The 144179-nt window shown below is 44.3% G+C and overlaps 1 protein-coding gene across 1 annotated transcript; it reads left to right on the top strand.

The window, feature by feature from the left end:
- The first annotated feature begins 52276 nt into the window (after window positions 1–52276).
- On the top strand, window positions 52277–125950 carry TPRG1 (tumor protein p63 regulated 1). The gene is made up of 6 exons (XM_069974421.1): window positions 52277–52389; window positions 66671–66859; window positions 69637–69728; window positions 82225–82401; window positions 120972–121125; window positions 124991–125950. Exons 2-6 carry the CDS (start codon window positions 66680–66682, stop codon window positions 125183–125185), a joined length of 798 nt encoding a protein of 265 aa, XP_069830522.1. The 5' UTR covers window positions 52277–52389; window positions 66671–66679; the 3' UTR covers window positions 125186–125950.
- The last annotated feature ends 18229 nt before the right edge of the window (window positions 125951–144179 follow it).

Raw genomic sequence — 144179 nt, 5'->3', positions numbered from 1 at the left:
CACAAAGCAAAAAAAAAAGAAAAATATGTTTGACTGGGTAAGGCTATGTTCACATGACGTATATTTTCGTAAAACCACGTCCGTTGTACAACAGCCGTGATTTATAAGAAAATATACATGCCATTGCTGCCTATGGGATCCAGTCCAGAGCGTATACACAAAGTATACACTCTGGCCGGAATCCCTAGCGGCGCTGCAAACAACTGACATGTCAGTTTTCTGCTAGTGCACACTATGAAGTTTTCTGCTAGTGCACAATATGAAGTTTTCTGCTAGTGCACACTATGAAGTTTTGTGCTAGTGCACACTATGAAGTTTTCTGCTAGTGCACACTATGAAGTTTTCTGCTAGTGCACACTATGAAGTTTCCTGCTAGTGCACACTATGAAGTTTTCTGCTAGTGCACAATATGAAGTTTTCTGCTAGTGCACACTATGAAGTTTTGTGCTAGTGCACACTATGAAGTTTTCTGCTAGTGCACACTATGACGTTTTCTGCTAGTGCACACTATGAAGTTTCCTGCTAGTGCACACTATAGTTTTCTGCTAGTGCACACTATGAAGTTTTCTGCTAGTGCACAATATGAAGTTTCCTGCTAGTGCACACTATGAAGTTTCCTGCTAGTGCACACTATAGTTTTCTGCTAGTGCACACTATGAAGTTTTCTGCTAGTGCACAATATGACGTTTTCTGCTAGTGCACAATATGAAGTTTTCTGCTAGTGCACAATATGAAGTTTTCTGCTAGTGCACACTATGAAGTTTTGTGCTAGTGCACACTATGAAGTTTTCTGCTAGTGCACACTATGAAGTTTTGTGCTAGTGCACACTATGAAGTTTTCTGCTAGTGCACACTATGACGTTTTCTGCTAGTGCACACTATGAAGTTTCCTGCTAGTGCACACTATAGTTTTCTGCTAGTGCACACTATGAAGTTTTCTGCTAGTGCACAATATGAAGTTTCCTGCTAGTGCACACTATGAAGTTTCCTGCTAGTGCACACTATAGTTTTCTGCTAGTGCACACTATGAAGTTTTCTGCTAGTGCACAATATGACGTTTTCTACTAGTGCACAATATGAAGTTTTCTGCTAGTGCACAATATGAAGTTTTCTGCTAGTGCACAATATGAAGTTTTCTGCTAGTGCACAATATGAAGTTTTCTGCTAGTGCACACTATGACGTTTTCTGCTAGTGCACACTGTGAAGTTTTCTGCTAGTGCACACTGTGAAGCGAGTGGCTCTGGCCATGCGCTCCATCGAGTGCTGTGGGGAGTTCTGATGCAGTCGCACACGGATGCGACCCTAAAGATCATCCGGCCGGTCTCTTACTAAGTCTCCACACAGCCTAAAGCTATGTTCACACAGTGTATTTTTTAAAGACAAGAAGGGCCGTTGTTGGTGATTGAACTCTATGGGAACAGCGGCCGTTGTTTACACACACTGTATTGAACAAGGGCTGTTGTATGGTACGACCGCAGAAACAATTGATGTATCAATTATTTCCGGCCACTGTAGTGCGAACAACGTCCATAGTTCTGCTCTGTTCACACAATATATGGCTGTTCTGAGTTCTATGGCGATTTGGACTGCAGACTATACCCAAATGCACCCGCAATCCAGATAAAATGATGACCCTGCACCCGATATGGCCTTATAGGCCGCAGGAACATGTGAAAAAACAGCCGTGTCAAACACAGCCACTGTTTTTACTAAATGTGAATATAGCCTAATTCTGTACATGTATAAGATTTTCCACATATAACGCACACATTCATAAATATTGCTACAGTGCCTTCTGTTTCAGTCCACGAGCAGCATCCACGCATTTCATTACTGCAGCTGGATGGGCATGGTTTATGGATTGGATTTATGGGTCATAAGAGTGGCCTCTCCTGGGTCAGCTAACCTTCTGTGAACTGAAGGGTTACATTCTATCTGTATACCTCTTCATTTATAGAATGCTGCAGCTATTTTTATGGGACCAGGATATTTAGCGGTATATAAGCCAATCTATTGACTGAGTTTTACATCACCTGATTACATTGCTGCCTCTGCTGTTAGTAGATCCTGTAGTGTATCCTGTGTGATGCAACCTGACACTGCAGTATGTAGTGTCCCAGAACACGTGTGCCACTACGCTTCTATGTCACCTCTCACACTCTGGGGTGAAAGCTGCTGTTTGCACTTTCACCACTTGGTGTCTCACTCTCCCCTATCCTTTTGCACAGCTGAATTGTATAAAAGGATTAACTGTGTTATATATTCTGTTTACTGACCAATCAGTAGCTTGGGTGTCTCACACTACACTGACACCTATTCCTTCTAGCACTTCCCTCACCAATAGCAGGTTAGTCCCATTCACCCCTATTTAAAGGGGTTGTCCAGCGGAAAAAAAATTCTTTCAAATCAACTGGTGTCAGAAGGTTATATAGATTTGTAATTTACTTCTATTTAAAAATCTTAAGTCTTCCCATACTTATAAACTGTTGTATGTCCTGCAAGAAGTGTTGTTTTATTTACATTCAGAAACAGTGCTCTCTGCTGACATCTCTGGCCGAGTCAGGAACTGTCCAGAGCAGTAGCAAATCCCCATAGAAAACCTCTCCTGCTCAGGACAGTTCCTAACTCGGCCAGAGGTGGCAGCAGAGAGCACTGTGTCAGACTGGAGAGAATACACCACTTCCTGCAGGACATACAGTAGCTGATAAGTATGGGAAGACTTGAGATTTTTAAATAGAAGTAAATTACAAATCTATATAAGTTTCTGACACCAGTTGATTTGAAAGAATTTTTTTCCCCTGGACAACCCCTTTAAGTTTGTTAGTTCCTGCTGGGAGGGTCTTTACTAGTAGGGGGGTAACTGTCACCGGGGATACTTTGCCTACACCTTGGATAACCATTCCTACACCTAGTCAGGACAATCCACCCCAAAAGCATTTGTCTGCAGTGAAGCAAATGCCATGGTCAGTAACAAACATTGCGCTTATAGGGTTGACAAGGGGAGGGGACTCCACCTGTAGCCCACTCGTTACCCTGTCATGTGATCGTGGGGCTGCTGATGGTTGCCATGGCAGCTGGAGGCCACATCACGGCCTTAAGGCCTGTCATCTACGAAAGCCTGTGAGGCCCTGCCATAGACTATAAATGTTAATATAATACAATCATACTACACTATAGTACAGAAATAAAGGGATCAGATGAACATAAAAATAAGTGTTTTTAAATAAAACTGTGAAGATTTTTCAATACTTCCACTTCAGCCGCTTAGGAACACCTCTGTGTCTCTATTCACTGAAGAATAAAAACATTTTCCTACGTTCTGGAAGCACAGACGGATATAAGAAAGGTACCAGGTGTCTCCTTGACCTAACAGTTATCTTACAGCATCAGCAGTGTAAACACTCAATTGCGTCTCACAGATTCCCTTTAAGGCTATGTTCCTACTTCGGGATCATGATTATTATTAGCGGGCGCCTAAGGGGTTAAAGGCTACAATCATAATATCAGACCAAAGGTGACAATGACTACAACAATTTCTGAAGGCCAAGCTTAGTGCAACATAGAGAAGATAATCCTCTATGTATTGTGCCTCCACGACCATGCCAGCCTTTATTACCCCAAAGAAAATGTTCTTGTGTTCTTTATCCCGAGATACAATGAATTTTTGTGTCTACAAATTGTTTGATGAGTTATGTGCCGGCTCCTTTATAAATATTTCAGAACTTTAATCCACTACTTTCATATACCGACGTGCCGACGTTACTTAGAATTTGTTTGGCCAATTATAATTGTCCAGTCTTAGAAATGGATAACCTGCCCCTGCCCTGCTTTTTAAAGGGCAACCATCAGCAGGTTAGACAAATGTAACCTTCTGATTGCCCCCTTATTAGCATGGGGGGGGGGGGTATGTCTGGTATAGTATGTCTCTTATAGAATGTCTGTTACCTCCCTCCTCGGCTTTGCTCCCATGCCGTAAGCAGTTGAATCCACGGCCTGAAGCACCGTTAGGAGCACTGCCCCACTCCCATTACACAGAGCCGCCCCTGCCGGCTCCATTGATTATCTTGGTGTGATGGGGGTGGGCAGTGCTCCTAACGGTGCTCTGTGTAGTTGTGGCATATCCCCTCCCCTCTGTGACGCGGCTACACTGGAATCAATGGAGCTGCATTACAGAAAGGAGGAGATATCGCCATATTGGGGGGGTGGCAGGCCTGCCCCCAGTGCTCCAGGACGGACCAGTGCACAGGAATAGACCATTGCCGAGTGGAGGAACCGGACAGCAGTTCAAAAAAAGGAATCGATTAAGGTAAAAAAAAAAATAACAATGCAGCAATGAACCTGAGGGTCCATTGACTTTAATATTGGCTCCACTAACACAGTTCTATGTATCACATCAGGAAATGCTTTGCCTTTGAACGGCTCCTCAGTACAAGATTTCCTGAACAGCGTGTTCCGCTCCCGGCACACACAACAGCTGCCTGCAGCATGTCACTGTTTATGTTGCTTGGGACAGAAGATGATGACGTTGGCAGCGCGATGATACACGGCCTTGCTCTCAATCTGCAGCTGAGGTGAATGGGAAAAAGGTCTTGGGGTTTTTCTTTACACAAATTAGAACGCAAGTCATCAAGATTTTTCGTTACCTTTACCAATGCAGCTGCTGTATTCTGCTGACTAGAATGACATTGGAACATGCTGTACTGCAATCTACCAGGGGAGGGGAAGGGGGAACTTCTGTAAAAATTCATTTGAGAAGCCGCTTTTGAGGAACAAAAACCTGTGCAATCCAAGTAGGCAATGGTTGTTCACTAAAGGGATGAACACCCATCCCTCTCCATTCCTGATACAAATATATCTGCTGGTCCGCAAGGACAAAGACTGAAGGAAACTGCAGCCAAAACATGTAAGAATCTGAAAACATACATCTGCCCTCCAGATGGTTTATTGTGCTGCGACTTCTCCCCGGCTCGGCCTTTAGTACTTGTAAGTTTATGCTGTGTGGCTTTCTTCTGTACATAAAAAATGTTATTATAATAAAAAGTCCTTTATTCATATATATATGGAAATGAAATCACTGTTCTCAGAATGCTCCCTGTACTGCATCATACAGGTCGAAGTAAGGTCCTAGAAAGCCCTATATCTCAGCATCTTGTAGTCAGTATAGTGGAGGTCACCCAGCTTTCCCAGCATGTTGTAGTCAGTATGATGGAGGTCACCCAGCTTTTCTGGCATCTTGTAGTGTGGTGTCCCACCACGGGTGTTACTAGTATGTTACACCCCTTGCAAAAGTCTGTACTTCAAGTAACTGTGGTAATGAGGTAGTACCTAATTTTTGCTACAAGATGCCGATAGTGTATGTAACTGTGTTTGTATTTTGCACACCTGCAGGTAACTGGAGGCTCTGCCAGGTCCCCACTCCAGAACTAGTCCGTAGTGTAGTCTGGGGTGTGGTAGTGAGCAGACACACATGGGAGACACAGACACCAGTTTCTTGAAAGCAGCACTTCTACACACTAAGCAGTGTTAAGCTACTCACAGGAGAAGACAAGTCAGAGAACACCCCAACCCACGCCAAGAACAAGTCTAAAAGTGCAGGACAGTATCCTGAAACAAGAGGAACTGATCCAGATAGAGCAAAGTTGCTAGGAGCCTATGTACTCTATCTTGTAGCGCAGGTGTAACCAGGTAGTTTGGCCACCTTGCTCCACTCAGGTAAAAAGGTCTGGGGCTTGTGTCACTCTCTTATGACAGCTCACCTGACACTGGTGGGTAACAGGTGGTACACGACAGATAAGGTCGAAACACGGGCACAAGTTACTCCGAACTTGAAGCAAAAACTCCTCTCCACTGTTCTTGAATCTCAATACAAACTCCTCTCTACCCCTCTCAGCTCTTCTACTCTAAAGGTTCTCAGTTCAGCTTCTGTTTCGTCAAGTCTACAGTCTGCTATCAGCTATTGTACTAAGTATTCTCTTAGGGTTGGTTCACACTACGGAATTCTCGCAGATAAACTCCGCGGAATTCCGTCGGCTGTCCGCGCGCCTTTCCGCCGGCTCCATAGACACCATTCTATGGGCCGGCGTATTATGCTATCCACCGTAAGAAGTGACATGTCACTTCTTTCGGCGGATAGCGGAATACGCCGGCACCCCTTTGTGTGGGTGGCGGTACCGATAGTCCGGGTGGGTCAAAACTCCACTCTGGACCACTGTGATAAGTACCCAAGGGACCCACTCGCAGCCCGGCAGGTAAGTGACCACAGGTGAAAGGGTATAGCTCACCACTCTAAAATAAAAGCAGGCGTGCCAGCATACCTGTGTGCCCACCTGGCACTGGCGATTTACCAACTGGCAGAGCTATATCTCGACCAACCACCACAGCAGTAGCGTCACACTGTACCACCTGGCAAATGACCAGTCGGCCGTACTGCACGACAGTAGTCAGTATGATGGAGGTCACCCAGCTTTCCCGGCATCTTGTAGTCAGTATGATGAAGGTCACCCAGTTTTCCCAGCATCTTGTAGTCAGTATGATGGAGGTCACCCAGCTTTTCCAGCATCTTGTAGTCAGTATGATGGAGGTCACCCAGCTTTCCCGGCATCTTGTAGTCAGTATGATGGAGGTCACCCAGTTTTCCCAGCATCTTGTAGTCAGTATGATGGAGGTCACCCAGCTTTTCCAGCATCTTGTAGTCAGTATGATGGAGGTCACCCAGCTTTCCCGGCATCTTGTAGTCAGTATGATGGAGGTCACCCAGCTTTCCCGGCATCTTGTAGTCAGTATGATGGAGGTCACCCAGCTTTTCCAGCATCTTGTACTCAGTATGATGGAGGTCACCCAGCTTTCCCGGCATCTTGTAGTCAGTATGATGGAGGTCACCTAGCTTTTCCAGCATCTTGTAGTCAGTATGATGGAGGTCACCCAGCTTTCCCAGCATCTTGTACTCAGTATGATGGGTTTCACCCACCTTTCCTGGCATCTTGTATTCATTATGATGGTGATCATGCAGCTTTCCCAGGGGGAGTGGAACCTCGGTATAAGCAGAGGTTTATATTATTATTATTATGGTATGTCTCTTATAGTGTGTCTCTTATAGTGTGTTCCCTATAGCGTGTCTCTTATAGTACGTCTCTTATAGTATGTCTCTTATAGTGTGTCTCTTATAGCATGTCTCTTATAGTACGTCTCTTATAGTGTGTCCCCTATAGCGTGTCTCTTATAGTACGTCTCTTATAGTATGTCTCTTATAGTGTGTCTCTTATAGTGTGTCTCTTATAGTGTGTCCCTTATAGTATGTGCCTTATAGTAGGTCTCTTATAGTATGTCTCTTACCTTCCTCCTCGGCCCCGTGAAGTTAGTCACGGGCTCTGGTGAGACCGTTAGGGGCACTGCCCGCCCACATATTGTGGATCCTGGATCGTGGATCCATATGTGGCAGTTTCTTCTAATGGTCTCTCTGGACCCTCTAGCAAACTACTAGCTTCCTCCCCAGAATCTCCTGTCTAACCTGCTGAGAGTTCCCCTTTAAGGGGAACTACATTTGGAGCATTTCCATCACTTGTAGATTTATTAAGCTGTTGCTTTGCTTTTGCATCTCATTAAATATCTGTATAGATGCAGGAAATAACCCTAATGTTGTTGGCTAAGGGCCCTATTACACGGAGCCATAATCAGCAAAATGAGGCCGATTATCACTGCGTGTAATAGAGACAACAATCATCGGCTGATCGTGTCTTTACGTCCTGACCTAAAATCATCGTCCACCGGCCGAGTATCGTTCTGTGTAATAACCCCATGTAATAGTGATGCGCGGCCAATGGCTAACAATTGAATAAACTGTTATACATTACCTCTCCATGCTACTGGTCTTCTGTTCACTTCACAGCACCATGGCTGCAGCTGTAAGCAGACATTTGTGCACTAGTATGTGGCAGTATGACATCTAGGTTGGCAGTGACTACAACTGTACTGGGTCAGCGCAACGTCAACCCACCCTAAGGGTCCCATTACATGGGACAACTTTGGGCTAATCATAGATCATGCTCGTTTACTTGACCTATTAGACGGCCCGATAATCAGGCAGTAAGGGCTGCATGTACATCGTTAGCAATATCCATGCAGTCCTTGCCCAAACACTTGAAACCTTACCTCTCCCTGCCCCTGGTTTTCTCTTCTGTGCTCCGCAGCCTCCCGGTCCCAGCGGCAGCAGCATCTGAGTGGCCTGTCAGCTGACAGGTCACTCAGCCAATCACAGCCTGGACCGCTGTGGCCTTTGATTGGCTGAGCGGCCTGTCAGTTGACAAGACACTCAGACGCTGCAGCCGCTGGAAAGCTGCAGAGCACAGGAAAGAAGACCGGGAGCAGGGAGATGTAAGGTATCAGGTGTTCGGGCAATTGTCAGCCATTGTCCGTGCATCGCTATTACACATCCAAACCTAAACCTACGATCAGCCGATGATCATTTCATCGGCTGATCGTTGCCTCTATTACACGGATCAATATTGGCGGAATCGGGATTATAATGTAATAGGGCCCTAACTGCATAGTTAGTATAAATGAACTTAAAAATGATGTAAATGATTGACCCAATGCTACCAATAATACATTTGTTATCTAAGTAACTTCTGTACACATCTTTGTGCTTCTCTATGGAAACTACTCCTTGGTACAGTGTGATATGTACAGACAAAAACTGAAAAATCTATGTAAAGTGCTGCGGAATCAGTTGTCGCTATATAAATAAAGTTCTGTTTTCTAAGATCCTGCTTATTATATATCCTTGTGTACATGAACTACTGTATATTGGTTGAAAGAGTCTCCAGTACTCCATCTAGTGTTTGTTTAAGGAACTGTAACACACGCAAAAACTGGAACTTTTACTGTCAAATAAATTAACTTTAGGCATGTTGTCCAAGTTAGACCCACTGCGATCAGGAGACATAGCTGGGTGAAGTGCACAGCACGGAGCTTTCCACTCTCCTTATAGTTTATAGAGCGAATCAGTTGGATCTTATGGCTGGCTGGGTATTAAATGTCTTGTGATCGGAGAGTCGCCACTTCCACGTCTCTACACACATAATGAGTGATGTCCCGGCATCTAGCAGAAGATGGCAGTAACTGCAGGGGAGCCAAGAGAAGAAGGTTTGTTTTCTTTCCTAATATTGCCAAAGGGGTCCTACCTACAGAAGGCAAGCTATCAACTGGGAGGCCCTACCTCAGGGCCAAACTACCTTCAGGGGACTCCTACCTATAGGGGAAAAACTGCCTAAAGGGTGGTCTTACCAACAGGTCTCAAGCTATCTGTAGAGGCCAAAACTTCGAGGGGAGAAAACGGCATACTGTAAGAAAATTCCCTACAAGGGCACCAGCTTACTGGGGGATGCTACCTACCTAGCTAATAATGTCCAGCAGCTAGCACTGCAGAAAATGGTGATGATGGGAGGGTGTGGGCTAGGGGTATGTTTACTCTCATACATTGGATGTTTTTCAGTTTCCATCTTTTAAGTGGTCTACAATTTCTGTGATGTCTCTTTATAGGCACAAACCTCTCTCTCTCTTTTACACATCCAAACGCAGGGCACATTTTTCCTCTTCTCTTTTTAACTTTTATGTATTATCACAAATTCAAGGATCTGATTTTATATTCACTCTGAAACCTTTGCCAGAGACTTTTTGCATTGGACCAAGTTAAATGGACTGCCCATACACCATGCCGTCTCTATGGGACTTGACAGAGAAACTATTTTGCAAAAATTGTAGTGTATAGGTGTTCTTATTCTTTGCCTGTACACTTGTTTATGTGTATGGGTATGTTCACACTACGGATCGCGCTGGGAACTCCGCTTGAAATTCCTCACCGATTCTGTAATGTGAACATATCCTTAGGGAAATTCCTGAAAATTCCCTCAGCAGTGCACCATAAAGATTTGTGATTAACTGACCAACCAAGATAGCCCCTCCGAGATCCACCCACACGCATAGAGCCCCATAGTGATGGACGCTCTGGTCTAGGATTTGTCTTTGAAATGTTTTGCATTGCACCGTGAATCGCTCTTCTGTCTATGGCAGGGGTCCCCAAACTTTTTACATGGGGGGCCAGTTCACTATCCCTCAGACCGGTGGAGGGCCGGACTATATATTGCTGTTATATCTGGTACGCGGGACGCTGTTGCAGCTAGAGGATGACACTGTCTCTGTCCATGAGGAGGAGGTGGAGTGGAGGCTCATACTGCTCATCTGTCTCTGGTCCAGGAGAGGAGCATTGGGGGTGGCTTAGGATGGTGGAGTTGTAGTTCTACCACAGCCACACAGAAGCATGATGGGAGCTGTAGTTCTACCACAGACACACAGGATCAAGCTGGGAGTTGAAGTTGTACCACAGCCACACAGGAGCATGCTTGGAGCTGTATTTATACCAAAGCCACACAGGAGCATGCTGGGAGCTGTAGTTCTACCACAGCCACACATGCACAAAAAACACACACACACAGAGATACATACATATACATGTATGTCACCAACACAGCAGTAGCAGTGGAGGATTACACTGTCTCTCAGCGGAGGATCATACTTATCTGTCTCTGTTGGGAGGGGGCGGGGGTTGGGGCATTTGTTGGCTGGGAGATGCTGGGGGGGCGGGGGATGGTGCCACGCTGCAGTGTCCGGGGGAGAGGCGGGGGCCGGATGAATGCATGTGGCTCGAGAGCCGTAGTTTGGGGACCCCTGGTCTATGGGGAGAACAAAGTGGCTGCGGCCAGCTCTAACCACAATCCATCATATTGGAGCGAGGATGTCTTTGTGTGCCCCGTGGATGATAATCTCATAAACTATCGGATGCCGGAGTTGTCATAGTAAATATACAATATACTGCAAATCAAAATGTATTTCCCATAATGCATCAAAACGGCCAATGAGCAACCAGAAAAGTGAATCACTCAGCGCAGACTTAATAATATTACATGGTTATTCTTGATTCACCTTTGGGCAGGAATTCACTTATGAGTTGCTGCTTGCGCATCATGTTCTAGTGCGACAAAGGAGACAATGCTATTATGACCTGTAATAGGTGAGTCACACATGGCTGATGTGCCCAGGTTACCCGCTTAGCGGCATCATGCTGTGCAACTGCCTGTAACACCATTCAGAACATAAATTTGATTTATTTTTCCTTTACGCAAATTAGATTCTTTTCAAATTAAATTTAAAAGCATTAAATAAAAAAAATCTATAATTGGAACATATCTAAGAGTTTCCTTAAAGTGCATCTAACTTATGAAGTTATTAAAAAAAAACTAAACTTTGGAGATTTTTTTTCTCAGGAGATTAGCCCCCCCCCTCTCACTACCCACCCTGCGATAAGGGACACAGAACAATAAACCACACCCGGCCCCTTCAGCCAATTTTCAGATGAAGAGAGAGACAGAAAACTGTACTCGCCGCTCATGGGCTGTCGCGACAGTCCGGCAGATGATGTAGGTGATGTTTAGTATGATGGAAAAACACTGCTGACAGATTTGTTTTCAGAGAGTTAGGGCACTATTGCACAAAGCGATTATCAGCCATACTTGGCCGATTCCCGTCCATTCTTCGCTTTGTGTAATAGCTCATGCTGAAAGGCACAATCAACCGGCATGCACAATGTCATCTGATCATTGCCTTTTTGCATTAACCTATTTGCCGATAACGATAGTCTGCTGGCACAATCTTCTATAGGCTCCCCAGACGATCTAAAGATTATCTGGGTAGCCATTCTCGCAGCTCCCTGAGCCAAACTCACCTCTCTACCTTTCTGCTCACTGTTGGTGGGTGTAGTACCTCAGACAGCGAGCGGGGATCGAGGACCTGACAGGTCGATTTTCAATTGCTCCAAAATATTGAGCCGGCTAATACGACTCTTAAAGTGACTCTGTACCCACAATCTGCCCTCCCCAAACCACTTGTACCTTCGGATAGCTGCTTTTAATCCAAGATCTGTTCTGGGGTCCGTTCGGCAGGTGATCCAGTTATTGTCCTAAAAAACAACTTTTAAACTTGCAGCCCTGTGTCAGATTGGCGTGGCCTAGAGTGTCTGTGCCTTAACATTGCACCACCCCTCTGTTCCTCCTCCCCATTCACCAGTAGGAATGCTCTAGGCAGGATTTGTACTATTCATCACCTGTGTGAGCACGGCACATGGGCTGGATCATTAAGGCACATGTGCAGTGTTCAGACAAGTGAGGAATAGGAGAAATTCTGCCAGGGCCATTCCTAATGGTAAAGAGGGTGGGGAGGAGGGACGGAGAGGTTGTGCCAGCCTAATGCACAGACACTTGAGGCCACACCAATTCGGCACAGGGCTGCAAGTTTAAATGTAGTTTTTTAGGACAATAACTGCATAACCTGCCGAACGGACACCAGGACAGATCTTGGATTAAAAGCAGCTATCCGACGGTACAAGCGGTTTAGGGGGGTCAGTCTGTAGTAGTCTGACACAGTGCTGTATCTGTTTTCTATGGGGATTTGCTGCTGCTCTGGACAGTTCCTGACATGAACAGAGGTGGCAGCAGAGAGCACTGTGTCACACTGGAGAGAACACACCACTTCCTGCAGGACATACAGCAGCTCATATGCATGGGAAGTGTGGAGATTTTTAAATGCAAATTTCAAATCTATATAACTTTCTGAAACCAGATGATTTTAAAGAAAAAGATTTTCGCCAGAGTACCCATGTAACAGGAAGGTCTTAACATACATTACAGTGGCTGAGGACTTTGTGACAAAACTCTTTATGATATAAGAAGAATCCCTAAAGCTTTCCTCCAATGCTGTGCTACTGCACTGAAGGGAAACGGAGCCGGACCACCGGATGTATATGAAGGGGCCTTGGGTTACTATTAAACCAAACGATTATCGTCCGTACTTGGCTGATTACTGGCCAGTCAGAGTAATAAACGTTTGGTGTAATAGGTCATGTTAAAAGGCAATGATCAGCTGACATGCACAATGTGGCCCCTGGTTTAAACACAGCCCCCAATTACAATTTCATGTAAATTACAGTAGAAGAGCCATCTGATGTAGAAGAGATTCTTTGGGATCCCTCAGGTACCAGACACTGAATGTGAATTCAATCACACAGCACATTGCAGTGATCCCATTTAGTTAAACACCTGCTCTGTCTGTGGTTTCCCACCACGGGTGTTGCTTGTTCTTACACCTCTTGCAAAAGCCTGTAATTTAAAGTATTAGTAGTGGTGAGGTATTACCTAAGTTTTGTCACTAGATGTCGCTAGTATATGTACTGTATACCTAAGCATTGCACAGCTGTGGTGTCTAAAGGGTTATTGGTTCTGTGATCTGTGCACCAATGAGAGCTCTTTCTCTTTCTACCTATCTCTATCCTTCTCTTTCCCTTATACTCTATTCTCACCCACTCATAGTACAGGTTACAGATGCTGTAGGAAGTTGTCACATGGGGAGAGGAAGTGTAGCCACATCTTAGTGAGTCCTACTTTGGACAGACGCAAACAAGAACACTACCTACAGTACAATTTAGGCCCTGGCCTATGCCAGGTCCCCTGTTACGGGACTCACACAACTAGTCCAGTGTAGTGTCTTTAAAGCAGCACTTCTACACATTATGCAGTGCTGAACGCACACTTAGAGAGGACAAGTCAGGGTTAATCCCAGCCCACACTGTGAACAAGTCTAAAAGTGCAAGACAGTATCCTGAAGAAATAGGAACTAATCTGGATAGAGCAAAGTTGCTAAAAGGCTATGTACTCTATCTCGCAGCGCGGGTGTCACCAGTACCTTGGCCACTCTGCTCATCCCACGTAACAAGGTCTGGGGCTTGTGTCACCCTCTAGGACGGGTCACCCGAGACTGGTGGACAATAGTTGATGCAAAAACCAAGGAGTCAAAACACTGGCACAAGTATTCTCTCTACTCTCAAGTATTCTACTTATTCTACTCCTCAAGTTCCGGCAGAGCACAGTAGTACTTTGGGCTGGGACTTTCTCGACATACTCCTCTCTACTTCTCTAAACTTTTTCTACCTCTCAGCATGCAACTCAGTCATCACGGCTGTACTCCTTCTCAGCTCTTAGCACAGATTTGTTCACTAAGGTCTAAAGTAACTTATTAAGCTGAAATTTACTGTGTATCACTGTATCAAGTATTCCGGCAGTAAAGAAGAGTTTATTTATTTTAACTGGACTCTGTGATCCTTATCCAAGCGGTGGCTATGGAGAGATGGGTCGTAGGGCTGGTGCGGGCCGGCGCCTGTCCAGGGGTTTGCGTGGGGGGCTAGAGCGCGCTGGAGTCTGTCTAAGGAAGGCGGAGTGATGCGGAAGCTTAGCGCGAACTGGCGTCTGTCCAGTGGGTTCGGCTGGGGGGCAAGAGCAGGCCGGCGTATGTCCAAGGGGGGCAGATAGATGCAGGTGTTTGGTGCTGGCCGTCAGCTGCTGGGGGGGGGGGGGGGGTGATACTGAGACCCGCCGTTGTCCAGGGTGGAGGGATGCTGGTATAAGCCTTACCAAGAAGGCAGATCACGCTTCACCGGTGTTGGCCCCGGGTCCCCCTACAGCTCGGATCCCATAGCAGCTGCGTGGTCTGTCTCCATGGTAGCTAAGCCAGTGCCACCGTTGATGTTAAGAAAACCAGGAAGGAACCAACAAAAGCTGTAGGAAATAAGTGTGTTTGAGCCTGTATTTCTAAGGATAAACTCTGTTTCTCACTATAGATAAATATAGAAGAAGAAAGATTGACACCTTTTGAGGATGACATCAGTACATGCTCCAGGTACTAGAATATAAGTACATTTCAGCTGGTGCTGCCAACCCCGCTATACGTCCTCTATCATTTATAAGACATTGCTGACATTTTCTACTTATTAGTATATTTTTAAAGACCTGCCATCTGAAAAGCTAGGATATCCTGGGGGCATCATCTAATAGTAAAGGGAAACTAATGTAAACTGTAATGCAGTCATTTCTCATTTCATAACTGGCAGCATACGAAATATTATACAGATCTGAAGGAAATATATGTGCTGCATGTTAAAGTATTAGCACAGCTCCCAACCCCTCACACCACTGAGTGCAGTACTGATATACCTTAGCAGTCAGGGTACATTCACACCACTGGGTTCAGTACTGATATACCTTAGCAGTCAGGGTATGTTCACACCACTGGGTTCAGTACTGATATACCGTAGCAGTCAGGGTATGTTCACACCACTGAGTGCAGTACTGATATACCTTAGCAGTCAGGGTACGTTCACACCACTGGGTTCAGTACTGATATACCTTAGCAGTCAGGGTATGTTCACACTGCTGAGTTCAGTACTGATATACCTTAGCAGTCAGGGCATGTTCACACCACTGAGTTGAGTACTGATATACCTTAGCTGTAAGGGTACGTTCACACCGCTAGGTTCAGTACTGATATACCTTAGCAGTCAGGGTCTGTTCACACTGCTGAGTTCAGTACTGATATACCTTAGCAGTCAGGGTATGTTCACACCGCTGGGTTCAGTACTGATATACCGTAGCAGTCAGGGTATGTTCACACCACTGAGTGCAGTACTGATATACCTTAGCAGTCAGGGTATGTTCACACCGCTGGGTTCAGTACTGATATACCGTAGCAGTCAGGGTATGTTCACACCACTGAGTGCAGTACTGATATACCGTAGCAGTCAGGGTATGTTCACACCACTGAGTGCAGTACTGATATACCTTAGCAGGCAGGGTATGTTCACACCACTGAGTGCAGTACTGATATACCTTAGCAGTCAGGGTATGTTCACACCGCTGGGTTCAGTAGTGATATACCTTAGCAGTCAGGGCATGTTCACACCGCTAGGTTCAGTACTGATATGAAAAATTATGGAATCACCCAGTAATGTAAGTTTCTAAAATAAATGTCAGCACATGTCTAAGGCTATGTTCACACACTCTTTTTTTTAGCTGTACACGGACAATGTTCTGTGGACTGGACCTCCCAACATCATTATTAAGTATTAATTATGAAACAGAGCACTGTGTCAGACTGGAGAGAATACACCACTTCCTGCAGGACATACAGCAGCTGATAAGTACTGGAAGACTGGAGATTTTTTTATTAGAAAATAAATTACAAATCTATATAACTTTCTGATACCAGTTGATTTGAAAGTTTTGGGGTTTTTTTCTGAACTACCCCATTAAGTGTTGGTCTGTCATACAAATAAGCCTGTATTACAATAAAATGATGCCATTACTTTGGTTCTTCTCCACTTGTACTATTATATGATATCTCCAGATCATTATGGGTTATCAATATAAAAGCAGACATTTGTAATATTTTAAATGTTTTTCACACAGCACAACTAACACTATTACAAATAATGTCCACTAGGTGGCACTGCAAATCACTCTCCTTACTGTACTACAATCGGCATGACACATTTAGGGCCCTATTCCACCGGACGATTATCGTTAGCATAATCGTTAACGATTAACGATCTCAAACGACCGCTATTGCGAAAGACCTGAAAACGTTCACTCATTTCCATGGAACGATAATCGTTACTTATGATCGTAATTGCCATCGTTTCTTCTTCCGTATTTCTTCGCTATTGCGTTCGTATCTATTGCGAACGACCGAACGATGTCTTATTCAATGCAAACGATTTGCGAACGTTTTGCGAACGAGCAACGATAAAAATAGGTCCAGGTCTTATAAAGCGATCAACGATTTCTCGTTCGGTCGTTAATCGTTACTGCATTTCAACCGAACGATTATCGTTTAGATTCGAACGATTTAACGATAATCTGAACGATAATCGTCCGGTGGAATAGGGCCCTTACACAAAGACTAAAGTGATACAATCCACAGCAGCAGTGACACATCATGGGCATGAAATTAGGGCACCATCTCAGAAAACATTTCACCCTTGGTAGCACATAGGCTAGTTTAAGGCTTTGTTCACACATATTTAGTTTATTTGTAGTCAGTATTTTTTGCAACCAAAACCAGGAGTGGGTTGAAAAAAACACAAATGTTGCATATCTATCCATTATAGTTTTCTTTTGTCAGTTCCATCCTGATTTTGTTAATAAAAATACTGAGCAAAAAACTATTGGAAATACTATGTGTGAACATAGCCCAAAGGGATAACTGCAAAGAAACAGGGTAATTTTCGGAGCATTTGTTATGGGGGGAGGGGCTTATTTGTTATGGGGGGGAGGGGGGGCTCATTTGTTATGGGGGGGGGGGGGGGGCTCATTTGCAATACCAAGTTTGTAACTTACATAGTAACCTGTCCTTGTAGTCTATACTATATAGATCAGACCACCGCTCAGTCTGTTACAAGCCAAGTTGTGTTAGGCTGGGCTCACATTGTGTTTTTGCTAACCATTTTTTCATTCGTTTTATGCAAAAAAAACGAATGAACAAACAGATGTATTTATGTGCATCCATGTTGATATGATTTTATATTAACTTCCATTATTTAAAAAAAAAAACACTCAATTTCAACTGTGTGTGAACATAGCCTAAGGCTCCATGCACACGGAGCAAAAGTGGCGGAATTCCATGGCGGAGAATCCAGCCAGCCTCCCTGTCACAATGCCAGTCTATGGAAGGCTCGGGCTCCTCCACTCTCCATGCTGAAGAATGAAGATGTTTCGCCACTTTTGCTCTGTGTGCACAGAGCCTAAGGGTTATTCCGAGGTCAAGTTGCTGATGAACTCTAACTCCCCCAGCATTACAAAGAAGTTACAATGTTGCAGATAAAGCCAGACAGGGACTTGTTTACATCAGCTGTCTCAGAAGGGAGGGAGGAGGAGGGGAAGACAGAGAGAAAAGCTCACACGCAGATTTTTGTGTCTTTAGCAGAAAGCAGCAGCTGAAAACAGGGGGAAGGAGACTGAATAGATAATAACAAGTATAGAAGGAATTGTTAGTCTCACCATGGGCAGCAACATATCAAAAGTTATGTAAATAGGAGAAATAGTCCAGCACTCACCAGGTAAAGTCTTCCAAAGTTTATTGCATGGGAACCATAGCAGGGAGGGGAAAGTGGATCAGTGGAGGTGCAGGCACATCACCTGGGATAGCTATTACGGGACTCCTCCCTTCGTCTAGCCAGGCCTGTTGGTGCTGGATATATCTGGTTTATGTAGGGTGGGCCCTCAGAATCAATTACCCTGGTGGGCCCAAGGTGCCCCAGTCCGGCACTACATATAGAAAAGTATATAACTTCAATAAATCTGATATATTTGAAACATAGAACATAGAAGATTGTCGGCAGAAAAAGCCCACTTGGTCCATCCAGTCTGCCCTAGATGGACCAAGTGGTCTTTTTCTGCCGACAATCTTCTATGTTTCAAATAAATCAGATTTTGTCCTCACCAACATAACATACCATCCAAAAGTATCTCAAAAAGAGTTAATGTCTGTTGCCATGTGACTACATCAAACTACCATATTGCTGAAGAGATGCTCAATTACACAGCGCCGCTTGCTCTGTGAAATCTAGAGAATTAAAAAGACTTGCGAGCGCTGTCTGCTCTGCACACAAAGCCTCCAGTGTAAAGCCTGAAATTGCTCATCAGCAAAAGAGACCAGACATGATTTGAGATGGTTGTCTTTGAATAAAAGCAATTAGCTCTGAAAGAACATGCAGTTCCCCCGCCTCATGCAGGTAAAACAGATTCAGTATCCTCAGGCACCAGGGGCTGGCTGGCAAATTTTAGCCCGGGGGGCAAGCACACAGCACTGGCCCATAAGTAGCAGGCTGGCGGCCCATCCTTTAAGGACCACTCTGGCCCTTACCTATAACATCTTCGTCATTTGTGACCAAATATCCTACTGTGCCCTGTGAAGGGATCAGAAGTCACTTTCCTGTATAAGTCTATGGGGCGGCTCAGCGATGACACGGAACGTACCCATAGACAGATGATAGGAATGCTGGGTGACCTCTATCGTACTGAGTATATGATGCTGGAAAGCTGGTTGACCTTCATCAAACTGAGTATAAGATGCTGGGAAAGCTGGGTGATCTCCATCATACTGAGTATAAGATGCTGGAAAGCTGGGTGACCTCCATCCTACTGACTATAAGATGCTGGGAAAGCTGGGTGACCTCCATCATACTGAGTATAGGATGGTGAGAAAGCTGGGTGACCTCCATCCTACTGACTATAAGATGCTGGGAAAGCTGGGTGACCTCCATCATACGCAGTATAAGATGGTGGAAAAGCTGGGTGATCTCCATCATACTGAGTATAAGATGGTGAGAAAGCTGGGTGACCTCCATCCTACTGACTATAAGATGCTGGGAAAGCTGGGTGACCTCCATCATACTGAGTATAAGATGGTGGAAAAGCTGGGTGACCTCCATTATACTGACTACAAATACAAGATGCTGGGAAAGCTGGGGTTTCTGTATTTTTTTTTTACAATAGTTTACATCACTGCTGTGGTCCCTATAGGCATTCCTCTTTTTAGAACACCCCCCTCGTGTGTGCACCCCCCATTAGTAAAAATAATAATAAACAAAACAACAAACACACATACTTATATGTATCCTCTATGTACTCCTGTATATATGTATCCTCTATGTACTCCTGCATATGTCTCCTCCTGTATATATGTCCCCTCTATGTACTGCTGTGTATGTCTACTCCTGTATATATGTATCCTCTATGTACTGCTGTGTATGTCTACTCCTGTATATATGTATCCTCTATGTACTGCTGTATATATGTATCCTCTATGTACTGCTGTGTAGGTCTCCTCCTGTGTGTGCGTATATATATATATATATATATATATATATATATATATATATATATTATATATTCACGAGGGAATATGCAATGCAGGAAAATTTGGATCAGTGTAACTATATATATATATACACACACAGGAGGAGACCTACACAGCAGTACATAGAGGATGCATATATACAGGAGTACATAGAGGAGACATATATACAGCAGTACATAGAGGAGACATATATACAGCAGTACAGAGGAGACATATATACAGCAGTACATAGAAGATGCATATATACAGGAGTACATAGAGGATATATGATGTATCCTCTATGTACTCCTGTATATATGTATCATCTATATACTTCTGTATATATGTCTCCTCTATGTACTACTGTATATACTGTATGTATCATCTATATACTTCTGTATATATGTCTTCTCTATGTACTCCTGTATATATGCATACCCCCCAACTTTTGCTGGGGGGAAAGAGGGACATAGCCACGCCCATAACTGCGCTCTATGACCCCATAGCCACATCATCTATTACCATTATATAAGTAACAAATATTATCACCACTCCTTCACCACATAGTTACTTATACCACCATACCACTGGTGCCTCCATCTAGGTAGGGTGTAGTAGTGGAGGTATAGTGAATAAGGGGTGTAGTAGTACAGGTAAAGATGAGGGGTGAGGTAGTACAGGTATAGATATGGGGGGTATTAGTAATACAGATGAGGGGCATTAGTAGTAGTAGTACAGGTAAAGATGAGGGGTATGGTAGTACAGGTATAAATGAGGGGTGTATTAGTAGTACAGATGAGGGGGATTAGTAGTATAGGTACAGATGTGGGCTGTAGTAGTACAGGTAAAGATGAGGGGTGTAGTAGTAATACGGGTATAGCTGAGGGGTCACTGGGGGAAACTGGGGCAGCTGGGGGTGACTGGGAGAGCTGGGGGTGTACGGGGCAAACTGGGGGAGCTGGGGGTGACTGGGGGTGTATGGGGCAAACTGGGGGAGCTGGGGGTGACTGGGAGAGCTGGGGGTGTACGGGGCAAACTGGGGGAGCTGGGGGTGACTGGGAGAGCTGGGGGTGTACGGGGCAAACTGCGGGAGCTGGGGGTGACTGGGAGAGCTGGGGGTGTACGGGGCAAACTGGGGGAGCTGGGGGTGACTGGGAGAGCTGGGGGTGTATGGGGCAAACTGGGGGAGCTGGGGGTGTACGGGGCAAACTGGGGGAGCTGGGGGTGACTGGGAGAGCTGGGGGTGACTGGGAGAGCTGGGGGTGTATGGGGCAAACTGGGGGAGCTGGGGGTGACTGGGAGAGCTGGGGGTGACTGGGAGAGCTGGGGGTGTATGGGGCAAACTGGGGGAGCTGGGGGTGACTGGGAGAGCTGGGGGTGTATGGGGCAAACTGGGGGAGCTGAGGGTGACTGGGAGAGCTGGGGGTGTATGGGGCAAACTGGGGTTGACTGAAGGGGGACTGGGGACAGTTGGAGTTGACTGAAGGGGGACTGGGGCAGACTGGGGATGACGGAGGGGAAATGGGAAAGACTGGGGGTGACTGAGGGGGACTGGGGCAGACTGGGGGTGATTGGGGGGGACTGGGGCAGACTGGGGGTGATTGAGGGGCACTGAGGCAGACTGGGGGTGACTCTAGGGGGACTGGGGCAGCTGGGGGTGATTGGGGCAGGAGTGCACATAGCCCTCCTCCTCTTCCTCTCACCCTGGCACACAAGTTCCCCTCCCCGCCACACATGCAGGTCCCCAGTCTTTGAAGGAGGCCGCAGGGACTGTAGTGGTGATATCACCACTACAGCCCCTGCGGCCTGCTCCAGAGACCGGGGACCTGCATGTGTGGCCGGGAGGGGAGCAGGACGTGATATTTATAGCTCAGGCAGGTCAGTCGCAGCTCTATTAGGCGGACTGCCCGACCGCCCTGCACCTCACCTCCAGCCCAACACTCCACGCACCGCCATAAGCCCGCCATGCACCTCACCTCCGCGCCGCCCGCTTGACCTGCACCTCTTGCCCGGCCGCCATCCAGACAATCCATGCTGCTCCGCCTGCAATGATTTTTTGTGAAAATTTAATTTAAGATTTTTACAAAAATCTAATCGATTCTAACCTTCTGGGCGAATTAATTTGTTTACTCACCCAGCCCTAATTCCTCTGTATGTCTCCTCTTGTATATATGTATCCTCCATGTACCCCTGTATATATGTCTCCTCCTGTATATATGTATCCTCCATGTACCCCTGTATATATGTCTCCTCCTGTATATATGTATCCTCTATGTGCTGCTGTGTATGTATCCTCCTGTATATATGTATCCTCCATGTACCGCTGTATATATGTCTCCTCTTGTATATATGTATCCTCCATGTACCCCTGTATATATGTATCCTCCATGTACCCCTGTATATATGTCTCCTCCTGTATATATGTATCCTCTATATACTCCTCTGTATGTCTCCTCCTGTATATATGTATCCTCTATATACTCCTCTGTATGTCTCCTCCTGTATATATGTATCCTCCTGTGTAGGTCTCCTGTATATATGTATCCTCCTGTGTAGGTCTCCTGTATATATGTATCCTCCTGTGTAGGTCTCCTGTATATATGTATCCTCCTGTGTAGGTCTCCTGTATATATGTATCCTCCTGTGTAGGTCTCCTGTGTATATGTATCCTCTATGTCAGGGATAGGGAACCTTGGCTCTTCAGCTGTTGCAAAACTACAACTCCCATCATGCATGGACAGCCTATGGCTGCCCAGGTATGATGGTAGTAGTAGTTCTGCAACATCTGGAGGGCCTTGGTTCCCTCCCCCTGCCCTATGGCCTGCTGTGTAGGTACCTGGCTTCCTGCAGACACCATCTTCTCGGTCTTCAGGCTCTTCTAGCCCAGACACCGGAGAACCAGCAGGGAGGAGAGAGCGCACTCTGGTGGCCGGAGGAAGATACTGCGTACAGCAGTTTGCTTTTTACCATAAGCCTCATAGGCTTATAGAAAGCATAATGGCCATACAGGGGGCGGGGCTTACCGTCATGGGGGCGGGGCTTCAGCGGCCGCTTCCAGCACAGACCGGATCCACAGCACAGCCACAGGTAAATATGACAGAAGAGGGCCGGGGCTGTAAGCAGGGGAGGCACTGAGGACTCCAGCCAGCTGTCAGCAGCCATGCGGCCCTGACAGCTGGGGGAAGACCGGCCCAGGGGGCATATGCCCCCCTGCCCCCCGGCCCAGCCCGCCCCTGTCAGGCACACACTTAAACTTGCCCCCGGCTATTAGCTATTGTAAGCAGCGACCACGTAGAGCCTCAGCCGTTCAGACAGAATCAGTCCACTCTGCATGCGCTGTGAATGCCAAAAACACTCAATGAGGAATGTGGACGACCAGCTATCACATTAACCCCTTCATTGCCGGCAGCAGGATTTTGACAGGTTATCGGAACTAAAACTTCTCGTGAAAACAACTTTCCTTTGCGGGACGCTAATGGGACGCCCCCCTGTGGCTATTTATTGTAGAGGCCGCTTTTCATTGTTAGAGAGTGACAATGGAGTCTGCAGCCCAAGAGAATATACGGAAAATGTCTGAACCATATAATTAATCATCTAGATCAAGGCTTCTCAAACTGTGGTGTGGTGCCCCCTGCTGTTGGTGAGGAGTCTCTGCGGAGTCAGTGTTCACATAAGTACTTATGTTATTGGTATATTGGGTTTAAAGGGAAGGTGTCACCTAAATTTTTTTTTTACTGATTAAAGTCTGATACAAAATTTTTTCTTTTATTTTAATTTGTTTCTATTTTCTTACTTTAATTCTTATTTATTTCACTCTTTGTACCTTGTTATGGGGGCAGCCATATTGCCTGGGCTGCTGTTCACAACACTTAGTGACATGCTTTACAATAGACGACAATAGACAGACTGTTTAGGCAAGGGCTGCACAGACATCACTAACAATGTCCATACAGCCTTTGCTAAATAATTATCGGCCGTGTAATAGGCCCAGTAAACAAGCATTTGTTTACAATATTGATCGGTCCTTCATCATCTCATAATAGGACCCTAACTATATCTGATTTGTAGCTATTTGCACAATAAGGGACAGTTCACACCGAGTAAACATGGTGCGCTCAGTGTCCTGCTTTGAGTGAATAAGAGGGCGCACGCTTGTCTGCTGCTGCCGCTCTCAGCTCAGAGTGCTAACATGTTAGTTCTTTGAGCGGAGAGGAAGCGGACGAGCGTGCGCTCTCCCATTCGCTCAAAGCAGCACACTGAGAGCGGCGGGATTCCGCGGCGGAGAGCTCCACCATGGAATTACACCGTGTTTACTTAGTGTGAACTGGCCCTAAAACTGTAAGTAGATAAATCTCAACGAAAACAACACCAGTACACTGGTGAAGGTGGTAAATTAGTCTTTCCACCTTTTTCTATATGCCCTCTTGCTTTTAAGCCTTAAAGTGAGCCATGGGGGTTTGCATGTAATATTACATTTCTTTTATTGTGGCCTTTGCAATGGAAATAGGCAGACAATGGCAAGGACTCCACAATGATTAGCAACTAGAGATGAGCGAGTTCAGGGTTCGAGTCCATCCGAACCCGACCTTTCGGCATTTGATTAGCTGGGGCTGCTGAATTTGGATAAAGCTCTAAGGTTGTCTGGAAAACATGGATACAGCCAATGACTATATCCATGATTTCCACATAGCCTTAGGGCTTTATCCAACTTCAGCAGCCACCGCTAATCAAATGCCGAAAGGTCGGGTTCGGATGGACTCCAGCTGCTCCAGGTTCGCTCATCTCTATGAGCAACTATGGCCATGTTAAAGGGGAAGTTTATTAAAAAAAAAAAAAAATCTTCCAAATCAACTGGTGCCAGAAAATGCCAGAGATTTGTAATTTACTTCTATTAATCTCAGGTCTTCCAGTACTTATCAGCTGCTGTATGTCCTGCAGGAAGTGGTGTATTCTCTCCAGTCTGACACAGTGCTCTCTGCTGCCACCTCTGCCCATGTCAGGAACTGTCCAGAGCAGCAGCAAATCCCCATAGAAAACCTCTCCTGCTCTCCAAACTGGAAAGAATACACAACATCCTGCAGGACATACACCAGCTGATAAGTACTGGAAGACTGGAGATTTATAAAAATCTCTGGCAATAGATTTTTTATTTTTATTTTTTTGCTGAACTACCCCTTTAAAGGATTGTCTATGAGATAACCCCTTATAGATTATTACACAGTAAGAGCCCATAGTAACTGATACAAGGGCATGTTAGAATACCATGTCCCAGGAGAATGCAGACATAGGGGGAGATTTATGAAAGGGTGTAAATATACACCTGATGTAAACTGCCCACAGCAACCAATCACTGCTCCTCTTATATTTTACCAGAGCTGAAAGCTGAGCTGTGATTGGTCGCTGTGGGCAGTTTACACCAGGTGTATATTTACACCCTTTCATAAATCTCCCCCATAATGTTATGAGAGAGGATGCACAGGTCCTTACACGTATAAGGCTTCTACAGGTGATAATGATAAAGATTCTGATATGTTGCTGCCCATGGTGAGACTAACAATTCCTTCCATACTTGTTATTATCTATTCAGTCTCCTTCCCCCAGTTCTTAGCTGCTGCTTTCTGCAAAAACCTGTGTGTGAGCCTCTCTCTCTCTGTCTACCCCTCCTTTCTGAGACAGCTGATGTAAATAAATCCCGAATTGGCTGTATCTGCAACATTGTAGCTTCTTTGTAATGCTAGGAGGGTTATTCTGTGGTCAAGTTTTTGTGTCTTCAGCAGAAAGCAGTAGCTGGAAACTGGGGAAAGGAGACTGAATAGACAATAACAAGTATGGAAGGAATTATTAGTCTCACCGTGGGCAGCAACATACCAAAAGTTATGTTTGAGCGGAATACCCTTTTAAGATAATCCTATCAGTATCTGATTCAGATGAAAGTGATTTTCCTAAATGTCACCTATTTGGCATAATAAAATGTGTTATTAAACAAAGCATTTACAATAATTACGGATGAAATCAGCGACTTCTGCCTCAATCACAACCTATTGATTCCCAAATAAGTCAGGATCAAAGCTGACAACACTTCTCAATGATAAATATCAAAATGTCAAACTTTTGATCCTAAAACTTCTGATAACAAATATCAGAGCGGAAAACTAGAGCGGTGAGTGGCAGACATAAAAGTCAATTTATACTCTCAGCATTGGCATCTGAACTGGTAGTAAAGCTTTCCTATCTGTCCATCACCTGGTAATAGTGGGCATTCATCTACAGACCTGAAGGCCCGAAGCAGCATCAGCAATCATAAGCGGGAACATTCACAATTGGAGAAAGTTTGAGTCGTTTCTGGCATCCACGTATAAAGCAGCAAGGTGACAGAATATCATTTGCAGTCACACTAACACATCACTAAGCTGTCTGGCCCCAACAATATGGATCATCATACTGTTTGGCATATGGCAGATAAGTTTGATACTGTTTTTTTTCAGAAGTTCTCCTCATTGCCACCCTGTCAGTGTTCGCAGAACATAGTCTTTATTTGGAAATGTATATTTCTTAATATTTTCAATTTCTTTTTGACAGCCGAATTAACCCAGTGATTACCACAGTGTATTGTCATTAATGTGTCTAGGAAAAAGATTTAATAGCAAAACGGTCCCAATCTACCTTTTTTCGGGGCAGAATGTACATTTACTGCATGTTGAAAGTCAAGAAAAAAAAATGAATTTATTATTTTCTTTTTTGGGGGGGGGCTACAATTGAATAGAATTTTTTTCGGTCCATTACTTTCTCCACTGCAGTGACATCACAGTAAAGGTTGCCATGCATCTTAGTGTACGATTACACCGGACGATTATCACTTGGACGATTACCTGCTGTTATAACCAATAATAGTTTAGTGTAATAGTTCAAGTTTAAAGGCGACGATCAGCCCACATACACAATTTCGGTTTATCGTGTCTTAAAGCATGTTTAAAAAAGAACTATACTTATAGCAACGATCTGCTGGCAGTTGTTCTGTGTAAGGGCCACCCAGACATCCCTGTAACTCCCCACTAGCTGTCTGCACGTGCAATAGTGGCGGCAGCAAGTAGGGAACGAGAAGCAAGCGAGCGCTGACCTGACAAGTATCGGGCCATGTAACAGTCACCCCCCCTTTGCAGGTCTTTGTTAAGAATGAAATAAGCTACAGCAAGAGTGCCATGGCTGCAGCTTACCCCTCCCTATAGAGAACACAGGAACGCTTGGCTTTGCCGAATGTCCATGTGTATGGGGGTCAGTGGGCAGAAGACATAACAAGTGTTCTGCCGTCAGTTATTGAAGGCATATGTCAATCTTAAAGACTAGTCCCACATATTATAAATGCAGCCAGAGCATACATCCCTAATCTCCAGGGTTTTCTAAAAATAAGTGATCTCATGCAAAGTGAGGATCTTACATTGAGCCTATGACAGGCCACTGAGGTGCAGAGCAAAGTCTGGCACTACTGGGGAGCATTTCAGAACACCACAGAGACCTAATCTCTTTTGGTGGCTTCATCCAACTTCCCATTGCTTCTCCTTTCTGGTCTCTCTTAGCCCTTCTCTCTCTCCCTATGGAAATCATTCAGATGACTCTCAACTCTCCTCATCAGATAAATAATAAAGTTCATTCTAGAAAAAGTCATTGCTTTTGTATCCTGAGTTGTAGCTCTGTGCGGCAATTTCTAAATGAATTACTGTATACACAGACGCACCCAAGTACCCAAATGCAAGTACAGTGGTAGCTCGGTTTAAGAGTAACTTGGATTGAGAGCGTTTTGCAAAAAGAGCTCAGTTTTTAAAAATTGTAACTTGGTGTAAGAGCATTGCTTTGGTGTAAGAGCTCCCTGTACTGGGTGGGAGGGGGAGTGGGGGAGGGGCATGGTCTGCATAGGGGGGTCTACAGCCCTGTACTCTGACCCAGGAAGTCTCCCTCACCTTCCAAATGATAGCAGACCCACCTCAGGCTGGGGCTTGCGTCAGGGGACAGGACTGTGGAGGTAATGTTTTAATACCTTAACCCCTCTCTCCCCGGACGGACAGTGCTGCTATACTGTGCTCACCCTAAACCCTGCTCATTCCTTCATGCTCCCTGCAGTCTCTGTCAGCCCTTGTGTTTCCCATTCTCTCTATTCCTGCTATAATGTGCCTGCACTTACACTCAGCTATAGACACTGCTGCTATAATGTGACTGCACTCACACTCAGCTATACACGTTGCTGTTATAATGTGCTTGCACTTACACTCAGCCATTGACATTGCTGTATAGAGAAGTTTCTGTCTCTGTCCTCCTGCACAGCTGTTATTCTTACTTCCTGATTGGTCCATGCTAAACACACCCCTTTCCCATTGCTGTCATGTGACCACACAGCCCTTTGACAGCAGCCCTGCTTCTCTATTCTAGCCTGTTGTACTACGCTACTGCATTATGGGGGTCTGCAGTTTCATCCTGTATCTACAAGCTGCTGTTGTGTTATCAGGGTTATACAGTTACTATAAATTATACACCACATGCTGATTGCTATACTGTACAGTAACATATATATCCAGCTGCTACTGTGTTATCAGGGTTATACAGTTACTATACATTATACACCACATGCTGCTATACTGTACAGTAACTTATATATCACATATCCAGCTGCTGTGTTATCAGGGTTATACAGTTACTATACATTATACACCACATGCTGCTATACTGTACAGTAACTTATATATCACATATCCAGCTGCTGTGTTATCAGGGTTATACAGTTACTATACATTATATACCGCATGCTGATTGCTATACTGTACAGTAACTTATATCACATATTCTGCTGCTGTGTTATCAGGGTTATACAGTTACTATACATTATATACCACATGCTGATTGCTATACTGTACCGTAACTTATAATATCACAGACTCAGCTGTTTCTAAATGTTTGTTTCATTTGTTTTATATGTTATTCAGAATAAAAAAATAAATTTTGGGGGTGTGTGGAACCAATTGTCTGCATATCAGTGATTTCCTATAGGAAAATTTGCTTTGGTGCAAGAGTGGATTTGGATTACAAGCGCTGTCCCGGAACGGATTATGCTCCTAATCCAAGGCACCACTGTGTATATTTACTATGGTGCTTGCTCAATATACATAGATTCCAGGATGACTTTTTTTCAGGCGGTGGCTTATCCCTAAATCATTATTAAAGTTACTAAAATATATATTATTTTTTCTTTGTATATTTTCCACTACATGTAAATGTGATACTGAGGATTGCAGATGAACTATTAGGAATAATAGTATGGTGTCCTTCCTTCTTGTGCACCATGTTTGCGAACAGCAGAGTGAATGTGGTTTTTTATACATTATTCTGCTAATACCATATGCATACAATACAAACTACACAAAGCCATCTGCCCAGCAAAATCTAATGTTATGCAAGTTATTGTTTCATCTCTATTGAGCTGACTGCATTGTAATCTGTCTATAAAAAGAAATATAAATCCAATAAATTAATCTATTAACTAATACAATGACTTAATAATAGCTAGAGCTTACCTCTTACCCCTACCACTTACTCTATAGTTCCCATTTATTTAATCATTTATTGATTTATATTATGGGTGAGATTTATTACGCTGTCTTATAGTAAGATTCTTTTTCTTGCTCACAGCTTATCCCTATGTCTGCACTAAGTTTGGATCCTGTTCTAGGATGTTCCATAAACATTTGTAACAGAGACATTCTCTGCTTAGATCCATGCGCCACCTTGTGGAAGATTATAGCTATGTCAGGTCAAAGCAAAGTTTCACAGATAGGGTGGGTTCATACTGAGTAATTCTCGCGGATATCAGCGGAATTCCGCAGTATGTCCGCGCGCCTTTCCGCTGGCTCCATAGACACCATTCTATGGGCCGGCGTATTTCGCTATCCGCCGAAAGAAGTGACATGTGGGAAAAGGGTACAGCCGACCGGATAAAATAAAAGCAGGCATCCCACCAGGCACTGGCATCATGTGACAACATCTCAAGGTCCAGCTGTATCTTGGCCATCCACCATAGAAATGGTGTCACACTACAACACCTAGTAGGTGAACGGCCGCTCCTCCGATATAACAACACACCGGGGGTACACCACAATATGACTCACTGCAAAACATGGTGAAAGAAAAGCCTCTCTCTCTCTTTTCTTTTCCCACCTCCTGGCCTGTAGCAATTATAGATCTATTTCCCTTGTACGGGTGCCTTCACACCTACCGGATCCGCAGCAGATCTCACTTCTGCGGATTCGCAGCGAGATCAGCTGCGGATCCAGTATCAATTCACCCCTATGATAGCACATACTCGCAGCGGGATTGACATCCCGCTGTGAATATGTGCTTTAACCCCCCGCTGTCCGCAGCCCCCATCCTTGGCCGCATCAGCCCATCCCGGCCGCATCCAGCAGCCCGCATCCACCATCCCCATCCCCCCATCCCTGGCCACATCCTGCAGCTCGCCGCCGAGAGCATACAGTACCTGCTCGGCGGCGCGGCTGCAGTGAGGCTGCCGGCTCCGGTCCCGCTCAGATCAGCTGAGTGGGACCAGAGCCGGGAGCCTCACTGCAGCCGCGCCGCCGAGCAGGTACTGTATGCTCTCGGCGGCGGGCTGCAGGATGCGGCCGGGGATGGGGGGGATGCGGGGATGTGGGATGCGGAATGCGGCGGCGGGGCTGCGGACAGCGGGGGGCTTAAGCACATATTCACAGCGGGATGTCATAGGGGTGAATGGTACCGGATCCGCATCGGTTCTCGCTACGAATCCGCAGAAGTGAGACCCGCTGCGGATCCGGTAAGTGTGAAGGCACCCTTAATATCAATTGTTAAATAGCACAGTGCCAACATAATTAGGGCCAATTAGCATTGAGCAAAAGAGGCGGAAATTTGAAGCCGATTTTATGCTGCGGACTTCACTTGAAATTCGTCCTGTCCCATCGATTCAACGGGATTTCTCGTGCGCCTCTGCTGAAAGAATTGACATCATTAGCGATGTCCATGCAGCCATTGTCTTAACCCTTTCCCGCACGAGGACGTAACTGTACGTCCTCGCGCGGGTGCGGGCGTTCAGAGCGGGGCCGCGCGGCGACCCCGCTCTGAACCGCGGGGGTCCTGGGTGCCGCTTGTAGCCTGGGACCGCCGGTATTAGCGAGCACGGTCCGATCGCCGTGCCCGCTAATACAGTAATCAGATGCAGCTGTCAAACATGACAGCTGCATCCGATTACCGGATTCAGCTTATCCCTGGTGTCTAGTGGCGCAGATCGCTCCTCCGGGACGTTGTCCCGTAGGAGCGATCTCCGTTTCTGAAGCCGGCCGGGGACCGCTCCAAAATGGCGCCGTCCCTGGCTCGGCACTCGTTTACTTCCGGCTGCAGCAGCCTATCTCATGGATCTCTGCAGCATATCTATGCTGCAGAGATCTCTATGAGAGATCAAAGCACTTATACTAGAAGTCCCCTAGGGGGGCTTCTAGTATAAGTGTTAAAGTAAAAAAACCAGAATTACTTACGGTAATGATGTTTTCATAAGCCCATGACAGCACCCCTGGAGAGGACCTCCCACCGCAGGACAGGAAACCTGAGAAGATAAAAGTCTGACACTCCTCTCCACACCTCAGTTCTACCAGAGTATTCCAGCGGAACAAAACAACTCTCACTCTGTGAGTAATTTACATAAATAATGAAATAATAAATAACCATAGGTATAATAATAATAATAATACGTGATAACCACATTAAGGGGGGGTATACCAGAGGGGTGCTGTCATGGGCTTATGAAAACATCATTACCGTAAGTAATTCTGGTTTTACCCAGACGCCCTATGACAGCACCCCTGGAGGAAAAACTAGAAATTTTAATTAGGGTGGGACCACTGCTGAAAGAACTTTCCTACCAAAGGACAGATCAGACATAGGATTTAGTTGAAGCCTGTAATGGCGTAGGAAGGTATGTGGTGAAGACCAAGTAGCTGCCCTGCAAATCTGGTCTAAGGAGGCATCAGCCTTTTCTGCCCAAGAAGTTGCCATAGCCCTAGTGGAATGGGCTGAGAAGTAAGAAGGCGGTTCCTTACCCTGAGAAGTGTATGCTAGAGTAATCGCTTGTTTTATCCAGCGGCTAATTGTAGGCTTGGAGGCTGTCTTACCCTTGTTAACCCCTGAAATCTGTACTAACAGGTTTTCTGATTTCCTAAGACTTTCTGTAATCTGCAGGTATTTTGTGAGGCATCTCTTAACATCTAGATTGTGAAAGATCTTTTCCCTATCATTGGATGGGTTGTCACAAAAGGTAGGCAGGACAATTGACTGGTTCTTGTGGAACTCCGACACTACCTTAGGAAGGAAAGAGGGGAGCGTTCTCATAATCACTCTATCGACTAGGACCTGAGTGTGAGGAGGAAAGGCTGAGAGGGCCTGGATTTCACTAACCCTTCTAGCTGTGGTGATGGCGAGAAGAAAGGAGAGCTTGAGAGATAGAATACTTAGAGGCAGAGAGTCTAAAGGCTCAAAAGGAGGTTTCGTGAGGGCTTCCAGGACTAGATTTAAGTCCCATGGTGGGACTGTTAATCTGGACGGAGGGTTTAACCTTACAGCCCCTGTGATGAATCTCTTTATCAACAAGTTGTCAGCTAATTTTGTATTTAAAAAGGTACTAAGAGCGGAGATCTGTACTCTGAGGGTGCTAGGCTTTAGGTTTTTTTCCAGACCTGCCTGAAGGAACCCCAGGATAAGAGGGATATTTGGTTCCCCCAAAGGATCTTGTCTACCTTGTGTAAACTTTAAAAATGCTCTCCATGTTCTTAGGTATATTGAGGAGGTTACTTCCTTCCGGGAGGCCAGCATGGTGTTGATTACTGAATCTGACAGACCCCTACCTTTCAGTATTAGCCTCTCAGCATCCATGCAGTCAAGTGCAAGTGTGGTGATATCGGATGAACTACTGGCCCCTGCGTCAACAGGTCTTGGATTTCTGGTAGAATCCACGGCTGGTGTATTGACAGAGTTCTCAGGAGCGTGAACCAGGGGCGTTTTGGCCAGAAGGGGGCTATCAATATCATTCTGGCTTTGTCCTGAACGATTTTCTTCAGCACCCTGGGAATAAGGCTGATTGGGGGAAAGGCGTACCCCATCTCCCTGCTCCAATCTTGAGCAAATGCATCTATTGCTGTTGGATTTTCTGTTGGGTCCAGAGAACAGAACCTGTTCAGTTTCTTGTTCTTCCTCGAGGCGAACCAATCTATCGTTGGAGAACCGAACCTTTCTACTATTTTGTAGAATATTTCCGGGTTTAGGGACCATTCTGTCTGGCTGATTTTGGTCCTGCTGAGGAAGTCTGCCTGCTGGTTTAGATCTCCCCTTAGGTGGATTGCCGATAATGATAGCAGGTTGTTCTCCGCGAAATGAAAGATCTGCTGAGAGAGAAGGAGGAGGGATTTGTTGCGAGTACCCCCCTGTTTGTTGATGTAGGCCACTGCTGTGGTGTTGTCTGAGTAAATCTGTACATCCTTGAATGATAATAGATGAGAGAGATCCTGTAAGGCCTGGAACACTGCGTATAGTTCTTTGTAGTTTGAGGTCTGATGCCTGAGATGTTGAGGCCACCTGCCTTGGACAAAAGCCTGATTTGTGTGAGCCCCCCACCCCCAGGGGCTGGCGTCTGTTGTGATTCTTATCATCCGTGAGGGGTTCCAACGTACTCCCTCCTTTAGGTTCTTGGGAACTAACCACCACTGCAGACTTACCCTTGCTGTGGAACTGACCAGAAACTTCTTGTTGAGTGACTGCTGACACCCGTCCCAGTTGTCTAGAATGTCCATTTGCAGCAGTCTTGTCCTGTATTGAGCCCACCTCACCGATTGTATGCAGGACGTGAGGAGACCCAGCACCGACATTGCCTCCCGTAGCGTTGGTGTGTGAGAGAGGAATAAGTCCATGACTCTCTTCCTGACCAGCTCCTGCTTTGTGAGGGGAAGAAGAGACATTTGCTGAGAAGAGTCTAACAGAGTTCCAAGAAAAACACATTGCCTTGAGGGCACCAAATTTGACTTCTTTAAATTTATGTTCCAACCTAACCGTTGGATTATATCGGAAACTATTGTGATGTTGCGATATAGTTGTGCTTCCGAGTTTGCCACTAGGAGAAAGTCGTCCAGATACGGTACAAATATTATGTCTTGCTTCCTGATGAAGGAAGCCATATCCGCTATTATTTTTGTAAATGCCCTCGGGGCTTGAGAGACCCCAAAGGGAAGGGCTCTGTACTGTAAGTGAATCCATTTGTCTATTATCCAGACGGCTACTCTCAGAAATTTTTGATGAGACGCGTGAATAGGTACGTGGTAGTAGGCGTCTTCCAGATCTATGGAAGCCATCACACAGTCCTGGGACAGAAGGTTTATTGTAGATCCTAAGGTTTCCATCCGAAACCTCTTGTATTGGAGAAACTTGTTCAGACCCTTGAGATTTATGATCACTCTGAATGAACCGTTTGGTTTCTTGATCAGGAATAGGGGTGAGTAGAATCCTTTCTTCTGCTGATCTAAGGGGACTGGGACTAATACCTGTTTTTGTATTAAAGATAGAATTTCTGTTTCTATTATTGTCTGTTTTATTGCGTCGGTTAGTCTCCTGGTGGGGAGAAATCTGTCTCTGGGAAGACTCCTGAATTCCAGGAGAAGTCCCTCTGAAATAGAACTTTGTACCCAAGGACTGGGGGAAATATTCTCCCAAGCTCGAGTGAACTGAGACAGACGGCCACCCACCGGGAGAACGTCATTGCTGGGACGATTTTGGTTTGTCATCTTTTGGGTTAAAGATGTATCCCTTCCCCTTAGCTGGCACTCTAAATTTCTTATTATCCTGGGTACTACGAAAGGGCTTCTTATATTGTCTTTTTTGTCTAAACGTCTCCTGTGCTCTAGGCTGTGTAGGGAACCCTTTTTTCCTATCAGAGGCTTTTTCTAATAGTGAATCCAATACGGGACCAAATAGGAGGTTGCCGTCACAAGGGATACCGCATAGTTTTCCTCTTGCCGTGATATCGCCCTTCCAGGTCTTGAGCCATAATGCTCTTCTGGCGGAGTTGGAAAGTGCGGCCGCTTTTGCTGCCAACTTAATACTATCCGCAGAGGCATCTGAAAGAAAATCAGCGGCTTTGGCTAAAACAGGAATGTCCGCTAGGACCTTTTCACATGCAGGCTCTTCAGCTATTTGAGATTTTAATTTAGCAAGCCATACCCTTAGAGATCTTGCCACACACGTGGAAGCTATGCTAGTTCTTAGGATCCCCGTAGCTGCTTCCCATGTTCTCTTATTGTAATATTCAGATTTTCTATCCATAGGATCTGATAGAGTACCGATATCCTCAAAGGGTAGGCTATTTTTCTTTGCTAATTTCGCCACAGGTGCGTCAATGGCTGGAGGTTTGTCCCAGGTGTTGGAATCACCTTCTTCAAAGGGATATTTCCTTTTGAAGTATCTGGGAATAAAAAACTTCCTGTCAGGATTTTGCCATTCCTTATCAATTAGCCCTTTAATACTCTTATGGAGTGAGAAGGTACGAGACTTTCTGGGAGTTAACCCTTCATACATTGCATCCTCTGCTGATAAAGGGGCCTTTTTCTCTTCAATATTCATAGAAGCTTTTATAGCTTTTATTAGTTGATCAATATCTTCAGTGGGAAAAAGGACTCTAGAAGATGGACCCCCTTCCTCATTGTCTGACGGGATATATTCTATCTCCCCTTCTTCTACCACATTCTCAGATATAGGCGCTTCTGATGGACAATCCTCTTCAACGTTAATAGAGGGAATAGACATCACAGGGGTTGAGGTAGTAGGCCCCACCACTCCAAACCCTCTAAGGGATGCTTGGACTTCATCTTGGACTTCGTCTGACGTCACGGGCTCCGTCACTTCCGGCGTAGCCCGCGTCATGACGTAGTGCTGACGCGGCCGCGCGCGCGCACTCCCAGGCTGGAGCGCAAGATGGAGCGCACGCCGCGGCCCACGTGACCAGACCGGGGAGACAAGCACGGCCCGCTCTGCCCCAGCCCCCGGCAACCCCCGCTCACCGGGACCGAGGACTGGAGGGGAGGCATCCCGCCCCGACCCGGGGTATCTCAGACCAGACTTAGGGCTGCTGTCCTAAGACAGACTTCTGCCCTCAGGGAAACCCCCAGCGGATTAGGCTAAAGGGGGAGCCTGCAGCCGGCGTGGAGAAGGTAGCTTCATCCCATATGGGACTCTTCAGAGGCCTCCCATCCGCCGGACAGGAAACCTGAACTGAGGTGTGGAGAGGAGTGTCAGACTTTTATCTTCTCAGGTTTCCTGTCCTGCGGTGGGAGGTCCTCTCCAGGGGTGCTGTCATAGGGCGTCTGGGTAAAAAAAGTATTGTTATAAGTAAAAAGCCCCCTCCCCTAATAAAAGTCAGAATCACCCCCCTTTTCCCAGGTTATAAATAAAAGTAAATAAATAAACAAATAAATAAATAAACATGTTTGCTATCGCCACGTGCGTAATTGCCCCAACTATTAATTAATCACATTCCTGATCTCGCACGGTAAACTGCGTCAGCGCAAAAAAATCCCAAAGTGCAAAATTGTGCATTTTTGGTCGCATCAAATCCAGAAAAAATGTAGTAAAAAGCGATCAAAAAGTCGTATATGCGCAATCTAGGTATCAATAGAAAGTAAACATCATGGTGCAAAAAATGACACCTGACACAGCCCCATAGACCAAAGGATAAAAGCGTTATAAGCCGGGGAATGGAGCGATTTTAAGGGACGTATATTTGTAAACAATGGTTTGAATTTTTTACAGGCCATCAGATACAATATAAGTTATACATGTTATATATCGTTTTAATCGTAACTACTTGAGGAACATGCATAACAAGTCAGTTTTACCCCAGGGGGAATGGCGTAAAAACACAGTCCCCCAAAATAAAAGAAATGCGTTTTTTTTTCTGGTTTCGCAGTGTACTTTATGCAAAAATTCAGCCTGTCATTGCAAAGTACAATTAGTGACGCAAAAAATAAGGGCTCATGTGGGTCTCTAGGTGAAAAAATGCAAGTGCTATGGCCTTTTAAACACAAGGAGGAAAAAATGAAAATGCAAAAACGAAAATTAGCCTGGTCCCGAAGGGGTTAAAGTGTCACTGTCATTATAACTTTTAAAATCTAAATCAACAGTAGATGTGAAATAAAGCAAGTTTGCAATATACATTTTTTTGTTATCATGCTGAAAAACAAAGCTATATAACAGCTATATTTACTGTATCCAGGTCCAGTCTCATGAAGGCAGCTATATAACAGCTATACTTACTGTATCCAGGTCCAGTCTCCTGAAGGCTACTATATAACAGCTATACTTACTGTATCCAGGTCCAGTCTCCTAAAGGCAGCTATATAACAGCTATACTTACTGTATCCAGGTCCAGTCTCCTGAAGGCAGCTATACTTACTGTATTCAGGTCCATTCTCCTGAAGGCAGCTATATAACAACTATACTTACTGTATCCAGGTCCAGTCTCCTGAAGGCTGCTATATAACAGCTATACTTACTGTATCCAGGTCCAGTCTCCTGAAGGCAGCTATATAACAGCTATACTTACTGTATCCAGGTCCATTCTCCTGAAGGCAGCTATAAAACAGCTATATTTACTGTATCCAGGTCCAGTCTCCTGAAGGCTGCTAAATAACAGCTATACTTACTGTATCCAGGTCCAGTCTCCTGAAGGCAGCTATATAACAACTATACTTACTGTATCCAGGTCCAGTCTCCTGAAGGCAGCTATATAACAGCTATACTTACTGTATCCAGGTCCAGTCTCCTGAAGGCAGCTATATAACAGCTATACTTACTGTATCCAGGTCCAGTCTCCTGAAGGCAGCTATATAACAGCTATAATTACGTGGCTGCACAGGTGGGATACATGTACTGTATGTGGCTGCACAGGTGGGCTACATGTACTGTATGTGGCTGCACAGGTTGAATACATGAACTGTATATGGCTGCTTAGGGGGGAGATAAAAGAGGAAAACAACCATGCTACGGGGGGGGGGGGGGGGGGGGGGGGGGGGCAGTTATTGGCAAATAAAGGCGTAAACTTACAATCAAACATCAACATGGGGGGGGCTCTGTGCTTTCTCTTACATGGTCCATTCTCTATCTTACAACTTCCAGCAGCCTGTCAGACACACTGACAATAATTTCTCCCTGTCACAGCTGCTGCTCCTTTTCACAGTTCCATCCCTGGCAGCCATAACCCTGCAGGATGCCTCCAGCCCCTGTCATCACATCCCGCCCCTGGCAGCCATAACCCTGCAGGATCCCTCAATCCCCTGTCACCACATCCTGTACCTGGCAGCCATAACCCTGCAGGATCCCTCCAGCCCTGTCACCACATCCCGTCCCTGGCAGCCATAACCCTGCAGGATCCCTCCAGCCCTGTCACCACATCCCGTCCCTGGCAGCCATAACCCTGCAGGATCCCTCCAGTCCTGTCATCACATCCCGTCCCTGGCAGCCATAACCCTGCAGGATCCCTCCAGCCTGTCACCACAGGCTCTCTCCTCTCCTCCTCACATAGGGTATGCCGGACAGTGGAGTAAAGGAGGAGGAGGGGCTCCTGCACCATGCAGGAGAAGAGAGGACAACCAGCCCTGGCACGGCACATCATCCAGTCACTACAGACATGTGCTATGTTGAGCTGATATGTTGAGTCTGAGCCTGGTGGGCCCATCTATTGGCCTGGGCCCCTGTGCAGCTAACCAGGCTTTACAATTGATATGTCCGCCTATGATACTTCCTGTCTCCAGGTCCAGTCTCCTGAAGGAAGCTATATAACAGCTATACTTACTGTATCCAGGTCCAGTCTCCTGAAAGCAGCTAAATAACAGCTATACTTACTGTATCCAGGTCCAGTCTCCTGAAGGCAGCTATACTTACTGTATCCAGGTCCAGTCTCCTGAAGGAAGCTATATACCAGCTATACTTACTGTATCCAGGTCCAGTCTCCTGAAGGCAGCTATATAACAGCTATACTTACTGTATCCAGGTCCAGTCTCCTGAAGGCAGCTATATAACAGCTATACTTACTGTATCCAGGTCCAGTCTCCTGAAGGCAGCTATATAACAGGTATACTTACTGTATCCAGGTCCAGTCTCCTGAAGGCTACTATATAACAGCTATACTTACTGTATCCAGGTCCAGTCTCCTAAAGGCAGCTATATAACAGCTATACTTACTGTATCCAGGTCCAGTCTCCTGAAGGCAGCTATATAACAGCTATACTTACTGTATTCAGGTCCATTCTCCTGAAGGCAGCTATATAACAGCTATACTTACTGTATCCAGGTCCAGTCTCCTGAAGGCTGCTATATAACAGCTATATTTACTGTATCCAGGTCCAGTCTCCTGAAGGCTGCTATATAACAGCTATATTTACTGTATCCAGGTCCAGTCTCCTGAAGGCTGCTATATAACAGCTATACTTACTGTATCCAGGTCCAGTCTCCTGAAGGCAGCTATATAACAACTATACTTACTGTATCCAGGTCCAGTCTCCTGAAGGCTGCTATATAACAGCTATACTTACTGTACCCAGGTCCAGTCTCCTGAAGGCAGCTATATAACAGCTATACTTACTGTATCCAGGTCCAGTCTCCTGAAGGCAGCTATAAAACAGCTATATTTACTGTATCCAGGTCCAGTCTCCTGAAGGCAGCTATATAACAGCTATATTTACTGTATCCAGGTCCAGTCTCCTGAAGGCAGCTATATAATAGCTATACTTACTGTATCCAGGTCCAGTCTCCTGAAGGCAGCTATATAACAACTATACTTACTGTATCCAGGTCCAGTCTCCTGAAGGCAGCTATATAACAGCTATACTTACTGTATCCAGGTCCAGTCTCCTGAAGGCAGCTATATAACAGCTATACTTACTGTATCCAGGTCCAGTCTCCTGAAGGCAGCTATATAACAACTATACTTACTGTATCCAGGTCCAGTCTCCTGAAGGCAGCTATATAACAACTATACTTACTGTATCCAGGTCCAGTCTCCTGAAGGCAGCTATATAACAGCTATAATTACGTGGCTGCACAGGTGGGATACATGTACTGTACATGGCTGCACAGGTGGGATACATGTACTATACATAGCTGCACAGGTTTTATACATGTACTGTATGTGGCTGCACAGGTGGGCTACATGTACTGTATGTGGCTGCACAGGTGGAATACATGAACTGTATATGGCTGCTTAGGGGGGAGATAAAAGAGAAAAACAACCATGCTACGGGGGGGGGGGGGGGGCAGTTATTGGCAAATAAAGGCGTAAACTTACAATCAAACATCAACATGGGGGGGGGGGGGGCTCTGTGCTTTCTCTTACATGGTCCATTCTCTATCTTACAACTTCCAGCAGCCTGTCAGACACACTGACAATAATTTCTCCCTGTCACAGCTGCTGCTCCTTTTCACAGTTCCATCCCTGGCAGCCATAACCCTGCAGGATGCCTCCAGCCCCTGTCATCACATCCCGCCCCTGGCAGCCATAACCCTGCAGGATCCCTCAATCCCCTGTCACCACATCCTGTACCTGGCAGCCATAACCCTGCAGGATCCCTCCAGCCCTGTCACCACATCCCGTCCCTGGCAGCCATAACCCTGCAGGATCCCTCCAGCCCTGTCACCACATCCCGTCCCTGGCAGCCATAACCCTGCAGGATCCCTCCAGCCCTGTCACCACATCCCGTCCCTGGCAGCCATAACCCTGCAGGATCCCTCCAGCCTGTCACCACATGCTCTCTCCTCTCCTCCTCACATAGGGTATGCCGGACAGTGGAGTAAAGGAGGAGGAGGGGCTCCTGCACCATGCAGGAGAAGAGAGGACAACCAGCCCTGGCACGGCACAGCATCCAGTCACTACAGACATGTGCTATGTTGAGCTGATATGTTGAGTCTGAGCCTGGTGGGCCCATCTATTGGCCTGGGCCCCTGTGCAGCTAACCAGGCTTTACAATTGATATGTCCGCCTATGATACTTCCTGTCTCCAGGTCCAGTCTCCTGAAGGAAGCTATATAACAGCTATACTTACTGTATCCAGGTCCAGTCTCCTGAAAGCAGCTAAATAACAGCTATACTTACTGTATCCAGGTCCAGTCTCCTGAAGGCAGCTATACTTACTGTATCCAGGTCCAGTCTCCTGAAGGAAGCTATATACCAGCTATACTTACTGTATCCAGGTCCAGTCTCCTGAAGGCAGCTATATAACAGCTATACTTACTGTATCCAGGTCCAGTCTCCTGAAGGCAGCTATATAACAGGTATACTTACTGTATCCAGGTCCTAACTCCTGAAGGCAGCTATATAACAGCTATACTTACTGTATCCAGCTCCAGTATCCTGAAACCAGACTTTCTGACTTGTGCTGGTTGAAAAAAAAAACAGACTAAACACAGGAATTCTGGCCAGTACAGAAAGTCACACCTCAATGTGTCCGACAATCCCATGACTGCCTTCTCCCTGTGAGCGCTTAGATGGCCTGGGAAACACAGGACTTCCTATTTTCTGACTGTTTCCTGTTTTCCATGAGAACTAAAAAAAATAAAAATATAATGAATGTACAGTATATTGCATGCTTGCTTTATGTCTCATCTACTGATGTTTAAATTTTGTAAGTTATAAGGACAGGGACACTTTAGGCCTAATATAATAAACTTTATACATACCTGTCCGCGATCCTGGATGTTCTTTTAGCAGCGGCAGTGGGCATAGGGCAGAAGCTAGAAAACCACTGTGTAGCCTGGACAGGTACGTATAAAGTTTATCAATTTTTTTTTTACAAATTCTTAGGGCCCTATTCCACCGGACGATTATAGTTTGCATAATCGTTAACAATTAACGATCTCAAACGACCGCTATTGCTAAAGACCTGAAAACGTTCACTCATTTTCATGGAACGATAATCGTTACTTATAATCGTAATTGCGATCGTTTTTTCTTCGCTATTTATTCGCTATTGCGTTTGTTTCTATTGCGAATGACCGAACAATGTCTTATTCAATGCGAACGATTTGCGAACTTTTTGCGAACGAGCAATGATAAAAATAGGTCCAGGTCTTATAAAGCGATCAACGATTTCTCATTCGATCGTTAATCGTTAACTGCATTTCAACCGAACGATTATCGTTTAGATTCGAACGATTTAACGATAATCTGAACGATAATCGTCCGATGGAATAGGGCCCTTAGCCGTCATGTTGATTTTTCATGGAGCATTAATTAAGCGATAATCTGCCGAATTAGCCTGACTCTATGTAATAGGGCCTTTCAGACTGGTGCAAAGGAAACAAACAATTGAGGCACTGAATCATTGCAAAAAGCGCCGCCCCGGCCGTATTTTACAGAGAAAGGACGGCAATGAGGTCTGAACAGGCACGGGAATGACGCATCCATAGTTTATTTTTCAACTACAAGGTCAATTTACAAAGGCCTGCAGTTTTGAACATATCATTTAGTAAGGGGGAGGTAGAACTTGATTTTTTCCATTCGACCATCCATAAAAGTTCATTTTCGTATAGATTAACTTGGATAACCTTCTCTTTAACCTTTATCTAGAGCTCTTTAAGTGGCAGATACTCCCACTCTCTTGGGATGGCAGGATATATATATATTATATATAAATGTCCTTACACAGATCTTTTTCTCTGTTTCCATGTATACTCCCAACCAATTTTAAAAACATCTGAAATTCCTTTGAGCGGGAAGGACACTTTGCTTGGGATACTCAGGTATCCTTCATGGTTCTCATCAATATACTTAAAGGCAGTGGCTATAATTTAAAACAGGCTTCCTGGGTCCCCTTCAGTATTGCTTGTTTGGTTGCCTTATTGCCACACAACAAAATCATTGTCTACTCTTTTTATCACCTACCAGAATTTTACAATCTAGGTCAGACAGGGTGGTAAACGTGGTCTTTTTAGATACACTTCCTATTTAAAGGGGAACAATCAGTAGGTGAGATGAATCTAACCTGCTGATATGTCCCTATTGCACAGGAGACGCTGAGAAGGAAGGTATGTCTCTTATAGTGTGTCTCTTATAGTAATGTCTCTTATAGTAATGTCTCTTATAGTAATGTCTCTTACCTTCCTCCTCGGTGCTGTTCTGGTGCACTTAGTAGTTTGCTCCATGGTCCGGTAAGACTGTTAGGAGCACTTCCCACCCCTATAGCGCCGATCCACCCACAGCAGTCCCATCCCTTTCTAGTGTGCTGACCGGGTAGTGTCGGATCAGCGCTATGGGGGCAGGCAACAGTCTCACCGGACCATGGAGCACACTACTAACTGCACGGGAATGGCACCGAGGAAGGTAAGAGACATACTATAAGAGACAAACCATCCTCCACAGTGTCTCCTGTGCAATAGGGATTTGTCAAACCTGCTGATATTTTCCCTTTAACCTTTTCGGTCTGGTAACCTGCCCATACCCAATGGGTCTTACAGCTTCAAATTTTTTCTAAGTATACCATTATCCCTAGATATTTGGCGTTCCCTGGTGTCACTTTCAAAGGTGGCTTGAATACAACATGTTAAACTGTCCAATTTTCTGTTACTTTTTAGTTCAGTTTCTGCCTCCTAGAGGAATCAATCCAATCCTTATTTTTACATGGTGTTGCACGCCCTATTACTCGTCGAAGTTGAGCCAACTTTCACTGTGGAATTTGTTATGATATGGGAATTGGAATTAAAACTAAGAGCTGCCTGAAAATTATTAACTAAATTCTAAATTACTATTCTAGTGGCACAAAGTATCATACATTAATTCAAAATTTATCTCCAGAGTGTATGGATCTGCTGGGGTATAGTGGGTACTTGCTTACATGTATGGTACAGACTACAGGTCAACAAATTACAGCATGGCTGTCCTCTTCATGTTACCAGTGGTGTAGCTACCATAAAGGCAGACCATGCCACTCCTACAGGGCCCGTGCACCAAGGGGGCCCGCAGGCCCCGTCCCTTTGACTGTGAGCATTCGTGATAACAGTTAAATGCCATTGGCTTCCTGCCCAGTCAGTCTTGCACCTCCAGTAACAAGAGCCCCAACCCCCCATACACATACTCACTTGTTGCACGGTTTTCGTTCTCCCAGCTGCCATGCACACAAGTGATGTCACTCATGCTGCCTGAGAGGCGACTCTATGCACAGATACAGGACAGAGTTAAGTGGCTTACCCCCGCCTGTTGGTACAATTGATCGCACCATGGCTGCGGGGGTCCCTTTCAGTCACTGACAGGTGCTTGTCCTGTCACTGGCTACCTTAAACGCTTCTATTCCAGTGCATCACAGTGTTTAATGGGGTTAATGACAATCAGCTGCGGTACCACTGCTGCCTGTCATTATGCTTGGTCTGGGGACTGTAATGTGTGCAGGGTATTTCGCATTTTTGCAACATTGGCCACTAGATGTCACTGTCACTGCTCTTCGGCCTGTTGTCAATACATATTTGTGTATGATAACTGCAGGACAAAATACAGGAAGGGCAGGCAGGACATTCTGAGCTCTGTGCTCTCCTGTGCTGTCAATCACAGTGCAGTCAGCTCAGCAGCAGACCTCATATAGATTTGTGAGCTTGAATGTGCATTTATTTTTCCATAGAACACTGTAAATGTAATTTTCTTCTGTATTTTAAGTCATGTCTATACTGATGCGCAATTTAACCACAATTGCAAAATGTTATGTAAAAAAAAATTCTATTTTTGCTGCGATCAATAACCTTTGATATGTCTGATGACATGTCACAAGTTATTTTAAATGACAGTAACTTAAAATTTTTCTTCTTCTTAAAGATAAAAGTTCACAAGCAAAAGAGAAAAGCTAAACCTTACCATTTCCCTTCACGGTTTTATAGTCTTACAACTCTTTTTGTATCTGTTATCATCAGCTGGCAGACTCAAGGAGGCATGATACAACCGGAAACTCTTTATTATGGCATTATGTACCATCACTACAAGAAGGAATGAATAGATAAATCAGCATACCTAATAAACAGTAACAATTGTTTAATCACTATACATTATCACTTTTTGTTACTATATTAACCCCCTCATGACCCCTTAGCCCACAATGACCGCGCCAATTTTCAATTTAGCATTTTTGTTTTTTCCTCCTCCCCTTCTAAGAGCTCTAACACTTTCAGTTTTCTATCTACAGGGCCATGTAGGGGCTTGATTTTTTCAGGAATAGGTGTACTTTGTAATCGCACCTTTTAATCTACTATAACATGTATGACAAAACCCCAAAAATATTATTTATGAAAATATAAATTGGTGAAAGTAGAAAAAAATGCAATAATGTAACCTTTGGGGGTTCCCATGTCTATGTAATGCTCTTTATGGTAAAAGTGATATGATACCATTATTCTATAGATCAGTTCCGATATCACACAGTGATATGCATGTTTAGGCTATGTTCACACAACGCATGTTTTGCATAAATCACAGCCTTTGTTGCAATTTGCAGCAACGGCCGTGATTTATACAAAAGATACGTTGTATGTGAATGAATGGAATCCCGTCAAGACTGTGTACACATAGGAGGAGATTTATCAAACATGGTGTAAAGTGAAACTGGCTCAGTCGCCCCTAGCAACCAATCAGATTCCACCTTTCATTCCTCACAGACTCTTTGGAAAATGAAAGGTGGAATCTGATTGGTTGCTAGGGGCAACTGATAAATCTCCCCCATAGTATAGTATACACATAGTATACGCTCCGGCTGGGATTTCATCAGGACGCACAAGAAACTGACAAGTCAGTTTTCTGCAACCAGGAAAAGATCATCCTGCAGTACTGGCCAGATGATCTTTACCGCCGCTGAATTCGGATGCAGGTGCATACATGCGCACCCGCATCAGAATTCCCCACTGCACACAATGGAGTGTGCGGCCAGAGCCGCACGCTCCATTGCGCAAACTGACAGCATTTTCTGCGGCCGCTATTCATTCATAACATGTCAGTTTCTTGCGGCGCCGCTACAGATCCCAGCCGGAGTGTATACTATGTGTATACACTGCAGCCAGGATTCCTTAGAAAGTACCACTACGTAAGGTCCATAAGTTCCATGCGCTCACAAAGCTTGGCCTGAAAGGATTTGGCGGGGGGCTGGCCGGGAATTAGGTATGTTTATTTTTAACAAAGGGGGGATGCCTACAGGGATGGGGTAGGCTATCAGTGTTCTTTTAAAGGGGAACTTCACATAAGAAAAACAAATTCTATTAAAAGTACATTAAAAGTTATATAGATGTGTATATATAATGTATTACCGTATCTGTACGGTTCTGCCACACTGGTAGCTGATTGACATTCAGGAAGTGAAGAAAAATGGCCTCTGTGCTAATTCACATTGTCTCCTGCTCCTTCTGCTCTCCCACCTTAGGAGACAAATGTTCCATGCCTCTGTCTCACATTGTGTGTGTTTGCTGAGCACAGGCTGATGATGCAGACAGGGTGTGATGTCATAGGGGGAGGGGCTGGATCCCTCAATCCCCTGAGTGATTCACCATTTCTGACCGGCCAGAAGCAGCTGCTGCAACTTCTCTGTGACCGTGATGAACAGCTGAGGGAAAGCATTGCATTCTGGAACCAGTACTGCATTCTGGGAACTGCTCAACCAGGAAGGACAGAAACACAATACAGAACAAAACCCCCCAAAACAAAACTGAGATAGATACTGTAGGTAAGTAAAATTGTTCATTGTGATCTTCCTATATGTTCTCAAATCATCGTTAGTCGTTTGCTACAAATTCGCAGATCGCTTAGTGTAAACAGTCTTTCAAAGATTCACCCTGTGTGTGTGATGGGCTTTAGCATTCTTAAAGACGATCGCATTAACGATTTTTCTAACAATTTATTCGTCTAAACGCTGATCGTTATAAAAACCAAATCGTTGCTTTAAAATCGTTAAACGATTGATTTGGCGAATTATTGCTTTGTGTAAACGGCCCATAATTCCAGATCGTTAAGTCATTTGCTGGGATCAGATGGAGTAAACGATCGTAGTAACGACTATCGTTCTGTGGAATATGGGGAACGATTTCAGGTTAATGATAAACGATCTTGTTTGCAATCGTTTATTTTTAACCACTTATGGTGCGTTTACAGAGAGATTTATTTTACAGATTTCGGAAGCCGGGAATGGATTTGAAAACAGAAGAAATCTGTCTTTCCTTCATGACTTGATCCCTCTTTATAGTTTGTTCCTGACTTTGGCTTCAACAATCTGTCAGATAAATCTCTCTGTGTAAACGCACCATAAAGGGACGCAATCAGCATGATGGAGCTGATATAGTTTCCTGCAGCAGAGTATAGAGCTCCTGTGCAGTTTGCGGCACGTACCAGCTGTGGCTGCAGCTTTAGTAAAGCCCCTATTCCACAGGGCGACTATGAGGAGCAAAGGAGCGCTATTAGCGCTCGTTTGATCCTCATTCCCCGCTCGCTGCCACTGCTATTCCACAGGGGCCACGGGGAGCTGCCCGGGTGATCGCTAGATTGTCCGAGCAGCCCATAGAGGATAGTGACGGTCTGCTGCCGCAGCTCCTATACCATGGAGCGGCGGCAGCAGATCGCTGCTATAACAGTCGTTTATTTTTCAACATGCTTAAAAGACAAACGAAGAAACGATCAGCCGACATAAACAATGTTAGGCCCCGTTCCCACTGAGCAAAGCTAGCGGAATTCCGCGACGGAATTGTCCGCCGCGGAATGCCGTTAGCCTCCCGCTCATAATGGGACTCTATGGGAGGCGCGCGCTCCTGCCCTGTCCGCGCTGAAGAATGAACATGTTCATTCTTCAGCGCGTATAGAGCAGCAGCGCGCGCCTCCCATAGAGTCCCATTATGAGCGGGAGGCTAACGGCATTCCGCGGCGGACAATTCCGTCGCGGAATTCCGCTAGCTTTGCTCAGTGGGAACGGGGCCTTAGTATCAAAAGGGTAACAGCATCTCACAAGGCGGAGGTAGATAAAAGGTAAGTTATTTATTCCAGCATGGCACAGATACAACGTTTCAACCGCAATGGTCTTTTTCAAGTATACAAGGACATGAACACGTCACAGTATATAAAGCAGTTCCAGCCAATAGACAGAGTAGTATCTTCACTCTAGTTAAAACTATTAACCCTTAACACCCATCGTGATATATATTACAAATACTTGCTTTATTAGAACGTACAAAAAGAAGTGTTTCACAGGTTAAAAGCACATAGTAAAAGACCCACCTCCCTACAGCTGCGATTACCAAAAGGAGCGAGGAAGGAGCGCGTCACGTGTGGATGCCGCCGTCCCGCTGCATCCACTGCTTGGACTGTTTTTGACCCTGCCTGGACACCGGGGTTGGTAACTGTTGCATCTTTAATTTACAAAGTTTTTTCATTATTTTTAGACTGGATAGTCTTTAAGGAGGAGTGCTATAGTACTTTTTGCTTTTTGGATGACATAAACAATGTTGGCTGATCGTTGCCTTCTATTCCACGGGACACTTATCGGCCGATAATTGTTCCGTGGAATAGGGCCTTAAAGGACAACTCCAGCGGGACGGGGAAAAAAAAAAAAAAAACACAGACACACGCACAGATCATACTCACCATCCCTCCGGTGACGATCGGCACTTGAATCCCCCGCCACCCGCGACTCCGGTCTTCAGAACTCCCTCACTTCCGGGTCTGTGAATGGGAGAGAAAAGGCTGCCGATGCACATGTGCACCGGCAGCCTTTTCATTGGCTGGAGCACATCACATGGCTTGCAGCAAGTTCAGCCAATCAGGGCTGAGCAAGCTGGAAGCCATGTGATGCGGTCCAGCCAATGAAAAGGCTGCTGGTGCGCAAGTGTACCAGCAGCCTTTTCTCTCCCATTCACTTCAGCAGAAGACGCCAAAGAGGATGAAGACCTGGCCCGCCCCCTGCTGTGACGACATACTGATGCCGGCCGGGGACGCGTCCAAGATGGCGCCGTCTTCGGCTCGGCACTCGTTCGTTTTCGGCTGCAGCAGCCGAAAGCAAACGAGTGCCGATCTCATGGATCTCTGCAGCATATATATGCTGCAGAGATCTCAATGAGAGATCCAAGTGTATATACTAGAAGTCCCCCAGGGGGGCTTCTAGTATATGTGTAAAAAAAAAAAAAAAAAAAAAAAAAGTGTTGTTAATAGTAAAAAGCCCCCTCCCCTAATAAAAGTCTGAATCACCCCCCTTTTCCCAGGTTTTAAATAAAAGTAAACAAATAAATAAATAAATAAACATGTTTGCTATTGCCGCGTGTGTAATCGCCCGAACTACTAATTAATCACATTCCTGATCTCGCTCGGTAAACGGCGTCAGCGCAAAAAAATCTCAAAGTGCAAAATTGCGCATTTTTGGTCGCATCAAATCCAGAAAAAATGTAATATAAAGCGATCAAAAAGTCGTATATGCGCAATCAAGGTACCGATAGAAAGAACACATCATGGCGCAAAAAATGACACCTCGCACAGCCCCATAGACCAAAGGATAAAAGTGCTATAACCCTGGGAATGGAGCGATTTTAAGGAACGTATATTGGTTAACAACGGTTTGAATTTTTTACAGGCCATCAGATACAATATAAGTTATACATGTTATATATCGTTTTAATCGTAACGACTTGAGGAACATGCATAACAAGTCAGTTTTACCCCAGGGCGAATGGCGTAAAAACACATTTCCCCCAAATAAAAGAAATGCGTTTTTTTTTCAATTTCACCACACTTTGAATTTTTTTCTGGTTTCGCAGTGTACTTTATGCAAAAATTCAGCCTGTAATTGCAAAGTACAATTAGTGACGCAAAAAATAAGGGGTCATGTGGGTTTCTAGGTGGAAAAATGCAAGTGCTATGAACTTTTAAACACAAGGAGGAAAAACCAAAAACGTAAAAACGAAAATGGGCCATGTCCTTAAAGGGTTAAGGAGAATTACTACTTTTATTCCCCCACGCGAGGCCAGGAGAGGGTCAGCCACTAGTCATCTGGGCGGGGAGCTGTCTGTGACTAGTCACAGCTATCTGCCTGTCAGGGTGAGGATGATTGAGAGGCAGAGACCTGTTAGTGGAATCATCCACACACTGCACACCGAGAGTGGTGACTAGTCACAGATGGCTCCCCGCCCAGATGACCAGTTGCCGCCCCTCGCCCAGCCTTGCGCAGCAAAATAAAAGTACTTTTTCTCCTTACTAAAAAGCTACTGCTGCAGCCACAGCGGGTACGTGTCACGAACGGCACAGGATTTCTATACTATGATTCTGGGAACCATATCCGCACCGTCGTGCTGACTGGTTCCCTTTAAGCAAATGGACCATCAGGTACATTGCTTTGTTTTTTTTACATTAACTAATTGGTGCGGAGATGCCGGTGGTGTGGTCCTTTTTTTGAACCGCCATCCATTTCCCACCTGTCTATTTCCGTACACCGGCCCGGTATGAAGCAGTGTGCGCAGGCCCCCCGGCCCCCAGTGTGGTGATCTCCCCACTGTGACGCAGCTCTATTGATTCTAATGGAGCCCGTGTCACAGAGAGAAGGGGGTTTCGTCATACTGGGGGGTATCGGGCCTGCGCCAAGTGCTTCATACCGGGCCGGTGACCGGGAAAAGACTAACACCAGGTGTGGGAAAAAGGATCAAACCACCCGATGGTCCATTCACTTTAAAAATCCTTCGTCTATTAGGCCCCTGGGTGTCCTGAGGCTCCGGGACAGGGAGGACAGGCTCTATAGACTGTTATAATAACCACTAGTTTCGTTTTTCCAGTCAGCAATGGTCGCTGTGTGCTGAGGGGGCTCCCTGCTTCCTACTGTCCCTCTAATATCGCAGTGATAACGCTGGGTGTGCACACTCTCAAGTACCGCAGTGATAACGCTGGGTGTGCACACTCTCAGGTACCGCAGTGATAACGCTGGGTGTGCACACTCTCAGGTACCGCAGTGATAACGCTGGGTGTGCACACTCTCAGGTACCGCAGTGATAACGCTGGGTGTGCACACTCTCGTACCGCAGTGATAACGCTGGGTGTGCACACTCTCGTACCGCAGTGATAACGCTGGGTGTGCACACTCTCAGGTACCGCAGTGATAACGCTGGGTGTGCACACTCTCAGGTACCGCAGTGATAACGCTGGGTGTGCACACTCTCAGGTACCGCAGTGATAACGCTGGGTGTGCACACTCTCAGGTACCACAGTGATAACGCTGGGTGTGCACACTCTCAAGTACCGCAGTGATAACGCTGGGTGTGCACACTCTCAGGTACCGCAGTGATAACGCTGGGTGTGCACACTCTCAGGTACCGCAGTGATAACGCTGGGTGTGCACACTCTCGTACCGCAGTGATAACGCTGGGTGTGCACACTCTCAGGTACCGCAGTGATAACGCTGGGTGTGCACACTCTCAGGTACCGCAGTGATAACGCTGGGTGTGCACACTCTCAGGTACCGCAGTGATAACGCTGGGTGTGCACACTCTCAAGTACCGCAGTGATAACGCTGGGTGTGCACACTCTCAGGTACCGCAGTGATAACGCTGGGTGTGCACACTCTCAGGTACCGCAGTGATAACGCTGGGTGTGCACACTCTCAGGTACCGCAGTGATAACGCTGGGTGTGCACACTCTCGTACCGCAGTGATAACGCTGGGTGTGCACACTCTCAGGTACCGCAGTGATAACGCTGGGTGTGCACACTCTCAGGTACCGCAGTGATAACGCTGGGTGTGCACACTCTCAGGTACCGCAGTGATAACGCTGGGTGTGCACACTCTCAAGTACCGCAGTGATAACGCTGGGTGTGCACACTCTCAGGTACCGCAGTGATAACGCTGGGTGTGCACACTCTCAGGTACCGCAGTGATAACGCTGGGTGTGCACACTCTCGTACCGCAGTGATAACGCTGGGTGTGCACACTCTCGTACCGCAGTGATAACGCTGGGTGTGCACACTCTCGTACCGCAGTGATAACGCTGGGTGTGCACACTCTCGTACCGCAGTGATAACGCTGGGTGTGCACACTCTCAGGTACCACAGTGATAACGCTGGGTGTGCACACTCTCAAGTACCGCAGTGATAACGCTGGGTGTGCACACTCTCAAGTACCGCAGTGATAACGCTGGGTGTGCACACTCTCAAGTACCGCAGTGATAACGCTGGGTGTGCACACTCTCAGGTACCGCAGTGATAACGCTGGGTGTGCACACTCTCAGGTACCGCAGTGATAACGCTGGGTGTGCACACTCTCAGGTACCGCAGTGATAACGCTGGGTGTGCACACTCTTAGGTACCGCAGTGATAACGCTGGGTGTGCACACTCTCCGCAGGTACCGCAGGGCAGCGCTCCGTGTGCACAGCTCCCGCCAGTCACCACACGAGCTGCGCTTCCACTTTAACGGCAGCAGAGCCGCCACTTCCTATTAGAGATCACAAGGGCCGAGCGGGCGGGCGGTGCAGGCGGCTCAGCCTCTGCCAGCAGTCACTACAGCCACGGACGGCGACCGGGGGACTCGTGCAGCGTGTACGGTAAGACGGTGTCCTCCTGAGGCGGCCCGGTACTCGGACACGGGCGGGGAATGGCTGCGGGAGCGCATAATCCGAATCATGAGGGGAAGTTACAAAACTTACTAAATAACTTCAGGCTGCCCCGCCCTGCTGCCATGTTACTACAGCGATACCCGGTGCCAGGAGCCGCCGCCATCCAGCCCCGTGTACCGGCGGCAGCTCTACCCGTCCTGTGTGCCGGGCGCCGGGGTCACGGAATACTCTTAAAGGGGCGGCCTACATTTATGTGAGGAGCCATAGAGCCCAGGTCCGGGGAGACTTATAGGAGCTGGTTTACGAGATCAGTGCAGTTTCCATGGTAACCAACTGTTGCTATTGGCTTTCCGTCCACGGACGGGATAGGTACATGGACAGACTGGCACTGCGGTCAGGAGTTGCCAATAGCAACCAATCTGATTGTAGTTCCCTGAATTTTTTAATGATAAACAATCTTCAATTGTTCACCCTATTATGCAGGACAATGATCGTTACTTACACTAGTGTGAACAACAGCTTATTACTATGAACGATTTGTGAACGACCAATGATGAAAATAGGCCCTGACCCTGATATTACATGAAATGATTATCATTTAAAGCCGAACGATCTTACGCTTTTTCGAACAATAATCATCCTGTGTAATACGGTCCAAGGTTCACGTCTGTATGTTGGGAAATTCTGAGGTGTAAGCCAGAAACCCAGGAGATAGTATGTATACCGCAGCACACACCAGTATGTATACCGCAGCACACACCAGTATGTATACCGCAGCACACACCAGTATGTATACCGCAGCACACACCAGTATGTATACCGCAGCACACACCAGTATGTATACTGCAGCACACACCAGTATCTATATACCGCAGCACGCACCAGTATCTATATACCGCAGCACGCACCAGTATCTATATACCGCAGCACGCACCAGTATGTATACCACAGCACACACTAGTATCTATATACCACAGCACACACCAGTATCTATATACCGCAGCACGCACCAGTATCTATATACCGCAGCACGCACCAGTATCTATATACCGCAGCACGCACCAGTATCTATATACCGCAGCACGCACCAGTATCTATATACCGCAGCACGCACCAGTATGTATACCACAGCACACACTAGTATCTATATACCACAGCACACACCAGTATCTATATACCACAGCACTCACCAGTATCTATATACCACAGCACGCACCAGTATCTATACCACAGCACGCACCAGTATCTATATACCGCAGCACGCACCAGTATCTATATACCGCAGCACGCACCAGTATCTATATACCGCAGCACGCACCAGTATCTATATACCGCATTTTTATTTTAGAATGGAAGTCAATGGAAAAATAAATGCACTCAAATGCATCAGTTTTTTTTGCAAAAAACGGATGAAAAAAACGTAGTGTGAACCCAGCCTTAAGTATAGTGTCATTAAGGATTCTTAAAACGTTCACATGTAAGGGGCGTTAGCCTGGAATCACGTGAAAGAGCGGAAATGCAGAGAATGTTTCCTTTATTTGTTTTTATGCATTATTCCAATCTAAGGGCCGGTTCACACTGAGTAAAATTGGTGGAATTCCACAGATACGCTCAAAGAATTGACATGTCAATTCTTTGAGCTGAAAGGGGGGAGGAAGCGACACTAATCCCACGGCTGAGAGCTCCACCGCAGAATCTCGACGATTTTACTCTGTGTGAACTGGCTCTAAATGATACCAATAGAGATGAGCGAACCGGGTTTGGGTTCAAGTCGATCCGAACCTGAGCGTTCGGCATTTGATTAGCTGGGGCTGCTGAACTTGGATAAAGCTCTAAGGTTGTCTGGAGAACATGGATACAGCCAATGACTATATCCATGTTTTCCACATAGCCTTAGGGCTTTATCCAACTTCAGCAGCCACTGCTAATCACATGCCGAAAGTTCGGGTTCGGATGGACTCGAGCTGCTCCAGGTTCACTCATCTCTAGTTACCAACCTTGTACTTAGGGACTTTGTGGTGCGTGCAGATTGACACCTCTGAATCAGTGACATGGCACCTGGCCTCTTACATATTCATTAGGGGGGCGGGAATAGTTGTACAGGAATAGTTGTACTTTGTAATGGCGTCTTTCATTTTACCATAACATGTATGATGGAATCCCAAAATTATTATTTATGAAGATATAAATTGGTGTAATTGTAAAAAAGAATGCAATATGGTAACGTTTGGGGGGTTCCTGTGTCTACGTAATGCACTATATGGTAACAGCGACATGATATTATTATTCTATCTATATATCTATCTATACAAATATCCAGAAACAAGATTGTAAAGGAGGACAGCACAAAACAAACAATACAGCATAAGAAGAGGGAGACTACACGGATCCTGCATGTATCAAGTGTAGAGATTAACCCGCAGATGACCCTGGACGTACCGGTACGTCCTGAGCTATGAAGCGTGCTTCGGAGCGGAGCGCGCTTCATTGCAGGTGGGGGCCGGCTGCAATCAGCAGCCAGCACCTCACCGTTAATGACACGCTGCAGCGACCGCGGCGTTTAAGTGTAAGTGACAGGGGGAGTCCCTTGTCACTTACCGATCGGGACCCCTGCAGTGTGACTGCGGGGGTCCTGATCGTTAAAACGGACCGCCGGAGGTCTCTCACCTGCCTCCGTGCGGTCCGATCGGCGTTCTGGTCACTGAGCCTGTACAGGCAGGCTCAATGAGCAGAGCGCCGATAACACTGATCAATGCTATGCCTATGGCATAGCAATGATCAGTGTATAAAATTAAACTAACGAATGTACAAATCCCCCAAAGGGACTTAAAATGTATAAAAAAAAAGTTAAAATCACTAACACACTACCCCAAACCCCTCCCCCAATAAAAGTCTAAATCCCCCCCATTTTCCATTATATAAATAAAACATATGAAAATAAATAAACATATAATATACCGTAGCGTGCGTAACTGTCCGATCTATTAAAGTATAACAAGCGTCATTGCGAACTGTGAACGGCGTACACGAAAAGAGGGAAAAAAGTGTGCGGATTACCGATTTAATGTTACATTATATATATATATATATATAAAAAAAAAATTAATAAAAAGTGATCAAAACGTCCAATCTTCACAAATATGGTATTAATAAAAACTAGAGATCATGGCAGAAAAAATTACACCCCATACAGCCCCGTAGGTGAAAAAATAAAACCGTTATAAGTGTCACAATAGGCCCATTTTATTAATATTTAATTGCCAAATAAAGGATTTCATAAAAAAAAAATATATAACATTAGGCCCCCTTCACACGTCCGGAAAATCTGTCCGGATTTCCTATCAGGAAATCTGGACGGATTTCCGGACTCATAGACTAACATTAAACACGGACACCCTTCCGGATTTTTCCGGAAGGGTGTCCGTTCCGGAAAATAGGACCGGATTTTTTAGATCCTGTCCTATTTTCGTCCGGAAATCCGGCACGGACGCCCCCATAGAAGTCTATGGGAGCGCCGGAATCACGGGCATTTTCCTGATGTATATCAGGAAAGTGTCCGCGATTCCGGACTGGTAGAGAGCCAGCCCCGGCCGCCGTCCGATCACCCGCACACCCCCATCCCCCCCGCACCGCACCGCACACTCTGCCCGGCACTACAGATCCCCCCCCCCGCCGCCGCCGCCGCCTAACCCCCAGTACCTCCGTCCCCCCGCCCCCGCTGCCGCATCTGACCCTCTCCCCCCCCCCGCCCCCCCCCCCCCCCCCCCCGGGAACTCACCACCGGGCCGCCGCCGGATGCTCCGCACCTCCGACCGCCGCCGCTGCCCGGACCTCAGCACTGCACTCTGACCCGGCCCCCAACCTCACGGCCCCGACAGAGCAGGATCCGGGACAGGTGAGATTACCCCTTAGGACTACTACTCCCACCATGCTCTGCTGGCAGGCCATGATGGGAGTTGTAGTTCTGCAGCCTGTGGCCATCCAGGTTGCAGAAGTACAACTCCCATCATGGCTCTGCTGGCAGGCCATGATGGGAGTTGTAGTTCTGCAGCCTGTGGCCATCCAGGTTGCAGAAGTACAACTCCCATCATGGCTCTGCTGGCAGGCCATGAGGGGAGTTGTAGTTCTGCAACCTGGATGGCCACAGGCTGCAGAAGTACAACTCCCATCATGGCTCTGCTGGCAGGCCATGATGGGAGTTGTAGTTCTGCAGCCTGTGGCCATCCAGGTTGCAGAAGTACAACTCCCATCATGGCTCTGCTGGCAGGCCATGATGGGAGTTGTAGTTCTGCAGCCTGTGGCCATCCAGGTTGCAGAAGTACAACTCCCATCATGGCTCTGCTGGCAGGCCATGATGGGAGTTGTAGTTCTGCAGCCTGTGGCCATCCAGGTTGCAGAAGTACAACTCCCATCATGGCTCTGCTGGCAGGCCATGATGGGAGTTGTAGTTCTGCAACCTGTGGCCATCCAGGTACACGGGTACCTGTGATTTATGTTGGCATACTAGACAATATTATCTCATCAGGAAATCCTGAAGGTTTTTCCTGATGGTTTCCTGATGGTAAAAACGGATTACTGTCAGGAAATCCTGATACTATCCTGATGACATTTAAGGTCTCCTGATCAGGATTTCCTGACAGTAAAAACTGACACGGACGTGTGAAGGGGGCCTAAGAGAATCTGTGCAACCTGCATATGGTTGTGTTCGGGCCTATAGAATAATTTTATCATGTCGCTGTTACCATATAGTGCATTACGTAGACACAGGAACCCCCCAAACGTTACCATATTGCATTCTTTTTTACAATTTCACCTATTTATATCTTCATAAATAATATATTTGGGGTTCCATCATACAAGTTATGGTAAAATGAAAGACGCCATTACACAGTACAACTATTCCTGTAACAAATAAGCCATTACATGGCTCGTAGATAGAAAACTGAAAATGCTAGAGCTCTTAGAAGGGAAAAACGAAAGCGCAAAGATCAAAATTTGCGCGGTCCACTGGGTCATTTTGGGCCTGGTCCTCGAAGGGTTAAATAAAGTACATGCTTTGACCAGTGAATTTCATATATTGCAAAGTGCCATGTGCATCATGCTATACTAAAAAATAACGGAGGCAAGGCGTGCCTAAAATGCTACTGTTCAAACATAGGGAAAAAAGATGCAAAGTGCAACTAATGTGCAGTAAATTAAATCTTCAAAGTAATATGAAGTATCACTGAAAATGCAGATCACATGCCATAGAGCTGTGCAGCTCCCTTACCCACAAAGACACCCCAACGCACGTTTCGGTACGCCCTTCGTCAGAGTATTGGTGTGCGGCTTAGGCAGTTAGCAGGTCATAGGCCACTTAAAGGGTTATAAGGGTAATCATTGATTAATTTAATAATTTTAAACACATTACATTTTTAGTTTTTTTTAAAGCAGTAAAATAAAATTAGTTATATAAATTGCCGATCATTGTCAACATGTCAGTTTTATCACAGGGTGCAAATTTCACTGCACAACGAATTTTTTTGAGGTTTTGCAGCATATTTTATGGACAAATAAAGAATGTAATTAAAAAATTACAATTGGTGTCCCTGCGCAAGGATGACACGCAAATTCGTGTTTCATATTTTTTTAAAAAGTTACAATTAGTGTTGCAAAAAATAAAACCCCATATTAGTAGGTGAAAACATGGAAATGCTAAGGCCTTTTAAACATGAGTAGGATAAAACAAAAGTGCAAAAACAAACAGTGGCTGTGGAGGGAAGGGGTTAAAAAGTATGATTGATCGTGCCTAAAACACTACTTTAAAAATCGTTTAATCACTAGGTTGAAGGGGTATAGCCATTTATCTGCTGCTGGGCCTGTCCACTGTGTAGTGCTGTGCCGAGCGGCTGATCTGCGGGGGTTGCCAGGTGTCAGCACCCCGATGATCAGTGACTGATGAGATTACCCCATGGATAGTTTATCAGTGTAGTTTGTAGGTTTTCAGTGCATCTTTCTTCAAGGTTCCTTGTTCCTGTGACTTGTTTTCCCCACAGGAACTGTCCCACCTTAGAAGGTAACTGGCTAAGTGGGGCATTTCATGCGGGGACAGGAACGAGCAATAATGCCTTTTAATCTCCAAATAGATCCACAAAAAAGGAAACAAACCGAAAGATCGGATTCTATGGATCTATGGTTCCTAAACGATATTCTGTAAAACAAAAAAAAAACGTTTGGGTTAGTTCAACAGGATGCAAAAAAGCTAGCCATAAGGTTATGGGAAAACATCAGGAATCTACTCGATAAATCTCATAAGAAAAGGAAATGTAATGTTTATAAACCCAATCACATGGCATACAGAGGCGTTACCTAAGCAGATAAGGTCATGCTGTCACGGGCGGTCAGACTGGTTTTTGCACTTTGGTGTAGAAGTCTGCAGCGCTTTGTTTGAAGGTTTAATGAGTCACTGGTCTCCAAGGCTCCATCCATGTTAATTCTGTAATGTTCCCATAGGTTTCTATAGGACCAGTGTATGACAAGAGCGTGACCATTGAGCGTCCATTTGAAACGGTCACATTTAGTGAATGAATACTGTAGTCCGCTATTGCTATTGTTTATAACCAACAGTCACTGATTCCCATTGTGCAGGTGATACTAAAGCAGTGCTCTACATTTAGCCGTCCTTGGCTTCTAGCAGCCATCACTCTTTTATTATTTTCACCTATGGGACTGGACGGGGGAAATTTTCTATGGCCGTTTTCTATAGTTTTTATTGGTACCATATTGGTGATTGCGTTTTATAAAAAAATTTTTTTATATATAATGTGAAAAAAAAATGCAATCTTGGAGGAGGAACTTTTATACGCAGTCATTAGATTGGTTATATTGGTCAATGCTATGTTATTGCATAGCACCGATCATTGAGATCAGCGCTCTGCTAGTAGAGTGTGCCTAATGCAGACTCCAAGAGCATATTGTGACTATACAGCAAAGGATAGGTAAGGGAGCTTTATCTGTTAGGGGAACCAATCGGAACTGGGGTGTTCTGATTAGTCAGTGACAAGTACTACCGGGTTTCCCCAAAAATAAGACACCAAACCTACTCTACCCTCTAACCTAAAGTAAGGCAACCCCTACACTACACTAGGGCACACCCCTGTTTTTTGTAATGACAGTGACACTTAAAAGTCCCCTCCATGCCAGCAATGTATATATACATTCCAAGTGCTCGGGGCATCAGCAGTTGGAACATATTTAAAGCGAATGTGCACAACAGAACGCATGTATGCATGCAACATGTGCATGAGACCTTACGCTCCTTTTTTTCTGAATCACTTAGCTTATATTGCTTTGATGAACTTTATTACTTGTGTAATTGTAAAAATGAGTTAGTTTGTTTTTGGGGTGTAACAAGTCAGACCTGAAAGAGTTCCAAACGGGAATAATTGTTTTTGGGGTGTGCCTATTGGGACGTCTGTGACCTGAGCTGCTGATTTGATGGGTGTGTTGAGCTCTACTGTTTTCTTCACATCTTAGGCTGCATTCACACGTTCAGCGTTTTTCCCGGTCCGTGATTGTGGTCCGGCAGCTACCTCCGTGATCCGTGCAAAACAGTCCGTTTTTCATCCGTTTTGCATCCGTTTTGTATCAGTGTTCATTTTTTTCATGGATCTGTGTTAAAGCATTTTAAATTACATTGATTACATCGCATCCGTGTTTTTCACGGATGAACACGGATGTCACATCCGTGTCCATCTGTGAAAAACACGGATCTCATTGATTTCTATGGGGAATCCTTTCTGTGCATCCGTTCCGAGTAATGACATGTCCTATTTTTTAACGGAACGGATCATGGATCCGTGAAATCACGGAACATCTGAATAGCCCAATAGAAAGCAATGGGCTGTAAAATTGTCTGTGAGCACGGACAACTTCCCGCAACGTGTGAATGCAGCCTTAGTGTATAAAGAGCAACAAAACATCAGCAGACAGAAGTAGATGTGGTCGTGAGTCGAAGAGCACTCAGTCAAATTGGCACCAGCACCAGTGAAAACCATCAGTCCTGCAATGTCAAACAGCTTGTTTAGTGTTGGAAAGACCACAAAACAGTCAGTGGAGTCATGGAAACATGTAATATTGTCTCATGATATACAATGCATGTTTGCAATTTACATTTGTTATTTTTTTTTCCGTTATCATGGAAAATACGGCACTTCCTGTGTTTAGTCTTTTTTTTTTTTTTAACCAGCAGTAGTTTAAAAAGCTGCTTTCAGGAGACTGAATCTGGATAAAGTAAGTATAGCTGTTATATGGCTGCCTTTAGGAGACTGTACCTGGATACAGTAAGTATAGCTGTTATATAGCTGCCTTTAGGAGACTGGGCCTGGATACAGTAAGTATAGCTGTTATATAGCAGCCTTCAGGAGACTGGACCTGGATACAGTAAGTATAGCTGTTATATAGCAGCCTTCAGGAGACTGGACCTGGATACAGTAAGTATAGCTGTTATATAGCTGCCTTTAGGAGACTGTACCTGGATACAGTAAGTATAGCTGTTATATAGCTGCCTTCAGGAGACTGGACCTGGATACAGTAAGTATAGCTGTTATATAGCAGCCTTCAGGAGACTGGACCTGGATACAGTAAGTATAGCTGTTATATAGCTGCCTTCAGGAGACTGGACCTATATACAGTAAGTGTAGCTGTTATATAGCTGCCTTCAGGAGACCGTACCTGGATACAGTAAGTATAGCTATTATATAGCAGCCTTCAGGAGACTGGACCTGGATACAGTAAGTATAGCTATTATATAGCTGCCTTCAGGAGACTGAATCTGGATAAAGTAAGTATAGCTGTTATATGGCTGCCTTTAGGAGACTGTACCTGGATACAGTAAGTATAGCTGTTATATAGCTGCCTTTAGGAGACTGTACCTGGATACAGTAAGTATAGCTGTTATATAGCTGCCTTCAGGAGACTGGACCTGGATACAGTAAGTATAGCTGTTATATAGCAGCCTTCAGGAGACTGGACCTGGATACAGTAAGTATAGCTGTTATATAGCTGCCTTTAGGAGACTGTACCTGGATACAGTAAGTATAGCTGTTATATAGCTGCCTTCAGGAGACTGGACCTGGATACAGTAAGTATAGCTGTTATATAGCAGCCTTCAGGAGACTGGACCTGGATACAGTAAGTATAGCTGTTATATAGCTGCCTTCAGGAGACTGGACCTATATACAGTAAGTGTAGCTGTTATATAGCTGCCTTCAGGAGACCGAACCTGGATACAGTAAGTATAGCTATTATATAGCAGCCTTCAGGAGACTGGACCTGGATACAGTAAGTATAGCTATTATATAGCTGCCTTCAGGAGACTGAATCTGGATAAAGTAAGTATAGCTGTTATATGGCTGCCTTTAGGAGACTGTACCTGGATACAGTAAGTATAGCTGTTATATAGCTGCCTTTAGGAGACTGTACCTGGATACAGTAAGTATAGCTGTTATATAGCTGCCTTCAGGAGACTGGACCTGGATACAGTAAGTATAGCTGTTATATAGCAGCCTTCAGGAGACTGGACCTGGATACAGTAAGTATAGCTGTTATATAGCTGCCTTTAGGAGACTGTACCTGGATACAGTAAGTATAGCTGTTATATAGCTGCCTTCAGGAGACTGGACCTGGATACAGTAAGTATAGCTGTTATATAGCAGCCTTCAGGAGACTGGACCTGGATACAGTAAGTATAGCTGTTATATAGCTGCCTTCAGGAGACTGGACCTATATACAGTAAGTGTAGCTGTTATATAGCTGCCTTCAGGAGACCGAACCTGGATACAGTAAGTATAGCTATTATATAGCAGCCTTCAGGAGACTGGACCTGGATACAGTAAGTATAGCTATTATATAGCTGCCTTCAGGAGACTGGACCTGGATACAGTAAGTATAGCTGTTATATAGCAGCCTTCAGGAGACTGGACCTGGATACAGTGAGTATAGCTGTTATATAGCAGCCTTTAGGAGACTGGACCTGGATACAGTAAGTATAGCTGTTATATAGCAGCCTTTAGGAGACTGGACCTGGATACAGTAAGTATAGCTGTTATATAGCTGCCTTCAGGAGACTGGACCTGGATACAGTAAGCATAGCTGTTATATAGCAGCCTTTAGGAGACTGGACCTGGATACAGTAAGTATAGCTGTTATATAGCTGCCTTCAGGAGACTGGACCTGGATACAGTAAGCATAGCTGTTATATAGCAGCGTTTAGGAGACTGGACCTGGATACAGTAAGTATAGCTGTTATATAGCAGCCTTCAGAAGACTGGCCCTGGATACAGTAAGTATAGCTGTTATATAGCTGCCTTCAGGAGACTGGACCTGGATACAGTAAGTATAGCTGTTATATAGCTGCCTTCAGGAGACTGGACCTGGATACAGTAAGTATAGCTGTTATATAGCAGCCTTCAGGAGACTGGACCTGGATACAGTAAGTATAGCTGTTATATAGCTGCCTTCAGGAGACTGGACCTGGATACAGTAAGTATAGCTGTTATATAGCAGCCTTCAGGAGACTGGACCTGGATACAGTAAGTATAGCTGTTATATAGCTTCCTTCAGGAGACTGGTCTTGGATACAGTAAGTATAGCTGTTATATAGCTGCCTTCAGGAGACTGGACCTGGATACAGTAAGTATAGCTGTTATATAGCTGCCTCCAGGAGACTGGACCTGGATACAGTAAGTATAGCTGTTATATAGCTGCCTTCAGGAGACTGGACCTGGATACAGTAAGTATAGCTGTTATATAGCAGCCTTCAGGAGACTGGACCTGGATACAGTAAGTATAGCTGTTATATAGCTGCCCTCAGGAGACTGGACCTGGATACAGTAAGTATAACTTTGTTATAAAGCATGATAACTAAAATAATGAATGTAACTTGCAAACTTGCTTTGTATCATGTCTACTATTGATTTAGATTTTAAAAGTTATAAAGACAGGTAAACTTTAAACTTGCTGTCAAGCTTAGTGTGGGTTCCTGTATGGTTTGGGGTGCAATATCATATCATCTTTGGGTCCATTGATTGTCCTTGAACTTATAGGAACAGCCTAGAAGTATCTGGATATTGTGATACAAAGAAACTACAGTGTTGCAGATACAGCCAGTCAGGGACTCAAAAGGGAGGGGGGAGGAGGGGGAGACAGAGAGAAAGGCTCACACACAGATATGTGTCTTTAGCGGGAAGCAGCAGCTGAGAACTGGGGGAAGGAGACTGAATAGATAAGAGTATTTCATTATATATCATTATTATCACTGTTTGAGATGGGGCAGGAAGTCTGAGTAAAGACATTTGTTCCACAAGTCTGTTTCACACAATTCTTAATAACCATAGATAATTATGGCTGAGGCTCCGCAGCAAGGATGAAGTCTCTACAGCATAATTAAATTATCAGTATCTGAAGCCAGACATGGACCCTTGAGTGCCCCCGTCTCACTCGGCTTAAGCTTTTAGCTTCAGTAATTTAAGCCCAAAGATAAGTTATATCCCCAGATATCCATAACCAGGCATGTAATGGCCGCTGATTTACTTTATTTACAGCAGTAATTCAATACCGCTTCCCTGTGTTAGAGCTTATACTACAGGATATCTATACATATATATATATATATATATATATATATATAGACACGGGCCCCAAAGATAAAAAATCTGCCCTGTTGCTGGGTTAGGGTGACATTGCAAAGAGAGGTCGCAGCTTTGAGCCTTTTTAGGAGAGTTGAGAATTCATATGCTCAGACCGATTTAACCGATTATCGCTCCGTGTAATAGAGACAACGATCAGCCGATGGCAACGAGCTGATTTAGGTTTGGACCTAAAATCGTCAGCCTGCAGGCCTGTGATTGGCTGAGTAGCCTTAGCGGCCCATCTAATAAATAAGCCAGTTAATAGGACCCTAACACTCAATAGTAAGTCCTTCTCATTGTGTTTTCACAATGCTGTATGCTGTAGTCCTACATTGCACCCTACACCACAGCATAAAGTATAGGCACCAATTACACGGGTCGACTATGGGCAGCAAAGTCTGCACGGACATCATTAGCAATGTCCGTGCAGCCCTTGCCTTTAGTGTAAAATAATAAAGAATTAACTTATCTTACCATGTTCTCTGGTCTCCTCGGAGGCCTTCCCCGTTGTCTGCAGCTCTGCCTTCTGTTCTGCTCTACACAAACAGGCCGCCGGCCACTCAGCCATTCATGCCACGGCCTGTCTCGGTCAGTGATTGGCTTGGCAGCAGGCAGCCTGTCAGTGTAGAGAGGGGAACAGAAGGTGCAGCCACTGGGAAGGCCTCCGAGGACACTGGAGAACATGGTAAGATGAGTTAATACTTAGTTACTTTATGCTCCAGTCATCAGTCTTCGACCTTACAGTGGTATTACACATAGCTATTACACATAGCGATGCATGCTCTTTATTACATGGAGTGGTAATTGGCTGAATCGGCCTGATTCGGCTGATTATCACTCTGTGTAATAGGACCCTAACACAGCATATACCTGGAGCGTGCGGCCCCTTTAGTGTAGAGTACACCCCTTTGTCACCCACTATTCACACTGTTACTTAGCTGCACCATATCTCTGTGGTTGTTTTTTCTTTCTTTCTTTTTTTTTTTTTTTTGAAATGAATGACTTCTTCAGGCCCATCCATTTGGTGTGGAAAATGGACAAGTACTAAGGGTTTGCCTTGGAATTGGCCTCAGTGTATGTGACCCCCAGATTCCTGGACTATTGTAACACATAAGAGAAATGCCAACAGCTGAAGGGGCAATGGCTTTTTCCGCTGCATATAGCTATGCTGGTAATTCCCATACTGGAGGCTTTCTTTCCAGTGTATGATCCCGATCTGGTCTTGCTTTGACACTGATGTTTGAATTTAAAGCCACTTTCTGTATATATCTCAGAGGCTTGATGTCCGTCTCCTTGAGAAAGTGACTTCTAGTCCACACAACAGACATTGTTGACATACAGTTGTATATATCAGGGTATAACTCCATTGTCTATACCAAAAGGATTTCTTGGTGTGTAATGTGGATATACAACACAACTGGAGCATAAACCAAGCTTTACCATTATGAGGGGAGTATTTCTTCATTCTACATGGGATAGTTCAGTGAAAAAAAAATCTTTCAAATCAGCTGGTATCATCAAGTGCCAGAGATTTAAAATTTACCTCTATTGAAAAATCTCAAGTCTTCCAGTACTTATCACCTGCTGTACGTCCTACAAGAAGTGGTGTATTCTCTCCAGTCTGACACAGTGCTCTCTGCTGCCACCTCTGTCTATGTCAGGATATGTCCAGAGCAGCAGCAAATCCATATAGAAAACCTCTCCTGCTTTTCAGACTGGAAACAATCCACCACTTCCTACATGACATTCAGCAGCTGATAAGTACTGGAAGACTTAAGATTTTTTCAAAGAAGTAAATTACAAATGTCTTACCCTTTATGGCACCAGTTGATTTGAAATATTTTTTTTTTTTGCTGAACTACCCCTTTCAGGGTCCCATGGTACGCTTGTAATAGGGACATAAACTTGCATTGATGAGGTCTCTAATAAAAAACATGGAACATCCTCTGTAATGACTGTACAATAGATACTGTGTTTAACAGCTGCAGGCATGTGTCATGTTTTATTGATATTGTGTTTGCTAAAAATGAATTATTTAGTATATGGGAACTAAACAATCTGACCCTGCAACAAAGCCATGAAGGGAGCTGCGACACCGCAGTCGCTTAAGCCTGAAACAAACCTTTTTGCTGGGGTGACGCCTTCAGCACACAGATCTACATGGAAACCTGGGTGTGACAGCTGCACAGTGCTGCATTGTTCTCTACAGTTCTAGTCTCTATTATTAGGGGGGAGTATAAAATAATTAAAGATGTCAGCCTTTTTGTTCAAAACAGCTGAGAAGGAGGTGACCGAACATAACAATATGTCCTCCGATCCATGCTTCTTGGTCTAAGCGAGGAGCCAGGTCGTGACCCAGCTGCGGCAGCTGACTGGCTGAACAGGGCTGACAGGTCAAGACCTGGGTACTCGCTCAGACCAGGACGCGGCCGGGGAACCGAAATGGAGCACAGAGGACCCTAGCGCTGGAGCCAGGGAGGTAGGTGCATGTTGCTGTGTCCAGCCACCTCCTCCTCGACCCCGGACTTCTCCTTTAAATGCACCTCAGGTCATGACTGCATGTGTTCCTCATATATGACCAACTGTTTCCCCTTACTCAGTTTTCAGAAATGGCCCAGCCCGAGCAAGGGGGAGAATTCCGACCAGTGGTCCTTGGAGGACAAGATCTTCCTTCATCCGGAGTCAATCCCGACACCCGGAGCAAACAGACTCAAGAGGAGAACAAGCCACATGATTCAGACCCTCGTTCCAGCCGACAGTATATCATGAGAAAGTTCTTTGTTGCCAGGGTAAAGTAACCATGTTGTTTATGTAGCGTGCATACACTGTGCTTTATCTGCTGCCAACATTGTCAATTGTAAGGGACATTTATGTGGCCAGTGATCCACTCAATGTTCTTATGAATGTTCATTCCAGATCATTGCCCAGTGTAACCATACCAGCGATCAGCTGACAAGTGCTTGTGCGCTGGCTGATCGCCGTTAAAGTAATCAATTGTAGACAGCTCTTCGCTCTGGGAAATATGCTGCTGACAACAATTTGTGTCTGTAGAAGGGTTTAAAGGGGTACTCCGGCAGAAATCTTTTTTTTCTTATTTATTTCTATTTAACAATCTCAAGACTTACAGTTCTTATCAGCTGCTGTATGTCCTACAGGAAGTGGCATTGTTTTTAGTCTGGAGTGCAGGAGAGGTCCTCTATGGGAAAGTGTCAGACTGAAAAGAAAACACCATTTCCAGCAGGACATACTTCAGCTCCCGGTCTTCTCTCCTATGCTCTGCAGCTTCCCGGTCCCAGCAGCTGCAGTGCCAGAGCGGCCTGTCAGGACCAGGACAGGACCGCCCCAGCCTGTGATTGGCTGAGCGGCCTGTCAGCTGACAGGACGCTTAGATGTTGCAGCCGCTGGAACCGGGAAGCTGCGGAGCACAGGAGAGAAGACCTGGAGCGTGGAGAGGTAAGGTGTCAGGTGTTTGGGTAATTTGGGTCAGCCGTTGGCCACACATCGCTATTACACATAGGTCCAAACCTGAACCAACGAACAACCGATGATTGTTTCATCGGTTGACCGTTGTTTCTATCACACTAAGCGATAATAGGCCGAATCGGCCTGATTTGGCCGACTATCACTACATATAATAGGGCCCTTACACCGACGGCCGAACAAACCGCACATGGCAGGTATGGCTGACGAAAGTATAAGATGTATGGGGACCTATATGTATAAAGTCTACAGAGATCTTAATCCACTCAGAAAACAGCAATAAATCTTTAAATCTATGATGGTGTCTCATGTTAATAATGTATATATTGAAGCAATAGCTAAGTGTAGGATACTCCTAGTGATCTGTGGATATAGTGCAAATGCATGAGGTTACCTAACAGGCGCTTTACTTGCATTTACCCATTAGATGTATAATCCTAAAGAAACTTGCCAATCAATATAGCACATTAAATGCACCATTTTGAAATATATATATTTTTTACAATTATCCTATACCTTGTCACCCTATTATATCCAGGGAGATGTGACAATCAGCAGCATTTCTTTTCCATTAATCCGCATTGATGCTGTTTTCTTGTCCCAACCGAGCCCCCTGTCTCTGTTCTTCTGCTCGTCCGGACACTGATCATTATGTGATAGTCTGATCAGCAGGGAACCCTGTGCACCTCCCAGAATGTGAATACACAGCACTATTTAATTGCAAGGAAGGAGAACAAGGGGAACGCTACCAGAGGTTAGAGGAGTTGCTAGAGGCTTTGAGTACAGAAATCGTCCATTGACTTTTTATTAATTTCCCAACTCCATGTCAAAATCCACAAAGACGCAACAAATCCGCAGCTCCGTGTGCATGGTTTATTGGGAATTTGTGTATTGCATGTTGCGCTGTGTGCACCCCCATATGATGTAGTGAATACTCTTTGTTCTTTTAGCTTCTGGACACTCGCACCACATTCCCTGCACAGCTACCATGGCAGATGAAGAACATACTTATTCTTCGTACTATCCCCACAGAGCACAGTGTATCTCAGTGTTAGTGATAAACCATGACTGAAAGTCACAAGATATTCCTCTAAACCAACAGCATTCCACATATAGTCCTGGCTTCTTCTAACAGAGGGATACTGACGGCATTATAAAATAATTGTGGGAACAACATCATCTCTCAAAAAAAAATTCTGTGCGTCATGTTTACTCATCTGTTAGCTGGTATCTGAATAGCTACTGTGTGTGTATATATATATATATATATAGTCAGATTCTATGAAGATAGTGCCAACATACACAATGTCGGCTGATCGTTGCCTTTCTACATTAATCAAAATCCCAGTAACGATAGTGACGGTCTGCTGGCCGTCACTCCATGTAATAGGTAGCGGACTGCTGCTATCTCCTCTGGGCCACCCAAACGATTTAAGGATCATCTGGGCAGCCCCTCCTTCAACTTTTTGTGCTCCCACCACCCCTGCACTCCTCCCCACTTACTGACAGTGCATGTAATAGCACAGACAGAGAGTGGGGAATGAGGCACAAGGAAGTGCTCCTAAATATCCAGCTGTCTAATATGGCCCTATGCCAGAATTGTTTCTGATTGAGAGCCATGGGGCCTGCATTTAGAACACAGCTGGAAGTAGGCAGATCCCTACATTGTGTAGTGGTCAAGCTGGATTACTGCAGATCAACTCCCATTGTAATGAGTGAAGGTTGAGCTGCAGTTACCCAGTACAGCCACTACACAAGGTATGGCACTGTCTGCTTATGGCTGTGTTCTCTGTGTACGTCCAGGTGCAGAAGCTTTTGATAATGATCAGATCAGTTATTGGTGGCGTATTCTGAGGATAGGCCTGCTGTAAAACCATTTTCCATCATCTTTTATTCGTTGTATGGTGAATATGTAGCATGATCACCTGCCTCTAGGAATTCATTCACATTGTTGGCAACTATGGAAAAGTGAACTGAAATATTTTAAGGGGCGTCTGAAGAATCAGCTCTAATGTGATCCTTGATATAACTGGGGCAAGCCTAGCTGACTGCTCACTTTATAAATGTTCTTGTCTGTCTTTCTTAGCCGGGAGCCTTTGATCAAGCTGTTGAAGATCTGACAAACCAGTTGTTATCAAAGGAGAAGGAGGTTGTTAATAGTGCCTGGCTGCTGGCAGAGTGAGTATCACATTTTGGCAGTTTTTGCACATATTATCATATTGTGGCTTTGTGCTAAAATAAAACAAGAAAAAAAACTGTGTATTTCTCATCAGCCCCCGTAATGACAAAGTGATTGCAAATTTATTAAAAAGGAAAAGCTATAATATTACAGACCCTTTAGTTAGTACTCAATGGAAGCACCTTTGGCAGTGATTACAGACTCTAGTCTTCTTGGATATGATAACGAATAAAGAGCAGTCTTCGGGGGCACTCACCATAAACTTCTCCTTTATTTGCCAAAATCAACGTATAGCAGGACAATAGAGAACGCTCTTTCACTGGCCTACATCCGATGCCTTGACAAAGTGCTGGAGGGCACAAAACGGACGTAGGCCGGTGAAGGAGCGTTCTCTGTTGTTCCGCTATGCGTTGATTTTGGCAAATAAAGGTGAAGTTTATGGTGAGTGTCGCTGAAGACTTCTCTTAATTCATTATTCCTATGTGCACTAGCAGAGCACAACCGCTAGCACCTGGAGATTTGGATGTGGGTTAAAGGAGAAGTCCGGCAAAAGTTTTTACTAAAGTATTGTATTGTCCCCCAAAAGTTATACAAATCACCAATATACACTTATTACGGGAAATGCACATAAAGTGCTTATTTTACTACTGCATCAAGGCTTCACTTCCTGAATAACATGGTGTTGTCACTTCCTGGATAACATGGTGTTGTCACTTCCTGGATAACATGGTGATGTCACTTCCTGGATAACATGGTGATGTCACTTCCTGGATAACATGGTGATGTCACTTTCTGGATAACATGGTGTTGTCACTTCCTGGATAACATGGTGTTGTCACTTCCTGGATAACATGGTGTTGTCACTTTCTGGATAACATGGTGTTGTCACTTTCTGGATAACATGGTGATGTCACTTCCTGGATAACATGGTGTTGTCACTTCCTGGATAACATGGTGATGTCACTTCCTGGATAACATGGTGATGTCACGACCCGACTCCCAGAGCTGTGTGGGCTGTGGCTGCTGGAGAGGATGATGGCAGAGGGATGCTCAGTGTCCCTCCAGTGCCCTGTGTCCTCTCCAGCAGCCACAGCCCGCACAGCTCTGAGAGTCGGGGCATAACATCACCATTTTATTCGGGAAGTGACATCCCCATGTTATCCAGGAAGTGACATCCCCATGTTATCCAGGAAGTGACATCACCAAGTTATCCAGGAAGTGACATCACCATGTTATCCAGGAAGTGACATCACCATGTTATCCAGGAAGTGACATCACCATGTTATCCAGGAAGTGACATCACCCTGTTATCCAGGAAGTGACATCACCCTGTTATCCAGGAAGTGACATCACCCTGTTACCCAGGAAGTGACATCACCCTGTTACCCAGGAAGTGACATCACCCTGTTACCCAGGAAGTGACATCACCCTGTTACCCAGGAAGTGACATCACCCTGTTACCCAGGAAGTGACATCACCCTGTTACCCAGGAAGTGACATCACCCTGTTATCCAGGAAGTGACATTGCCAGGTTATCCAGGAAGTGACAGCTCCATGTTTATCCAGGAAGTGACATCACCATGTTATCCAGGAAGTGACATCACCATGTTATCCAGGAAGTGACCTCACCATGTTATCCAGGAAGTGAAGCCTTGATACAGTAGTAAGTGCAGGGAAAAAAGCCCTTTGTAAGCATTTCCCGTAATATAACTTTTGAGGGGCAATACAATACTTCAATAAAAATTTTTGCCAGACTTCTCCTTTGTTGCCTTCAGCTCGATCAGTAGTGCTGGTGTTAGATCCTCTGTTAGATCCATTTCTTGGATATGATGCCACAAGGCTTGTATACTGAATTTGAGGTTTTTCTACCATTCTTTTCTGCAGATCCTGACAAGCTGTCAGGTTTGATGGGGATCATCAGTGGGCAGCCATTTTTTTTTTAGAGATGCTTGATTGGGTTTAAGTCAGGGCTCTGGCCGGGCCACTCAAGGATCTTCACAGACTTGTCACTAAGCCTCTCCTGTGTTGTACTTCAGACATTTAGATTTGAGGCCAAAAACGTCAATCTTGTATTTTTTTTTAATTTTAATCAGTCTTTATTAAGTTTTTCCAATAAGAAAAAAGAAAACAGATTTTACATACAAAGCAGGGACCGGCACAACCCGAATCCCTGCCAATATATATATAAATACATTTCGCACAAGGGTAGATCCTAACCCGTTTAACGGTTTCACCATACACATATACAAAATAAAGCATCCTTATCAAGCCTTAATATTTATACACATTATCGTTTACCATAAAATCCATACCCCAGTGCCAAGTCACTTTCCACAAAAACAAACAAACACCCTTTTCTGTGTAAGTGTTAGGAATCAACTTATATAGATTCCCCAATTCCCCTCTTCTATTCCCCCTAGGTCGGGATAAATTTGTGATAATTTCATGTGAATATACAATAAATACTTCCTTTTCTTTCGTGCATCTCACCGCGTGACGAAGCTGCAAATAATAAAACAAGTGCTGTGTTTCTAGTGAAAATTTTCCCTGCAAATATTCAAAACCCAGCAAGGATCCATCTTCAAATAACTGTGCTACTTCCATAATACCCTTCTTAATCCAAAATTCTTTTGTATCCATCTTTGCTAATTCGGCTAAGTGCGGATTATCCCATAGTGGAGTGAATATAGTGCTCCCCTTAATTAAACATATCTTCTTGACATTATTCCATGTTTTATTCCATAGTCTCCTATATGTCATCTCTATTTCTTCATTTTTACATGTATCTAATGCGCTCATGGGATTTCTATAAGCAATTTTTTCGGGCCCAAAACACAAGACCCTATTACTGAGAAACTGTTTCTTAAAATATTCTGCAGTTGAATTGCCAGAAAATAAATTTTAAAATCTGGCAGAGATAGCCCCCCCATCCTCTCTGGGACTATGAGGTGGCTATAACGTATCCTAACTCGCTTTCGTCCCCATATTAACCGGTTCAACAATACTTCTATTAGCTTAAACCACTTATCTGGGATCCATATAGGAGTAGAGCGGAGTACATAGAGTATCTGAGGCTGTAAAACCATCTTAACTAAAGACATACGATCGGCCTGAGATAGTGGCAGTCTCAGCCAAATTTCTACTTTTTTTTTCCATCTTGGACAACAACGGTTTTAAATTATATTCAACAAATCTTTTGCGATCTGATGTCAAATTAATCCCTAGGTATTTAAGACATGGACCTTCCCCTACTCTCTTGAGCACATAGTCAGGCATATGGTCATCCTGTCCGACCATCAGGAGGGAGGACTTAGTCCAATTGATCTGCAGAACAGAAATTATCCCAAACTGGGCAATACATTCCATCACTTTAGGAATGACCCTCCGCGGATCCCGGATTAGTATCAGCATATCATCCGCATATAGTATTATTTTCCCCTGAGGCCCTCTAAGACCAAATCCCTCAATACTGGGATTCTGTCGCAGCGATTGCCAAAGGTTCAATGTATAATGCATAGAGAAAGGGGGACATGGGGCATCCCTGCCTGGTCCCACGGGACAGTGTGAACCAGACAGAGAGGTCCCCATTGACCAGCAGTCTCGCCCTGGGAGAATCGTACATCATCCTAATCCATTGAATCATGGTTGACCCAACCCCAAAGGCCTCAAGGGTTCTCCAGAGGTAGCCCCACCCCACCCTGTCAAAGGCCTTGACAGCGTCCAACGACAGGATGGAGCGGGGCCCTGTTCCTCCAGATTGCACATCAGAAAATACCCTTTCGATATTAATAAAAGCCGATCTTTCTGGCATAAAGCCATTTTGATCTTCATGGATTAGGGAACTAATAACACTTCTAAATCTTAAAGCAATAATTTTAGCAAACCATTTTATATCAGAATTTAACAAAGAGATTGGCCGATAAGAGTCAATCTCTTTACTATCCTTGTCCTTTTTGGGGAACACAACTATTGTAGCGTCGAGCATGGAAACTGGCAATTTTCCTGTATCACAAGCATCGGTAAGTACTTCATGGAATATTGGCAAAATATATTCGGAGCATTTTTTATAAAACTCGGACGGAAGTCCATCTGGACCAGAGGCCGAGCCATTAGGAAGTCCCCTCAGTGTATTTTGTAGTTCAGATATAGTGATCGTCTTCTCCAAGCCCAATCTCTGTTCCTGAGAGAGGCCAGGGAGATCTAGCCCAGAAAAGAAATCTCTGAGCTGATCCTCTGTGGCCTCTATTTCAGAGGTGTATAGCCTATTATAGAAATCCGTAAACTCATCTCTGATCTCAGATTGCTCTCTAGTCAAACTACCTAACTTATCCAGAATCTCCTCTATGGCTCCCCTCAATCTTGTATTTTTCATACTAGATAATCCTGTTTCTCAAAGTCTTAGTGCCCTATTACACGGCCCGATGACTTTCTGTAAGCGAGCACTGATCTCCTAGATCAGCACTCACTTACTGAGCCTATACACTGCCCGATAATCTGGCTGCAAGGACTGCAGGGACATCATTAGCGATGTCTGTGCAGCCCTTGTAAAAAAAAATAAACTCCTACATACCTCTCCATGCTCCCTGACATCCTGCTAGCTTCGGCCGCTCCTGGTACTGTGTGAAGTCACAGGCCTCTCGGCTAATCACTGGAATATTGATGTGGGACTGTCCTGGTGATTGGTTGAACAGCTTCTGTCACTACGGTGCCAGAAGCAGGCTGAAGCTAGCAGGATGTCAGGGAGCATGGAGAGGTATGTAGGAGTTGTTTTTCTTTTTTTTTACACAGTCACCAGCCATCATTATTACATGCCCAATGACTTTAGGTCTGGGCCTAAAGAAACGATTAGCTGATGATCGTTGTCTCTATTACATGGAGCGATCAGAGGCCGAAATGGCCTGATTTGGCTCATTATCGCTCCATGTAACAGCACCTTAGAGCCCTTTAGATGCATTTTCTAGGCTCCAGGCAGTGTGGAAAGGTTCTGAAGACCTTCCCAATGTAATGTAAGTGCATACTCAGCATCCAAGCGCCGCACTAGCCGTCTATAAGGCTATTCCACTGTGGTACAATAAGCGCTCATTTCCATTTGTTACTGAGCATTTATTTGCTGTAAATGGTCTGGCACAATGAGTTCTGTGTGCCAGCTCCGCACTGGCACCGGAATCATGTTTTCTATTTGTTTCTAGTTAAACATATCCCCAGTAGGTTGCTGTTGAAGAAACAGAATGACAAAAACATTGAACCACCATAGCTGACACTGTAGTCTAGAATGGAGATTCGACTTGTAATTAAAGCATTGAGCAGGTGGCAGGGAACAGCTTGATGAAGGATACACTGTACACAATATATCCAGGGAAGTGCTTTATTTTTCTTAAAGGAACAGTCTATGGCAATGTTAGCTTGGCTGCAATATCTATGTGTTATATAGCAATTACCTAGAAATATCATTGCATCTAACACGGCCCTGTATTCCTTATTTCCACTGAGCAGGTAGGCGGGGCCTGTGTGATTGTGCGTTTTCAGGATCGGAGGCGTACAACGTGCACTGAACTTTACACACAAACACAAGATGTTTTATTATTGACCCCATAATAACCCGACCCAAATAGCCTAAATCACCCAGCGCTAATTTTCATAGCATTTTACTTTTTTCCTTCATGACTTTGTTTCTCCATCTACAGGGTGATGTAAGTTTTTTTTTTTTTTTTTTTAAGAAACAAGTGTATTTTGTAATGGCGCCAATATAACATAAAACATATCAGTATAATATATATAATTTATGGGCTGAAATGCTATTTTGTAATTTTTGGGGGGTTCCCGTGTCTACGCGATGCACTTTATGGTAAAGCTGACAGGATATCTTTATTGTATACATCAGTCCTAATACAACGATACCCATGTTATATATTTTTTTTTAAATCTCTCTATGTAAAGGCACCCTAACTTTTTTTTTTCACCTACGGGACTGTTTGGGATGTCATTATTAGCACCATGATCTCTATTTTTTTAGTGCCAAACAACACCCGTTGTTCGTACCTTGTGTGAACATACCCAAAATGTTTATTTATTTATTGGGGGGGCAGCAGCAGCAAATCCCCCTAGAACACCTTCTCCTGCTCTGAACAGTTCCTGACATGGACAGAGGTGGCAGCAGAGAGCACTGTGTCAGACTGGAAAGAATACACCACTTCCTGCAGGACATACAGCAGCTGATGAGTACTGGAAGGCTGGAGATTTTTAAATTGAAATAAATAAGAAATCTATATAACTTTCTGACACCGGTTGATTTGAAAGATAAAGATCTTCGCTGGATCACCCTTTTAAAACGATGGTAGGCATTGTTTTTTGACAATTGTGACCACCTACCTACACTTTTTTTCATTTATAAAACCATAAAACAAATGATACAAGTGAACATACCCTTAGTCCTATGAGTTAAAAAGAACAAGCTGCATGTTTCTGCTCACTATCCTACTGTAAAGTTTTGCCAAGTAATCTCTATGGGGCACATTGGGCATTGTGTAATATCTGTGGCGGAGACCTATTCCCCAGAATCCTTCAGTATTATGGCCTATAAACATGGTGTCATTGAATTGCTCTACCCCACCCCTATGTGTAAAGAGAACACTGCTGGGCATATGTCATATGTGATGATAGAGCGGTCTGGGTGAATTATTAAGGAGCTGGATGCCCAGGCTGCCAACTCTTTATAGACAAACTTCAGTGAAACAAAAAAATTCAAGATAAAATGAGCAAAGGACGTAGGAGCCTATCCTTGTGCTGCCTTCTGTCTCTCTCCTTGTACCAGCGCCAAGACACAAGCAACATGTTCCACTGGAGCTGATGTGTCAGTACACGAGCGCCAACTTCAAAACAGTTTAGGAGCTCCCGACACCATAAATAATCATGCTGGAAACTCCTAGGTCCAGTCCGCAGAACACCACCCGTGTACCCACAATCTCCCCCCCCCCAAACCACTTGTACCTTCAGATAGCTGCTTTTAATCTAAGATCTGTCCTGGGGTCCGTTCGGCAGGTGATGCAGTTATTGTCCTAAAAAACAACTTTTAAACTTGCAGCCTCGTGCCCTACGGGCGTGGCTTAAAATATCTGTGCCTTAAATTTGCACCACCCCACTGTGCCTCCTCCCCACCCTCTTCATCATTAGGAATGCCACTGGAACATTTTCTCCATGCTGAAAACTGCACAGGTGCCTTAACGATTCAGCCCATGTGCCGTGCTAAACAGGTGGGAAATAGGAGACAATCTATCTGGAGCATTCCTAATGCTGAGTTGTTGGGGAGGAGGGACAAAGGGGTGGTGCAAAGTTAGGGCACAGATACTCCCGTTTGGCACGGGGCTGCAAGCTTAAAAGTTGTTTTTAAGGACAATAACTGCATCACCTGCCGAACTGACCACAGGACAGATCTTGGATTAAAAGCAGCTATCCAAAGGTACAAGTGGTTTGGGGGGGGGGGGGGGAGATTGTAGGTACAGAGTCCCTTTAAGGAAGAAGTTCGGCAATTTAAAAAACAGTGGAGAGGCAAGTAATAATTGTTTATTAGGTTTCTCCCGGCTGCCGATTTTTTTTTTTTTTATTTAAATTTTTAAATCGCCCAACTTCTCCTTTAAAGGGAACCATTCACCCCGTGGCCCCCGGCAGAAACTGACATACAGTGACATAAAGGTGAATATACTTACCACATCGCTCCCGGTCCCATCCCGGATCCCGTTGTTGACACAGAGAAATCGCTGATTCTTCTTCTCCCGCCCATTATGGTAATGAGCTGAGATGAGTCCAACGTCCATAGGAAACGACGGACGAGTCCAACTTATTCATGAGGTCCTCTTCTCGTCGCCGCCCATCCACGCCTCCTGGAACTTAATTGACGTCTTCAGTCTTCTGACGAATTCCCGCGCAGGCGCCGCTGCGATGATCTCATCACCTCTTCTGCACCTGCGCGGTAAACAGGATACGTGCTCGAGACAATTGCCGCACGCGCAGTAAACAGTGAAGCTGCGGAGCGGCTTCAATTGTGAACTGCGCATGCACCGAAAACGACTGTCACGGCGCCTGTGCGGGATCCGGCGAGAAGAAAGAAGACGAGGAGGAAGAAGACCCGACGTCAATCAAGTGTCGGAGGCGGGGAGAAGGCTGGACTTCGGGCCTGGCGGCGCTCATTACCATAATGGGCGCGAGAAGAAGAATCGGCGATTTCTCCGTGTCAACAAGAGGGATTCGGGACAGGACCGGGAGCGATGTGGTAAGTATATTGACCTTTATGTCACTGTATGTCAGTTTCTGCCGGGGCCACGGGGTGAATGGTTCCCTTTAAAGGGGTTATCCAGCGCTACAAAAACATGGCCACTTTTCCCCCTACTGTTGTCTCCAGTTCAGGTGCAGTTTGCAATTAAGCTCCATTTACTTCAATGGAACTGAGTTTCAAAACCCCACCCAATCTGGAGACAGGGGAGGGGGAAAGTGGCCATGTTTTTGTAGCGCTGGATAACCCCTTTAACCTCTTCCCTCCCGGGCCCCTTTTAGTTTTTACACTTTTGCTTTTTCTACCTCATGTTTTAAAGGCTTGCATTTTTTCACCTACAGACCCTAATGAGCCCTTATTTTTTGCGATACCAATTGTACTTTGCAGTGGCAGACTTAAATTTCTATGAAACATGCTGCAAAACAGGAAAACACCTACTCCAACGTCATTTCCTCCCGAGCAGTGATTGGTTGAGCAGGCATTTCTTGCTCAGTGTCAAAAATGAAAGCAGGAAGCTGTACTTAAAGGGGTACTCCAGAAAAAAAAAATTCTTTCATATCAACTGGTTTCAGAAGGTTATATAGATTTGTAATTTACTTCTATTTAAAAATCTCCAGTTTTCCAGTACTTATCAGCTGCTGTATGTCCTGCAGGAAGGGGTGTATTCCTTCCAGTCTGACACAGTGCTCTCTGCTGCCACCTCTGTCCATGTCAGGAAATGTCCAGAGCAGCAGCAAATGACAGTTCCTGACATGGACAGAGGTGGCAGCAGAGAGCACTGTGTCAGACTGGAGAGAATACACCACTTCCTGCAGGACATACAGCAGCAGATAAGTAGTATTAGAAGTATAAGTAGAGATAATTTACAAATCTATAAACCTTTCTGAAACCAGTTGATTTGAAAGAAAAAGACTGTCAGGGATTGTTGTGATGGATGCGGCAGGGGATCAGGACAGATGAGTATAACAGATCCTGCTGACTGGGTACATCCCCCCCTAAGCATATTAGGTCATGTTTACTGTAGGACCAACTGTAATTAGTAACAACACGGCTCAATTTACTAATAAAAAATATCTGACAATGGATATTTATTTTTTGTTTGTCATTTATTGTATTAGATAATATTATATTTTATTAGCACACAAAAACAGATGCTGATGTATGCTGACTACAGGAAATTATACTTTACAATCCAGCTGTACATGGGGCAAAAAGTAACTTGGGCAGTAGTCGCACACAGAATCTTCCCGCCCCACTGAGCTTGATTGATAGATCTCTCTATGTACAAAGATTGGGAAAAAACTATCAATTTAGCCAGACAAGGCGGAAGGAGCTGGGGACCGCTCCATTGGCTTTTCTCCCTAACCTTGCAGTTTTATAGTAAATTTGAATTCATTTGTAATATGCCTGTCCCTGTTTCTTGCTGTTATGGTTTCGACAGCATGACTCTCATTACAGGGGAACTATCTGCAGGTGATGAATCTAACCTACTAATGGTGCGTTTGCACAGACAGATTTATCTGACAGATCTTTGAAGCCAAAACCAGGAACAGACTATAAACAGAGATCATGTCATAAAGGAAAGACTGGGATCTATCCTCTTTTCAAATCCATTCCTGGCTTTGGCTTCCAAAATCTGTCAGATAAATCTTTCTGTGTAAACGCACCCTAATATGTCCCTATTGCACAGGAGACGCAGAGGAGGAAGCTATGTCTCTTATGGTGTGTCTCTTATGGTGTGTCTCTTATAGTGTATCTCTTATAGTGTGTCTCTTATAGTGTGTCTCTTATAGTGTGTCTCTTATAGTGTGTCTCTTATAGCATGTCTCTTATAGCGTGTCTCTTATAGAGTGTCTCTTATAGCGTGTCTCTTATAGTGTGTCTCTTATAGTGTGTCTCTTATAGTGTGTCTCTTATAGTGTCTCTTATAGTGTGTCTCTTATAGTGTGTCTCTTATAGTGTGTCTCTTATAGTGTGTCTCTTATAGTATGTCTCTTATAGCGTGTCTCTTATACTATGTCTTATAGTGTGTCTCTTATAGTGTGTCTCTTATAGTGTGTCTCGTATAGTGTGTCTCTTATAGTGTGTCCCTTATAGTGTGTCTCTTATAGTGTGTCTCTTATAGTGTGTCTCTTATAGTGTGTCTCTTATAGTGTGTCCCTTATAGTGTGTCTCTTATAGTGTGTCCCTTATAGTGTGACTCCTATAGCGTGTCTCTTATAGCGTGTCTCTTATAGTATGTCTCTTATAGTGTGTCTCTTATAGTGTCTCTTATAGTGTGTCTCTTATGGTGTGTCTCTTATACTATGTCTCTTATAGTGTGACTCCTATAGCGTGTCTCTTATAGTGTGTCTCTTATAGCGTGTCCCTTATAGCGTGTCTCTTATAAAATGTCTCTTATATTATGTCTCTTATAGGATGTCTCTTACCTTCCTCCTCGGCACCGTTTCGTGCATTTAGTAGTTTGCCCCACGGTCCGGTAAGACTGTTAGAGGGACTACTCGCCCCCATAGTGCTGATCTGTCCCCTGGCGGCCCGCTCCATTATAACTAGAAAGGGACAGGCAGTGCTCCTAGCTGTCTCACCAGACAGCGGAGGAATCTAATAACTGCACGGGAACAGCGCAGAGGAGGAAGGTAAGAGACCTAATATAAGAGACCTAATATAAGAGACATGCTATAAGAGACATGGTATAAGAGACATGGTATAAGAGACATGCTATAAGAGACATGCTATAAGAGACATGCTATAAGAGACACGCTATAAGAGACACGCTATAAGAGACACGCTATAAGAGACACGCTATAAGAGACACGCTATAAGAGACACGCTATAAGAGACATGCTATAAGAGACATGCTATAAGAGACATGCTATAAGAGACACGCTATAAGAGACATGCTATAAGAGACACGCTATAAGAGACCTAGTATAAGAGATATGCTATAAGAGACCTAGCTTCCTCCTCAGTGTCTCCTGTGCAATATGGACTGATCAGCAGGTTAGATTCATCCCTCCCCTTTAATGTACTATGTACAGTGTTCCTCACGTTAGCTGTGCACAATACACACTATCTTTTTCTTTTTATTATCCACAGTCATCTCATTTGTTGCACTTAGGGCTAAATATTATGTGTTCTTTTCCCCGCTCCATACCTCCAGTATTCCCCGCCTGAGAACCAAATTATTGTTTTCTTTTTATGTTCTCTCTGCTGCATTTGCATCTACTCGCTTATTGTACTATAAACAGATCTGAAACTACATCCACAGAGCGTTCTGGTTCCCGAGCATCTTAACATATTGAAACTCATTTTACGTATACTTTGTTATATCAGCGGGGACAGCAGGCAGGGACAAGTAGCACATAGATAATAAAAGAGGTTGTTCACTACTAGTTTTTTTCTTTCAAATCAACTGGTGCTAGAGATTTGTAATTTACTTCTATTACAAAATGTCCAGTACTTATCATCTGCTGTATTTCCTGCAGGAAGTGGTGTATTCTCTGTAGTGTGACAAAGTGCTCTCTGCTGCCACCTCTGTTGATGTCAGGAACTGTCCAGAGCAGCAGAATCCCCATAGAAAACCTCTTCTGCTCTGGACAGTTCCTGACATGGACAGAGGTGGCAGCAGAGAGCACTGGGTCAGACTATTTGGGTCATGTAGTGGTGACATGCTATGATACGACATGGCTCACTCAACAAACTGGGGCTTTTGGTTTGGAAATAAAAGCACGAGGTGAAGTGATCCAAGTTAAAGTTTTGTTTCTTATCTGCCTTTTTTTTCTTAGCATCAATGTTCTTTGGTTCTCTGCGCAGCTTTATGTACGGGAATAGTCTGTAATAGTCTGTTATGTGTGGGATTCTCACCATTTTCTTCCTAGTTAGAAAGCTGCTTGCATGATATTTTTTTCTCTTATTTTCACGTTCTCCGGGGCTGTCAGAATCTTTCTAAATGAAGACAGCCACTCGCAGAAACTTGTGAGGTTTTACAGTTTTGTTCATAATCCAGATGGGAGATATTTTTTAACAAGATTTCAGAATGAATAATCACCATAATGTCAAATTAAAAAGCTGGCGTACAGTTTCCTTCCCGCTTTTTATCCAGATTGGGAAAATGCTGCCACCTTGAGGTCAAACTCCAAAATGCATAAACAGGATTCCTTTATTGCCGCCTTTAATATGTTCTCGTAAACCGCTACCTGTGATGTTTTTATTGCTTTTATTCCTTGCAGAATTGATCACTGGAACAATGAAAAGGAACGCGTTGTTCTCATAACAGACAATAACCTTTTCATCTGCAAGTATGACTTCATCATGCTGTGCTGCCAACAGATCCAGAAGGTTCCTTTAAACTTCATAGACCGGATATGTCGGGGTCCGTTCATATTTCCAGAGAAGTCCTTAGACAAGTAAGTGTAAGAGTACTATTACATGGCCCGATAATAACTGTAGCAGATCGGCGCTCGTTTACTGGGCCTTTTACACAGCCCGATGATCGTTTAACAAGGGCTGCATGGACACCGTTACCGATGCCCTTGCAGCCCTTGCTTTAACTCTATACATTACCCTATCCATGGTCCAGGGCTCCTCTTGCGGTCCGCTTCTCCCTGCATACCGTGCGCTGCAGCTGCATAGCGGCCTGTCAGAAAGGCCGCTCTGAAGCTGCAGCTCGCGGGACCCAGGGAGAAGCGGAGCACAGGAGGAGCCCTGGACCATGGATAGGTAATGTATGCACTCTGCAAATTGCCAGCCGGGCACTGCTATTACACGTAGCGATGCATGGTCGGTGCCCAACAATTATAGGTCCAAACCTATATAAACAATCAGCCGATGATCGTTGTCATCAGCTGATCGTTGTGTTTGTCGCACGGAGCGATAATCGGCCGGATAGGGCCAATTCGGCCGATTATCGTTCCGTGTGCCAAGCACAGGTAAAACATACATGGTGGGAAGCCTAATGTTATGTGGCCCTTCCATATATTGTACAATTGATGTGAGTTCTTATTGTGTCTAGCTGGGACCTGCCATTTTTCCACTGGGAGGGTCTGTGCTCAGTTGGAAATTTTCTTAACAGGTTTTTATAGAAATGTGGAGCGTGTGCATCAGCCACCGAGCCATCATACCTAGTTGCATTGTTGCATTGTCACAACAGACCTCTTATTCTGGCTGCATGCTGTGTAATTGTAGACCCGGGTAACACTGATCAAAGCAGCCGTGTCTGTTTACTGGGGACAAACAGCAATCTGGACCCTTACTAAGCTATCTGTTCTGAATCTGAAAGGGTAATCCTCAATATGTTACATATGGCTACAGTGGTTAACACTTAAAGGAAAGTCTCATCAGAAAATGACTTATTGTATAAATAATGTTTTATGATAAACATACTTTTTTTTTTTATTTTTGGTAACTTTTTTTTTCAAATTTTACATTTTCCTATATTGTAAAATAATCATGAGATCTTTCAGTTTTCATTCCCACCACTGGGGCTAAAACTTGTTGTGTCTGTGGTGATAAGAGGAGGCTGCTGTAAAGTGATCTGTACAGCATTGCTGCGTCATGTGACACCAGTATATAGAGGAGACAATAGCAGCTCCCTGTGGAATGACCTCTTCACAGGTCACAGAGTGCGCTCAGTAATGTCTCACATTCATCTCAAGGGGACAGAGTCTGTCTATTGTCATCTATGGCCATGAGTCTTGCTGTAAAACATGTCACTGAAAGGAGAAGTCTGGGGAAAATTTTTATTAAAGTATTGTATTACCCCCCCCCCCCCCCCAAACGTTATACAAATCTCCAATGTACACTTATTACAGGAAATGTTTACAAAGTGCTTTTTTCCCTGCACTTACTACTGCATCAAGGCTTCACTTCCTGGATAACATGGTGATGTCACTTCCTGGATAACATGGTGATGTCACTTCCTGGATAACATGGTGATGTCACTTCCTGGATAACATGGTGATGTCACTTCCTGGGTAACATGATGATGTCACAACCCGACCCCCAGAGCTGTGCGGGCTGTGGCTGCTGGAGAGGATGATGGCAGAGGGATGTTCAGTGTACCTCCAGGCCCTGGCGCTTTTATCCTTTGGTCTTTGGGGCTGTGGCAGGTGTCATCTTTTGCGCAATGATGTTTACTTTCTATCGGTACCTTGATTGCGCATATACGACTTTTTGATCGCTTTTTATTAACATTTTTCTGGATTTGATGCGACCAAAAATGCGCAATTTTGCACTTTGGGATTTTTTTTCGCTTATGCCGTTTACCGTGCAAGATCAGGAATGTGATTAATAGTTCGGGCGATTACGGACGTGGCGATACTAAATATGTTTATTTATTTGTTTACTTTTATTTAAAACATGGGAAAAGGGGGGGGGGTGATTCAGACTTTTATTAGGGGAGGGGATTTTTACTAATAACACTTTTTTTTTTTTTTTTTTACACATATACTAGAAGCCCCCCTGGGGTTAGGGTTATTCCCCCTGGGGTGAGGGTTATTCCCCCTGGGGTAAGGGTTATTCCCCCCTGGGGTAAGGGTTATTCCCCCTGGGGTTAGGGTTATTCTCCCCCTGGGGTTAGGGTTATTCTCCCCCTGGGGTTAGGGTTATTCTCCCCCTGGGGTTAGGGTTATTCCCCCCTGGGGTTAGGGTTATTCCCCCTGGGGTTAGGGTTATTCTAGTATATACACTTTGATCGCTCATTGAGATCTTTGCTGTATACATATACAGCAAAGATCAATGAGATCGGCACTCGTTTGCTTTCGGCTGCTGCAGCCGAAAAAAAAACAAACGAGTGCCGAGCCGGGGATGGCGCCATCTTGGAGCAGAGCCCGGCCGGCACCACACACGGAGATCGCTCCTCAGCGATCTCCCCCACTAGACACCAGGGAACGGCTGCATCCGGTAATCGGAGGCAGCTGTCAACTTTGACAGCTGCCTCCGATTACCTGATTAGCGGGCACGGCAATCAGACCGTGCCCGCTAATAGCCGTGGTCCCGGGCTACACACGCCACCCAGGATCGCGGCGGTTCAGAGTGCTCTGAACACCTACTGGGGACATATGACGTACGGGTACGTCATATGTCCCTAAGAGGTTAATGGGGTTGTTCACCAAACAAAAAATATTTCAAATCAGCTGGTCCTAGAAAATGCCAGAGATTTTAATTTACTTATATTAAAAAATCTCCAGTCTTCCACTACTTATCAGCTGCTGTATGTTCCGCAGGAAGTGGTGCATTCTTTCCAGTCTGGAGAGCAGGATAGGTTTTCTATGGAGATTTTCTGTTCCTCTGGACAGTTCCTGACATGGACAGAGTTTTTATCATATTTTCCCGTCGCCGTTTTAAGATGTACCTTAAATGAATTATCTAGCACTACAAAAACATGGCCACTTTTCCCCCTCTCTTGTCTCCAGATTGGGTGGGGTTTTAAACTCAGTTCCATTGAAGTAAATGAAGCTTAAATGCAAACCACACCTGACCTGGAGTCAAGAGAGGGGGAAAAGTGGCCATGTTTTTGTAGCGCCGGATAACTCCTTTAGCACCTTCATGACCGATGTCATTGATGCCGGGGTCAAATTAAAGCAATGTATCCTCCTCGCCATCTGAGAGCCATAGCGCTTTTATTTTTCCACCTACAGGGCTGGTTGGGATGTAATTTTTTGCATCATGATCTTAAGTTTTTATTGGTATCATATTGGTGTAAGAGAAAAATTTTGAGTCCTCTTATAGGGGGTGACATTGTCACTTTAAGTTATTCTCCATTGTATAGGCAGTTGGGGTCAGAAGACAGCCCAGAAGTTATATTCCCTCCCCCACTCTCCTCCCTAATTAGAGTTAGCCACAGCATAAGTATCCAACAACATCAATCCCAGATGTGTAACGAATAGACAAAAACTGATCCAAAGTAAGGACCCGCCACCAATTTTTGTTTTTGCATTTTTCTTTTTTCCTCCTTCCCTTCTAAGAGCTATAACTTTTTTATTTTTCCATCTGTTTTTCCATCCTTCATGTACTTGGCACATTCAATCTACCATAAAATGAATGACAAAACCAACCCCCAAAATATCATTTATGGGGGGAAATTGGGATAGAAAATGCAGTTCTGCAAATTTTGGAGGGTTTCCGTGTTCATGTATTGCACTTTATGGTAAAAATGACATGATATCATGTTACAGATTTTCTAATGTTTTACATGAATATTATATAATACGTTAATTCAGTTTATTATTTTTATATGTTTTATTTAAAATATTGGAAGGGGGGATTTTGACTTATTAGGGGAGGGGCTTTGGCACATTTCTAAAACACATATGCACTGAGGGGACACAGGGCACTGGAGGGACACTGAGCATCCCTCTGCCGTCATCCTCTCCAGCAGCCACAGCCCACACAGCTCTGGGAGTTGGGTCGTGACATCACCATGTTATCCAGGAAGTGACATCACCATGTTATCCAGGAAGTGACATCACTATGTTATCCAGGAAGTGACATCACTATGTTATCCAGGAAGTGACAACACCATGTTATCCAGGAAGTGACACCACCATGTTATCCAGGATGTGACATCACCATGTTATCCAGGAAGTGACATCACCATGTTATCCAGGATGTGACATCACCATGTTATATAGGAAGTGACATCACCATGTTATCCAGCGTATCCTTAGAAGCCTATTTCCCTTTACTCGGAGAGACTTGCACAAAGAAACTTGCTTCCAATAATCCCAAATCAAAACCTGCAACAAACCGCTGCTGTCTCTATCAGATGTCTATCAGATGAATACATGGGGGGATTCCCTGACACATATTTCTGATGGATACTCTTAACACATGTTGCTTGGGTGGCTGGATCCTCTATACATTGCTTCCCATCTTACAGCCCCCCCCCCTCCCCCAACATTACACACAGCATACAGCATACACACAAGATACTTTGTTATCAGTATCTTTCTGTAGGTGAGGTCTCCAGAACTGGACACAGTATTCCAGATGTGATGTCACTAGAGCTCTATACAGCGATCCTGGTTTATACTGCAAATCTACAGGGCAAATTGTGTGAAGTACCATAAAGGGGTTCTCCAGCTAAGCAAAAACACGGCCACTTTTTTCCCAGAGACAGCGCTGCTCTTGTCTCCTGGTTGGGTGCAGGTTTTGTAACTTGTTTCCATTGAAGTGAATGGAGCTTTCTTGCAAACCACACCTGACCTGGAGACAAGAGCAGTGCTGTCTCTGGAAGAAATGCTGGATAACTTCTTTAAAGAAGTGTTATATAATGTGTTTTACTTCTTGTCCCCAGCAGAGGTCACTGTAACTCCAGCTTTATGTTGCGTGCACACAATTCATTGCATTGCGATTGTTATGCTGCTTTCTCACCAATTTATAAGTGTGACTACAACATACCAGACAGCTAACTGAAAAGTCTGGCAATGTAAATGTATACTGTACACTAGCTGTAATAATCCAGCACACACAAGGAATAAAACTACTAGCAAGCCTTCTCCTATACTGCCTATGCCTGCCCATGAGTATATGGATTAAACATAAAAATATTTTTGCTATCTAGTTATAGAACATTTATACCAGTTGTATGCAGCACATCTTTGCGATTAACCCTTAGAGGACCCGGCCAATTTAAATTTTTGCGTTTTCGTTTTTCCCTCCTTGTGCTTAAAAGGCCATAGCACTTGCATTTTTTCACCTAGAAACGCACATGAGCCCTTAGTTTTTGCGCCACTAATTGTACTTTGTAATGACAGGCAGAATTTTTTCATAACGGACACTGCAAAAGCAGAAAAAAAATTCAATGTATGGTGAAATTGAAAAAAACAAAACGCATTTCTTTTATTTGTTTTTTTTTTTTCGTTTTTACACCGTTCGCCTTGGGGTAAAACTGAATTGTTATATATGTTCCTCAAGTTGTTACGATTACAACGATATATAACATGTATAACTTTTATTGTATCTGATGGCCGGTAATAAATTTAAACCATTGTTAAGAAATATAAATTCCTTAAAATCGCCCCATTCCCAGGCTTATAGCGCTTTTATCCTTTGGTCTATGGGGCTGTGTCAGGTGTCATTTTATTACCTTGATTGCGCATATACGACTTTTTGATGGCTTTTTATTACAATTTTTCTGGATTTGATGCAACAAAAAATGTGCAATTTTGCGCCATTTACCATGCGAGATCAGGAATGGGATTAATAGTTTGAGCGATTACGCACGCGGCAAACATTTTTATTTATAACATGGGAAAAGGGGGGTGAATCTGACTTTTATTAGGGGAGGGGATTTTTATTGATAATAACACTTTTTTTTTTTTTACACTTATACTAGAAGCCCCCTGGGGTTAGGTTTATTCCCCCCTGGGGTTAGGGTTATTACCCCCTGGGGTTAGGGTTATTCCCCCCTGCGGTTAGGGTGATTTCCCCTGGGGTTAGGGTTATTCCCCCCTCGGGTTAAGGTTTTTTCCCCCTGGGGTTAAGGTTATTCCCCCCTGGGGTTAGGGTTATTCCCCCTGGGGTTAGGGTTATTCCCCCCTGGGATTAGGGTTATTCTTCCCTGAGGTTAGGGTTATTCCCTCTGGTGTTAGGGTTATTCCCCCTGGGGGACTTCTAGTATAAGTACACTGATCTCTCATTGAGATCAATGCTGAACACATGGAGGTGGCCCTGTACGTACGGGTATGTCCAGGGTCGCCTAAGGGTTAAAGGGGTATTCCACTCAAACATATTTTTTGATATGTTGCTGCCCATGGTGAGACTAACAATTTCTTCCATACTTGTTATTATCTATTCAGTCTCCTTCCCCTAGTTCTCAGCTGCTGCTTTCTGCTGAAGACTCAAAAATATGTGTGTGAGCTTTTCTCTCTGTCTCCCTCTCCTCGCCCCTCCCTTCTGAGGCAGATGATGTAAACAAGTCCCTGGCTGGCTGTATCTGCAACATTGTAGCTTCTTTGTAATGTTGGGAGGGTTATTCTTAGGTCAAGTTGCTGATGACCTATGATTATCTCTGCCAGCATTACAAAGAAGCTACAAAGTTGCAGATACAGTCAGCCAGGGACTTGTTTACATCAGCTGTCTCAGAAGGGAGGGGGGAGGAGGGGGGAGACAGAGAGAAAGGCTCACACACAGATGTTTGTGTCTCTAGCAGAAAGCAGCAGCTGATAATGGGGGTAAGGAGACTGAATAGATAGAAACAAGTATGGAAGAAATTGTTAGTCTCACCATGGGCAGCAACATATCAAAAGTTATGTGTGAGTGGAATACCCCTTTAAACTAGTGCACAGATTTTCATTCTGATTTCTCTTTTTATATTACAAAGTTGCTCTCTTGTAGCCTTTCTAATTCCCCTCGGTATACCTGGCAGGTATATGCTGCCAGGCCTTGGATTATATGCCTAGACAACCATTGTGCAGGTAATTTAACCCTTTATTACCTCCATGGAGATAAAGGTATTTGTTTGCTGGAGGACGGGGTTGACAAGTGGACCGGGCAGGTTCATCCTGTGAGCGTCTGTGCAGCAGGGCAGAAGTGGCTCAGCCGTTACGGTGGTCTGGAAGCTGCTAACTTTGAAGTCAGAGGATCAGATTTTCCCAAACATTTCCCCCTGACCTGAGGTGGGGGAGGCGGAATGCTCTGCAGGCCAGAGGTGAGCTCACACTAAATGCTTGTGTAATTGTGCAGTCAGGACGGGGATAACTGCAGGCTCCCTGTTGTTAGGGCTGTGTTTTTTTTTATGGGGCGTGGGGTCTGAGGGATGTGCTTTTATCGTGTAATTATATCTTGTTATTATACTGTGCCACTGGCTCAGCGCAGCCTCCCCAGAGGAGGATAATTACGATGAAGCTTGTGAATGAATGCATGCGTATGTATGTCAGGGAAAGGGGACCGGCATGTCTCTGCCTGTCCTACATTCCTGACACTAAAGCAAGGCAATGGCAGATAGGAAACCTGGCTATGGCAGATAGGAGACCTGGCTATGGCAGATAGGAGTCCTGGCTATGGCAGATAGGAGTCCTGGCAATGGCAGATAGGAGTCCTGGCTATGTCATATAGGAGTCCTGGCAATGGCAGATAGGAGTCCTGGCAATGGCAGATAGGAGACCTGGCAATGGCAGATAGGAGACCTGGCTATGGCAGATAGGAGTCCTGGCTATGTCATATAGGAGACCTGGCTATGGCAGATAGGAGTCCTGGCTATGTCATATAGGAGTCCTGGCTATGGCATATAGGAGTCCTGGCTATGTCAGATAGGAGACCTGGCTATGGGAGATAGGAGACCTGGCTATGGCATATAGGAGTCCTGGCTATGTCAGATAGGAGACCTGGCTATGGGAGATAGGAGACCTGGCTATGGGAGATAGGAGACCTGGCAATGGCAGATAGGAGTCCTGGCTATGGCATATAGGAGTCCTGGCTATGGCATATAGGAGACCTGGCAATGGCAGATAGGAGACCTGGCTATGGCATATAGGAGTCCTGGCTATGTCAGATAGGAGACCTGGCTATGGGAGATAGGAGACCTGGCTATGGGAGATAGGAGACCTGGCTATGGGAGATAGGAGACCTGGCTATGGGAGATAGGAGACCTGGCTATGTCAGAAAGGAGACCTGGCTATGTCAGATAGGAGACCTGGCAATGGCAGATAGGAGACCTGGCAATGGCAGATAGGAGACCTGGCAATGGCAGATAGGAGTCCTGGCAATGGCAGATAGGAGACCTGGCAATGGCAGATAGGAGACCTGGCTATGGACAATGTGTATGCTGGGTTATATGGTGAAGCTACAATTCTCACCTGCCTCATCTCATATGCCACAGCTTCTGGTTAATAGACTGAGTGTTGGGACTAGAGACCACTTCCTGTATATTTCCAGAACAGATATGTGTGGGACCCAAAAGTGTGATCACTGGTAGACTACACTTAATCCTTTAAACTCATTGGGCCCACTGGAAGTACAGTCCATAGCGAGCACTGCTATCCCCCATTAAAGGGGTTGTTCACCAAAATATTTAACTTCTTTAAAAAAAATTATCTTCCAGTACTGCTGTATGTCCTGCAGGAAAAGGTGTATTATTTCCAGTCTGGAGAGCAGGTAAGGTTTTCTATGGGGATTTGCTGCTGCTCTGGACAGTTCCTGACACGGACGGAGGTGGCAGCAGAGAGCACTGTGTCAGACTGGAGAGAATACACCACTTCCTGCGGGACAAACAGCAACTGATATGTACTGGAAGACTGCAGATTTTTAAATAGAAGTAAATTACAAATCTCTGGCACTTTCTAGCACCACTTGATTTGAAAGATAAAAAAAATTGGTGAACAACCCCTTTAATGGATAACTGTCACAGCAAAGCATTACATAATAATATTAATAATAATAATAATAATAATAATAATAATGTTTTTATTTGTATAGCGGACACAGATTCCACAGCGCTTCACCTATCTGTAGTTTTTTTTTTTGGGTGTGGGAGGAAACCAGAGTACCCGGAGGAAACTCACACAAACACAGAGAGCATTCAAACTCTTTGCAGATGTTGCCCTTGGTGGGATTTGAACCCAGGACCCCAACGCTGCAAGGCTACAGTGCTAACCACTGAGCTGCCCCATAAAGCGGAGGCTATCAGTGTTAAAACGCCTCACCTGCTATGTCCTGGAGCCAATGTGTGAGACCCTAGGGACCTGAAAGGTTCTCTTTAAAGTTGCCCTGTCATTTAGAAAAACTTTTGACATGTCAACAAGTAGATAGAGGAGACAATAGCAGCTCCATGTGGTGTTAAGAGGAGGCTGCAGTAAAGTGATCAGTACAGCATTGCAGCGTCATGTGACAACAGTAGATAGAGGAGACAATTGCAGCTCCCTGTGGTGATAAGAGGAGGCTGCAGTAAAGTGATCAGTACAGCATTGCAGCGTCATGTGACAACAGTAGATAGAGGAGACAATTGCAGCTCCCTGTGGTGATAAGTGGAGGCTGCAGTAAAGTGATCTGCACAGCATTGCAGCATCATGTGACACCAGTAGATAGAGGAGACAATAGCAGCTCCCTATGGAATGACCTCTTCACAGGTCACAGAGCGTGCTCAGTAATGTCTCACAATCATCTCTAGGGGACAGTCTGTCTATTGTCATCTATGTCCATGAGTCTTCCTGTAAAGGATATCACTAAATATGGCCGCTCCATAACAATGTACAACAAGTAAAATAAGTGCCTTCTCAGAAGTATATGTGAGATGCACGCCAACGGGTCTCAAATTCAGATTTGAAGTGATCCGACAGCATCCAGCAGCATAAAGCTCAGTGAATTTTATTCAAGCAACATACATGGGATCAACATGTTGACCCAGCAGGATCTTTGACAAGCCCGACAGAGGGTTAAAACGTTGAAGACAGGGGTCCCCATTCTTGAGATTGCAGGGGGCCCCTGCGGTCAGACACTGTGTCATCAGATCAGATAATTTTGCAAGAAACTAAACACAAGAATAAAGGGACACAATCTGAGGTTAGTCGGAGTCAAGATCAGGAATCATATAATAGATAAATACTGAAAGAGTAGTAGATGGTTAGCTCCGACTTCCTGCAGATGTGGCTGTAATTCCTCAGTAAGTGAATGTAGACTTGCCTGGGTTAAACATATGACTATACTAAGATAAGAGGAAGAATAAAATAATAGAAGGACTGGTGGCTATCAGCCTGCTATGTGTCTGTGCTCTATCTGCTGTATAGAGGAAGGCCCTAGTGCTTCTGTCACTTGGAAGAGTGGTCTGGTTTGGACAATAATTTAACTCACCTCCTTCTGGAGATCCATGTGTTCCCCTGGTATGGCCATTGTAAGCAGTCAGCAAACCCAAATTATATTGTAGGGGGAATCTATTAATGCATGGATATTCTCCGCTCCAAGTATACCAAAAATCTATTGAGACTATTAAAAGCTGACAAGAATCCACAGCAGTGTGGCTCGTTTTTTTGTTTTTTTTACATAAATCAACAGTCCAGGCGATTTTAAGAAACTTTGTAATTGGGTTTATTAGGCAAATATGCCATTATCTGCATTCAAAAAGACTTTCCCCAGGTCCCCCCCCCCCTTTCTCTCATTCACTGTTCATTATCAGGAAATCTCAAATCTTTTACACAGTATGGAGGGGGGAGGAGGGAGATTAGTCGGCAGCAGAGAACAAAGGATTACACAGCAGGAACTGTGTGAAAGCCAGTATTCAGAGGTCAGAGAGGTCAGTGCTGACTGTCAGAGGAGATAGCCGTTGATGTAGTCGTAAATTAACTCTTTGTTGTCCTGTTTTGGTGCCTCCTCTCCCTCCACCCCTCCATAAGAGAACCATAAAGACAGGGGGGGGGGCTCCAAACTGCTTTTTCATGATAAAAATGCATTTTTCGGCTACTAAACCCAATTACAAAGTTTCTTAAAATCTCCTGTACAATTGATTTCTGCAAAAAAAATGTAAATGGCAGTGACACTTTAATGTAGATTATAAACTTCTTATTAAAATTATCACTAACCGTCTCAACAGAGTCATTGTCACCCAGACCCTCATCCACCCTGTCAGTCAGGATTTGTCCCTGGTTGTAGCACATCAGACAACCCTAGAGGGGTGCAGGTCACCCTTCAGAGAGGTGTTTCCCAGAAGAAGGACTGGGTTCTGGAGGCGCTGGTTGCTAGAGAGGCCCTTGATTCTTTTGAGTGGGCTTTCCTGTTGGCAGTACTTTGCAAATTTAAATTTGTCCCTAACTTTATAACCTGATAAGTTTTCTGTACCACTGCCCCAAAGCTGCGATCTCCCTTAAAGGAAAAGTCCGGTGAATTTTTTATTAAAGTATTGTATTGCCCCCCAAAAGTTATACAAATCCCCAATATACACTTATTACGGGAAATGCACATAAAGTGTTTTTTCCCCCTGCGCTTACTACTGCATCAAGGCTTCACTTCCTGGATAACATGGTGATGTCACTTCCTGGGTAACACGGTGATGTCACTTCCTGGATAACATGGTGATGTCACTTCCTGGGTAACACGGTGATGTCACTTCCTGGATAACACAATGATGTCACTTCCTGGATAACACCGTGATGTCACAACCCGACTCCCAGAGCTGTGCGGACCGTGGCTGCTGGAGAGGATGATGGCAGGGGGACACTGAGGGACACAGGGCACTGGAGGGACACTGAGCACCCCCCTGCCACCATCCTCTCCAGCAGCCACAGCCCGCACAGCTCTGGGAGTTGGGTCGTGACATCACCATGTTATCCAGGAAGTGACATTACGATGTTATTCAGGAAGTGACATCACCATGTTATCCAGGGAGTGACATCACCACATTATCCAGGAAGTGACATCACCATGTTATCCAGGAAGTGACATCACCATGTTATCCAGGAAGTGACATCACCATGTTATCCAGGGAGTGACATCACCATGTTATCCAGGAAGTGACGTCACCATGTTATCCAGGAAGTGACGTCACCATGTTATCCAGGAAGTGACGTCACCATGTTATCCAGGAAGTGACGTCTCCATGTTATCCAGGAAGTGACGTCACCATGTTATCCAGGAAGTGACATCACCATGTTATCCAGGAAATGACATCACCATGTTATCCAGGAAGTGAAGTCTTGATGCAGTAGTAAGTGCAAGAAAAAAAAGCACTTTTTAAGCATTTCCGGTAATGAGTGTATATTGCTGATTTGTATAAATTTAGGGGGCAATACAATACTTTAATAAAAATTTTCTCCAGACTTCTCCTTTAATGGTCTGGTGTCTCCTTCCTGCATCTTGGAGCGGATCACTAGACAGGGCTGTCCCCTTTCTCCACTCCTCTCTATCTTAGCTATGAAATTTCTGGCAGTGTTACTACGTACTGACCCATCTACAAAGATAAAGCTAATACTGGAGGAGCGGACCACAATGGTTTATACGCCAACCACCTTCTTCTCTTTCTATCGGACGTTGATACCTCACTCCCCGGAGCTATAGAGATTATAGATATGTTTGGAACCAATAACGGATTATGTATGAATTGGACTAAACCCTTTTTGTTTTATACTTATGTAGACAGAATTCCATTGATAGGTACTAATGTAGAAGACCTCCTAGTGGTGAATAGATTTCGATATCCAGGTGTCTAGCTTAGTGCAAGCTCTGCGGCTTTGCTGTTACTTAATGTAGACCCTTTGCTAGGCTTGTTTAGAGACAAATATAGGCTATGTTCACACTGCGTATGTTTCCGGCCGTAGTGCAAACCGCGAATATATGCACGTAGTTTTGAGGTTGATGCGTTCGCTTGAAAGTATACGATATACGCCCGCACAATGCACACTACGTATGAGCTTACGGCCGGATCGTATGCGGCGCCGTGAAAAATGAACAAGACCATTGTTTGAGGACGGAAATGTTCCAACTCACGGCCGTGGATTTCCATGCGGTCCCGTACGGAGTACTTATTTCAGCCAAATTGAACTTGATTTTTCGATCCAAAAGGTTCTCTGTGGTTTACGGGGCTGGGCGAAGATTTCCAAGTAAATGACCTGCCTCAGATCGCTTCGAAACAAGCTAGGGAAGCATAACTGTACTGCGGGCGTATGTTCACGGTGCGTACGCATCCGGCGCCATGTCTATTTTTCCCACGCCCGTAGTTTCAGCCGCACATGTATGGCGGCGTATGAAATACGCAGTGTGAACATAGCCTTAAGGTGTGTGGGTCCCTACTTTTGTCCATTGCAGGTCGTATTAACCTTGTAAAATGGTGGTACTCCCTAAATGTCTGTATATTCTCCAGCATGTATTTGTGCCTTTAACCAAGTCATTTTTTCAGGCCCTAGATTCAGCTATTATTTCCTTTATATGGGGGTCCTCTCGCTCCAAGTTACACTTAGCGAAACTACAAAGGCCCAAAGATAGGGCTGGGTCCTCCCTCCCTGACTTTTATTTAAATCATCTGAACAACATATCCTTGATACTATCCCTCTTCCCGCCCTATGGTCAGTGCTGACTGCACGCTCCCTCCTCCCCATACATAAAGTGTTCGTATGGAGAGGATTCCCACCCCTGCCTGTCCTAAATGTCTGATGGAGCCAGATGATTTTTGGCACTTGATCTGGACATGTCCCCGTATTGTACAGTTCTGGGATGACGTGGTTCGTGTCCCATCTACGGTGTGTGGCCTTCATGTCCCTTTTGATCCTACTGTCTGCCTTTTTGGGGTATTAGACGGGTGGAATCACCACCTACGTATCTTCCTTAGAGAGACTCCATTTTTGGCTAGAACAGCCATAGCTTTACGATGGATTAATAGACGCCCCCCTGATAAACAACTGTGGATTTCTCTGGTAAACACTGCTGTGTCCTATACATGTATTGTTTATATATGGGAAATACCCTTCCAAATTTCACAATGTGTGGAACCTATGGTGTAGTTCTCCATTGACATTGGTTTCCCCAGATTTACCGCCTTCTTAAGCTACTCTATATTGTTGGTGACTTTACGCCTCCTTAAATTTATTTTATGCGCCGCTTCCGAAACTGTTATGTGGTTGTAGCAGCGACAGTTATGCTGCTTCTTGTTGTATTGTTTGTATTGTTTATTACTTGCTAGAATAATCCGTGTAAGACAATCTGCATGAACAAATGTGTATGACATATTACTGTTATTGATTGTGTTACACTTAATAAAACTGTAAAAAAAACCAAAAATAATGGATGGATATACTGGGTCGTCCAGAAGGGGACCACTTCAAGGGAGTAGCTCACAGATGGAGGTCCTGATTGGAAACATGATAAGAGGTTGTCAGTAGCAGAAAACCCTTAAAGGGGTAGTGCAGCGTTATACAACTTTGTAATGTATGTTATGTCTGTGAATGCCCTTCCCTGTGTCCCACCACCCCCACCCGTGTACCCGGAAGTGTGGTGCGCTATACTTAACTGTCACGTGCCGACACCCGTCTCCGATCTTCAGCGAGTGACGTCTTCTTCAGGCGGACGGCGAATTGCTCCGACTGTCCCGAATACCGGCCGCCCTCTGCAGCGTCATCCGATGCTCAGCCGCGATTGGCTGAGCATAACTGTGCTCAGCCAATCGCGGCTGAGCACAGTTGTGACGCGGCAGAGGGGGGACGGGCGGCAGCGACTCGTCCGTCCGTCCGAAGATAACGTTTGGCACAAGATGGCGGACGGCCCTCGACACGGATCAGGTAATGTATAATGCACCATACTTCTGGGTACACGGGTGGGGGTTGTATTACTTTGTAATGTGTGTTATTCTGTGAATAATTTCTGAGCGCCGCACTACCCCTTTAAAGTGTAACTGTCATGTAGATGTCATTTTTCAGAAATCAATAAGTATCAACAGTACAAGAGATTTTAAGAAACTCTGTAATAGGTTTTATTAAGCACAAGAGTTTCCTTCTCTACTCAAAAAGCTGTTTACCTCTCCCCCCCCCCCCCCCCCCCCCACACACACACACTGCAGAAGAAGCAGGATTTCTGTGTCCATTATGCTCTTTGGAGAGGTGAAGGGTTGAGGGGGATGAGTGAGCACAGAGAGGAGAAAAGGCAGCCATGCACAGCACAGCATCCTGCAGTCTATTCTCACCAAGCTCCAAGACCTCCGGTCCCTCCATAGGATGTAATGGACACAGCAAAACCGTCTTCACTTTGCTCCTGTGTAATGAAAACGGACGGCTTTGCCTGATAATGAACAGAAAATAAGTGAGGGGAGGAGGGCATGGAAACAGCTTTTTGAGTGTTACTTAAAATCGCTTGTACTATTGATTTCTGCCAAAACAAATGTAAATGACAGCTACACTTTTAGTCATGTTTTGTGCAATAGAACATAATGGTATACTGTATATCTGCATGTTTACTTTTCCATTGCTGATTTAACTACTTTCAAGACCTAGTAGGTGTATTAATACCACAAAGGTGAAATATAATAATATTAAAATAATGGGTCTGTTATCATGAGCTGAAGATCTAGTCATAAATAAATGACCTACTACTTCTGCCGTCAGAGTGGAAGTACAGGACTTGCCATAGGGAAATAGGAGGAGAACTGGGAACTTCCAACGTGATGACATGTGAAGAAGGACATGAAGGCAGCCTTTGTGCTGGAAATCTATATGAATTTAGCTTTAATAATAAAAAGACAACAAACAAATGTGTATAAACATAAACAAAGCTAAATCTAAAATGATTGTTATTGTGATGCTAGACTTGTCTTCACATGTATTTTACCTATGACGATATCCATTCTGTTAGTGATACCAGAATATGGCTTTCAGTGGGGTTAGTAAAACCATATCCCGGGACAGACGGAGAGCCGGAGCTATAGCGCTTCAGGACACCCTCACACACACTTTTCGTCCGGGCCCCCAAAAAACCACCAATGCAGCACATGGCTTTTATTTCATTCATTTGTGTTTTTTTTCTGGCATTGTTTCTTGCGTTTTTGACTTTATGTGTGAATGATCATTTCCTCTGTCATCACCTGACCTAGCTGGACTACAAAAGGTCACAAAAAAAAATGGCAGGGGAAAAAAAACAGCAATAAGACAACCAGAACAATCCCATTGAAGTCTATGGAAGAAAAAAAGAGATGCATTGCCTCTACATAAATCCCGATCGCACAGAGCCAGTCCGTGCGAAAATTTTGAAACCTACGCCAGCTCTGAGCTGGAGTAGGTTTCAGTATAATTTTTCCACAAGAAAAATGATAAATGCAGCGCCCCCTCTGTGTGCAGCCGCACCCCCCGTCACGCCCCCTATTCACCCCACTGGTGAAGGCGGCGCAGATGGGGCAGATGCGAAAAAAATATTCGCAAAAATACCATTTGCAAATATTTTTCCGCCAATCTGCCCCTTCTGCGCCTAAAAAAGGCATTTACGCCTATCCATACATGTCCCCCCATGTGTGTGAGGACGGTCATAAACTTCCAGTGACCTCCAGCTAACATCTGGTGGCTGGCGTTTTATTTGGTGTTTTTCCGAGGCAGTGTGACGCCAGACTCAAGCACCCATTCCACAAATCTAGATACAAAAGTGAGGGGAGCACCATAGCAGTACCAAGATATTGGTAATTTTTTGGGGGGCAAAAAGTAGCTCCCCAGTACTTTCCAGTACAATTTAGAAGATACATAAAGAAATCTAATCAGATATTAAAATAGCAAACTACCTATTCTGCTCACAAGGACAGGAGGAATAAAGTCAGTCCGGCGAGTGCTCTGTGCTATAGATAGGCTATCTTTGGTGCAAAACCCACTCTGCAATCTACATGGAATGGCCGAGGTGTAACGCTGGAGCCCCCCCGGCAGCATGACTTTCCCTTCGTCTGGTCTCTGACTGAAGGTAGAAAAGCCAGGACCTGCAGTGATCGGCTGACTTGTTAGGTTCAGGTTACCCTCATAAGAAAAAATACCCAAAATCACACTGGCGGGACAGCGGGTCTGCCCCCAGGGTTCTGTGCTCGGCCGGTGCTCAGGAAAAGACCAGCTCTGAGCGGGGGAACCGTGTGGCAGTTCAAAAAAAGGAGCGCGTCACCGGCATCCCCGCTTCGGCACCAATTGAGTAGGGTAAAAATAAGTGATGTGCGTGATGGTCCATTCACTTTAACCCTTTGAGGACCAGGCCCAAAATGACCCAGTGGACCGCGCTAATTTTGATCTTTGCGCTTTCGTTTTTCCCTCCTCCCCTTCTAAGAGCTCCAGCACTTTCAGTTTTCTATCTACAAGCCATGTAAGTGCTTGTTTGTTACAGGAATAGTTGTACTGTGTAATGGCGTCTTTCATTTTACCATAACATGTATGATGGAATCCCAAATATATTATTTATGAAGATATAAATAGGTGAAATCGTAAAAAAGAATGCAATATGGTAACGTTTGGGGGGTTCCTGTGTCTACGTAATGTACTATATGGTAAAAGCGACATTATACTATTACTATTACTATATTATTACTCTATAGGTCAGCCCGAACACAACCATATGCAGGTTACACAGATTCTCTAATGTTATATATATATTTTTTTATGAAATCCTTTTTTTTTTGGCAATTAATTATAAATAATATGGGCCTATTGTGACTATTGTAACAGTTTTATTTTTTCACCTATGAGGCTGTATGGGGGGGGGGGGGGTCATTTTTTCCGCCATGATCTCTAGTTTTTATTAATACCATATTTGTGAAGATCGGACGTTTTGATCACTTTTTATGAAATTTTTTACATATATAATGTAACATAAAATCAGTAATCTGTGCACTTTTTTCCCCTATTTTCGTGTACGTCGTTCACCGATCACAATGACGCTTGTTATATTTTAATAGATCGGACAATTACGCACGCTACGGTATATTATATGTTTATTTGTTTATTTATTTTTATATGTTTTATTTATATAATGGGAAAGGGGGGTGATTTCAACTTTTATTGGGGGAGGGGCTTTGGGGTTGTGTGTTTAGTGTTTTTAACAAAACACTAAACACACAAAATAAACTAAAGTCCCTTTGGGGGACTTTTACATACACTACTTTGATTTTTACACTGATCATTGCTATGCCATAGGCATAGCATTGATCAGTGTTATCGGCGATCTGCTTATTGAGCCTGCCTGTGCAGGCTTAGTGCAGCAGATTGTCGATCGGACCGCACGGAGGCAGGTGTGAGACCTCCGGCGGTCCATTTTAACGATCGGGACCCCCACAGTCACACTGTGGGGGTCCCGATCGGTAAGTGACAGGGGACTCCCCCTGTCACTTACACTTAAACGCCGCGGTCGCGATCGCTGCAGCGTGTCATTACCGGTGAGGTCCCGGCTGCTGATTGCAGCCGGCCCCCACCTGCTATGAAGCGCGCTCCGCTCCAGAGCGCGCTTCATAGCTGGAGAAACACCCAGGACGTACAGTTACGCCCTAGGTCGTCTGGGGACAGACTTCCATGGCGTAACTATACTCCCTTGGTCGTCTAAGGGTTAAAGTGTCACTGTCATTTGTTTTTTTTGTTTTTTGTTGCAGAAATCAATATTACAGGCAATTTTAAGAAACTTTGTGATTGGGTTTATTAGGCAAATATGGCATTATCTGCATTCAAAAGCCTTTCCCCAGGTCCCCCCCCCCCCCCTCTCTCATTCACTGCTCATTATCAGGAAATCTCGACTCGACTTTTATATCTGTTGAGCCCTGTGTAACCTATGGAGAGGGGAGGGGGAGGAGGGAGATTAGTCGCCAGCAGAGAGCAAAGGATTACACAGCAGGACCTGTGTGTGAGACAGTATTCAGAGGTCAGTGAGGTCAGTGCTGACTTCAGAGGAGATAGCCCGGTAATGTACCTGTAAATTAACTCATTTTTGTCCTGTTTTGGTGCCTCATTTCCCTCAACCCATCCCCTCTCCATAAGAGAACCATGAAGACAGGGGGGAGAGCCTCAAACTGCTTTCTCATGATAAAAATGCATTCTTTGGCTAATAAACCCAATTACAAAGTTTCTTAAAATTGCCTGTACTATTGATTTCTGCAAAAAAAAAAAATAATAATAATTAAACGACAGTGACACTTTAAGTGACTGATCTCAGACTGTACTAAGAAACATTGAGCATATTAGTCACCAATTGTTCCATAAGCTATGACTATACGGTGTGATGGCTGACTACCAGGAGCAGCACAGTGTATTTTGGGGGATTAAGGATTCTTTCTTTCTCGTATAGTGAATATTTGGAGTAAAGTTCACGGTCCATGTAGTGCGGTCTGGTGACTCACTGCGCCCATTGTCTTCTCCCATCATTGTGTGACAGAACACGTTAAGCTTCTGTTTTGTGGCTTTTCATAGTGACTGTGCCACTTGTGGTTAGCCACACACATGATTGGGACAAGGCTGGTGACAAGTACGGCACACTTGTGGTGTAAGACGCTCTGACCAGACACACAGTGAGCGGAGTGCTGCCTTAGCTCCTGATGGAAGTCTCTTCTTGCTGTGGGTGTAAACTGTTTTCTTTCCTTTTCATCTTCTTTTGCAATATGCTTCTATACTCCTTTTCCATTGTGCGTTGTGATGAGATTACGTCCCAGAGAGTATTTGTTTTTGTAATTTGCACTTTAATAGTCTTCCAATAACACCGCTCTCAATGACAATGACTGTTTTGTAAGTAAACTATACAGCCTATATTATGCTTTCTAACAAAAATATTATCTTGTGGTCTGACGCTTGGGATCAAATGTTCTTTGCCTCCGGGACGTTTCGTGTCATCAGAGGCAGTTTTGCAATCTTGGTAGAATGTTACATGGGACAACACTCAGATAATGGGACATACCTGTAGAAATGCATATTGTGTGTAGTATCTGTGTTATTTATACACATGTATTAAAGGGGATGTTCACAAAAAAGCTATCAACTGGTGCCAGAAAGTTATATAGATTTGTAATTTACTACTATTAAAAAATCTCAAGTCTTCCAGTACTTATCAGCTGCTTTATGTCCTGTGTTTGGCATCAGGCAAGGGGGGATACAAGTGGTGTACACCTTGGGAAAGGGGCTAATCTGACCCTTCTCTGCAACGTACGCCAGGGGTGCGTTTTGATGTCCTCCGTAGACTTTTTGCCCAGGGGACAGGCTTTGAGAAAGGCCGTATCATTGGACTAAGAGAAGCAGGATATTTGTTTCAGTGAATTTCCGGCCATCTAGACTGTTCTGACCAGGCTGTTCGGATGTGTTGGGAGCAGTGGTTACACACATGGTGAATCGGCTTCGGGCAGCCCAGACAGAACACCAGCAGGGAGGATCGATTGATGTTTCTGACCATCTCCAGGTGCTTATCAAAAGAAATTTGGTCTTATGGCAGCCATTTTAACTCCTGCTGTTCACAGCTATTCACAGCCGACCCCGTCACCTTAATTTGCTAATCTAATGGAAACTAAACAAATACACACTAAAATATCACCATCAAGATAGAATATATATGCAAAAGTATATCAAATATAAGGACCACATACATATACTAAAGGTCTTGACTAAGGTGAAGGAACAGAAAGTGGTGACAAATCCCTTCCCCATGCTGTCAGGACAGGCAGATCCCTGCCCCATGCTGTCAGGACAGGCAGATCCCTGCTCCACGCTGTCAGGACAGGCAGATCCCTGCCCCATGCTGTCAGGACAGGCAGATCCCTGCCCCATGCTGTCAGGACAGGCGAATCCCTGCCCCATGCTGTCAGGACAGGCAGATCCCTGCCCCACGCTGTCAGGGCAGGCAGATCCCTGCCCCATGCTGTCAGGACAGGCAGATCCCTGCCCCATGCTGTCAGGACAGGCAGATCCCTGCCCCATGCTGTCAGGACAGGCAGATCCCTGCCCCATGCTGTCAGGACAGGCAGATCCCTGCCCCATGCTGTCAGGACAGGCGAATCCCTGCCCCATGCTGTCAGGACAGGCGAATCCCTGCCCCATGCTGTCAGGACAGGCAGATCCCTGCCCCATGCTGTCAGGACAGGCGAATCCCTGCCCCATGCTGTCAGGACAGGCGAATCCCTGCCCCATGCTGTCAGGACAGGCAGATCCCTGCCCCATGCTGTCAGGACAGGCGAATCCCTGCCCCATGCTGTCAGGACAAGTCAGAGTACAATGACGCAGCCCTGACTCTGTCCCGCGCCCGCTGTTCCTGCCTACTTGCCCCAACGTATTCTAAGCGACAAAGGACAATTCGACGTCTGGAACCGGAAACAAGGCAAAGACAAAAGTGCACAATGGCGGGTGGTTAGCAAACTTGGGTCAAACCGGGAGAATCAGAAACTAGTACAAAGCCACTGGGCAATAACAGAGTCAATGAGGCAAATCAGAATGGAAAAACCTGAGAACTAAAATACAGACCTCGACAGGAGGCAAACACGTGGTCAGGGACACGAGCCAAGGTCAGGAAACCAAAAAGTCAGGAAAGCTTGCAGAGAATAAGAAGTGACTAAAGGTACACAATGCTGCGTTTACATGGAACGATTATCGTTCAAATTTTCACAATACCGATCGCATTTGAGCGATAATCGTTTAGCAAAAGCACAGCAAATGATCAAGCGACAAGCAAGAAATCGTTCTGCTGTCCTCCCAAAGAATTGACTTGTCAGTTCTTTAAGTGGATGGTGGAATCTGCCTGAACTTGGAATGCTCAGGCAAACGGGGGTGGGTGTCAAGCGGCAGAATCCGGTGGAAGTCATCCACGTGGGTTCTGTAGTGTGCACATACCCTAAGACAGGAGGATATTGCTGTCAATCACTGACAAGAAGTTAACTGCTAAGCTCCTGGTACAAATCACTTAAGAAAATGCAGGGTGTTACCTAGAATGTGTTTAATTTGGCCGAGACAGAATCGACCCACGTTAGATTTGTCTCACCTGCTGATAGTTTCCCTTTAAGGATGGATAAGCCAGATCCATATACTTGCTGGTGGCTGTTCCATAACCAACATTCAGTATGCTGTTTGTGTTGCATGGTCGCTAAGAGGGAAGTGAGTTGGAGCCTTCCACATGGGATCAGGTTCCAGATGTCTCTTTCGGGATTTCAAGCAACAAATTCCTCGCAGTCCCTGATGACCGGGCCTTGCTGGCCGCGCTCCAGGAATGCCCCATGTTTCTGCAGGGTGTGGTATGAGCAGTAAAGCTCGGTGTAGTCGCTGACAAGGCTGATCAGCTACAGGATTGTTGGCCATTTCAGTACATTCCTTCTGGAGCATAACAGATACCAACAACTCCCCCCTCCTATTTTATTTTGGCCAATGCTTGATGCTTAGTAATATTAAGCAGTTCTAATCTCCCTGAGTTTGGGTTACAATGGAATCCTATTTGTAGGACGTGTAATATAACAATAGAAATCACTTACTTTTATAGTTTTCTAAAACTCAGAATGACTGAAGCCTATAAGCTCAGTCAGTATATAGTACTTACATATCTTACATATAGTACTCACATATAGTACTCACATATAATACTCATGTCAGTAGTGAAACTAGTGGGGTAATTGCCGTGTCAGTCTGTCCTACGCTGTCAGGGAGGGTTTCGCGCGGCTGTAGTGGTTTGGCAGACGATTAGATGAAATAGTAGAGGCCGGGAAATGTGTTTGGTGTGACCCGAGGTTCTATCACCCTATGTGCCTGCTTAGTAAGGCTCGGCTGCTATGCTGAGCATGCATATACCTGAACAAGAGCGTGGCTAATATGCTGAATCATCGCTGTGTCAGGAGGGCCAGTTACTCTGCCAAAGACATACTGGGGAGAGTTCTCAGAATGTAGGCGGAGGAAATATCAAGATGCCCATAGCTACTATGTATATTGTTGTCTTATTTATCCTCTTTGGGTCATTTTGTTACCATGGGCACTTGATTTGATTAAAGGGGTAGTCCAGCAAAAAAATTATTTCAAATTAACTGGTGCCAGAGATTTGTAATTTAAAAAATCTCAGTTCTTCCAGTACTTATTAGCTGCTGTATGTCCTACAGGAAGGTGTGTATTCGCTCCAGTCTGACACAGTGCTCTCTGCTGCCACCTCTGTCCATGTCAGGAACTGTCCAGAGCAGCAGCAAATCCCCATAGAAAACCTCTCCTGCTCTGGACAGTTCCTGACATGGACAGAGGTGGCAGCATAGAGCACTACACTATCAGCATACAGCAGCTGGAAGACTGGAGATTTTTTAATAGAAGTAAATTACAGATTTCTGGCACCAGTTGATTTAAAAGATTTTTTTATTTTTTCTGCTGAACTACCCCTTTAAATCTGACTTGCTCTATTCATAAGTTACCTGTGCCCTTTCTTTATGTTTACTTACAGAACTAACCTAGGAACACATTAAAGGCTGCCGCACATAGTGGAGATAGGGGTATGGAGGCTGTATGGTTTCCTAGTGTGGACCTGCACAGTCTTTGTGGTGTTGCTGTATAGCCCCTGTGCTGCTGTATAGCCTCTGTGCTGCTGTATAGCCCCTGTGCTGCTGTATAGCCTCTGTGCTGCTGTATAGCCTCTGTGCTGCTGTATAGCCCCTGTGCTGCTGTATAGCCTCTGTGCTGCTATATAGCCCCTGTGCTGCTGTATAGCCCCTGTGCTGCTGTATAGCCTCTGTGCTGCTGTATAGCCCCTGTGCTGCTGTATAGCCCCTGTGCTGCTGTATAGCCCCTGTGCTGCTGTATAGCCCCTGTGCTGCTGTATAGCCTCTTTGCTGCTGTATAGCCTCTGTGCTGCTGTATAGCCCCTGTGCTGCTGTATAGCCTCTGTGCTGCTGTATAGCCCCTGTGCTGCTGTATAGCCTCTGTGCTGCTGTATAGCCTCTGTGCTGCTGTATAGCCTCCATCAGGTGACATACAGTATAGGATAAGGTATTCCCACACATGTACATACAGCATACTGCAGAACAGGCCATAATGTTGTTGATTTTGTATGGAATCCAATAGAAGAAAATGTAAATAGGAAACGTATATATGAAGTAGAAAACGTCCCCACACTACTGTGTGCATTATATGGCAGGCTTGAAAAACTTTGCTGCACTAAGGCTATGTTCACACGTCGTGAGAGATCGGCCATTCCGTGTCTTGGCCGGGTCACGGAACGGCCGGTCCCTGCCCGGATCATCCCAGCTTGTACTTAAGTACCGGACAGATTATCTTTCCGGCCACAGGGTTCTGATGCAGGGGCATCAGCGCGCGCCCGCATCAGAACCTCCCACAGCACACAATGAAGCAAGCAGCCGATGGCAACAACGGCCGTACTTTTACGTAGTATGAACATAGCCTTAAAGTGTAACTATCATTTATCATAGCAACATGTCAGAAGTGCGTATCAGTGGGGGTCCGGGTGCTGAGACCCCTGCCAATTGCTAGAATGAAGGAACAGCTCTGTCCCATCAACTCCGCTATTACGAGCAGTCAATGGAATTATAAGAGAGCCAATGGAAGTTCTGGCCGGAACAACCAGGAACAGACTATAAACAAGGAACAGGTCTTAAAAGAAAGACTAAGATTTCTCCACTTTTCAAATCCATTCCTGGCTTTGGCTTCAATAATCTGTCAGATAAATCTGTCTGTGTAAACTCACCATTAGATTGCTGAGAGTTCTTGAAGTTCTACAAGTGTAGTTTCCTTTATTATATGTAAGAAATTTTGTAAGTTGTCACCATTTGATCTAAAAAGCAATTTTATTTTTTTTTCTTTACAATTTTGTATAAATATAGAATATAATGCTGGAGCCATCAGTGAAAGTGAGTGCTGAGGTGACATGGTGACACATAGAAGGCTATAGGGCACTTTAAATCCATCCGCTTTCAATGCCTATGGCAACCAAAAAAACAGCCCTGAGATTGTGGCCCTTAATGTGGCTCTATGGACAAGCCCCAACAATGTTTTATGTGAAAATGCGCAATAATTAATGTTCATGTAAAATCAAAGACTTTTAGTGAGAATGTAATTATGTGCATTTACTGTAATTGTATGTTCTCTCCTGTTAATATTCAAGGACTAAAACAATTAAATGCAGGCAAAGATATAATAAATGGATGTTGCAATAATACATACAACTTATACAGTGCATAGACTTATAGCAGTAACATAAGCAAAAGAAATACTGAAATAAAAAGCTCACTCCAATTAAAGGGGTAGTTCACAAAAATGTTTTTCTTTCAAATCAACTGGTGCCAGAGATTTGTAATTTACTTTTATTAAAAAAAAAATCTCCAGCCTTCCAGTACTTATCAGCTGCTGTGTGTCCTGCAGGAAGTGGTGTATTCTCTTTAGTCTGACACAGCGCTCTCTGCTGCCACCTCTGTCCAGAGCCGGAGAGGTTTTCTATGGGGATTTGCTGCTGCTCTGGACAGTTCCTGACATGGACAGAGGTGGCAGCAGAGAGCACTGTGTCAGACTGGAAATAATACACCACTTCCTGCAGGACATACAGCAGCTGATAAGTACTGGGAGACTGGAGATTTTGTAAATAAAAGTAAACTACAAATTTCTGGCACTAGTTTATTTTAAATAAAATTGTTTTTGGTGACGATCCCTTTAAATTGTGTTATAGATACAAATTCTGCTTATACACTGTCTCTGATCAGTAGAGCGAAAGGTTTCGGTCTTTTTACCGAGGAGTTCATGTGAAAGGTAAATATACAGAACCTATTCAGCTATAACCTACTGTATTGGCCTCTATTGGTTTCCACTTGCTGACAAGTAAAGGAAATCGTGTCATCTTAGCTAATGACCATTTTCCAAAGAAGAAAAGAGGTTGATGGTGAAGAAAGGCCGAGTGATGTGAGTGCGGCGTGTCAGGACTGGTCCCACTATGACACCTTTTCAGTGGAATTTTGTGGGTTTTTATTATAATGCTTAACTAAACTGAAAAAAAATCCTAATAATGGGAGCTACAGTATTTACACACCCAAGTTAAACCCAAAAGTTTGCTATTCTGCTGCACATCTGTCATTATCCCAGCAATACCGCTTTAACCCACTAATAGCATTGATTATATGTTACAAGGTAAAGCAGCCATTCCTATAGCCAGGCAATGGTAACATCCCCAGGTTGTGTGATATGGAATATATAGGTAGGGTCTCTTGGGAATTATTATATGGATGTATTAAAAAAAAAAAAGTTTGTAGTAAGGATGTCCTCACTTGCAAATGTGGAGCATGGTGTTTTTTTTCATGCATTTATTTTTTTTGCATTTTTCACGTTATGTGTAAATAATCTTTTTTGTGGTTTAGGCGTTTTTTTTGTGTACTGAACTTTTTTTCCCCTCTGCCATCACATGACCTAGCTGCCAGACCACAAAAGGGGACAAAAACGCCAGGACAAAGATCCCATACATATAGCAATGAGACAACCAGAACAATCCCACTGAAGAACAATGGTACCTTGGCTTAAGAGTAACTTGGATTGAGAGCGTTTTTAAGAAGAGCTCACAGTTTTTCAAAATTGTAAATTGGTGTAAGAGCATTGCTTTGGTGTAAGAGCTCCCTGTACTGGGTGGGAGGGGGAGTGGGGGAGGGTCATGGCCTGCATAGCGGGGTCTACAGCCCTGTACTCTGACCCAGGAAGTCTCCCTTACCTTCCAAATCATAGCAGATCCACTTCAGGCTGGGGCTTACATCAGGGGACTGGACTGTGGAGGTAATCTCTTTATAGCTGTAATCTCTCCTCAGACAGAGTGTTGCTATGCTGTGCTCACATCTGCCCTGCTCATTCCTCCCTGCAGTCTCTGTCAGTCTTTTTGTTTCCCATTATCTCCATTCCTGCTATAATGTGCCTGCACTTACACTCAGCTATACACACTGCTTCTATAATGTGCCTGCACTCACACGCAGCCATTCACACTGCAGCTATAATGTGCCTGCACTTACACTCCGCCACTGACACTGCTGTATAGAAAAGTTTCTGTCACTGTCCTCCTGCACATCTCTGTTTTAGGAGTGGATTTGGATTACAATCATGGTCCTGGATAGAATTATGCTCTTAGTCACCGCTGTATATGGGAGAAAAAAACGCCACCCCCTCAGCATACTGCGTTTCGCAAAAACTGCCTCAGAGCCTCAAAAACAGCATAAAGGAGAGAAAAACACCACCCCAAACATACACCATGTGTGTAAGACCGATCATAAACTTCCATTGACCTCCAGCTAACATCTGGCTCCTGGCGTTTTTTGTTTCCGTTTTTTTCACAATTTTTAAGGCAGTGTGAAGCCGACCTAACGAGCAGCTTTGTTTTCAGACTTTGCAATGTAACCAATGAGTTTTCTCCTGCAGACAGCAAAGCAGTGGCCTTTATATTAAAATAACAGCAATTATTTTTAATGGCCGCCATTCACTCCATTTCAACAGTGTGTGAACATGGCCTTTCTGTGTTTTCAATGGCTGTTATTACACAAATAAGGTCCAGTTTTATAAAATAGTGGCCGTGATTAGCTGTCTTATAAAAACTGGCGTCATTTCCACGGTGTGTGTACATAGCCTTACAATGCTTAAATAATTAGCATCATTGCACCCACTGCCCTCAAAGTTCGGTGTAAGCGTGTCTGTTCAGTGCAGTCGCGTTCCCATGACCTGCTCGTGTCCTGCAGGAAGTGGTGTACTCTCTCCAGTCTTCCAGTACTTATCAGCTGTTGTATGTCCTGCAGGAAGTGGTGGCACTCTCTCCAGTCTGGCACAGTGCTCTCTGCTGCCACCTGAGTCCATGTCAGGGACTATCCAGAGCAGGAGAGATTTTCTATGGAGATTTGCTGCTGCTCTGGACAGTTCCTGACATGGACAGAGGTGGCAGCAGAGAGCACTGTGTCAGACTGGAGAGAATACACCACTTTCTGCAGGACATACAACAGCTGATAAGTACTGGAAGACTGGAGCTTTTTTTTTTTTTTTTTAATAGAAGTAAATTACAAATTTCTGGCACCAGTTGATTTAAAAATGATATTATTATTTCTCTGGAGTACCTCTTTAACTATGCCCCAGTCTACACAGCAAGGCTGTCAAGTGCAGAAATCATGAAGTGCCAGTTTATTGCTCTAGCGGGAAATCCTTAGTGTTTTAAAGTTCTCATGAATAATTTACTTTGTTGCATCATATGATACTTATCTTTTTATGAAATAAGCATAAGATTGCCGCCATCATCATACACAGTCAGTAGATGTACAAACCACAAATCATTGTACAATCCCATAGTGTAATCTGAGTGACCTTCCTGTAGGTATTTATCCCTCTCCTGCACCTTACAGGCCGTATAATGGAAATACTGATCCCTGATTTATGGGATGCCGTGTGTTACAAGCTCCTGGTATGTCCTGAAGAGAATTCTTCTTCCTGACACTGATAGCTTATCTGCAGGATTAACACATAGGAAACGCTGGGGGTGGGGGGGCAGCACTCTTCTTGCCATCAAAAACAGTAAAAATCTACAGGGAATAAAATCACATTTATTTTTATTGAATACAAAGCAAAAGAAGAAAAAAAAAAACAGCAAAACAATACAAAATTGAAAGAAAAATAGGTATAAGGTAAGTATACTCCACAAGTCAGTACACACACAGGCAGAGGCAGATATAGCGATAAGAGGGTGAACCCCAGCCAACCCGACATACATTTCACATACGGCTTCATCAGGGTGATTGTGGCAGTTATACTTACCTTATACCTATTTTTCTTTTCATTTTGGTTTGTTTTGCTGTTTTTTTACCCCTTTATATTTTTGTTGTTTTCGGTTGCTCGTAATTGTTGAAACGTGGGACAATGTTTCTTAGGTTTAATACGTGTTAGCGCTCTTCTTGCGCACAACGCAGGAAAAGTCTCACATTTTAACACAGATAATATACATGGACATATCATTTGCTAACAGTGTTACGGTTGGGCTTTAACAACAGGTTCTAGTGTTATGACCACATTGGTGCCGATAGTGTCATAGCTGCCAATAGCCGGAGGGCCACATTGGACTATCTGGACCCTTTTTGGAGCATTATATAGATACTATTGTTTTGTACAATTATTTTGTTACTTTTTAGGTTCTTGTTAAAGATGCCAGTGTGCCAGTATGTGTGACCGTCGGGAAGGCATCTCTTTTATTCCAGACAGTGTTGATATGCCCAAAGTGTGCTGTCTAGTTCACTAATTCACAGTTATAAAAAAAAGTGTCTAGAAAAATGGGTGTGGATTCGAGCAGTCCTAACATGCGCCACATTTATTATCAGGGTGGGACATTGTTAAGCTTAAAATATTGGTGTAAAAGATGCCAAACAAGAGGTGGTGTATAGAAAAGGAAATGAACACATTGAGGGACATTTACTATGGAGTCTAAAACATGCAATTTTTCTACACATGTTTTTTACCCAGCCGAATAGGACTAATTTAACAAACTTTTCATAAATTTAGTAAGTAAAATATTTGCAAAAAAATTGTGCAAACCCTGTACTGACCTGCACCACTTTTATGTGCAAATGATAAATTGAGCGCAAATCCTGTATTTTTAGGGAGATACTCAAAAGAGGCAGATTAAAAAAAGGGGCATCTAAAAAAAATTCACCCGTCAAATACTGGCTCATAAATTGGGGAAAATCCAATTATTCACCTAAAAAGACGTGCAAAGCCTTTGATACATGTCCCCTGTTGTGCAACAGTATGTGGGAAAATTTAAGGTGGAGAGTAGATGGCATAGAGTTGGACTTTCATAGCTATTACTGCAAAATCCAATTGTTTGCCTTAAAAGACGTGCAAAGCCCTTGATAAATGTTCCCCATTGTGCAACTTATGCTGAACTAATTTTTCTGCGTACACCATTTTAATAGAATTTAGTGCAACTAGCAACATTTCCTCAGCCTCATAAATTGGTGCATATTATAACAATATTGAAAACTCTCTATTACTATGGTATTACTACAGTGTTGTCACAAACATGTGCTATGTACTGTATATGGGGGCTAATTTCTGTGGGCTAACCATCCAAGGTCCCTGTTACATTGCCCGTTACTTGCTCAAAAAGAGAACCAGTCCTGTGGATCGACGCTTGTTTAAAAAGCTTATCAGAAGACTCAAGCAAAGAGCGGGGAGGGATGCACGAGCGGTTGCTGGATCGTTCATGGGGCTCTCTGCTTCCATCATTTGTCAGCTGCACATATATTACACAGGGAGATGTGTGGCTGAGAGATAATGGTCAAAACATTGTGGTCGGCTAAGGAAAGAGCCTGTTTGTTGGCTGATCGGTTTCCCTATTACACAGGGCAATGTCAGCCTGCTGATAATCACTCTGTATAATAGGACCCTCAGTTATATTTCAAGTGGCTAGAGTAGTACAGTATATGCGAATATGTATGGTGGTGAGTAGATGGCATAGAGTTGGACTCTCGTAGCTATTACTGCGTATCAGAAGTGTTCCTATACTGGATTAAACTAAAGATAAGCCTTTTGCTCCAGGTTAGTGTTTTTGGCACTATGGCTTTATATTTGAGCCAAATCCTAGGGCCTAAGGCTACTCACTCCACTTAATAAGTCACTTCCTTGCCGGCCAAAGCTAACAAACAGTTAATGGAGAAGAGGTGAGGTCTTAGAGCATGCTGGTTAACAGCCAGGTGAGCAAAGAGCAGATAAAGGAGCACCTGCCTTAAAGGTTTGTAAGAGCCTGAGGGCATGGATAGACTCGAGACACTGTGCAATCTTAGTGTCTGACACCGTGCCAGCGTCTTTTATTCTCGTCATGGAAAATATTTCATTTTGAGGTCATTCAGTCAGCAAAACAGCTTTTAATACCCTCGGAGATGCCAGCTCTGTTCCTTCCTTTGTCTTCTTAATGTACACAAGGAGTCACATTTCTGTAGGTGGAGGTGGAAGAGCTGACGTTTTATGGCTGGGCAGGGTTACAGATGCTGGTCATCCCCGCACAGCACTCCAGCGTCTGTCTATCTACCTGCATACCTTCCTGTACACACCCAGCAGCAGCTTTGTCATAAATCTCCCTCTTTCTTTACCTTTTGGCTATGATTTCATTTTATTGCTTCTGGTAGATTCTTTAGAAAGTAAAATCAGCTGTACATTTTTGTTATTTTTTTGCTAGATAATGCATTTCTTTCCTTGAGCGAGATTACAGTGCAAACAACGACAAACAAGAGACACCTCATTATAAATGGAGGCTGTCACTTTAAAAAAAATTTTAACATGTCGTAGACACATGTTCACACTGAGCTCTGTCCACAGACCGGCTTCTATAAAAAATATACGGTATATCTCCTGTCATACGTACAGTGCGGGGTGAAGCAGTACTTTTTAAAGAGACCCATCAAAGGTTGTGAAGTGACAGGTATGCTTTAAAGCGACTCCGTACCCACAATCTGACCCCCCCCCCCCCAAACCACTTGTACCTTCGGATAGCTGCTTTTAATCCAAGATTTGTCCTGGGGTCCGTTCGGCAGGTGATGCACTTATTGTCCTAAAAAACTACTTTTAAGCTTGCAGTCCTGTTCCCAAAGGGAGTATCTGTGCCCTAACTTTGCACCACCCCTCTGTCCCTCCTCCCCACCCTCTTCTTTATTAAGAATGCCACTGAAACATTTACTCCATGCTGAACATTGCTCAGGTGATTAACGTCCAGCCCATATTCAGTATTCACACAGCTGACGAATAGGAGACAATCTCCCTGGAGCATTCCTAATGATGAGGAGGGACAGAGAGGTTGTGCCAGCCTAATGCATACACAATCTAGACCACGCCTGTTGGGTACGGGGCTGCCAGTTTAAAAGTTGTTTTTCAGGACAATAACTGCATCACCTGACGAACAGACCTTGGATTAAAAGCAGCTATCCGAAGGTACAAGTGGTTTGGGGGGGGTCAGATTGTGGGTACAGAGTTGCTTTAAAGGGATTGTCTAGGGAGTAGCTAAAGTCTTCTACCCCCGGCACTGAAAGTTCTTCAATCCTGCACATTGTTGCTGCAACATCGGAGACTCCATGAAACCATTCGACATTGTGTGCGGGTGGGGTTGTGCCCCCATACGATGATCAGGACTTGGGGTACTATAACACAAAGCGGTTATCAGCCATACTTGGCCGATTACCGGACGTTCTGGACTATAATCACTTTGTGTAATAGCTCATGCAGAAACGCAACGGTCAGCTGACATGCTGGCTGATTGTTGTGGTCCTCCATGAACCAAAATGCAGGTAACAATAGTGACTTCCACTATCTCCTATGGGCCACCTGGACGATCTAAAGTTCATCTGCCAGCACCTTCTGCAGCTCCCTGCACTGGAGCCGGGGAGGTAGATGCATGGTGTTATGTTCAGCCGCCTCCTCCTCGGCTCTTTTGAAAAAAAAAATGTCCAACCCTCGGACTTCCCCTTAAAGGATATCATAAAGGGACATCACTTTGCATTTGTAATGTGAATCATTTTTTACTAACACAAAACTAGAAAACTCCCTATAAGAGATTGCAGTGTATTAGTGGCAGGTTACTGTAGTCTACCATTCATCGAACCATTTCCTCTGATAGTTAAAGCTTCTGGAAGCTGCAGAGAGTTTGACTTTACCCTGCAAATCTGTCTGCGGCATACAGGCCTGTCATCTGTCAGCGGCATACAGGCCTGTCATCTGTCAGCGGCATACAGGCCTGTCACCTGTCAGCGGCATACAGGCCTGTCATCTGTCAGCGGCATACAGGCCTGTCATCTGTCAGCGGCATACAGGCCTGTCATCTGTCAGCGGCATACAGGCCTGTCATCTGTCAGCGGCATACAGGCTTGTCATCTGTCAGCGGCATACAGGCCTGTCATCTGTCAGCAGCATACAGGCCTGTCATCTGTCAGCGGCATACAGGCCTGTCATCTGTCAGCAGTATACAGGCTTGTCATCTGTCAGCGGCATACAGGCCTGTCATCTGTCAGCGGCATACAGGCCTGTCATCTGTCAGCGGCATACAGGCCTGTCATCTGTCAGCGGCATACAGGCCTGTCATCTGTCAGTGGCATACAGGCCTGTCATCTGTCAGTGGCATACAGGCCTGTCATCTGTCAATGGGTTTCAGAGAAGAGGATGCTGAAAACCAGTATCTGCTAATGACATTGCTGGGCTGAGGTGTGGGACGTGAACCTGCCCGCATCCATCTGTATTGTGGAAACAGTCCTGTTTCTATTGGACGGATTCTAGTAACAACTTCTATTCCCTAATGCATTCTGCTAAATTTACTAAAGGTGAGACTGGACTTTAAATCTCTTTGTACAATTGAGTTTGTACAATTCATCGTAATATCTCAATGTATTATCTATGGTGCCCTCCCCCAAATGGCAAGTTAGGCTAGGTTCACATCACAATTGTGCAATCTTTCTCACTGTATCCGTTTTGGATAATATACAGAAAAACATGGCCAACAATGCTTTTGTGTACGTTACAAAATGTAAAAAAAAGGATGTGTTTGGATCCTTTTTTTTTTATAATGTAAGTCAATGGAAAACGGGTCAAAACAGATGGCATACAATAGCATACGTTTTCACCATCAGTTTTTTCCCCATAGAACGGATACTTTAAACCGATAGCAAAATCGTGATGTGAACCTATTTAATCATCTGAGGAGTTCTTATGGGTCAATGATATCTCCTCTCAGCTTTTTTTCCATTCTGTGGGCTATGTTCAAAAAAGGGAAAAGACGTCCGCCTTTTGTATTTTAAAAGACGTCTGTTTTTGCTTCAGTTTAATCGGCTTCAATGCAATGTGTTGAAACCAATGGAATGACGGATGTCCAATGCGCACAGTGTTTAAAATAACGGACTTTGTCTGCACAGGCACCAAAATAACGATTATGACAACAACTTGCTGACGTTTTTTGCTAACAGCGGACGTTATTTTTCAGTTGAAAAATCAAACTGGGACAGCACTGGAAAAAATGGAAAAAAATAAGAATATTTAGATGGAGTGCACGTCTCACCGCACAGGACCCTTCCGTTCGGCTTCAATCCAATAGTAAACGTAGGAGACAGCACTTCTTGTGAAAAAAACGTGATTTTTTATTCACATCAGACACAACGTTTCGGCTGGTACTTCAGCCTTTCTCACGCTTGATGTGAATAAAAAATCAAGTTTTTTCACAAGAAGTGCTGTCTCCTACGTTGAGGCTGCATTCCCACGTTCCGTGATCCTGATGGATCACGGACGTGGAATGCATGTACAGGATCTGTAATTAGATGCTGGGAGCGTGGAGACTGTATTCATAAGCGCCGCGCTGTAATGAATCAGCCGCGTGGTGCTGTTACTACAGCGCGCCGCTTATGAATACAGTCTCCCCCGCTCCCAGCATCTAATTACAGATGCTGCCTGGGTGCGGGGGGACTCCGGTACATGCATTCCACGTCCGTGATCCGTCAGGATCACAGAACGTGTGAATGCAGCCTTACTATTGTTATTTTTCAGTTGGTCACACACAGTTTTTCTTTTTTCACCATACTTTCTCCATTTTTACTATTAAATTCAATGGACTTTTTAATTAAAGACAAAGGGCGATCAGTCACCTGACCTAGAATAATGGACTGACAGACGTCACTGCACTGACCGGCGGCCAAACAGCCAAATGATGGACGTAACTTAGTGGGAACATGGCCTATTAGTTAGAAATGCAGTAGAGCTGAGTTTTTATGTGCAGTAATATCCTGTTTGACACCTGGGATCTGTAGCAGTAGTCGTTCTCTTTCTATATGGAACCATAGTACCTGATAATGTAACTTACTCACCTGCTCTATTATTAGAGATGATTTTCCCAGTAACTTTGCATTTCATCACATTAATGTCAGGGTTACAGCCAGTCGTGTTGCAGGATATTAAAGTTTTAACTTTGCAAAGATGAAATCTTTCTGCAGCAGAAATGGAGACAATCCCCGTAATATTCCAAGACGGAGAATTTCCACTTGTCAAGTGTTTTATAATGAAGCTTGATGATATGGTCCTGGCCAGAAACATTTCTTTAACATTTCTGGTAATGGAAAGCTTTGTAACCTAACACATGCCTGTACTTCAGGACAGATGGGCCGAATGCTGAAGAGTGTGGCGCTAAGTAAATTTGTACAATAGCGTACTCGCACACAAAGCTGCTGACTCCCCATTGTGTGTATTGTTATACTGGAGAGCTGCCAGGAGTTTCCATTAACCGCACATACCGCCATTCCACTAAGCTGGGGTTTTGTTACCAGATGCAAAGAAAACAGCGATGTCGAAATAAAACTGTTGTGTTATGGAGAGGGAATGGCATGCATCGCAATTCATCATATATTTTTTTCAGCCAGATATCTAATCTTTTAAAGAGGATTACACACAGAAATGATTAGGTTTCACATCTCCATACAATATATATTTTATTAGGGCTAATGTAGTCCAAATATCCTCATAGGATAGTATATTGTGTCTGACGGAAGGGAAGAATCTGGCACTCAAAAAGCTGGATTTTCTAAGGCAGCACGTTGGGTGGTTGTGACCGCAGCAGCAGCATCATGTTTGGTAGCAGACCGCCGCTCTCTGACTGGGTATTAGTTACAGAACATAATATGTATGCGCCGGGGTAATCTATGGAGGGCAACCAATAAATTATACTCAATGTAAGTTATTGATCTAATTAACATTAATTGGAGCCATTCAGACTATATGGGTGTCGGACTCATCTCTGGAGCGCACGCACGGTTTCCGACGGGGATATCTCCGTCCCGGGATCGGCTCCAGGCGTAGGACTTGGAGAGAAGGGGTAAGTATAAGGGTCTCTAGTGGGGGGTCGGGCAGCCTTCACCCCGGCACGATTACAGGTTCCCTATAGTCTGGAGGGAAGAAGAGAAAGGAGGACATGACCTTTATATATGTTACAGGAAGAAGAAGGGAAAGGAGGGGACATGATGGAAACCTTTATATGTGTTACATGAGGAAGAAGGGAAAGGAGGACATGATGGAAGCCTTTATATATGTTACATGGGGAAGAAGGGAAAGGGTGACATGATGGAAACCTTTATATATGTTACATAAGGAGGAAGGGAAAGGGAGGACATGATGGAAACCTTTATATATGTTACATAAGGAAGAAGGGAAAGGAAGGACGTGATGGAAACCTTTATATATGTTACATAAGGAAGAAGGGAAAGGGAGGACATGATGGAAACCTTTCTATATGTTACAGGAGGGAAGAAGGGAAAGGAGGACATGATGGAAGCCTTTATATATGTTACAGGAGGAAGAAGGGAAAGGGTGACATGATGGAAACCGTTATATATGTTACAGGAGGAAGAAGGGAAAGGGAGGACATGATGGAAACCTTTATATATGTTACAGGAGGAAGAAGGGAAAGGGAGGATGTGATGGAAACCTTTATATATGTTACAGGAGGAAGAAGGGAAAGGGGGGACATGATGGAAACCTTTATATATGTCACAGAAGGAAGAAGGGAAAGGGAGGACATGATGGAAACCTTTATATATGTTACAGGGGGAAGAAGGGAAAGGGGGACATGATGGAAACCTTTATATATGTTGGAGGGGGAAGAAGGGAAAGGGAGGACATGATGGAAACCTTTATATATGTTACAGGAGGAAGAAGGGAAAGGGAGGACATGATGGAAACCTTTATATATGTTACAGGAGGAAGAAGGGAAAGGGAGGACATGATGGGAACCTTTATATATGTTACAGGAGGAAGAAGAGAAAGGGAGGACATGATGGAAACCTTTATATATGTTACAGGAGGAAGAAGGGAAAGGGAGGACATGATGGAAACCTTTATATATGTTACAGGAGGAAGGGAAAGGGAGGACATGATGGAAACCTTTATATATGTTACAGGAGGAAGAAGGGAAAGGAGGGACATGATGGAAACCTTTATATATGTTACAGGAGGAAGAAGGGAAAGGGGGACATGATGGAAACCATTATATATGTTACAGGAGGAAGAAGGGAAAGGGAGGACATGATGGAGACCTTTATATATGTTACAGGAGGAAGAAGGGAAAGGGAGGACATGATGGAGACCTTTATATATGTTACAGGACTAAATAAGGGTCAGGATGGAAATGTTTTTAGGGGGGGGGGACTAAAGAACAAGAAGAGACAATGAGAGGTTAAAGGGGGAAAGATCAATATTAAATTTAGATGACAAACTGCTTGGGGCTTTTTCTGCTGACAATCTTCTATGTTTCTATTGTCCTTGATCTCTTCCAATCAGAAGCACTGCGCCCCCGATCCTGCTGTACAGCTCTGGTAACCGCAGCGACACTATCACATGATCCTTCTGTCCCCGCAGCCTCATCTGGGGAACTCCAAGTGCGGCCAGGAGGGGATATTTGTCCCGCTATAGGGGCAGGTCAGCTGTGGGGAGTATATTCCATCATGTGCGGCCGAGGGTGAGAGGAGGAGGGGGTGGAGGATATACCGTGCCCTCCTACCCCAGGTCTGCCTCATGCTCCCCCTGGTCTGGACCGTTATGGGGCCCTTACATTCCATGACTTCAGCTTCCTGTTGTATATTCTTAACACCCGCCATCTATTGCCTATTAAAAAAAAAACACATCCAGCACAGTATTTTACTGGATTCCATTGTATAAAAGAGCATAGACTACAATCGTTTTCCTTATTTATTTATTGATCAACGACAACAGGACACTGTCCAGCATCTGCTGGGTTCTGCAGCCCTGTGATCATGTCCAATGTGTACATGTTAGACGGACATCACAGACAGGATGTAAAATAGGCCTTACTATAATTCTCTGCCTGAACGCCAGACTGATACATTGTAGCAAACCAGCAGGGATTCTGTATATAGCAGTGCCTGTATATAACCCATTGCTGGGACTGAATCCAGTTGTGTCCTCTTCTCAGCCGAGAGCAGGAGTAGATGAAGGGTTTGCAGCCTCGGAACATGGGCGGCATTTCTCTCATCCATTCTCTCAACTAATAAGGTGGAAATGATGCAGATTTAATACAAAGATTATATTACAAAGTTATAGGACGTCTCCTTTATCCTCTGACGTAGACTGCGCCGCGCAGCAGAGCGGACTTTGTCATTTGGAATCAAACACTTTCTTGTTATGATGTCATTTATTGTTTTTTAATGCAGGAGTCATGAAACCTCGCTGCTCTTATATTTGCAGATACTATTAGGCCGCCCTCACACTGCCTTAAAATCTGTGAAACCCACCAATAAAAATGCCAGCAGCCTCATGTTATCTGGAGGTCAATGGAGCATGTGGTGTTTTTGTCCCCTCTCTGCCATTTTTGAGACTCTGTGGCAGTGTTTCCCAGCATGCTCGGGGGGGGGGGGGGAGAGTTGGCAGTTGGCATTTTTTCTGGCTTTTTTTTGAACGCCTAAAAAACACCCCATCCCATCCCATCCCTCCGTATATGGTTTAATACTGCGATTTTCTCCTGGCCTTGATTCTACTATGATAGGTCTCAAACAAGTAGACTGGTGTAGTAATCCCTCTGCACAGAGGTCCTCATGTCTGAATTGTTTCCTATATATTTATGTCCTGTTATTTCATCTTTTCAGGAGAGAAGGAGAAGGTCTGCGGATCCACTGGGATAAGTTGCGTGAGGCCTCCTTTGTTTCCCGCTGGAACCCTCTGTCCACTGATCTGCCGTACACAACCTTCATTGATCACCCGCTAAACACCTTTTCTGAAAAGTTCTCCGCTATCAGCCAGGTAAATACGGACGATACACACCGGCATTACATGTTACATGCAGCTGGTGAATATTCTGAACTTTAGTCAGACTACTTACCATGACTGCAATCTTACAGACCTATTACAATCTGAGGTGTCCCCCAGAGCAAACTATTAGGGTGTTGTTCTCCAGAACAGTAAATCTCTTTAAGTTGCTGAGTAGGTGAAAGTGCAGTCTGTGTAAGTTTCTTCCTATGAAGTCACATATCTGGTATACAGCAGCGCTGCTCATTGACAGGTGCTGTGTGGAATTCAGATATGTGGGCTGGAAATCTCGCTTTGGAGTGTGCACCCACTGGACTCTGGAGGAGCATGACATTTTTTCCTGAAACCTGAACTGCCAAGTGTTTGCAAATAGAAACAAACACATATTTCTGATCAGGTCTCTTCGGGGTCATACGACGGCAGGGATCACCATTATTGCAGCTTTTCTAACTAATTTCATGTAGTTTTGTTTTAGTTTTCTTTATAGACATCAGGCGTAGAAAATGTGCTTTTTAATATTTCCACTAGAGGGCAGTGTGTGCCTTACCAGCACGTCCAAGGGGAGACGTTAGAAGAAACTTGCAAACAAAAATACTGTATATTAAACATATTGATGACTCTTTATTGATTGATTGATGATCACTGAGCTCTACCAGAAGAATATGGAAGGTGCTAAAGATCTACTCCAATATAGTATTTTATGAAAATAGACTCCACGTAGCAAGTTTTATGCATTTAGGTCATAGTTATACAGTGCATAAACAATGGCCGTTGTTTGGCACTCAAAAACATTAGCCGGTGTAGTGGGTGCCAAACAACAGCCGTTTTTGTGCTGAAAATGGCATCGATTTCAATGCACTACGGACGGAAATAATTGACATGTCAGATATATTCACGGTCGCAGTGAACAATGGCTGATGTTCATTACACTGTGTGGACAAAGGCCCTCATTCATTCCATCAATTTCCACTTTTACAGTGCCACTTTACACTGCCCCCTATTAGCAACATAATGTACATCATTGGTAGTTGCAGGTCCTCTATGTAGCAGAAAAAGCAGCACAGAGGTCTGGAATGGAGGACCAACACTGACCCTAGAGCAAAGAGTTGTTTTGCAGTAGTGTCAGTGTATGTAAATGCATCAGGCTCCATTCAGTCAGGACTATAGAATAAACTTTAAAGGGGAACTATCAGTGATTGATGAATCTAACCTGCTGATATGTCCCTATTGCAGACACCGGGGAGGAAGGTATGTCTCTTATAGCGTGTCTCTTATAGCGTGTCTCTTATAGTGTGTCTCTTATAGTGTGTCTCTTATAGTGTGTCTCTTATACTGTGTCTCTTATAGTATGTCTCTTATAGTGTGTCTCTTATAGCGTGTCTCTTATAGTGTGTCTCTTATAGCGTGTCTCTTATAGTGTGTCTCTTATAGCGTGTCTCTTATAGTGTGTCTCTTATAGCGTGTCTCTTATAGTGTGTCTCTTATAGTGTGTCCCTTATAGCGTGTCTCTTATAGAGTGTCTCTTATAGTGTGTCTCTTATAGCGTGTCTCTTATAGCGTGTCTCTTATAGTGTGTCTCTTATAGCGTGTCTCTTATAGTGTGTCTCTTATAGCGTCTCTCTTATAGTGTGTCTCTTATAGTGTGTCTCTTATAGCGTGTCTCTTATAGCGTGTCTCTTATAGCGTGTCCCTTATAGTAGGTCTCTTATAGTGTGTCTCATATAGTGTGTCTCTTATAGTGTGTCTCTTATAGTGTGTCTCTTATAGTGTGTCTCTTATAGTATGTCTCTTATAGTATGTCCCTTATAGTGTGTCTCTTATAGCGTGTCTCTTATAGTGTCTCTTATAGCTGTCTCTTATAGTGTGTCTCTTATAGTGTGTCTCTTATAGTGTGTCTCTTATAGTGTGTCTCTTATAGTGTGTCTCTTATAGCTGTCTCTTATAGTGTGTCTCTTATAGTGTGTCTCTTATAGTATGTCTCTTATAGCTGTCTCATAGTGTGTCTCTTATAGTGTGTCTCTTATAGTGTGTCTCTTATAGTATGTCTCTTATAGTGTGTCTCTTATAGTGTGTCTCTTATAGTGTGTCTCTTATAGTGTGTCTCTTATAGCTGTCTCTTATAGTGTGTCTCTTATAGTATGTCTCTTATAGTATGTCTCTTATATACTGTGTCTCTTATAGTGTGTCTCTTATAGTGTGTCTCTTATAGTGTGTCTCTTATATACTGTGTCTCTTATAGTGTGTCTCTTATATACTGTGTCTCTTATAGTGTGTCTCTTATATACTGTGTCTCTTATAGTGTGTCTCTTATATACTGTGTCTCTTATAGTGTGTCTCTTAGGGCCCTATTCCACCAAACGATTATCGTTTGCATATCATTAACGATTAACGATCTCAAACGACCACTATTGCGAAAGACCTGAAAACGTTCACTCATTTCCATTGAACGATAATCGTTACTTATGATCGTAATTGCGATCGTTTTTTCTTCGCTATTTATTCGCTATTGCATTCGTATCTATTGCGAACGACCGAACGATGTCTTATTCAACGCGAACGATTTGCGAACGAGCAACGATAAAAATAGGTCCAGGTCTTTTAAAGCGATCAACGATTTCTCGTTCGGTCGTTAATCGTTAACTGCATTTCAACCGAACGATTATCGTTTAGATTCGAACGATTTAACGATAATCTGAACGATAATCGTCCAGTGGAATAGGGCCCTTATAGTAGGTCTCTTATAGTATGTCTCTTATAGTGTGTCTCTTATAGTGTGTCTCTTATAGTGTGTCTCTTATAGCGTGTCTCTTATAGTGTGTTTCTTATAGTATGTCTCTTATAGTGTGTCTCTTATAGTATGTCTCTTATAGTATGTCTCTTATAGTGTGTCTCTTATAGTGTGTCTCTTATAGTGTGTCTCTTATAGTATGTCTCTTATAGTGTGTCTCTTATAGTATGTCTCTTATAGTGTGTCTCTTATAATATGTCTCTTACCTTCGTCCTAGGCGCCATTCTGGTGCAGTTAGTAGGTTTCTCCACAGTCTGGTGAGACCATTAGGAGGGCTATGGGGGGGGGCAGTGCTCCTAGCAGGTGCCCCAGTGCTTACTGGATTAGATTTTTGCACGAAATTGCACATAATAAATCTGGCTTTAAAAGCTGCTAACATGAAACCACGCCTCCTCTCAGTGGGAAAAGTGCAAAAATGGCGCAATGGCTCAAAAGTAGCACAGACTGCCTCAAAAAGGATGCGTAAAAAAATTTACAACCTGCACAAAAACAATGATACAACCATAAATGTGCTGAACTGCAGAAGACCCCGACCTCCCACTAAACCCAGCTCATTTGTTTGTTTGTTTTTTTCCAAAAGTAAAACTTTTCTGCGCAAAACAGATGTGCCACTGTTTCTGACTACCCCATCCTTAGTATTCACACATGGGGGGACATTTATCAAGGGTTTAGCGCCTATTTTTAGGTGAATAATTGGATTTTTCACCCATTTTCTATTCATGAACCAGTATTCCACGAGTGAATATTTTTTAGATGCGACTTTTTAAAAATCAGCCTGTTAGGAGTATTCACCCAAAAATTTTTCAGAATTTTAACCCAATTTATGATCAAACTGGTGGCGGCCTACATCTGATCAGTAACAGTAGAATATGTTTGTGCAATTTTTTACTTTTTGCGACAATTTTTGCTATTTTTTTTTATTTAGATGCAATCACTATGGCAGGGCTACATTGTAATAAATCACACACAAGATATTGGAACAAACTGTTCACCGATCCTCATTAGAAGAGTCGCACACATTACACTGCTTAGTAAATGACCCCCATTGTCTTCTCTTTTTTCTCTCTCCAGATTTCAGTCTTCAATGATGAATTGGTAAAAGCTGTCCAAGAATCACACAAGACTAACCCCGTGCCAGGGCGAGCAAACGGAGCTTTGATCTTAAATCAGCCGCTCTTAATTGAGACGTACGTCGGAATTATGTCCTTCATCGGAAACCGCAACAAACTTGGCTATTCACTTGCAAGAGGCAGCGTTGGGTTCTAAGCGGAGCCGATATTGTTAAAGTGTCAAGTGTTTCCCAGCTATTTTCTTTGCTGCACGCATAGACGTAAGCCACATTATCCTGTTATGTGTTCATGTATGGAAGCCATCAGTCTGGAACCCTGACGATTCACACAACTCTTTCATTGTTCAGATGCTGTAGGACCATTTAAAGGATTAAATCCAGGGATGACTAGCTGAATGTTAGTAGGTGTATTTAAAGGGGTAGTTCACTAAAAAAAAATTCTTTCAAATCAACTGGTGACAGAAAGTGCCAGACTTTTGTAATTTACTTCTATAAAAAAAAATCTCCAGTTTTCCAGTACCTATCAGCTGCTGTATGTCCTGCAGAAAGTGGTGTATTCTCCCCAGTCTGACACAGTGCTCTCTGCTGCCACCTCTGTCCATGTCAGGAGAGGTTTTGTATAGGGATTTGCTGCTGCAGTTCCTTACATGGACAGAGGTAGCAGCAGAGAGCACTGTGTCACACTGGAAAGAATAACCCACTTCATGCAGGACATACAGCAGCTGATAAGTACGGCAAAGCTTGAGATTTTTTTTAATACAAATAAATTACAAATCTCTGGCATTTTCTGCCACCAGTTGATTTCAAAGTAAAAAAGGTGACCACCTTTAATGGTAGAAAAGTGCTTTGCAGCTACTTCTATGATAATGTTGAGTGTATTTTTAATATTAATCATTTATACATCGTAGTAAAAACTATAGTGCTTATATATTCTAGATGAATAAAGTCTCTATTTACTGGTGGTTGTCTGTGAGTTCTTGTCCTGCTTCTTCTACATTATCTGCACAATTCCAATATCTCAGCTACATAAAGTTTCTTGCCATCGGTTGTGCTTCCCAGAATTCATGTAGTAGTTACATACCCATCACAGCTCGGCCTGCCATGAACGGCCACACATGGACACAGGTCCGGGCCTGACCTCAGATCTAACAGCCATCACTTTGGGTTATAGGGTCTGGAATCTGGCCCAGGACTTGCAGCTGTAACATGGATGCTAAAATGGTTCTGTCTTACACCCGCCCTTATTAACCTCTTAACCCTTTGAGGACCAGGCCCAAAATGACCCAGTGGACCGCGCTAATTTTGATCTCTGCGCTTTCGTTTTTCCCTCCTCCCCTTCTAAGAGCTCTAGCACTCTGTTTTCTATCTACAAGCCATGTAATGGCTTGTTTGTTACAGGAATAGTTGTACTGTGTAATGGCGTCTTTCATTTTACCATAACTTGTATGACGGAATCCCAAATATATTATTTATGAAGATATAAATAGGTGAAATCGTAAAAAAGAATGCAATATGGTAACGTTTGGGGGGTTCCTGTGTCTACGTAATGCACTATATGGTAAAAGCGACATGATACGATTACTCTATAGGTCTGAACACAACCATATGCAGGTTACACAGATTCTCTAATGTTATATATTTTTTTTAATGAAATCCTTTTTTTGGCAATTAATTATTAATAAAATGGGCCTATTGTGACGCTTATAACGGTTTTATTTTTTCACCTACGAGGCTGTATGGGGTGTCATTTTTTCCGCCATGATCTCTAGTTTTTATTAATACCATATTTTTGAATATCGGAGGTTTTTATCACATTTTACTTTTTTAAAAATATATAATGTAACATCAAATCGGTAATCCGCGCACTTTTTTCTCTCTTTTCGTCTACGCCGTTCACCGTTCGCAATGACGCTTGTTATATTTTAATAGATCGGACAATTACGCACGCTACGGTCTATTATATGTTTTTTTATTTTTATATGTTTTATTTATATAATGGGAAAGGGGGGGATTTAAACTTTTATTGGGGGAGGGGTTTGGGGTAGTGTGTTAGTGATTTTAACTTTTTTTTTACACATTTGAAGTCCCTTTGGGGGATTTTACATACAATACTTTTATTTTACACACTGATCAATGCTATGCCATAGGCATAGCATTGATCAGTGTGATAGGCTCAGTGAGCAGATCGCCGATCGGACCGCACAGAGGCAGGTGAGAGACCTCCGGCGGTCCATTTGAATGATCAGGACCCCCGTAGTCACACTGCGGGGGGTCCCGATCGGTAAGTGACAGGGGACTCCCCCTGTCACTTACACTTAAATGCCGCGGCTGCATCATTAAGGAGTTAATGACACGCTGCAGCTTGTCATTAGCGGTGAGGTGCCGGCTACTCACTGCAGCCGGCCCCCACCACCTCCGGAGCGGAGCGCGCTTCATAGCAGGAGAAACACTCAGGGCGTACAGTTACTCCCTGGGTCGTCTGGTGAAGACTTCTATGGTGTGACTGTACGTCCAGGGTGGTCTAGGGGTTAAAGGGGTTGTTTACCAAATTGTTTGTTTTTTCCTTCAAATCAACTGGTGCCAGAAAGTTAGTGGGTGTATTTAAAGTGGTTGTTCACAAAAAAAAAAAAAAATCTTTTAAATCTACTGGTGCCAGAGAAATTCTTCTGTTAAAAAAAATCTAAAGTCTTCCAGTACTTATCAGCTGCTGTATGTCCTGCAGGAAGTGGTGTATTCTCTCCAGTCTGACACAGTGCTCTCTGCTGCCACCTCTGTCCATGTCCGGAACTGTCCAGAGCAGGAGAGGTTTTCTATGGGGATTTGCTGATGCTACTACAAATCTCTGGCATTTCCTAGTGCCAGTTGATTTGAAAGAAAACCATTTTTGGTTTAAAACACAGTGCGGCCACCAGTTTGCCAGTTGAGTCACTGATTTCTTGGACATCCCATGGTGTAGATTTTATAGAATATTGCGTATGTGTCCTTCCTGAATGTAGAAATATCTTTGAGTAATGTTGATTTGTCGTGACTGATGCAATTCCTGCTTTATTATGATTGTTGTATCATCCCTGCCCTCAGGAGTCGATGGCACGTTACGTCTGGATGATTCATCCTGCTGTTATCCACATTAAATCTCGGATGCTTCACTGAGCAGGATATGATTATAGAGACCGATTCTTATTGTGAAATAGAATTGATAGAACGTAATTTCCATGTAAGACTTCATTGCAGCTCTACAAAATTTCTCTCTGTCTCCCTCTTGCTTCTGAGACAGCTGATGTAAACTGGTTCCTGGCTTTATCTGCAACATTGTAGCTTCTTTGTAATGCATTCATCACAGTAAGTTCATTAGCTACAATGTTGCAGGTAAAGCCAGGGACCTGTTTACATCAGCCGTCTCAGAAGGGAGGGGGGAGAAGGGGAGGAGACAGACAGAAAAGCCCACACACAGATTTTTGTGTTTTGAGCAGAAAGCAGCAGCTCAGAAGTGGTGGAAGGAGACTAAATAAATAAAAAAAAGTATGCAATGAATTGATAGTCGCACCATGGACAGCAACATATCAAAAGTTATGTTTGAGTGGAATACCCCTTTAATTGAAAAGTGCATTAAATTTAAGTTTAGTAAAAATGTTGAAAATTGTGTGTGACCAATTACAAAAGACGCCCGAAAATAATTGTCATGTCATCATTTTGACGTCCGCGTAAACAACGTCCACTATTCCATACACTGTGTGCATTGGACATCTTTCATTCTATCGACTTCAATACATTGAATACAATTAACCCCTTGCCGCAAAATGACGTTTGGGAAATGTCATGTAAAGCAGGTAGTTCCTGCTTCATGATGTTTCCCAACTGTTATTCCCTCCCTGCCTCCCTCTTCTGTCCCGAAGAACGACCAGGCAGCGAGAGGAGGCTGTGTCACACAACCTCCTCCAGCTGCCCCTGCCCGGAGGGGAGCCGCGCTTAACCCTGGGCAGTTAACCCCATAGGCACCGTTGTCCAGGCAACCGCAGTGTCTATGGGGCAGCCGGAGGGAGATCTGCTCCCTCCGACCCCCCTTCACGCGGCTTCGGGGGTTACCATAGCAACCCAGACACTGGTTAATGCGTCTGGGCTGCTATGATATATATTGATCAGGCCCCTGCACTGAGGCAGGGGTCTGACCGTATGAATGAGCTGTCAGCGTTCTGACAGCTCATCCATTCTTTCATGCATTACAGCAGACATCATGTCCTGTAATGTATTGTATTATAGAGGTACCTGTAAAAGTTAAAGCACACACAAATACATAAATAAATACACAAATAAATAAAATTAATTAATTAAAATAAATAAATATACACATTGCCCCCCCCCCTTTATAAATGATCCCCTATAAATGAGATACATATATTTGGTATCGCCGCATCCGTAATGATTCCGTCTATTAACTCGTTTCATTAGTTATCCTGGCCGATTAACGCCCCCCAAAAAATCTCAAAATGACAATTTTTTGTTAATCCCGCCCCCTAAAAATATAGATAAAAGCTATCAAAACGTCACATGTACCCAAAAGGTGTACCGCTATAAATGTCAGCTTATGTCACAAAAAAAAAAGAGCTCACATAACTCAATTGGCGAAAAAATTTAAATATTACTGCTCTTACAATATGCAAGACACAAACAGTATACAGTGAGTCCAAGAAGTATTTGATCCCTTGCTGATTTTCTTTGTTTGCCCACTAATAAAGACATGATCATTCTATACTTTTAATGGTAGATGTATTCTTACATGGAGAGACAGAATATCAAGAAAACAATCCAGAATATAATTTTAAAGAATATATTTTAATTAATTTGTATTTCAATGAGAAAAATAAGTATTTGATCCCTCTTGCCAAACACACTCAATACTTAGTGGCAAAGCCTTTGTTTGCAAGCACAGCGGTGAGACATTTGTTGTAATTAACCACAAGTTTAGCGCACACACCAGGGGGAATCTTGGCCCACTCTTCTTTGCAGATTCTCTCTAAATCATGAAGGTTGGTGGGCTGTCGCTTGGCAACTCTGACCTTCAGCTCCCTCCATAGATTTTCCATCGGATTGAGGTCTGGCGACTGGCTGGGCCACTCCATGACCTTAATGTGATTTTTCTTGAGCCAATCCTTTGTTGCCTTTGCTGTATGTTTAGGGTCGTTATCATGTTGGAAGACCCAACCACGGCCCATTTTCAGAACCCTGCCAGAGGGGAGGAGGTTGTCCCTCAGGATTGTGCGGTACATGGCTCCATCCATCTTCCCAGTGATGCGGTAAAGTAGCCCTGTACCCTTGGCAGAGAAACACCCCCAAAACATTATGCTTCCACCTCCATGCTTGACGGTGGGCACAGTGTTCTTGGGGTCATAGGCAGCATTTTTCTTCCTCCACACATGGCGGGTGGAGTTGAGGCCAAAAAGTTCAATTTTGGTCTCATCCGACCACAAAACCTTCTCCCAATAACTTGGTTCATCTTTCAAATGATCATTGGCATACTTGAGGCGCGCCTCCACATGTGCTCTCTTCAGCAGCGGTACCTTTCGGGCACTGCAGGATGTGAATCCATTGTTGCGCAAAGTGTTGCCAATTGTTTCCTTGCAAACTGTGGTCCCAGCTGCCTTCAGTTCATTTGCTAACTCCTGCCGAGTGGTTGCAGGACGATTTCTGACTGTTCTCAGCATCATTGCCACCCCACCAGGCGAAATCTTCTTTGGAACACTGAGCCGAGGTCTGTTGATTGTCATGTTATACTCTTTAAACTTTCTGATAATTGCACCAATAGTTGTTACTTTCACATCCAACACCTTACTAATCTTTTTGTAGCCCATTCCAGCTTTGTGAAGGTCAACAATTCTGACTCTGAGGTCCTGTGACAGCTCTTTGGTTTTACCCATGTTGGAGACTTGAAATCTGTGTGATCTGTGTGATTCTGTGGACAGTTGTTTTTCACACAAGTGATTAGTGAGAACAGGCGGCTTCAGGTCAGGTAACAAGTTGATTGGGAGTGTCTAACTGGTCTGTAAAAGCCAGAACTGCTAATGAATATTAAGGGATCAAATACTTATTTCACTCCATGAAATACAAATCAATTAATATATATTCCTTAGATTTATTTTCTGGATTTTCTTTTTAATATTCTGTCTCTCCATGTAAGAATACATCTACCATTAAAAGTATAGAATGATCATGTCTTTATTAGTGGGCAAACAAAGAAAATCAGCAAGGGATCAAATACTTCTTGGACTTACTGTATATAGTATAAATGCCATAAACTATAACAAAAGCTATATAACACTATATATATATCACTGTAATCGTACCGACCTGACCGATAACGATAACATGTCATATGTAACGTATAGTAACCGCTATATAACATGTCATATGTAACGTATAGTAACCGCTATATAACATGTCATATGTAACGTATAGTAACCACTATATAACATGGATATCACTGTAACCGTACCGGCCTGACGGATAACGATAACATGTAATATGTAACGTATAGAAACCGCTATATACCATGGATATCACTGTAATCGGACCAACCTGATGAATAACAATAACATGTCAAATGTAACCTATAGTAAACGCCGTACAAAAAATTGGTGAAAATCAGCTGCTAAATTGTGTTTTTTATTCATACAACCTCATAAAAAATGTAATAAAAAATGATCAGGGTGTCACATGTCCCCCAAAATGGTACCAATGGAAACGTCAACTTGTCTTACAGAAATATTTTGGCACCCCAAGGCCTCTGTGACATGGTATAATGGCTAAAAAAAAAACTGAAATAAAAAAAGGACCCAAAATTCCCCAGGCCTCTGTCATGTCTGCGGCCTGTGGTTGAGTCAGGTGACGCACTGCGTCACATATCTAGAAACATTGAAATAAGAGGAATAAATAGTGAGTGGTATTTCTAAGTTAGTATTTGCTGTGTAAGAAGAAAAAATGTATTAAATCTATTATTATATCTGCCAAAAAAAAATGAAAATTTAAAATTTCCCCTCCAACTTGCTTAAATTTCTGCAAAACACCTAAAGGGTTAATAAACTTATGAAATGTTACTTTGAATACTTTGAGGGGTGCAGTTTTTACAGCGGAGGGATTTATGGGGGTAACTAACGTACAGGCCCCACAAATCCACTTCAGAACTGAACTGGTCCCTAATAAAATCAGAATTGAAATTTTCATGAAAATTTTACGATTCGCTGCAAAATTTCTAAGCCCTCTAACATCCTAACAAGTAAAAGGACATTCACCAAATGACGTCACCATAAAGCAGACATGTCGTAGATGTGGCAGTTATAAAAAGTTCATGTGGCATGGCTATCTTTCTTAGGAAAAGAGAATTTTAAATATAAAGAAATGTAATATTTTAAAATTTTTGAAATTACAGAAATAATGAAGCGATTCTATGTGACTATGTGACTATGTGAGGCATGACTGATCCGTGAATGAGGTCACCGTCCCTCCATTCCAACAGTAATCTATGAGAAATGAGCAGGTCACAGTGATGTCATGGGCATCTGCACGGCCTTATTAGCAACTTTGCAACATTGGTTTACAAGTGAGTTTATAAAGCGCTGCAGAATCTGTCAGTGCTTTAGGGTCTTTAAGACCCTATTGGCGGGGCGATAATCTGCCCAATCAGGAAGATTATGGCTTTGTGTAATAAAGACAACAATCAGCCAAAGAAATGATCATTCAGAAAAGATGGCAATGGCATTTTTAGTTTAGGGACACACTGTGTGTAAACCTCAAGCGGTAATTAGTGTATCAACACTTTGCAGATAGTTCAGCCGTGACATCAAGGTTAGCAGGGCATGCAAGCTAGACCGCAAGAATAGCATCCGCCGTTGTGAGCGGTTAGCATCTCAGGGGATAGAGATAACCCTGAATGGGTGCCATCCCTCGCCCGCCGTTGTGAGAGGGTTCGCACACACTTGGCGGCGATCATAGTGCTAACCTGCCACTACAGGCAGTTATACCACATATCTAATAGCAATACTTGTGACAGTGTGCTAGTCTTTACTCATCGCGTATTAACATTATCGCACGCAAATAGCGGCAATTAATGCGGATCTAAAGCTCTCTCCCTGTAACCACGAGCATATATCTTGCAACCATAGCGACTACTGTACGATCAACGTGTAAAAAGCTATCAGCGGTAAACAAGCATCATAGGAACCTGTAGTTGCTGATCCAGCTGTCAATTCATACACACTGCGTACAGCAAGTACACTAAATCAAGTGTTGACTGTTGTAATGGTGAATAAATGATCCACTTTATGTAGCATGTATGTGAAAACTGTTATCTAGAGGGTTAATCCTCTTCCAATATACGTTCTCCGCGGGCCCGCGGCATATCAATTGAAGGACCCTCGATCCTTGCATTCAAACAGCACATACGGTTAACATTAGGATCTCCACCTATAAGCAGAGAGCCAAACTGCAAGTGTCGCTCTACCTTTCAAAGTCAGTGACCATAAGATCCCAGAATTGGGCTGCCTACCCAGGGACTCATAAACTAACTAACGCACCATTATACCAACAGAGGTTACATCAGTGTGTGTCTATTTTAAATAACACTGTATATACACAGTCACTATATTTCTTCCGTTTTCTCGTTTTATTAATAACTAATAAAAGCTAAGTTTTACCTTTTGGGCAAGCAGGGTATTCTAGCCTATGGCTTACAGCTTTAAAAGAAATGATCATCGGCGGATCGTTGTGTTTCAACCTGCTGAAAAGATGGCTGAATGTGGAAAAAAATAAAAACCTTATACAACCCTGTCCACATTCTCTGGTGTTCTCCTCACTTCTTACTGCTGTCTGCAGCTGCCGCTGGAACTTTACAGACAGTTTTTTAAAGTGACAGCCAATCACATGCCAAGACAGGACATCGCCGTGCCCAGTGATTGGCTGAGCGGACTGTCACTTCAAAAACGGCTCTGAAGTTTCAGTTGCCGCTGCCGACAGTGGGAAGAAGTGAGAACAATGCAGGGACCTTATTGCCCCGCTCACGTTTCTTCCTCTACTATCACTACGGGGATCACTGGCCAGACGGACACATTACCAGTAGAGACGGACACATTACCAGTAGAGATGGACACATTACCAGTAGAGACGGACACATTACCAGTAGAGACGGACACATTACCAGTAGAGACGGACACATTACCAGTAGAGACGGACACATTACCATTAGAGACGGACACATTACCAGTAGAGACGGACACATTACCAGTAGAGACGGACACATTACTAGTAGAAGTCTGATTGAACTCTGCTCCGCTCCGTGCTGCTCCTCTCCGGGTGCTGGGAAAAGATGGATCCAGTCCTGGGAAACTTCTCCCAGTTGCATCTCTGCATAAAAGCCTCATGATCTGTAAAACACGGTGGGGTTAATATTACGGTGTTATTAAGCTGCATATGAGACATCATTGATAGAACAGTAAATTCTGACTTATACCAGCAAATTCTAAAAGAAAATTTCAGGGAACATAGGTCATGCAACAAAACTATGACCTTCAGCACACAAGTCGTTCTACCAAAGAATGGTTAAAGAAGGGTTAACGTTTTGAAAAAAAAGTTTCTGTTGTCCTATCTCAGGGTGGCATAAACTAGTGACAGAGAAGCTGAACAGGATGATGTATAACTTACACTGTTCTGTGCAGCTGATCCAGAGATCTCCTCCTGAAAAACATGGACAATAAGTAGTCCTCTCCATTATGTGCATGAGCTCAGTAGTCCTGGATATTCATGAGAAGCAGAAAACTCCGCCCACCAGATACTGATTGGCAGTTATCCATCCATGCTTGTATAGGCAGTCAGCTGTCAATCAGCAGCTGGAGGGCGGGGGGAGGGGTGTGGCAAGAATCCTATTCTCCTGCATATTAGGAGAATGGCTGAACAGAATGATGGAAGTAATACACCGATCTGTTCAGCATTTCTGTCACTAGTATAAGGCGACATAAACCTAGTGACAGATTCTCTTTAAGCACCACTACCACCAAAAATGTATGGCCTTGGCCTGTGCTAGATCCATACATTCAGCAGCAGTTATATGATATGGAACAGTCACCAAACATACCGCATGAGAATGATTTCTGCAAGGTAAATATGTGAGGGGCTATAGTGTATTACCAGCATAGTATGACTGATGAGATGAGTTAAGTTAGTGAATATAACTGCACACGTCATGATATCAAAGCTCGTAATTATAATTTCGGCCGTCTGCCTTCTTTTAATGTACCCACCCTACAGATTTAGATCAAAGATGGTGACATCATGGAGCGGATTAGCACGGCTATGGCAGGGAAGCTTCTAATTTACGGGGAATTTCTTACTACAATGATGACATAATTGCCGTGATTCATTCCAAACCAGAATCTATCCAGTAAGCAGCACATTGGGGTCTCTGGATTACCACTATCTAGTAACTATATTCCTTACCATACTGTCCGCTCTATATAAATGGGCTACTGAGCGTAAACCACATGTAACAATGTTGCAGCAGGAAGCCATATACTATACAACGTCTATGTACTGATATGTTAATGATCCATGCCAGCTGTTTCCGAAGCATCTAAACAATGAGCACATTCTAAAATGGGACCTCATATTGGGACTATGCTAAGTCCGAATGTGCCTGATATGAAATGCGGAGAATGTCAGTGTGGACCGCTCGGCTTTCACGCCTCATGCCAATTAAACTCCGCATCTAGGTTTAACCAGCGCATTCCTCTCGTTTGGCCTATGGCTCCAAGGGAATAGAAGCAATTTAGTGATACAAAGTGCAAAGATGAATATTTTTCATTATACACAGTTTCCTCCCACACCCAAAACATACAGATCGGTGAATTTAGATTGTGAGTCTAATGGGGACAGGGAGCAATAATTGGAAAAAACTATGTAAAGTGCTGCGGAATCTGTGTGCGCTATACAAATAAAAGTATTATTATTATTATTATTATTATTATTATTATTATTATTATTATTATTATTATTTACAATAATTTGCTATGGCCTGTGACTACAAGGAAAAAAAATAAAATGTAGCTATGAGGTCCTTTGGCCTGCAGGAACAGGTGTTTGGCCATGAGAACATGGAAGCTTGCTGCCCCAGGGCCTCATTTGTATAATAACCAGAAGGCTTGTATCTCACCAATGTAGAGGAACCCTGTTATCATATAGACAGGTTAATTTTAATGTTGTACTGATTTCGAAAAGTTATATTGATTTATAAATTACTTCTATTTAAAAACATATCCAGTCTTCCAGTACTTCTCAGCTGCTGTATGTCCTACAGGAAATGGTGTAATCTTTCCAGTCTGACACAGTGCTCTCTGCTGCCACCTCTGTCCAGATTTTCTATGGGGATTTGCATCTACTTTGGACAGTTCCTGACATGGAAAGAGGTGGAAGCAGAGAGCACTGTGTCAGACTGGAAAGATTATACCATGGGTCTCCAAACTGCGGCCCTCCAGCTGTTGTGAAACTACAACTCCCATCATGCCTGGAAAGCTAAAGCTTTAGATTTCGCTGTTCAGGCATGATGGGAAATGTAGTTTTGCAACAGCTGGAGGGTCACAGTTTGGAGACTCATGGATTACACCATGTATTGGAAAATTTGAGATTTTTTAAATAGAAGTAAATTAGGAGGAGGTGTGCACTGTATACGAGGAGGAGGTGTGCACTGTATACAAAGAGGAGGAGGTGTACACTGTATATGAGGAGGAGGTGTGCACTGTATACAAAGAGGAGGAGGTGTACACTGTATATGAGGAGGAGGACGAAGTGTGCACTGTATATAAGGAGGAGGTGTGCACTGTATATGAGGAGGAGGTGTGCACTGTATATGAGGAGGAGGAGGTGTGCACTGTATATGAGGAGGAGGAGGTGTGCACTGTATATGAGGAGGAGGTGTGCACTGTATACGAGGAGGAGGTGTGCACTGTATACGAGGAGGAAGAGGTGTGCACTGTATATGAGGAGGAGGAGGTGTGCACTGTATATGAGAATGAGGAGGTGTGCACTGTATACGAGGAGGAGGTGTGCACTGTATATGAGGAGGAAGAGGTGTGCACTGTATATGAGGAGGAGGTGTGCACTGTATACGAGGAGGAAGAGGTGTGCACTGTATATGAGGAGGAGGAGGTGTGCACTGTATATGAGAATGAGGAGGTGTGCACTGTATACGAGGAGGAGGTGTGCACTGTATATAAGGAGGAGGAGGTGTGCACTGTATATGAGGAGGAGGAGGTGTGCACTGTATATGAGGAGGAGGAGGTGTGCACTGTATATGAGGAGGAGGAGGTGTGCACTGTATATGAGGAGGAGGAGGTGTGCACTGTATATGAGGAGGAGGTGTGCACTGTATACGAGGAGGAAGAGGTGTGCACTGTATATGAGGAGGAGGAGGTGTGCACTGTATATGAGGAGGAGGAGGTGTGCACTGTATATGAGGAGGAGGTGTGCACTGTATACGAGGAGGAAGAGGTGTGCACTGTATATGAGGAGGAGGAGGTGTGCACTGTATATGAGGAGGAGGAGGTGTGCACTGTATACGAGGAGGAGGTGTGCACTGTATACGAGGAGGAGGTGTGCACTGTATATGAGGAGGAGGTGTGCACTGTATACGAGGAGGAGGTGTGCACTGTATACGAGGAGGAGGTGTGCACTGTATACGAGGAGGAGGTGTGCACTGTATACGAGGAGGAGGAGGTGTGCACTGTATATGAGGAGGAGGAGGTGTGCACTGTATATGAGGAGGAGGAGGTGTGCACTGTATACGAGGAGGAAGAGGTGTGCACTGTATATGAGGAGGGGGAGATGTGCACTGTATATGAGGAGGGGGAGGTGTGCACTGTATATGAGGAGGAGGAGGTGTGCACTGTATATGAGGAGGGGGAGATGTGCACTGTATATGAGGAGGGGGAGGTGTGCACTGTATATGAGGAGGAGGAGGAAGTGTGCACTGTATATAAGGAGGAGGAGGTGTGCACTGTATATGAGGAGGAGGTGTGCACTGTATACGAGGAGGAGGAGGAAGTGTGCACTGTATATGAGGAGGAGGAGGTGTGCACTGTATATGAGGAGGGGGAGGTGTGCACTGTATATGAGGAGGAGGAGGAAGTGTGCACTGTATATAAGGAGGAGGAGGTGTGCACTGTATATGAGGAGGAGGTGTGCACTGTATACGAGGAGGAGGAGGAAGTGTGCACTGTATATGAGGAGGAGGAGGAGGTGTGCACTGTATATGAGGAGGAGGAGGTGTGCACTGTATATGAGGAGGAGGAGGTGTGCACTGTATATAAGGAGGAGGAGGTGTGCACTGTATATAAGGAGGAGGAGGTGTGCACTGTATACGAGGAGGAGGAGGAGGTGTGCACTGTATATGAGGAGGAGGAGGAGGTGTGCACTGTATATGAGGAGGAGGAGGTGTGCACTGTATATGAGGAGGAGGTGTGCACTGTATACGAGGAGGAGGAGGAGGTGTGCACTGCATATGAGGAGGGGGAGGTGTGCACTGTATATGAGGAGGAGGAGGTGTGCACTGTATATGAGGAGGAGGAAGTGTGCACTGTATATGAGGAGGAGGAGGTGTGCACTGTATATGAGGAGGAGGTGTGCACTGTATATGAGGAGGAGGTGTGCACTGTATACGAGGAGGAGGAGGTGTGCACTGTATACGAGGAGGAGGTGTGCACTGTATACGAGGAGGAGGAGGTGTGCACTGTATATGAGGAGGAGGAGGTGTGCACTGTATATAAGGAGGAGGTGTGCACTGTATATAAGGAGGAGGAGGTGTGCACTGTATATAAGGAGGAGGAGGTGTGCACTGTATACGAGGAGGAGGAGGTGTGCACTGTATATGAGAATGAGGAGGTGTGCACTGTATATAAGGAGGAGGAGGTGTGCACTGTATACGAGGAGGAGGAGGTGTGCACTGTATATGAGAATGAGGAGGTGTGCACTGTATATGAGGAGAAGGAGGTGTGCACTGTATATGAGGAGGAGGTGTGCACTGTATACGAGGAGGAGGTGTGCACTGTATACGAGGAGGAAGAGGTGTGCACTGTATACAAGGAGGAGGAGGTGTGCACTGTATATGAGGAGGAGGAGGTGTGCACTGTATATAAGGAGGAGGTGTGCACTGTATATAAGGAGGAGGAGGTGTGCACTGTATATAAGGAGGAGGAGGTGTGCACTGTATACGAGGAGGAGGAGGTGTGCACTGTATATGAGAATGAGGAGGTGTGCACTGTATATAAGGAGGAGGAGGTGTGCACTGTATATGAGGAGGAGGAGGAGGTGTGCACTGTATATGAGGAGGTGTGCACTGTATACGAGGAGGAGGAGGTGTGCACTGTATATGAGGAGGAGGAGGAAGTGTGCACTGTATATGAGGAGGAGGAGGAGGTGTGCACTGTATATGAGGAGGTGTGCACTGTATATGAGGAGGAGGAGGAGGTGTGCACTGTATATGAGGAGGAGGGGGAGGTGTGCACTGTATATGAGGAGGTGTGCACTGTATATGAGGAGGAGGAGGAGGTGTGCACTGTATATGAGGAGGTGTGCACTGTATATGAGGAGGAGGAGGAGGTGTGCACTGTATATGAGGAGGAGGAGGAGGTGTGCACTGTATATGAGGAGGAGGAGGAGGTGTGCACTGTATATGAGGAGGAGGAGGAGGTGTGCACTGTATATGAGGAGGAGGAGGTGTGCACTGTATATGAGGAGGTGTGCACTGTATATGAGGAGGAGGAGGAGGTGTGCACTGTATATGAGGAGGTGTGCACTGTATATGAGGAGGAGGAGGAGGTGTGCACTGTATATGAGGAGGAGGAGGAGGTGTGCACTGTATATGAGGAGGTGTGCACTGTATATGAGGAGGAGGAGGAGGTGTGCACTGTATATGAGGAGGTGTGCACTGTATATGAGGAGGAGGAGGAGGTGTGCACTGTATATGAGGAGGAGGAGGAGGTGTGCACTGTATACGAGGAGGAGGAGGAGGTGTGCAAATCAAAACAAGATCAGAGCTCCGTGCCCCCCACTGTGTGTTCTAATAGTTTATGATTTTGAGCTGCATTATACTGCAGAGCTGAATTCCCAATTGTGCAGGGAATCTGAGAAACTGCTCCACTACATAGCAGGAGTTCAGCTCAGCTGTTGGGGATCTCTCCGATGAGAAGCGCCAGCAGAATAGTGACTGTATCTGTGGGGTCGAGCAGCTCTAGGTCACTACTAGTAGGCATTGTACTTACCTAGGATAAATCATTAAAGGGCTTGTTCACACAAAATGTTTTTCTCTCAAATCAACTGGTGCCAGAGATTTGTAATTTACTTCTATTAAAAAATCTCAAATCGTCCAGCATATTGTTACTATCACAGTCGTTGAAAGACAAATTACTGCAACAATCAGCCAACATCGTTCATGTCGGCTGATCGTTGACGGAACAATTATCGGCCGTATTGGCCAATAATCGTTCCATGTAATAGGGCCTTAACAGTAGTGGGTGCTATGGCATCAAAAGAAATGAAACCTATTTTGTTTCTTAAAGGGGAACTATCAGCAGGTGAGAGGAATCTAACCTGCTGATATGTTCCTATTAGACCGGAGATGCCGAGGAGGATGGGATGTCTCTTACCTTCCTTTTCGGCGCCATTCCTACGCACTTAGTCGTATGCTGTGGGGTCTGGTGAGACTATTAGGAGCACTGCCTGCCGCCATAGCACCGATCTGGCCCGTCCCTGGCCGGCCTCCTCCTCTCATTATCATTAGAAAGGGGCAGGCCGGCCCCGATCAGCACTATGGGGTAGGGCAATGCCCCTAACGCTATTACTGGACATTGAGTACATGACTAAAGGTAAGAGACATAGTATAAGAGACACACTATAAGAGACATGCTATAAGAGACATAGTATAAGAGACACACTATAAGAGACACATACTATAAGAGACACACTATAAGAGACATTACTATAAGAGACATACTATAAGAGACATACTATAAGAGACACACTATAAGAGACACGCTATAAGGGACACGCTATAAGAGACACACTATAAGAGACACACTATAAGAGACATGCTATAAGAGACATAGTATAAGAGACACACTATAAGAGACACATACTATAAGAGACACACTATAAGGGACACGCTATAAGGGACACGCTATAAGAGACACTATAAGAGACACACTATAAGGGACACGCTATAAGAGACATTACTATAAGAGACACGCTATAAGAGACACGCTATAAGGGACACGCTATAAGAGACATACTATAAGAGACACGCTATAAGAGACACACTATAAGAGACATGCTATAAGAGACATAGTATAAGAGACACACTATAAGAGACACATACTATAAGAGACACACTATAAGGGACACGCTATAAGAGACACGCTATAAGAGACACATACTATAAGAGACACACTATAAGGGACACGCTATAAGAGACATACTATAAGAGACACACTATAAGGGACACGCTATAAGAGACATTACTATAAGAGACACGCTATAAGAGACACACTATAAGAGACACACTATAAGAGACATTACTATAAGAGACACGCTATAAGAGACACACTATAAGAGACACGCTATAAGAGACATGCTATAAGAGACACGCTATAAGAGACACGCTATAAGAGACACACTATAAGAGACACGCTATAAGAGACACGCTATAAGAGACACGCTATAAGAGACATACTATAAGAGACACACTATAAGAGACACGCTATAAGAGACACGCTATAAGAGACAGCTATAAGAGACACGCTATAAGAGACACACTATAAGAGACATACTATAAGACATATACCTTCCTCCTCAGCGTCTCCTGTGCAATAAGGAGATATCTGCATGTTGGATTCTTCTAATCTGCTGATAATTCCCCTTTAAAAGTCATACCTAGTATAAAGTTGATAGTACACCATAGAACCCCTGACATTTTGTGTCCATAATAACAAAGAACATAGTATGAAACCTAAATATCTCAGGAAAGATAAATTAGGACTATAGGTTATATGAGAAGTCATAGCCTTTTAAACTCTTGTGTGCCAGACAAGGGATTGAGCAATAGAGTTGGCATCAGGACCACTGGCACTGCAACAATGCCACGCTGTCCTCTTACATATCAGATTGTCAACAGCATCTGCTAGAAATTGTTATCCTTGCCCTCGCAGTCGCCATCTCAGCAATGATCATGGATCTGAAACAGATAGTTATACAATATGTTTTCTGTCATCTCTGCAACTTTTACTATTTCAGCCCTGGAAGTTCTTACAAACGTCTGGTGGAGAAGCTGTGGTCAGTGAGAGGGCCATTTCTATTTCTTTGGTTTCTCTGTATTCCATAAGCTGCATTTTTTAATTCTACTTATGAACTTAAAGGGATACCCCGGGGAAAATCTTTTTATTTCAAATCAGCTGGTTTCAGTAAGTTAGATAAATTTGTAATTTACTTTTATTTAAAAATCTCCAGTCTTCCAGTACTTATCAGCTGCTGTGTGTGCGATGCCCTGACCCGTGAGGGCCACTCCGCAGTGCAGGTGTTACTAGCAGGCAGGAACCGGGGCAGCTGCAGGGTATAGAGTTGTCACGGTACTGGCACGAGGGTGGCACAGCTGTAGGCCGCTCTGTGGTACTATGCAGGATACTGGGCATGCATTCTTCGCTGTACCTAGTCGGGGCACCAGATAACGGACACCAATGCCAGGGTTCAGTAACAGCGGTGGTTACAAGTTTATTGTAACTGAGGTAACTGGTAGCAACAGTCTCTTCCGGATGCAACCGGGTATATAGCAGGGTTAACCAGACAGAGCAAAGGTGGTGCTGCAGAGGCTGAGGTGAAGCGTGTCGGATGATGGGAGTAGTAGTGAGAGAGGAATAGAGAGGCTGGGTGGATTATAATACTTGCGGTGAATATCTTGAGTTGATGAGGAGATGGAGAACAGGAACGACACCCAGATGAGAGGATACTCCGGGCACTTGAGCAGGCGGACAGCCAGGAACTGTTACAGCAGAGCACCAGCCACTCTTCTGAAGGTGAAGAGGGCAGCAGGAACACATCTGTCTTCTCTGAGGTAGAGGGCAGAACTCACACAGACAACCTATCCCCTTTGTGGCAGGGAATAGACCGACTTGCAAGAGGAAGTCACTTGGTAACCCCTGGCCAAAGCTCGACGGCCATTGGAGGAACCATGGTTACGGGGCACGGTCACGTGATCACCAGCCTTTGCATACCACTGCACAAAGTTATGGACACAAGATATACACATGAACCTGAGAGTAATAGGGACTACACAGTAAACAGTTGCAGTGCATATAGTTTCCAGGACAGGCATGGCTATAGCAATAAAAGTAAACTAAAAGTGAGAAACTGACAGCCTGTTCTGGGACACTGCATGTGTCCTGCAGGAAGTGGTGTATTTTCTCCAGTCTGACACAGTGCTCTCTGCTGCCACCTCTGTCCATGTCAGGAACTGTCCAGAGCAGGAGAGGTTTTCTATGGGGATTTGCTGCTGCTCTGGACAGTTCTTTCAGACTGGAGACAATACACCACTTCCTGCAGGACATAAAGCAGCTGATAAGTACTGGAAGACTGGAAATTTTAAAATAAAAGTAAAATACAAATCTATATAACTTGAAACCAGTTGAAAGAAATCATGTTTAGATTTCAGGAACACTTCTAGACATCATACTGTATCTAATACTGAAGTAGAACTATTTGACTGACAGCAGATACTTTACATAGATAGCCCTGTCTGGAAAACGGTAGTATGGCATTTTGCATGTGTTCTGTGTCGATCATAAGAAGTCGGCCTGACTTTCCTATAGCAATCCTTTCTGAGTCACTCTGGGACACAGGTAATATGATTACTCTCTCTGATTGGCCTTCCTGCTTTAGTGTAAACACTTAACACCTGTCCCAGATCCGTGCACTCGCTCTGGAAGTTTCCATCATTGCTTCCATTTGCTCTTGTGTTATCCTGCATCTCTTACAATTGCAGCTGCGCCTTCCTGTTTTGTCTGCAAGTTCCATCCAAAGAACCAAAACACAGTTTGTTATTATTTGTGTGTTTGCTTAGCGGCGGCTGCTGGGATTGTTGTGTCTGGCGCACTGCAGGGAACAGGGCGACTG

Source organism: Dendropsophus ebraccatus, chromosome 6, assembly GCF_027789765.1.
Source record: "Dendropsophus ebraccatus isolate aDenEbr1 chromosome 6, aDenEbr1.pat, whole genome shotgun sequence".
NCBI classification, from domain to species: domain Eukaryota; kingdom Metazoa; phylum Chordata; class Amphibia; order Anura; family Hylidae; genus Dendropsophus; species Dendropsophus ebraccatus.
Note: the sequence above shows the minus strand (reverse complement) of the source record. Positions and strands in the feature narration are given on the sequence as shown.

Bases quoted from the DNA above. Each gene is read 5' to 3' on its own strand.
- TPRG1 (XM_069974421.1), top strand. From the start codon at position 66,680: ATGGCCCAGCCCGAGCAAGGGGGAGAATTCCGACCAGTGGTCCTTGGA. The intron at 69,729-82,224 runs GTGAGTATCACA...TATTCCTTGCAG, and splicing joins AGTGCCTGGCTGCTGGCAGA to AATTGATCACTGGAACAATG. The intron at 82,402-120,971 runs GTAAGTGTAAGA...TCATCTTTTCAG, and splicing joins CCAGAGAAGTCCTTAGACAA to GAGAGAAGGAGAAGGTCTGC.